We start from the raw sequence: 144,179 nt of genomic DNA, 5'->3' as shown, positions 1-144,179 counted from the left end.
CAACCACATTGCTGTGGGTCCAGAGTCACATATAGGCCAGACCAGGTAAGGACAGCAGATTTCCTTCCCTAAAGGACATTCATGAACTAGATGGGTTTTTACAACAATCTGGTAGTTTCATGGTCACTATGACTGATAGTAGCTTTTTTTAAATTACAGATTTATTTAATTGAATTTAAATTCCACAGCATAGTGGGATTTGAACTTAAAGCCAGATCATTAGTTCAGGCTCCTGGATTACTAGTCCAGTAACATTACCACTATGCTACCATACCCCTACATCTCCCAGTATATACCCTGTCAAGCCCCTTAAGAGTTTTATATGTTTCAATGAGATCACCCCTCCTTCTTCTAAACTCTAGGGAATATAGGCCTAGTCTATTCAGTCTTTACTCATAGGACAATCACCCCATCCATCCCAGGAATCAGTCTAGTGAACCTTCATTGCACTTCCTCATAAGTATATCTTTCCTTAGGTAAGGAGACCAAAATTGTACACGGTACTCCAGGTGTGGTCTCACAAAGGCCCTATATAATTGCAGTGAGACTTATTTGCTCTTATACTCCAATCCTTGTGTAATAAAGGCCAACATGCCATTTGCTTTCCTAATTGCTTGCTGTACCTGCATGTTAACTGTCATTCGTGTACAAGGATACCCAGGTCCCTCTGAATACCAACATTTCCCAAACTCTATTCTACCTCATGCAGACTAAATTTATTTTCCAAATAAGCACAAGTTTGCTTAACAAATGCCTTAGGTCAAATTGCATTAGATTGCTACAGATTGCATATTTTTTTAAAGGGCTGATATTATCCTGCCAAAAAAGAATTTTTTTGCTAGTTATACATGAAGATGTAATTAGGTCATATACATCATACACTGGCAACATTTAAAAGCAATTCTTCAGTTCAACTCATGATTGTTAAAAACTACTGAGGAATAAATGGTACTGTTAAGAATAAAACATGTGCAGCACTGAGGTCTATGCCCAGAGTGACTAATCCAGTCAGTGAGAAACAAACTGTTCTTGAATCACTTAGACCCTATCTGTAATGTTCCCTAGAACAGGCATGTCTAGTCTGCGGCACCGAGCCCCGGCAAAGCAATAGGATTGCCAGCCCTCCAGGATTGAAGGTTGAGCTCCAGGGTACAGCTGAGAGCAATCCTGGCAAAAAATCATCAGGACATTAAAAAAAATGGTGTGCTTTGCTTATTAGTTATACAAAAATTGGAGCTGGGTAAAAGGCGGTTTGAGAATCATCCAATCGCTTGGGAAGGCAGTGCTTTGCAAGGATGGACGTGTTGGTAGACCAATGGTGGAGGCGGGGCAGTGGGAGATGGGAGGTCATGTGGTGGAACCTCCAGGGATATGTCCAACCAGAGTGAGCAACCCGACAATGCATCGCCTGCAGTCTAAGCAACTTTATCCTTGTTGTTCTTATTTGCTATGGTGTGGAGATGCCGGAGTTGGACTGGGGTGGACAAATGTAAGAAGTCACACAACACCAGGTTATAGTCCAACAGCTTTATTTGAAATCACAAGCTTTCGGACCGCTGCTCCTTCGTCAGGAGCTCCTTCACCTGACGAAGGAGCAGCGCTCCGAAAGCTTGTGATTTCAAATAAAGCTGTTGGACTATAACCTGGTGTTGTGTGACTTCTTACATTCTTATTTGCTGGTTGTCTTGTTTGAACTTGGCAATCCTCGTGGTTTGGAAAGGGCTGTTTTTGGCACTATTACCTTATTGTTGGATAAATTCTATATCAGCAGCATGAGATATATGCAACTTAATGATAATACGGACTTAAACACTTAGGGGGTTAATTTTGTGAGTACGCGCTGACAGAGGGAGCCTTGTCCCCTGGCAGCACGTATCGCAATATTGTGTGCACCATGCCAGTGATTTATCCAATATACTTCACCAGCACATAGTTGGAAAAGCAGACCCTGTATGTGTCCTTTCATGGCCTGAGGACATCCCAAAGTACTTTACAGTCACTATAGGCAAACGTGACAGCTGATTTGCACATAGCACGATTGCACAAACAGCATTGAGATATCTGAATTGATAATCTGTTTTAGTGGTGTTGGTTGAGTGGTAACTGTTAGCCAGGACACCAGGAGAATTCCCCTGCTCGTCTTCGAATAGCATTGCAGTATGTTACACCTCCATCTGAAAGGGCAGACGGGGCCTCGATTTAATGTCTCATCTGAAAGACATTACCTCCAACATTGTAGCACTTGCTCGGTACTGAACTAAATTTTGTCAGCCTAGATTATATGCTCAAATCTCTGGAGTCTGCCTTGAACCCATGACCTTCTGAATTAGAGATGAGAATGCTACAATTGAACCAAGGCTGACAAAATACTTAGACCTGCCAGTGAAGTTTTGCTTTAATATTACATTTTTTTACAAATAAACTCCTGTGGCGGAGCCACTAAGGAACTCCAATCAATTGTATATAATTCCCTTTAATAATATGTTGGCTGCAGCCTGAGTCTGTATCTTTGTTTTCACTGTTTACATGTACAGAGCGCAATCACTTTAATAGCGCGGGCAAACGCGATGACGTCACGCCGTTCATCACGTGATCCCCCACCGGTGGGAAAAACGTGATGACATCATGACGTCAGCCACGGGACCGCCCTAGCAGTCCTCGTGGAGCCTCCGAACTGACTAGACCTATATTCGATGTTCTCCTGTAGTTATCCGTTAAACTCTGTTACTTTTCATTAAACCTCGTTTATTTGATCGCCTGAGTGGACCTCAGTCTTTTGGATAGGAACTAGACATTCCTACACTCCCTTGTTTTGCAAAAGTAAAGTATTCAGTTTAAGAGGTTGGGGGAAATGATTAGGGAGTAAGAGGATAACTGTAGGAGAGAAAGGAAAAGACAGGAGGAAAAAGGTGGAGAAGAGCAGGGAGGGAGCTTGGAAGAGGGGATGGAGGCGAGAGAGCACAGTGAGGGTGAGGAGGAAAAGGAACAGTAGAGAGATGAGAAAGAGAAGGGGGGCAGGAAACGAGAGGGGATGGAGAAGACTGCAGATGGAGGAGAGTGAGGAAGGGATGAGGGGATTTGAGAAGAGTGGGAAAAGTCTGTTACAGAGAGGGGGCTGGCCCATAGAGGCAGTCAAGGGAAGGGGAGGGTTGGAGTTCTATGGGGGAGCAGGAGGGGGAGAAGGAGGGGAGCCCAGGAAGGAAGAGGTTCAGTGGGAGGAGGGGGGAGTGGAATAGTCCTAAAAAGTCCTTCGGTTGTGGGGGAGGCAGCAGACATGGAAAGAAAATCAGCAGGAGATGCAAAAGTCCTTCTGGGGGGGAAAGACAGGCCTGAAAAAGTTGTCAGAGGGCCCATGTCCCCTAAAGTCCTTTGGTGTATGGCTGGGCTTTTATATGGCCTAAGGAAAATGCAGGCAGAGAAGGCTCCACAAGTGGGGCCACACCCGAAGCCTGAGGGAAGGTTTACAATTTGGCAGCTGAATCCTTCCTCTGTTGTAGGAAGTATGGAGGTTTTGTGAGGCTGCATTCATTATGCTGTGAAGAGATTTTTCCAAGTAAACGTTTTTCTGCACTGCCACTCAATGTAATGGAGCTGAATGCTTGCATCCATGCTGACCTAAAGGATGAAAAGACACTTCCAGTGTGGGGTGTGGAGCTAACGCTATGTGACAAGCCTTTTAACATTATAAGTGTCAATCACAGCGGCACCTACAGGCATTGCAGGTAAATGTTGACACTTGTAAAATGGGTTTCCCATTGACAACGCCTGACATAGGAGTTTTGAGTACATTGTGAAATGGAATGGTGCAACCAACTCAGCATTTTTAATATACAATAGATTTATCAGATAAAATTTTCCCAATGCACAGTGGGAGGTTTGCTGGGAAAATTGTGGGTGTTGCAATCGGCCACAGTGATGTCAGAAAATGCTGCCCATGTTTGGGTTCCACTTAAGACCAGGGTGAGAGAAACATTTGGAAACATTATATGTGACACCTTGTTGTGTTGCAATTGATACCCCAAATGCCTGACCTAATGTTTCATGTGGCACCTATTCCCTCTTGTTGATGTTGCAAGCTCAACAATAAACTAACAACTGATACCTATGATTTATGGTCACTGACCACCTGTTATTTTAATGAACTGTTTGTTATTGAGGTTTATATCTGGTGAGTATTTTGAAAAGGATGGAACAGAAGTCTAGTAATTGCCAAATTACATGATTTTGGCTGTTTATATTTTTGTTCTTTTTCCAGGAAAACGGAAAGAATTCAGGTTGACTAGTATTTCTGCTCTCTGGAGTTAGCAATCCTAAAATGATTTTAAGTTTTGAAGATGACAACTTTATGTTCTATTAATTGCAAAGTGAGTTCTTCCCCCGCCCCCCAGAAATTCTGTCAAATTAATTTTGATTAGATCCATTAATAATTGGACACAGAGATATTTGAACACATATTTCCTGAATAGCCTTTTTTTTATTGTTTTTTTTTTAGAAGCATGATTGCTAATTATTAGTGTCCACAGGACGGATATTTCAGTCATGTAAAGTTAAAAATAACAACCCATGGGGGCTAAATTCGATAACCTCCGAAATCGGGCATGGGGATCACAATGTGCGATTAACCTGCGTCTGTTCAATGTAATGCAGGCAACATCCCAACTTCATGCTGCCTGCTCATTCCAGTGTACTATTTTGATGCACACAAAACCAAATAAACTGTAACTTAACTTAAAACATTAAAGGAAACTTAATAAATTAAATTAAAATTTGGTTTCTGGGGGTGATAATGCACTCCAGTCCCTGCGGAGCCCACCGGTCGTGGAAGGCCTCAAGGGTGCTGGTGGACACTGCATGCTCCATCTCCAGGGCCACCCGGGCGTGAATGTGGCCGCGGAAGAGGCAGTCGGGTCGAACGACCCCCTTGACCATCCGCTGCCTGGACCAGTTGATGGCCACTTTGGCCAGGCCCAGGAGCAGTCCCACGAGGAGGTCCCCCTACCTGCCCGTTCCCCTCCGCACTGGGTGACCAAAGATCTGGAGCGTGGAACTGAAGTGCAGCCAAAAATCAAGGACCAGCCCCTTCAAATAATGGAAAGGGGCTCATTTCTGTGTACAGCCAGTTTATTGGCTGGACGTATCAGCAGAGGCAAGCACCAGTTAAAGCTAGCCTGCATTGCTTAAAGCTAACCTGCACCTCTTAAAGGGGAGGTGCATTATGACTGGAGCAGGTGCTGGAAATCGTTCTACAACTGAATCTGACCTGAGAAACAGTGAAGAATGGCACAACATGGGAGAGAGCAGGCTCTAATGTTTTCTGACGCTGCACTGGAGGCCTTGGTGGAGGAGGTGGAAAGGAGGACTGATTTGTTGTTTCCACAGGGAGCTAGGGGGTCCTCCAGACTCATGCTCAGAAGGCAGTGGGAACAGACAGCCATTGCGGTCAATGCCAGGAGTCAAGCCGGGCAGTGACCTGCATGATTCACTGCCTATGGTTCCGGTATATAGCAGAATTGACATGCGGCGCCCGCAAAGCAATGTGCGTGCAGTCAATGGCACCCTGCACCATGGGGAAGCCTGAAATCCTAGCGAAGCCACATGCTCGCTCCGCCTGCTGCTCTCTGGTAAGAGAGAATGAAATGAAGTTAGCTCTCTTTGAATAGAGAGCCTCAGTGACCTCCCTTACCCAACAGTGGATGGCAAACTGTGAGATAGCTCCAGCTCCAGCCTGGAAAGAGCCAGATGCATAAAAGTTCATCGCAATGGTCACCTTCGCAGCCACTGGCAATGCAGTCCTTACCCTGCTTGGGGGTTGCAGTTGGAGTTGCAGCAGGTGGCAGATTTCAGTGAGGATGCCTTACTGAAGCACAGACATCTCACACGTTGTTCCTCACTGAGGTTCAGGCAGGAGAATTGCTCCCTGAACACCCTGGGTGGATAGGGCCTCCTGCTGAGAGCCCTTCTCTCCCTCCTCCTCCTCCCTAGTGCATCCATGTCTGGCAGCAAGTGGTTTGTGCAGAAGCCCTGAAGTCAGGATAATGTCCTTCAGCACCTACCACACCACTCCCTGCAGACTTTTGCAACTTGCAACAACTATTAAAAGCATCAAACACTTGTAGAATCATAGCAACAGCCAGAATAAATAATCCAGCAACTAACCTGTAAGTAGTTGATGATCCCTTTAAATAGCGCTGGTAAGGGGTCCTTCCTGCTGCGTGTTCCGCTGTGTGATATTAAGATGGGGTGATAGATAAAGCATTGAGCTCCAAAATGACAGCGCTGGCGTCAAATCAGCATTGCGCACTGATTGACTTCATGATCTGCCTACTCTGCATACTCCGGCAGACGTTCACTGTGCGCGCTAATGTCCGCACCAATATGGCGTCTGGTGCGATTTGCCCAACACGTGTGCATGCGCACCGCGGACACCATTTTGGGTCACAAAGGGCACACGTAGAGCCCAAAAAAACGGGCAGTGCGAATCTGAATTTTGCAACTAACATTTGACTGCAGCAGAAACTCAGAGTTGCAGCTTTCATTTTAAAGACATGCTTGAGCAAGTACCAGACACAGCAAGCATAGAGAAATAAGAGAGAGGTACTTCCCCAATAACTGTGAGTTCCAAATCCATTATTATATGGGTGAAAGGCCCTACCAACCTACTTGGGATGGAGTCTTTCATACTCAATTAAAAGCTCAGTAAGGACCTTTTATGTATGACTGTGTGTATGTATACATCTCAGCAAGAATTGTAAACTAGGAAGCTGTTGCCTTCAGTAAATTCTGTGTGACAGCCAGTTGCTGGGGACAGTTTCAATTACTTTAATATAGCAGGGAGATTTAATCTGCTAGCAAAAAGGAATCTGCGAATTGTATCTACTTTTAAAATCATAACATGACCCTTCACTTATTCTGAAAATACATCGTTTTTCTTTTAAGAAATTCTCAATGGTTATGTTTAACAAAGTAAAATCCCATCTGCTACCATGGTTTCTTTCTATGCCTCTCAAATTTCCTCCCAATACAGTCAGTCTCTACCTGAAAGCTGCAAATAACAAGTTGCAAACTAGAAATGCCTTCAAGACAATAATTTCCTACTTCTTCCAGTGAAATTCAGATAGTAAGTGTGAACCCTTGTAATGACAGGAAATTGAATTCTATTCAACCTAACATATGATTATTATACAGTAAACTATATCCTTCTGATAAATGATTAAACAGCCACCAATTCTGTTGCATCTTTTAATTCTAAGAATTTAATTTAATTAAGGAGCTGATCCAGAATTAAGCCGTTAACTTCAATATGGCCATAGCAACTGATCGGTGATAAATGCAGATTAATAATCTAAATTCATGAAATGGGACCTGCTGCTCGATTGGACAACCACAAGCGCTCTTTAAATCTGTAATCTGGTTAGGTTTGGTGCATGCAATTTAAACATATCATCTGAGTTCATCAATTATTTCTCTTGAACAAGCATTCATTCATTTCCAAAGGTGACCACTCAATACAGAAATCATAGTAAATCCAATGACCAAAGATATAAGCACATAAAACAGAAAAAAGGATGAGATACAATATATTTCCTTAAATTATACCGCATTGTATTATATATATCACTGCATTAAATAAGTATGTTATATTGCATTCAAACAACAAGTTTTTGGGACAAATACAAAGAAAGAAAGAAAGCCTTTCATGACCTTAGGACATCCCAAAGCGCTTTACAGCCAAGGAAGTGTTTTGGAAGTGTAGTCACTGTTGTAATGTCGGAAATGCAGCAGCAAGCTCCCACAAACAGGAATGTGATAATGATCAGATAATCTGTGTTAGTGATGTTGGTTGAGGGACAAATTTTGGCCAGGACACCAGGGAGAACTTCCCTGCTCTTCTTCGAAATAGTGCATTGGGAATCTTTTATGTCCACCTGAGAGGGCAGACATCTCATCTGAAAAATGGCACCTCCAACAATGCAGTTCTCCCTCAGAACCGCACTGCAGTGTTAACCTAGATTTGGTGCTCAAGTCCTGGTGTTGAATGTACAACCCTCTGACTCAGAGGTGAGAATGCTACCAACTGAGCCATGGCTTGCAGCTTTGCTCAGTGGGTCAAGAAGACATCCTTGGCTCGAGAAGACCATTGTCACTAATTTGCAACAATAGAACATTTTCTATAACCATACCTATTACAAAACAGGGCAGCATTATCTTAAAATGTAATTATTTACCATCACAAACTAAAAGGGATTTGTTGTCGGGAATCTTAGAAGACATTTCTGACATAGGTAATTGTAACCTTCCCATGATGGGCAGGAGAGCGCCAGGTTAAATTTGAAAAATGTGAAACCAGACCCCAACACACCACGAACACACCCACTTCCGGTTTAATTGCGGCGGGTTTGGGGTCGGCTGAGTAACCCGCACTGGAGAGGCGGGTTGGTTATTATAATGGGCCGTACTTTCCAATCGGAGGTTTCCTGCGTGCGGAGGCCTCCGATCAGGAAAAAAATCTACGGACTTACCTGAGGGCTCCCGAGGTCCGGACACTTCCGTTCCTGGGCCTCTCCAACTCAAAATGTGCAGGGCCCACGTATCCCAGAGGCACATGTGGTTCGCAAGCATCCCTGGGATCATGTGGGCCATGGGGAGCCAATAGGAGAAGGAAATCTCCCTTCATAGACTTGACAGATAGACCGGTCAAATATATGAATGGAGATCACCCAAAAACACAGTAAAACATTAAATAATCTTTTTAATCACATTTTTAAAATGAGTTGAAATTACAATAAATTAAATATTTTAAACAAAAATTAAATTTTTTGAAAAAAAAATTAAAGTTTTTTACGCGGCTAAAAATACCAGGCGTAGGATTTCTAAGGGTTTTCTGCAGGCGGAGGTTCTCCAGAGAATGGAACTATCTGCCCGCAGAGGCCCTTCTCCAGGGCAGGCATCCGATCTGTCAAGAGCATTCTTGACAGATCGGAAATGCTGCTTTTCAGTGCATGCGCCTGGCATGCCTGAAACTGGTATTTCCGATGTCCCTACGGGTGTGTACATAGCCCGTACACACCCGTAGGGATCGGAATATACAGCCCAATATTTTAATGAGGCTGCATGCCTCATATTTTGGAAGCCATTTGAATTTAACGGCTGTGGGCTGGTTTTCCCAGGGCTCGGGAAACCCAGCAGCTAAATGAAGGCAAGAACTGCTGGATCCAGCAGGTAAGTGCTCTTCCAGCACTGCTTGTGGGCCAGGAGGAGCAGGAGTGCTTCTCCCCGGCCCCTCAAGCAAATCTGCCATGATCACTCCCTTCCTCATGATCAGCTAACAACCCCCCCCCAACCCACGAGGTCTCAGACCACCCGCGATCTCCCTCCCACGCGATCTCCCCCACTGCAATCTCTCTCCCCCCTCCCCCCACCCCCGCCCCAGGATCTCCCCACCCCCTGTGATCTCTCTTTGGCTCCTTCCCTCCTCTCTGCCGTGTTCAGAGCACCCCCACCCCACATGACCCCCAATCCTCTCGATTGCTGGGGAAGTCCCCTTCGGGCCCTGGGTGCTGCCTTGTAAAACAAGCTCTTCCGCCCATCAATCTGGCCGGCTGCCGGGCAGGAAATGGAGTGAAAATATTCTAATGAGGTCCTGTCATTAAATTCAGAAGGACCTCCGCCGTCCCGGTATTTCGGGGTTTCCCGGCCGTTGGCAGGCACCCCCGCTCCCTCCCTGTGAATACCGGGGCCAGCGTGATCTTCAGAGGATGAAACATGGTGCAGACACACAAGTTTGGCTCAGTTTTTAAGATATGGGCGCTTTTTGAAATACTCCACAGATACAATCCTCAGGTAATACCTTTTACATGAAGACTGCACCTTTTAACTGTTCAGAAACTTCTCTATTTTAAGAAGAGGCAGCTACTATTTTGATTTTCGACCGATAAATTTCCAATGTTGTCCTATCTTTAATTTGAGATGAGGATAAAACAATCAAATAACATGTGTTCAGGCAAGGGTGTTTAATATATAACTTCAAAATAGTTTTTAAGTTCTAAAATTAACCCTAAATCTTTTATTTTCTAAGTTTCTCTCCTCCTATCTTGAAGATAACATAATAGACTAATGAATAAGGTCAGACATTGTGGAGTCAGGGGAGAAGTAGCAGATTGGACAGCTAGCTGGCTTCCAGACAGAAAGCAGAGAATGGGGGTAAAGGGTAGCTATTCACAGTGGCAGAAGGTAGAAAGTGGGGTTCCACAAGGATCAATGCTGGGACCAATGTTGTTCACAATTTATATTAACGATTTAGACTTTGGAATTAAAAACACAAGAACATAAAAATTAGGAGCAGGAGTAGGCCATACGGCCATTCAGCCTGCTCCACCATTCAATAAGATCATGGCTGATCTTCGACCTCAACTCCACTTTCCTGCCTGATCCCCATATCCCTTGATTCCTCTACAGTCCAAAAATCTCTCTATCTCAGCCTTGAATGTACTCAATGACTGAGCACCCACAGCATTTGGGGCAGAGCATTCTAAAGATTCACAACCCTCTGCGTGCCAAAATTCCCCCTCATCTCCGTCTTAAAAGGTCGGCCCCTTATCTTGAGACTATGCCCCCTAGTTCTAGATTCTCCAGCTAGGGGAAACAATCTCAGCATTTATCCTGTCAATCCCCCTTAGAATCTTATATGTTTCAATCAGATCACCTCCCCTTCTTCTAAACTCAAGAGAGTTTAAGCCCATTTTACTCAATCTCTCCTCATAGGACAACCCTCTCATCCCAGGAATCAATCTAGTGAATCTTCGTTGCACCACCTCTAAAGCAACTATATCCTTCCTGAAATAAGGAGACCAAAACTGTGCAGAGTACTCCAAATTTCTAAATTTGTGGATGACACCAAATTGAGGGGGGGGGGGGTATAATAAATACTGAAGAGGACTGCAAGAAATTATAAGAAGTTGTAGAACTAAGAATGAAGTTCTGCTGAGGGAGTTAGAGGAACTAGGGTCTAAATTAATAAGCAGAACCTCAAGGGTAATAATTTCTGGATTACTACCTGAGCCAGAGAGTTAAATGCATGGCTCAAAGAGTGGTGTGGGAGGCTGGGGTTTTGATTCATGGGGCACTGGCACCAGTACTGGGCAAAGAGGGAGCTGTTCCATCAGGACGGGCTCCACTTAAACCAAGCTGAGATCAGCGTCCTGGCGAATCGAATAACTAGGGCTATAGATAGGGCTTTAAGCTAAATAAACGAGGGGGGGGTGCTTGTGGGGAGTGAGGTCATGTGAGGGGAAATTTAGAAATCTAAAGAGAAAGGTCAATGCAATAGAGCAATGTAGCGTTTTGGGTAAGAATAAGCAGAGTGTGACAGAAAGTTTAATGGTAGCAGTGCAGCAGAGAATAAGGTCAAAGCAGGGAATAATGAGAAAAAAATGTAAATGAAAGGCTCTTTATCTGAATGCATGAAGCATTCGTAACAAGATAGGTGAACTAGTGGCACAAATAGAGATAAATGGGTTTGATCTAATAGCCATTACAGAGACATGGTTGCAAGGTGACCAAGGTTGGGAACTAAATATTTCAGGGTACTTGACATTTTGAAAAGACAGGCAGAATGAAAAAGGAAGGGGGTAGCCCTGATAATAAAGGATGACATAAGTGGAGAGAAAGGATCTCGGCTCAGAAGATCAGGAAGTAGAATCAGTATGGGTGGAGATAAGGAATAACAAGAGGCAGACAAAACTGGTAGGTGTAGTATATAGGCCCCCTAATAGTAGCTATACTGTTGGACAGAATATTAATCAAGAAATAGTAGGAGCCTGTGACAAAGGTAAAGTAATAATCATGGGGAACTTTAATCTTGCAACAATAATCTTGGGGGACTTTAATCTTCATATAGACTGGCCAAATTAATTTGGCAAAGGTAGTCTGGAGGACGAGTTCATGGAATACAGTTGGGACAGTTTACTAGAACAATATGTCATGGAACCAACCAGGGAACAGGCTATTTTAGATCTTGTAATGTGTAATGAGACAGGGTTAATTAGCAATCTCATAATAAAGGATCCTCTGGGGCAGAGTGATCAGAATATGATAGAATTTCACATTAAGTTTGAGAGTGACTTACCCAAGTCTGAAACTAGAGCCTTAAACATAAATAAAGCCAATTACATAGGTATGAGGGGCGAGTTGGCTAAGGTAGATTGGAAAAATAGATTAAAAGTTATGGCTGTAGATAAGCAGTGGCTAGCATTTAAAGAAATATTTCAGAATTCTCAACAAAAATGCATTCCATTGAGAAACAAAAACTCCATGGGAAAAGTGATCTATCCATGGCTAACTAAAGAAGTTATGGATAGCATTATATTGAAAGAAAAAGCTTATAATGTTGCAAAGAATAGTAGTAAGCCTAAGGATTGGGAGAGTTTCAGAAACCAATAAAGGATGACCAAAAAATTGATTAAAATGGAAAAAATAGAATATGAGAGAAAACTAGCAGGAAATATAAAAACAGATTGTAAGAGTTTCTACAAGTATGTAAAAAGGAAGAGTCGAGCAAAAGTAAACATTGGTCCCTTAGAGGCTGAGACAGGAGAAATTATTATGGGGAATAAGTAAATGGCAGAAATGTTAAACAAACATTTTGGGCTCGATGTTGCCAGGCCCGAGGAGGCGGGATTGGAGGTGTGTGAGGTGTTAAAATTGCAAAAACTGTTGGGCGGGCCCGATCCCGCCTCCATCCCGCCTCTGAGCAATTTACCCACATGCGAGTTTTCTGACCCCGTCTCCATCCCACCTCCAAGAGGCGGGATAGGCCCTCAAGGCCCTTAGCAACCAGTTAAGTACCTTTATAATCCAATTTTGAGAGGCCTTTCTGATTTTAACAGTTTTTCCATGTGCTGCATGCTTCCTCTGAAACACGCCAGTGAAATCTGGTGGCAGCACAAGTGGATTGCTTACTAACAGCTGCAGCTCCACCATTAAAAAGGAGTTTTCAACAATCATCATTTGCAGGTGGCGGAACTTTGTTGTCTCAGGTCTGGGGGAACTTTTAACAGGCCTACTCATTGTTGTGGAAGTTTGGAGCATGACACCCATCTCTAGTATGACCTCCTGGGAAACCCCTCTCCCCACCTTGAATGAGCGCTTCCTCAACTGAGGTATATACCAGAAGAATGGGAACCATTTATTTCCTTTCCTCCTGGACATCAGATTTGGAAGAAGACCAGCCACGGCAGCAGTAGAACCATGAACAACAGCAGCACCAACTGCAGGAGCAACAGTAGGAGCTCCAAGCTGCTGCTCACCCACCTGAAGCTGCACAGGCCAGAAGGCGCCAGCGCAGGGAAGCCCGTCAGCACAGCAGATACCCCGCAAACAGGGTCTACAGACAGAGGATCAGCTACCTCAACATGACTGAGCAGCAGTGCCAAAGGAGGCTCAGACTTTCGCAAGAGGTAGTGGGTGACATCTGCGCAATGCTGCAGCAAAACCTGGAGCCCAGAGGAGCAGGTGGATGTAATGTATGTAATGTATATATACCTTAAGGGAGAGAACTACTTTTTACAGCTCCTGTATACTGCAGTACCGGCAGTGACCACACCTGTATATAAACCCTGAGTAGTGATCTGTACAGTTAGTTCTAGAGTAACCCTCATTCAGTAAACACCTGTTGAATCGTTCCCTGCAGTCTGTTGTCTGATTATTGAAGGACACAACATTAAGATACACGGACATAACATTGGCGACGAGGCAGATTCGAACTTACCTGCAACTCTGCATCACCTCCCAGGGATTCGCTCCTGGAGAACAGTGGAAGAAGGTCGAGTCCAGAAGCACAGGCATCGACCACGGGCAACCGCCCAGTCATCCAGCGGAGATTTAAGCATCGCAGGGGAGGCTGTCGAGAGCCAGGCTTGGCTTTCCAGTCACGGAACGGGCTGGCAACAGGTACTGCGCAGACCCTTCCCGGACAGCAGCGGGCTAGAGCCCGACCGAGCGGCACAGAAAAAGGCCGAGCAGCGTCTGTACCTTTAAGAGCCCCTGTGTACTGTAATACCGGTAGTGACCACTCGGGTATATAAGCCTGTATAGCGTCTTGTATCTTTTAGTTCACCTCCAGACTTTGTTCAGTAAACACCTGTTAAACCAACTCCTGCATTCCGTGTCTCCATTAACACACAGATACAACAGTGGCAACAAATTGGAAACGGACTTACCTGCAATTTGGCAGCACCTCGAGATCGATTCCTCAGACGAAGCACATGGCGAACCACTGTTGCCAGCTTTCTCGCAAAGAATAGAACAGCTGTCAGTGTGCCGAGGAACCTTGATGTGTGGATCCAGAGTGGTGATTCCACCCAAACTCCAGGATAAAGTGGTAAAGGAGCTTCACGAGGGGCATCTGGGTGGAGTGAAAATGAAGAACTTAGCCAGGGCGTTTGTGTGGTGGCCAGGTATCGATGGAGACATCGAAGAAATGACCAAGAGCTGTCTAGGATGCCAGAAGGTCCAAAACGCCCCACCACAAGCCCCTCTACATCCATGGGAGTGGCCCTCATCTCCATGGCAAAGGGTACATATCGACTTTGCTGGTCCATTTATGGACTCAATGTTCTTAATCGCGGTTGATGCACACTCCAAGTGGCCGGAGGTAATAAAGATGTCCTCCACAACCACGGAAAAAACCATCACAGTATTAAGGACCATATTTGCCAGGAATGGGCTGCCTGAACAGATCTGTTCTGATAATGGACCGCAATTTGTGTCCGAAGAATTCAGGAAGTTCTTAAAAAACAATGGGGTTAAGCACTACACGTCCGCCCCATACCATCCCGCCACCAATGGATTAGCTGAAAGGTTTGTCCAGACCTTCAAGAAGGCCATAAAGGCCATGGGTAATGAAGACATAAATCTACAACATAAGGTAGATAACTTCTTGTTTGCGTACAGGAATGCAACACATGTGGTTACAAACCAAACTCCCGCCATGATGTTTTTCAATAGAAGACTAAGATGCCGGCTGGATTTGATCAAGCCAAACATCAGAAGGGACGTAGAGAACCGACAATTTCAAGGCATGAATGAAAGGCCAACTAGAACCTTCCAGATAGGTCAACAAGTTTTGGCCCGGGACTACCGTACCGAGAAATGGCAGCCTGGAACTATTTGCACATGACTAGGACGGCTGATGTATACCGTGGACATTGGAGAAAGCATAATAAGGCGCCATGCTGACCAGATCATAGAGTCATCCGAAAAGGGACAACCTACACCACAACTCTATACGCCTAATGATGAAGCAGAGATACCCATAGTATCTACCTCCGATCCAGTGATACTGGAACCAGATTAACCCGACACTGGCATTCAAGCCGAATCGACCTTGCCAAAAGAGCCTACTACACCACCGAAAACTACTACACCACCGAGGCGTTATCCGGACCGAGTCAGGAAGCCTCCAGAGAGACTGACTTATGATTGATTAACTGCAGAAAATGTGTAGATTATTGTTCTTGTAAACATGTTAATTAATGATTACTTAAATGTTACGTACTAATTATCTAAAAGGGGAGGAATTGTAGTGTATGTACCTTTAAGAGCCCCTGTGTACTGTAATACCAGTAGTGACCACTCGGGTATATAAGCCTGTATAGCGTCTTGTACCTTTTAGTTCACCTCCAGACTTTGTTCAGTAAACACCTGTTAAACCAAGTCCTGCATTCCGTGTCTCCATTAACACACGGATACAACAGCGTCGACGGGGGAGAGAGAGAGGGCAGAGTGCACAGGGCGCAGCCGGTGTTCAGGACCAAGCGGCATCAACGGGGGAGAGAGATGAGAGAGAGCAGAGCGCAGCCGGTGTTCAAGGGCCGAGCAGCGTCAACGGGGGAGAGAGACGTGCAGGAAAATGCGAGGCGCTGCCATTGCCACGAGGACCACAGAGAGCGGCGTTGGCAGCAGCGCAGGAGCAGCGCGCGAAACCCACAGGGTGTCGCCATTTGCCATGAAGACCGCCAAGAGCGGCGTTGGCAGCAGCACGGGAGATGCCATTTTAAGCCGCAGCGGGGAAGAAAGGAAAGCGCGGGAGACGCTATTTTAAGCCAGTCTAACCACACCCAAAAATGCCTAAGAGTGGCAGTATCACAGCGTTCGACAATGAAGTCGAAGATTGGACGACATATGTCGAACGCATAGAAGTATACTGCAAGGCGACTGAAGTGCCAGATGACAAGAAAGCGCTGGTATTGTTGAATTCAATGGGTGCAAAAACGTATGGCTTACTACGAAACCTAGTAACCCCAGAGAAGCCAGTAGAAAAGGATTTTGAAAACATAGTGTCAATCCTACAGGACCACTTAAACCCCACACCGCTGCTGATAGCAGAAAGATTTAAGTTTCACAAAAGGAACCAGCATAAAGATGAAAGTAATGCTGAGTATTTAACGGAACTGCGCAAGCTATCGAAACACTACCAGTTTGGAACGGGACTAGCAGATACTTTAAGGGACAAGTTTGTGTGTGGGCTTCAAAGTGAAGGAACCCAGAAACGGCTTCTATCAGAAAAGGATTTTACGCTGGACAAGGCTTTCAGCATTGCAGTATCACATGAAGCAGCAGCACGGGGCGCTGCAGTGATACAACGGAGAACGCAAGAATATGGCACAAATGAAATGTCATACGGAACAGTGAAGTGCTATCGCTGCGGCAGAACAACACACAACCATAATGATTGCTGGTTCAAGGACAAAGTGTGCAGACAGTGTGGAAAAGTAGGACACATAGCAAGAGCCTGCAGGTCGGAAAAGAAAACCAGCAGCAAGAAATCTCCACAGGAGAAATACAAGAAGGTACATAAGGTGACGGAGAGTAGTTCAGATGAACAGAAGAGTGATACAGACTCCGGAAGCAAGGAGCTGGGTTGTCTGAAACTACATAATGTGATCAAAACAGAAGATCACCAAACTATCTGGGTCACGCTCAAGATAGCAGGAGTCCAAGTGAAAATGGAATTGGACACAGGATCAGCCCTAACAGTCATAAACCGAAGGGACTACAAGCGGCTATTCTCACATATACCCTTGAGAGATACAAAGATTGTCTTGAAGACGTACACGGGGCAAAAAGTCTACTCCAAAGGAAAAATGAGGGTGAACATTATATATAACGGCAAGGAAACACCAAAAATGGACCTATATGTATTGCCAGATGGAGGACCACCACTACTAGGACGTGAATGGATCCGGAAGATACATCTAGATTGGCATTCCATACAAGCACTGACCGTAGATGCCAAAAAGGATGACGACGTCACACCTGGATGACTGTCAAAAATGCTAACTGACGCAAAAGAAGTGTTCCAGCAGGGACTCGGAACACTAAAAGGCATAACAGCGATGATCAAAATAGAGGAAAATGTAAGCCCAAAGTTTTTTAAGGCCAGACCAGTACCTTATGCGATCCGCCCAGCCGTCGAAGCAGAGCTGGAAGGTTTGGAACGTTCAGGAGTACTGTCCAAAGTGGACTGGAGCAAGTGGGCTACAACCATCGTTCCTGTAATGAAGAGGTCGCTGAGTAATACACCTGGGGAACCAAAGAAGATTCGCATCTGTGGGGACTTTAAGGTGACAGTGAACCCAGTCCTTCACACTGTACAATATCCGCTTCCGCGATTGAAGATATTTTCGCCTCGCTATCTGGAGGGAAACGCTTCACTAAGATTGATCTGGCCCAGGCGTACCTGCAAATGGAGGTAGAAGAAGCCTCGAAACAGTACCTCACGATCAACACTCATAAAGGTCTCTACCAATACAACCGGCTGGTGTTCGGGGTAGCATCAGCTCCGGCTATTTGGCAAAGGGCAATGGAACAAGTCCTGCAAGGGATTCCAGGGATCCAGTGTTATTTGGACGACATCCTGGTCACGGGCGAAAATGACAGTGATCACCTCGTCAACCTGGAGCAGGTGCTCACTAGATTGAAGGAATATGGGCTCCAAGCTAATCGCCACAAATGCGAGTTTTTCCAGAAGCAGATCTCGTATTGTGGCCACGTTATTGATAAAGAGGGGTTACATAAGTCCCCTGAAAAGATTGAGGCAGTAGTCAAGGCTCCAGCACTGGAAAATGTGTCACAACTGAGGTCGTTCCTCGGGTTGGTGAACTGCTACCATAAGTTCTTGCCGAATTTGTCTACCGTACTACACCCACTGAACACCCTACTGCAAACGGGGGTACCATGGAAGTGGAGTGACGAATGTAAACGAGCTTTCCAGAAGAGCAAAGCATTGATCACATCAAAACAGGTTGGGCTCATTTCAACCCAGCACTACCAATTCGGTTGGCGTGTGATGCATCACCCTATGGCATTGGAGCAGTGCTGTCGCACAAATTCCCGGACGGCTCGGAGAGGCCAGTAGCCTTTGCGTCTCGGTCACTAACCTCAGCCGAGCGTAACTACGCCCAGATTGACAGGGAGGCCCTCAGCCTAGTGTAGGGAGTGAAAAAGTTCAATCACTATCTGCACGGGCAGAAGTTCACCTTGCTGACTGACCACCAACCACTTGTCTCCATCTTTAATCCAAAGAAGGGCGTTCCGGTGATGACTGCGCAACGGCTACAAAGATGGTCCCTTTTTCTAGGGGCGCACCAATATGAAATCGAGTATAAGGGCACGAAACAGCATGGAAACGCTGATGGGCTATCACGCCTGCCACTGCCTACTGCGGAGGAAGCACCAGCAGTGGATCCTGTCGAAATATTTCATTCGACTATAATTGAATGCTTGCCAGTAACTAACGCTGGTATAGAGAAGGAGACCCGAAATGACCCGACACTGTTTCGGGTATATGATTTGACGGTGAAGGGATGGCCAGCACATGGCGACTCACTGTTGCCAGCATTCTTATCCCGAAGAGAACAGCTATCAGTATGCCAGGGGACCTTGATGTGTGGATCTCGAGTGGTAATTCCACCCAAGTTAAGGGAGAGAGTGCTCAATGAGCTTCACGAAGGTCATCTGGGAGGGGTGAAAATGAAAAGCCTTGCTAGGTCTTATGTGTGGTGGCCGGGGATCGATCAGCAAATCGAGGACCTGACAAAGAGCTGCTCAGGATGCCAGAAGGTCCCAAATGCACCACCACATGCCCCTCTACACCCATGGGAGTGGCCCTCATCTCCATGGCAACGGGTGCATATTGATTTTGCTGGTCCATTCATGGACTCAATGTTTTTAATAGCCGTGGATGCGCACTCGAAATGGCCTGAGGTGATCAAAATGTCCTCCACCACCACGGAGAAAACTATTGCAGTCCTACGGACCATTTTTGCCAGGAACGGCTTGCCAGAGCAGATTTGCTCTGATAACGGACCACAGTTTGTGTCCGAAGAGTTTCGAAGATTTATGAAAAAGAATGGGGTAAGGCATTACACATCCGCCCCGTATCATCCAGCCACAAATGGATTGGCTAAGAGGTTCGTACAAACCTTTAAAAAAGCAGTAAAGGCCATGTGCGATGACGACATTCCACTGCAGCATAAGGTGGACAATTTCCTGCTAGCCTACAGAAATGCGACACATGCAGTCACCAACCAGGCCCCGGCCATGATGTTCTGTAACCGAAGGTTGAGATCTCGTCTGGATTTGCTCAGACCAAATGTACGAAGAGATGTTGAGAGTAAGCAATTCCAGCACATCAATGAGAAGCTGACAAGGAGCTTCAATGTAGGGCAACCAGTCTTGGCCCGCGACTACCGAACAGAGAAATGGCAACCTGGAACGAGATGCACATGGCAGGGGCCACTAATGTACACAGTGGATGTTGGGGAGAACATTGTGAGACGCCATGCTGACCAGATCCTAGAGTCACAGGAACGAGTCAACCCCATGTCTCGGCCATACGTACCTGGTGAGGAACCCGACGTACAGGTCGCATCTACCTCAGAAACAATAGCATTGGAAGCTGATGAATCAACTGACGACAGGGTGCTAGAATCGCCTCCGCACCAAGAGCGAGACACTTGGGAAAGGCGTTATCCAGAAAGAATCAGGAAGCCTCCCCAGAGGCTGAATATATGAATGGACTATTTTCATATAACATTGTATATTAAAAATGTTAATTGTTAAATTAGTATTATGGTACTGTTAATCTAAAAGGGGAGGAATTGAATGTATGTAATGTATATATACCTTAAGGGAGAGAACTACTTTTTACAGCTCCTGTATACTGTAGTACCAGCAGTGACCACACCTGTATATAAACCCTGAGTAGTGATCTGTATAGTTAGTTCTAGAGTAACCCTCATTCAGTAAACACCTGTTGAATCGTTCCCTGCAGTCTGTTGTCTGATTATTGAAGGACACAACATTAAGATACACGGACATAACAGTGGACACCACTTATCAGTGGCCATCAAAGTCACCACAGCTCTCAACTTTTTTGCTTCAGGCTCATTCCAGGGATCAGCAACAGACATCAGCGGCATCTCCCAGGCAGCCACACACACTTGCATCACGCAGGTAACCGATGCCCTCTTTGCCATTGCGCACAATCACATCCACTTCACCAAGGATCAAGCAGAGTAACTGCGCGTTCGGTTGGGTTTGACAATCTGGCAGCCTTTCCAAGGTTGCAGGGCATTGTTGACTGCACACATGTGGCCCTTAAGGCACCCCATCACAATCCAGGTATTTTTGTCAACCGCAAGGGCTTCCACTCCCTCAACGTACAGCTGGTGTGTGACCACAAGAAGGACATTTTGCATGTTTTTGCCAAGTACCCTGGCAGTTGCCATGACTCCTTGATCCTGCGCCAGTCTAGTGCGCCTCTGCTCTTCAGTCCGCCAGACCAACTTAACAGATGACTACTTGGAGACAAGGGCTATCCCCTGAAGATGTGGCTATTGACGCCATTGAGGAGCCCATCCAACGAAGCTGAGGAGTGCTACAACTCGAGCCACATTTCCACCAGATGCATAATCAAGCAAACCATCGGCTTGCTGAAGATTCACTTCAGAAGCCTGGATAGATCAGGTGGAGCCCTGCAGTACTTAGCAGCCAGGGTCTCCAGAATCATCGTGGTTTGCTGCGCACTTCACAACATGGCACAGCATCGTGGCTTGCAGATGCCTGAGGAGCAAGTGGCTCATCACATAGCCTCCTCAGATGAGGAGGAGGAGGAGCAGGAGAGCGACAACGACCAGCTTACAGAGGCGCATCAACCAGCACCAGCAGCATGTGAGCACGTTGCTGGCCGGGATGCAAGGCATGCACTCATCTTGGCCAGATTTGCTTAGCCTAGCCAATCAAGCACTTTTGCCTCACAGCTTCTTACCAGAGCATCGACAATGGCCAAGAACCTGCTGTTCCTACCACTCTGACCACCATACTGACAATGGTAAGTTATCCTAAGCCCTCAATGTGGAAGCCCCGTTAGCGATATGACAAACGCCAGAACTGCAACAGTTGACATCAGAATTTTTAATGACAATAACCAACTGATGGCTTTTCAACATTAAACATAACATTTCACCCAAATGACTGCCCTTGTGACTACTTGTGGATTATCTTCCTCTTATGCATGCTCCTACATGGTGCTTCCCCTATGGCTTCAGCAGATGTGGAGGCCCCTTGCTCACTATCTTGCTGCTCCTGTCTCGACACCTTTGGCAGGTGTCCGCTGGGGTTGCGAACCTGTGAGGGCTCGGCAACAGTCTGCTGCTCCTGCGGCTGTGCAGGGGTTGAGACGCCGATCTCAGTTGGGTGAGGACTCTGGTGGAGCTCTGACCAAGGGCTCTGCAGTGGCATGGTCATGTGAGCGCTTGGAGAGGAGCCCCCACTTCCTTGTTGTATGCCACCAACATTCCTCTCATGGGTCAGCCCACTTCAGAGCTAGCAAGTGGCTTGACAGCACCTTGCTGCAATTCAGGGGGGCCATGAAGGCCTGGTTCTGTACTGGAAGTCCTACTCCCGAGGACTTGCCTGAAGGCCTGGTTTGTTTGCTCAGGAGCTGACCATCGCTTCTCAAGAGATGTCAGTCTATTCTGAACAAATATCATGTTTTCCATACCCTGGCGACTAAGCTCCTCCATGGATGTAGCCATCCTCTCCTCTACCATAGCCATCCTCTCCTCTATGTTAGCTAGCCTTACCATGGAGGTAGCGATCCTTTCCACGGCGGTTGCCATCCTTTCCGTGGTGATGCGTTCATGCGCCAATGCCTCCACAAAGGCTCTGCTCATGTTGGCGATGGACTCCTCCATTCGCTCCACACTCGCAGTGGCCCTGGAGACAAAACCTGCCAGAGACTCCTGCACCTCTTCCTGGAGTTCCAGCACCGCTCTTCTTCTGGATGGACCCGGAGGCAGAGGGTCGACATGCAGCTGAGCCAAGCTGGCAGAGTCCTGCGCTCTCCGACTAGGACTCTCCACTGCTGTCCCTGTCTCCACCATCTGCTGATGCTCACTTGTGAGCTGTGACACACCAGGTGACAACACTGCACTATCTCGCGAAGGTACCATCGAGGTGTGAGTGTCTGCGCTGGTGCTGGGTGCGCTGAATTCTGCTGATGCTGTGCCCTCAGAGGTTGCAGCTTCCTCTGAGGAGTCTGGAGGCTCAGGCTGTTCCTCCTGGATAGTGGGCACGGGAGCTCTCGATGGTCCTGTGGGGGAGTAAAGGAAAGAGTCAGAGATGTGAGGCCAAGGTTACATGCACATTGAATATTGCAGATGATCAAAAGTCAATCTGTTAGAGCATCAGAATCATTATCAGTCACTCATGCAATGTTAATGAGAGAGATGATAAACTATTCTGTCACCAGCTTGCTCTGATGCACCCGTCTGTCCGTCCCCCACTTACGCATCCTCCTCCACTCCCACGATCTCCAGGGCCACCTCCTCCCAGGGGGTGAGCTGGGCTACTGAGGGTGGCCCTCCTCCTGTCCTTGCTCTTTCCCTCTTATTGTGTGCTCTTTTTTCTGGCAATGAGGGAGACAAATGGAGTTTGAGTGAGAATGGAGGAGTGAGTGTAGAGAATCCATATCATTGATGGTTAGAAGGAGACAAAGATGGAGTGAGGCGGCAAGACCAAGGGCCCTCCCTGTGTGTTGTAAGTTGTTTTCATAGCATCACAGCGATTGGGAGTGTGAGGGCTGCATAGTCGAATAGTTAGGTGAATGTGACCATAGAGAGAGAGGGAATGGGTAAGGGTGCAGGGATGTCAGTGTCAAGTGGGATGTGGAGGAAATGGTTGTCAAAGCTGAGTGCTGGTGAGGAGAGGCAATGGGGATCAGATTGAGGGTGATGGGAAAGTCATACTCACTTTTCCAGTGCGCAGAAGGTCATGAAACCTCTTCCTGCACTGCAGCCAGGTTCTGCGGCACATAGACAAAGATTTGACCTCCTGCGCCAGTTGCATCCACACAGCTTTCACCTGCTGGGGAGGCTTCTTCCTCCCTGAGGAAGGGAAGAGCACCTCCTTATTTCCTCTTGCTCCCTCCACCAGAGCTTGCAGGGCGGCATCATCGAAACTTGGTGCAGACTTTGGCCTACTGCTGGACATATTGGCTGGAGGAATCTATCACAGCAAAGGGCATAAGGTTTGCAGCCTGCAGAAGAAGCAATGCTGCTTGCAGGCCTTAAATCTAGCAGCACTGATGATGTCATCGGAGGCGACTTTCAGGATGGAAAGACTAAGTGGGCCAGTCGCTCCCACATGCTGGAAATCAATTGCCCAATTAGGGAAAATCGCATATTTTTCCCACATCAAATTGAAGTCAGGTGGCTAACACGAAAAGTGGCTGACACGCCCCCAGCCCGCACCAATTGCAAAATCGAGCCCTTTGTATCAGTCTTCAGAGTAGAAGACACAAAAAGCATACCAAAAGTGATGGGGAACCAAGGGTCTAAAGAGGGTGAAGAACTTAATGTAATTAATATAAGTAGTGAAAAAGTACTAGAGAAACTAATAGGACTAAAAGCCAACAAATCCCCTGGATCTGATGGCCTAGATCCTAGAGTTCTAAATTAGATGGCTGCAGAAATAGTGGATGCATTGGTTTTGATCTTCCAAAGTTTCCGTGATTCTAGAATAGTCCCAGCAGATTGGAAGGTATCAAATGTAACACCACTATTCAAGAGAGGAGGGTGAGAGAAACAGGGAACTACAGGCCAGTTAACCTGACATCAGTAGTAGGGAAAATGCTGCAATCCATTGTTAAGGAAGTGGTATCAGGGCACTTAGAAAATCATAACATGATTGGGCAGAGCCAACATGGTTTTATGAAAGTGAAACCGTGTTTGACAAATTTATTAGAGTTTTTTGAGGATGTAACTGGTAGACAAAGGGGAACCGGTGGATGCAGTTTATTTGGATTTCCAAAAGGTATTCGATAAGGTGCCACATAAAAGGTTATTACACAAGATAAGGGCTCATGGGTTTGGGGGTAATATAATAGCATGGATAGAGGATTGGTTAATGGACAGAAAACAGAGAGTAGGGTTAAACGGATCTTTTTCTGGTTGGCAGGCTGTAACTAGTGGGGTGCCGTAAGGATCAGTGCTGGGGCCTCAGCCATTTACAACCTGTATTAATGACCTAGATGAAGGGACCAAGTGTAATGTATCCAAGTTTGCTGATGATACGAAGCTAGGTGGGACAGTAAGGTGTGAGGGGAACACAAAGGGCTGGATTTTGTCATGAGGCGGGACAATTGAGTGACTTTGCCCTAATTGGGCACTTGATTTTCAGCGTGTGGGAACCCCTGGCCCAATGAGTCTTTTGGTCCTGAAACTCGCCTCTGATGATGTCATCTATGCAGCTGCATTTAAGGCCTGCAAGCAGCCTTGGTTCATTTTCTGCCTTACAACTTTTTGCTGCGACTTCTGAGAGGTTAGTGGTGCAAACGTGGCAAGCTCAAGACCCAAGTGCGCGCCCCGCTTTGATGAGGACTCCCTCCAAGCTCTGCTTGAGGGAGCAAGAGCTCATAAGGAAGTGCTGTTTCCTTCTTCTGGGAGGAAAAAACCTTTCCAGCAGAACAAAGCTGTGTGGCTGCAAGTGGCACAGGAGGTGAGTGCCATCTCAATGGGCAACAGAACCTGGCTACAGTGCAGAAAGAGGTTTCATGACCTTCTCCACACAGGAAAAGTGAGCATTACATCACCATGACCCTCAATCTGCTCCCCATCTCCTCTCATCACCAGCACTCTGCATTGCCAGCCTCCTCCTCCAAATGCCACTTGAACCTTACATCCCTGGACCCTTAACCATTCCCTCTCTCTGTATGTTCACATTCACTTAACTATTCGACTATGCAGCCCTCACACTCCCTATCACTGTGATGCTATGACAACAACTTACAACGCGCAGGGAGGGCCCTTGGCCTTGGGACCGCACTTCATCTTTGTGTCATTCTGAGCATCAATGCTAAGGATTCTCTACACTCACTCCTTCATTCTCACTCAAAACTCCACTTGTGACCCTCATTGCAGGAAAAGAGAGCCCACAATAAGAGACAAAGGGCGAAGACAGGAGGAGGGCCACCCCCAATAGCCCAGCTCACCAGTGCAGAGGAGGCGGCCCTGGAGATTGTGGAAGCCGAGGAGGATCCGCAAGTGGGGGACAGACAGACGGGCGCATCAGAGCAAGTGGTGACAGAATAGTTTTGCGTCCCTCTCAATGACATTGCATGAGTGACTGATCTTGATTCTAATGCTCTAACAGATTGACTTTTGATCATCTGCACAATTCAACGTGCATGCAACGTTTATCTCACATCTCTAACTCTTTCCTTTACTCCCCCACAGGATCATCAACAGCCCCCCTCCCCACTATCCAGGAGGTACAGGCTGAGCCACCAGACTCCTCAGAGGAAGCTGCAACCTTTGAGGGTGCAGTGTCAGCAGAATTAAGTGCACCCAGCACCAGCGCAGACAGTCGCACCTCGGTGGGACCTTCGGGAGATAGAGTAGTGTTGTCACCTGGTGTATCACAGATCACAAGCCAGCATCAGCAGATGGTGGAGACAGAGACAGTTGTGGAGAGTCCTCGTCGGAGGGCGCAGGACTCTGCCAGCTCGGCTCAGCTGCATGTCGACCCTCTGCCTCCGGTGTAGGAATCAATACAAGCGGGGTTGGGGTTATGGTTATTGTCTCTGGCCGGTCAGAAGCCTCTGAGCTGCTCCAGGGACCCCGTGCAGTTTTGAAGCCCTCCCCTATTCCTGGTTCTGACCGCCGGACTTATTCGGTAGCGGTGTAGACAGAAAAACGTGACTCGTGGTTCGGGTGCAAAACAGACCAGTATTTATTGAAACAAAAGAAAGAAACAACTTAAAAATAATCAATACAACACACCTATGCCTGGTACAGCACATTTGCTTAACACAGATCACTTATCGTTTACTGCAGCACTCTTTTGCTTAGTGGCTTTACTTAAATACAGCACCTTTAACTAGTGCAACACACCTTTAATACAGTACACTTTGCTCACTACAGCACCTCTGCTTAGTGGCTTTTACTTAAATACAGCACTTTAATACAGCTGCTTAGTGTCCACTGAAGCACCTTTCTGCTTAGCGCAACACTGTTACTCAAATATAGCACTTTACTTCTTACAAATCACTTAATGTTCACTACAGCACTTCCCTGCTTAGTACAACACTTTTATTTAAATACAGCACTTTTAATACAGAACTCAGTGTTCACTACAGCACTTCTCTGCTAGTACAACACTGTTACTTAAATGCAGCACTTTACTTCTTACAAATCACTTAATGTTCACTACAGCACTTCCCTGCTTAGTGCAACACTTTTATTTAAATACAGCACTTTTAATACAGAACTCAGTGTTCACTACAGCACTTCTCTGCTAGTGCAACACTGTTACTTAAATAGGGGAGGAGAGTGTGAGTAATCAAAGAGTGCTGTGAGTTTGGGTAAGTGTGAGAGTTCTTTAATTGTTATTTCTCTTTAAATCATTCTTGATAAGATTACTTAAGCAGTTTAAGTAAAGGGGAAAAGTTAAATATTTGGGATTCTGTTGGTTTAAGAAGAGTAAAACAAGGTTACACTGCAGTAGGAGTAAATTGGCACAGCAGGCAGTGGAAACCAGTTTTCTAACCAATCAGCAGGGGTGACTCATTTGGCTGTAAACAAACAAACAGTATAAAAAGACCAGTGCTAGTGCGAGCAAGCACTGAGTGCGAGTCATCAAAGAGTGCTGTGAGTTTGGGTTAGTGTGAGTTAGGGTAAGTGGGGTGTTAGGTGCTCTTTTCAAACTTTAACTCTGTGGGTTGTAGTTAATAAGGCCTTTCTGGTGCAGAGTGACTGTTGGTAAACCATTTAACTGGTGTAACTAGAGGGATTGATTTAATTTAAATCCAATTAATTAAAGGGGATACTAGCATCTAAAATCAGGCAGAGGGTGTCCATAACTAACAGTAAAAAATTTAATTAATTACATAGAATGGAGCAGGTGATGTGTTACTGTTGCGAGATGTGGGAGCCGGTGAACCCCATTGAGGCTCATGGTGATTACGTCTGTGACAAGTGCCTGCTGCTACAGGAACTCCAGCTCCGTGTTGATGAGCTGGACTCTGAGCTTCAGACACTGCAACACATCAGGGAGGGGGAGAAGTACCTGGACTCTGTGTATCAGGAGGTGATCACACCTATGAAGTTAATTAATTCAGATGTAGCCCATGGTCAGGGACAGGACGGTGTGACTACGAGTGAGGCAGGTACGGGGATCCAGGAGGTAGAGCTGGAGGAGCCGCAGCCCTTGCTCTTGTCCAACAGGTTCGAGGTTCTTACTCCCTGTGGGGACAGGAGCAGGGACTGCAGGGAGGATGAGCAACCTGGCCACAGCACCGTGGAACGGGGTGCCATTCAAGAGGGGGGAGTAAATAGAAATGTTGTAGTGGTAGGGGATAGTATTATTAGGGGGATAGATAGAGTCCTCTGCAGCCGAGAGCGAGAGTCCCGAAGTGTAGTGTATGTACCTTTAAGAGGAACTATGTTTTTTTGAAGCCCCTGTGTACTGTAGTACCGGTAGTGACCACTCGGGTATATAAGCCTGAATAGCGTCTTGTATAGTTAGTTCACGTCCAGACTTTGTTCAGCAAACACTTGTTAATTCAACTCCTGCATTCCGTGTCTCCATTAACACACGGATTCAACAGTGGCGACGAGTTAGAAACAAACTTACCTGCACTTCGGCAGCACCTCAAGGAGGTCGATTCCTCAGATGAAGGTAGAAGAAAAAAAAAACCTGTGGTTTCACCAGCTAAACGGGCTGGTGGCAGGTAGTGCACTGATCCTTCCTGGGCGGCGGGCTGGGGCTCGATCGGGTGGCTCTGCAGCGGGGCCGGGCAGCGAGTCAGAAAGCAGAAGCAAACAGAGTCAGATGGTGGAGCACTCAGGAGACGGCCAGCGCTGCAAAGCAGGTCGGCGTTCGGACCGAGCAGAGGGAGGGGAAAGTCCCAGAGGGTCCGACGGGAACGATTCTCCAAGTGACGGAGAAACTGTTTAAAATATATGTGCAAATAAAAATTAAAAAAATAGAAATACCGCGAAAAGCTGCAGGTCGCAACGGGAACCGCGGAGAACAGTGTTGGCAGCAGCGGCAGCGGCGGGAAAGGGCGGGAGGCGCCATCTTGACTCCGTAGGGAAGAAGGAAAAGCACGGGAGGCGCCATTTTTGATTTTCAGGATGCCTAAGACTGGCAATATTACTGCTTTCGATAGTGATATAGAGGATTGGACCACATATGTGGAAAGAGTGGAGGTATATTGCAAGGCGAATGAAGTAACGGATGATAAAAAGGCATCGGTACTTCTCAATCTGATGGGCGCAAGGACATACGGGCTGTTACGAAACTTGATCACTCCAGCCAAACCGATGGACAAGAATTTTAAGGAGATTGTTGATACCCTACAGGAGCACTTAAACCCAACACCGCTGCTGATAGCGGAATGATTCAAATTCTTCAGGAGGAATCAGCACAAGAATGAAAGTAATGCTGATTACCTCACCGAATTATGAAAGCTGTCAAAGCACTGCCAATTCGGGGCAGGACTGGCAGATTCTCTACGAGACAAATTCGTCTGCGGTCTCCTAAGCGAAGGAACACAAAAGACTACTTTCTGAGAAAGATTTGACACTGGACAAGGCTTTCAGTGTGGCTGTATCATACGAAGCAGCAGCAAGAGGAGCTGCAGAGATACAGCAAAAGCCACAGGACTTCGGCACCCATGAAATGACACGGGGTTTCGAGAGATGTTATTGCTGCGGCAGATCCACCCATGACCAGAAGGACTGCTGGTTCAAGGACAAAGCATGCAGGCAATGCGGAAAGATGGGACACATTGCACGTGTATGCAGATCTGGAAAAAAATCCGCTGACAGTAAAAAGGTCAATAAGGAAAAGTGCAGAAAGGTACAAATGATGACGGACAGTAGCTCCGAAGACCAGAAGAGCTGGAGCTAGATACAGGATCAGCTCTGACCGTCATAAGTTGACGGGATTACGAGCGGCTATTTCCGCATATACCTTTGAAAGACACATCCATTATCTTGCAGACATATACGGGGCAGAAAGTATACCCCAGAGGGAAAATAAGGGTGCCTGTTGTATACAACGGCAAGGAAATACGGAAGTTGTATTTATACGTTCTGCAAGATGGTGGTCCACCGTTGTTGGGACGTGAATGGATCAAAAAGATACGTTTAGACTGGCACTCCATTCAGGCACTGACGGTGACCAGTAAGAAAAAAAATGATGATGACGTCATACCTGGACGATTGAAAGAAGTCTTGGCTAACGCCAAAGAAGTGTTTCAACAGGAACTAGGAACCCTGAAAGGCGCCACCGCCTCAATAAAAGTGGAAGATGCGACAATTCCCACATTTTTTAAGGCAAGGCTGGTGCCATACGGAATTCGTCCAGCAGTCGAGGCAGAGCTGGAGAATTTGGAAAAAGCAGGCGTGTTATCCAAGGTAGATTGGAGCGAGTGGGCAACACCCATCGTCCCAGTCATGAATAAAACGTTGAATAATGATAAATCTGAAGAACAAAGAAAAATTCGCATCTGTGGGGACTTCAAGGTGACTGTAAACATGGTTCTTCACATGGTACAGTATCCTCTTCCGAGCATAGAAGGTATTTTCGCCTCACTATCCGGAGGGAAACGTTTCACCAAAATTGACTTGGCACAGGCATATCTACAGATGAAGGTTGAGGAGGCCTCTAAAAAGTATCTCACGATAAACACACACAAAGACCTGTACCAGTACAATTGACTGGTTTTCGGAGTAGCATCAGCTCCAGCTATCTGGCAAAGAGCTATGGAGCAAGTCCTGCAAGGGATTCCGGGGACTCAATGCTACCTAGACAACATCCTTGTAACAGGAGAAAACGACAACGAGCACCTTGCCAATTTGGAGCAGGTGATCACGAGGCTGAGAGAACGGGGCCTATGAGCAAATCGCCCCAAGTGCGAATTTTTCCAGAAACAAATATCATATTGTGGCCATGTCATTAACGAAGAAGGGTTGCATAAGTCACCTGAAAAAATTGAAGCGGTCGTAAAAGCCCCCGTGCCTGAAAATGTCTCACAATTAAGGTCGTTCCTGGGATTAATAAATTACTATCATAAATTTTTACCGAACTTGTCAATGGTTCTGCACCCTCTTAACGCACTGCTACAAGCGGGAGTAATTTGGAAATGGAGCGAAGACTGTAAACATGCCTTCCATAAATGCAAAGGCTTGATCACGTCCAAGGAAGTGTTGGCTCATTACAACCCATCACTGCCAATCAGACTGGCGTGCGATGCATCCCCTTACGGCGTGGGAGCGGTATTATCGCATAGATTACCTGATGGCTCGGAGCGGCCGATAGCTTTTGCGTCATGCTCATTAAACTCAGCTGAGCGTAACTATGCCCAGATTGACAGGGAGGCACTCAGCCTGGTGTGGGGGGTGAAGAAATTCAACCATTACCTACACGGACAAAAATTTACCTTGTTGACTGACCATCAACCCCTCGTCTCCATATTCAACCCTAAAAAGGGTGTTCTCATTATGACAGCGCAAAGGCTACAGAGGTGGTCCCTTTTCCTAGGGGCACACCAATATGACATACAATACAAAGGAACAAAACAGCATGGGAATGCTGACGGGTTATCGTGCCTACCGTTGCCAACGGTAGAAGAGGCGCCTACAGTGGACCCAGTGGAGATGTTCCACTCGACCATAGTGGAATGTCTACCAGTGACAAATTCTACCATTGAACAGGAAACGAGAAATGACCCGACTCTCTCACGAGTCTACGATTTAACGGTGAAGGGATGGCCAGCACATGGCGAACCACTGTTGCCAGCTTTCTCGCAAAGAATAGAACAGCTGTCAGTGTGCCGAGGAACCTTGATGTGTGGATCCAGAGTGGTGATTCCACCCAAACTCCAGGATAAAGTGGTAAAGGAGCTTCACGAGGGGCATCTGGGTGGAGTGAAAATGAAGAACTTAGCCAGGGCGTTTGTGTGGTGGCCAGGTATCGATGGAGACATCGAAGAAATGACCAAGAGCTGTCTAGGATGCCAGAAGGTCCAAAACGCCCCACCACAAGCCCCTCTACATCCATGGGAGTGGCCCTCATCTCCATGGCAAAGGGTACATATCGACTTTGCTGGTCCATTTATGGACTCAATGTTCTTAATCGCGGTGGATGCACACTCCAAGTAGCCAGAAGTAATAAAGATGTCCTCCACCACCACGGAAAAAACCATCACAGTATTAAGGACCATATTCGCCAGGAATGGGCTGCCTGAACAGATCTGTTCTGATAATGGACCGCAATTTGTATCCGAAGAATTCAGGAAGTTCTTAAAAAACAATGGGGTTAAGCACTACATGTCCGCCCCATACCATCCCGCCACCAATGGATTAGCTGAAAGGTTTGTCCAGACCTTCAAGAAGGCCATAAAGGCCATGGGTAATGAAGACATAAATCTACAACATAAGGTAGATAACTTCTTGTTTGCGTACAGGAATGCAACACATGTGGTTACAAACCAAACCCCCGCCATGATGTTTTTCAATAGAAGACTAAGATGCCGGCTGGATTTGATCAAGCCAAACATCAGAAGGGATGTAGAGAACCGGCAATTTCAAAGCATGAATGAAAGGCCAACTAGAACCTTCCAGATAGGTCAACAAGTTTTGGCCCGGGACTACCGTACCGAGAAATGGCAGCCTGGAACTATTTGCACACGACTAGGACCGCTGATGTATACCGTGGACATTGGAGAAAGCATAATAAGGCGCCATGCTGACCAGATCATAGAGCAATCCGAAAAGGGACAACCTACACCACAAATCTATACGCCTAGTGATGAAGTAGAGATACCCATAGTATTTACCTCTGATCCGGTGATACTGGAACCAGATGAACCCGACACTGGCATTCAAGCCGAATCAACCTTGCCAAAAGAACCTACTACACCACCGAAACCTACTACACCACCGAGGCGTTACCCGGACCGAGTCAGGAAGCCTCCAGAGAGACTGAATTTGTAATTGATTAACTTCAGCAAATATGTAGATTATTGTTCTTGTAAAAATGTTATTTAATGATTACTTAAAATGTTATGTACTATTTATCTAAAAGGGGAGGAATTGTAGTGTATGTACCTTTAAGAGGAACTATGTTTTTTTGAAGCCCCTGTGTACTGTAGTACCGGTAGTGACCACTCGGGTATATAAGTCTGTATCGCGTCTTGTATAGTTATTTCACCTCCAGACTTTGTTCAGTAAACACTTGTTAAATCAACTCCTGCATTCCGTATCTCCATTAACACACAGATTCAACATGAAGGCTGTGTTGCCTACCCGCTGCCAGGGTTAAGGTCATCTCCTCTGGGCTGGAAAGAAACTTGCAGTGGGAGGGGGTGGATCCAGTTGTCGTGGTCCATGTTGATACAAACGACATAGATAGGACTAGGAAGCCGGTTCTTCTGAGGGAGTTTGAGCAGCTAGGGGTCAAATTAAAAAACAGAACCTCAAGGGTAATAATCTCTGGATTATTACCTGAGCCACGAGCGAATTTGGCTAGGACAAATAAAATTAGAGAGTTAAATGCGTGGCTCAAAGACTGGTGTGGGAGAAATGGGTTTTGCTTCCTGGGACACTGGCACCAGTACTGGGGCAGGAGGGAGCTGTTCTGTTGGGACGGGCTTCACTTGGCCAGTGCTGGGACTAGAGTTCTGGTGGATCATATAACTAGGGCTGTAGAGAGGGCTTTAAACTAACTAGTGGGGGGGAGGTTCCTAGAGAGCAAATAATAAAAATGACAACAGAGAAGGTCATAGACTTAGGTAGCAGTGGGGAAATTTAAAACCAGAGCGTGTCAGGAAGGGGCAGAAGGTATGGAGTAAAATGTAAAGTATTAAAAAGGGCAAAAGCAGGAACTAAGTGTCACAAAACATATTTGAAAGTTCTCTATCTGAATGCACGTAGCATTCGTAACAAAATAGACGAGTTAGTGGCACAAATAACTACATATGGGTATGATCTTGTGGCCATTACAGAAACATGGCTGCAGGGTGACAATGCCTGGGAATTAAACATACCAGGTTATTTAACGATCAGGAAGGACAGGCAGGAAGGAAGGGGAGGTGGGGTGGCTATGTTAATAAAGGAAGGAATCACTGTAATACAGAGAAATGATATTGGGTCAAAAGATCAGGATAATGAAACAGTTTGGGTGTAGGTAAGGAATAATAAGGGGAAAAAAACACTAGTGGGCGTAGTCTATAGGCCTCCGAACAGTTGCAACTCTGTTGGACGGAGTATCAATCAGGAAATAGTTGAGGCTTGTAATAAGGGAACATCTATAATTATGGGGGATTTTAACTATCATATTAATTGGACAAATCAAATTGGGCAGGGCTGCCTTGAGGATGAGTTCATTGAGTGTATTAGGGATGGGTTTCTTGAGCAGTATGTAACTGAACCGACCAGGGGGCAAGCAACCTTAGATCTGGTCCTGTGTAACGAGACAGGATTAATTTAAAATATTATGTCCGTGTATAATTGAGACACGGACTGCAGGAGTTGGTTATAACAGGTCTTTACTGAATGGAGGCAACCTGGAACTACTATGCAAATGTTACTACACAGGCTTATATACACGCGTGGTCACTACTGGTACTGCAGTATACAGGGGCTGCAGAATATAGTTCCTTCTGCAAAGTACATACACTACAATTCCTCCCCTTTTAGCTAAACAGTACATAACATTCAATTAACAATGAAATAACATATTTACAATTGCAGTTGCTAGATACATTAGTTGAAGTTAAACAATTATAAATTCAGTCTTTGAGGAGGCTTCCTGATTCTGTCTGGATAACGCCTCTTTCGGGTATCAGGTTCTTCTGGCAAAGTTGAGTTGGGATCAATGTCGTTGTTTGGTTCGTCTGCTTCCAATATCACCGATTCTGAGGTAGATGCAATTGGTACTTCGGTTTCATCACCAGGTGTATAGGATCGTGGTGTAGATTTGACGTTTTCCAGTGACTCTAGAATCTGGTCAGCATGGCGTCTTACAATGTTCTCTCCAACGTCCACGGTATACATTAGAGGTCCTTGCCGTGTGCAGATCGTTCCTGGCTGCCATTTCTCTGTGCGGTAGTCCCGGGCCAAAACTGGTTGACCTATCTTGAAACTCCTGGTTGGCCTTTCATTCATATTCTGAAACTGCCTGTTCTCTACATCTCTTCTGATGTTTGTCTTAACCAAATCCAAGCGGCATTGTAGTCTTCGATTGAAGAACATCATGGCTGGAGTTTGGTTGGTAACCGCTTGTGTCGCATTCCGGTAGGCAAACAAGAAGTTATCCACCTTGTGTTGTCGGGGTATGTCTTCATTACACATTGCCTTGATAGCCTTCTTGAATGTTTGAACGAACCTCTCGGCCAATCCATTAGTGGCTGGATGATATGGGGCGGATGTGTAATGCTTAACACCATTGTTCTTTAAGAACCTCCGGAACTCTTCAGACACAAACTGTGGTCCATTGTCGGAGCAAATCTGTTCAGGCGAATATGGTTCGTAAGACTGTGATAGTTTTTTCTGTGGTGGTTAAGGACATTTTTATTACCTCTGGCCACTTTGAATGTGCATCGACCACAATTAAAAACATCGAGTCCATAAATGGACCAGCAAAATCAATGTGCGCCCTTTGCCATGGATATGAGGGCCACTCCCAGGGATGTAGAGGGGCTTGTGGTGGGGCATTTTGGACCTTCTGGCATCCTGTACAGCTCTTGGTCATCTCTTCGATTTCTCTATCGACTCCCGGCCACCACACAAACGCTCTGGCTAAGTTTTTCATTTTTACCCCTCCCAGATGACCCTCATGAAGCTCATTGAGCACTCTACCTTTCAATTTGGGTGGAATTACTACTCTGGATCCATACATCAAGGTTCCTCTGCGCACTGACAGCTGTTCTCTTCTCGGCGAGAATGCTGGCAGCAGTGGTTCGCCATGTGCTGGCCATCCCTTCACCGTTAAATCATAGACCCAGGAGAGTGTCGGGTCATTTCATGTTTCCTTTTCTATGTTTGCATTCATCACAGGGAGACATTCGACTATGGTCGAGTGGAATATCTCCACTGGATCCACTGCAAATTCTTCTTCCACCGTCGGCAATGGTAGGCATGACAATCCATCAGCATTCCCATGCTGTTTAGTTCCTTTGTACTCGATGTCATATTGGTGTGCCCCTCGGAAAAGGGACCACCTCTGTAGCCGTTGTGCTGTCATTATCGGTACGCCCGTCTGAGGGTTGAAAATGGAGACAAGGGGTTGATGATCAGTAAGTAGAGTAAAGTTCTGACCGTGCAGGTAGTGATTGAACTTCTTCACCCCCCACACCAGGCTGAGGGCCTCTCTGTCAATCTGGGCGTAGTTACGCTCGGCTGAAGTTAACGAGCGTGACGCAAAAGCTATCGGCCTCTCTGAACCATCAAGGAATTTATGTGACAGTACCGCCCCAATGCCGTAGGGAGACGCATCACACGCCAGTCTTAACGGTAGTGATGGGTTGTAGTGAGCCAATACTTCTCTTGAAGTGATTAGGTCCTTACTCTTCTGAAAGGCCCGCTTACATTCATCGCTCCATTTCCATGCTACTCCCGTTTGTAGTAGGGCGTTCAGTGGGTGCAGAATTGTGGACAAATTCGGCAAAAACTTATGGTAGTAATTCACCAATCCGAAGAATGACCTCAGTTGCAACACATTTTCAGGCGCTGGAGCCTTAACCACCGCTTCAATTTTGTCAGGGGACTTATGTAACCCCTCTGCATCAATCACGTGGCCACAATACGATATCTGTTTCTTAAAAAACTCGCACTTGGGGCGATTGGCCCATAGCCCATGCTCACGTAGTCTAGTGAGCACCTGCTCTAGGTTGGCAAGGTGTTCACTGTCATCTTCACCTGTCACTAGGATGTCGTCCAAGTAACACTGAGTCCCCGGAATTCCTTGCAGGACTTGTTCCATCGCTCTTTGCCATATCGCCGGAGCTGATGCTACTCCAAATACCAGTCGATTATACTGGTAAAGACCTTTGTGAGTGTTTATCGTGAGATACTTCCTAGAGGATTCTTCAACCTCCATCTGCAAATATGCTTGTGCTTGGTCAATTTTTGTAAAACGCTTCCCTCCAGATAGTGAGGCGAAGATACCTTCTATCCTCAGAAGAGGATATTGTACTGTGTGAAGGACTGGGTTCACCGTCACCTTGAAGCCTCCACAGATGCGAACCTTCCTTGGCTCCTCAGACTTATTGTTTAACGTTTTCTTCATGACAGGAACGATGGGTGTTGCCCACTCGCTCCAGTCTACCTTAGATAACACGCCTGCATTCTCCAGATTCTCCAGCTCTGCCTCGACGGCTGGGTGAATTGCATATGGTACCGGTCTTGCTTTGAAAAACTTGGGAATTGCATTCTCTTCTATTTTTATCGAGGCGGTTACGCCTTTAAGAGTTCCCAGTTCTTGCTGAAAAACCTCTTTGGCGTTAGCTAAGATTGTTGACAATCGTCCAGGAGTGACGTCGTCATCCTTTTTACCAGCCACCGTCAGTGCCTGAATGGAGTGCCAGTCTAAACTTATCTTTCTGATCCATTCACGTCCCAATAACGGTGGTCCACCAGCTTGCAGTATGTACAGATACAATTTCTGTATTTCCTTGCCATTGTATTCGACAGGCACCCTTATTTTTCCGCTGGGGTATACTTTTTGCCCCGTATACGTCTTCAAAACAATGGATGTCTCTTTCAAGGGTATGTGTGAGAATAACCGCTCGTAGTCTCGTCGATTCATGACGGTTAGAGCTGATCCTGTATCCAATTCCATTTTGACTTGGGACCCTGCTATCGTGAGGGTGACCCAAATGGTTCGGTGATCCTCTTTTGCGATTACGTTGTGAAGTTTGAGACAGCTTAGTCTCTTGTTCCCGGATTCACTATCGCTCATCTGGTCTTCGGAACTACTGTCCGTCATCTTTTGTACTTTCCTGTACGGTTCCTTAGTAGCCTTTTTGTTGTCGTTGGTCTTCTTCCCAGACCTGCAAACTCGTGCAATGTGTCCCATCTTTCCGCATTGCCTGCAGCCCTTCTGGTCATGGGTTGTTCTGCCGCAGTGCTAACACCTTGCAAATCCCCGTGTCATTTCGTGGGTGCCGTATTCCTGTGGCTTTTGCTGTATTTCCGCCGCTCCCCTTGCTGCTGCTTCGTACGATACTGCCACGCTGAAAGCCTTATCTAGCGTCAGCTCTTTCTCTGAGAGTAACCTCTTCTGGGTCCCTTCACTCAGGAGTCCACAGACAAATTTGTCCCGTAATGTATCTGCCAGTCCTGCTCCGAACTGGCAGTGCTTTGATAGCTTACGTAGTTCCGTAAGGTAATCAGCATTGCTCTCATCTTTATGCTGATTTCTCCTGTGGAATTTAATTCTTTCTGCTATCAGCAGCGGTGTAGGATTTAGGTGTTCCTGTAGGATAGCAACAATTTCGTTAAAACTCTTCACCTTCGGTTTGGCTGGAGTAATCAGGTCCCGCAATAGGCCGTATGTTCTTGCGCCCATTAAGTTTAGCAGTACCGATGCCTTTTTCTCATCGGTTACTTCGTTTGCCTCGCAATATACCTCGACTCTTTCCACATACGTGGTCCAGTCTTCTATTGCATTATCGAAGGCAGTGATATTGCCAGTCTTTGGCATCTTGGAAATCTAAGATGGCGCCTCCCGCGCTTTGCCTTCTTCCCCGCTTGATTAAGATGGCGCCTCCCGCACTTTCTGTCTTCTCCGCTGTTGCTAGCGCTGTTGCTGGCGTTTTATGCCTTGATGGCGGCGCCCTATGGTCTTCGCGCACTTCCCCCCGCGCTGCTGCTAACGCCGCTCTCCGCGGTTCCCGTGGCAAACTGCAGCTCCTCGTGGCTTTCTGCGCGTTTAATTTTTATTCTTTCCCCGTCGTCGGAACAACCCTGCGGGACTCTTGCCTCCCTCTTCTCGGGTCTGTACGCTGCCCAGCTGCGTAGCACCGGCCGCGCCTTGTGTGCTCCACCCTCTCTCTCTCTCCTCTTCCCGACAACGCTGCTCAGCCCGTTGCAAAGCCACCCGCTCAAGCTCTAGACCGCCACAGCCCAGGAAGGATCAGTGTACTAGCTGCCACCAGCCCGATTAGCTGAAGCACCATCTACAGGGTAACCAAGCCCCGCTCTCGACAGCCTCTCCTGCAAATCTTCAACTCCGCTGACTCAGAGGCGGATGCCCACGGGCAACACCCGGTTCTTCTGTTTCTTTCTTCCTTCTGGCCTCGACCTCTGATAACTTCGCTTTAGGGATGGATCCCCATGAGGTGGTGCAGACTGTAGGTAAGTTTGTATCTGCTTGTCGCCAGTATTACGTCCGTGTATAATTGAGACACGGACTGCAGGAGTTGGTTATAACAGGTCTTTACTGAATGGAGGCAACCTGGAACTACTATGCAAATGTTACTACACAGGCTTATATACAGGGGTGGTCACTACTGGTACTGCAGTATACAGGGGCTGCAGAATATAGTTCCTTCTGCAAAGTACATACACTACAAAAAATGTCCTTGTAAAGGATCCCCTTGGAATGAGTGACCATAACATGGTTGAATTCCATATTCAATTAGAGGGTGAGAAGGTTGGATCTCAAACAAGCATGCTAAGCTTGAATAAAGGAGACTATGAAGGTATGAGAGCGGAATTGAGTAGAGTGGATTGGGATAATAGATTAAATGGTAAGACTATACATGATCAGTGGTGTACATTTAAGGAGTTATTTTACAACTTCCAAAAAATATATATTCCACTGCGAAGAAAAGGGTGTAAAAGAAAAGACAGCCATCCGTGGCTAAGTAAAGAAATTAAGGATAGTATTCAACTAAAAACAAGGGCACATAGGTAGCCAAATCTAGTGGGAGGATAGAGGATTGGGAAAACTTTAAAAGACAGCAAAAAATAACAAATAGATTGATTAAAAAATGGAAGATAGATTATGAAAGTAAATTAGAAAAAAATATAAAAACAGATAGTAAGAGTTTTTATAGTTATATAAAAGGAAAAAGGGTGGCTAAAGTAAATGTTGGTCCCTTAGAGGATGAGACCGGGAAATTAATGGTGGGAAATATGGAGATGGCAAAAACACTGAATGAATATTTTGTATCAATCTTTACAGTAGAGGACACTAAGAATATCCCAACACTGGACAAACAGGGGGCTATAGGGGGGTAGGAGCTAAACACGATCAAAATCACTAAGGAAGTGGTACTCGGTAAAATAATGGGACTCAAGGCGGATAAATCACCTGGACCTGATGGCTTACATCCTAGGGTCTTGAGGGAAGTGGCGATAGGGATTGTGGATGCATTGGTAATAATTTTCCAAAACTCCCTGGACTCAGCAAAGGTCCCGGCAGACTAGAAAACTGCTAATGTAATGCCCTTATTTAAAAAGGGCAGTAGACAGAAGGCTGGAAACTATAGGCCGGTTAGCCTAACATCTGTGGTAGGTAAAATTTTGGAGTCCATTATTAAGGAGACAGTAACAGGACATTTGGATAATCATAATTTAATAGGACAAAGTCAGCATGGTTTTATGATGGGGAAGTCATGTTTGACAAATTTGCTAGAGTTCTTTGAGGAAGTAACATATAGGGTGGATAAAGGGGAACCAGTGGACGTAGTGTATTTAGACTTCCAAAAGGCATTTGACAAGGTGCCACACAAAAGATTATTGCTTAAGATAAAAAATCACGGGATTGGGGGTAATATTCTGGCATGGCTAGAGGATTGGCTATCTAACAGAAGGCAGAGAGTTGGGATAAATCGTTCATTCTCAGACTGGCAATCAGTAACTAGTGGTGTTCCGCAGGGGTCAGTGCTGGGTCCCCAACTCTTTACAATCTATATTAACGATTTGGAGGAGGGGACCGAGTGTAACATATCAAAGTTTGCAGATGATACTAAGATGGGAGGGAAAGTAGTGAGTGAGGAGGACATTAAAAACCTGCAAGGGGACATAGACAGGCTAAGTAAGTGGGCAGAGATTTGGCAGATGGAATACAATACTGGAAAGTGTGAGGTTATGCACTTTGGCAGGAAAAATCGTAGAGCAAATTATTATCTTAATTGCAAGAAACTGGAAAGTACTGAAGTACAAAGGGATCTGGGGGCCCTGGTGCACGAAACTCAAAAGGTTAGTATGCAGGTGCAGCAAGTGATTAAGAAGGCCAATGGAATGTTGGCTTTCATTGCTAGGGGGATAGAATATAAAAATAGGGAGGTATTGCTTCAGTTGTACAAGGTATTGGTGAGACCGCACCTGGAATACTGCATACAGTTTTGGTGTTCATACTTAATAAAAGACATACTTGCTCTCGAGTCAGTACAAAGAAGGTTCACTCAGTTAATCCCGGGGATGAGGGGATGGACATATGAGGAGAGGTTGAGTAGATTGGGACTCTACTCATTGGAGTTCAGAAGAATGAGAGGCGATCTTATTGAAACATATAAGATTGTGAAGGGGTTGGATCGGGTGGATGCGGGAAGCATGTTCCCGATGATGGGTGAAACTAGAACTAGGGGGCATAGTCTTAGAATAAGGGGCTGCTCTTTCAAAACTGAGATGAGGAGGAACTACTTCACTCAGAGGGTGGTCGGTCCATGGAATATGCTGCCCCAAAAAGCTGTAGAAGCTACAGCATTACATAAATTTAAAACAGAAATAGACAGTTTCCTAGAAGTAAAGGGAATTAAGGGTTACGGGGAGCGGGCAGGTATTTGGACATGAGTCTAGGTGCGGATCGGACATGGCCCTGTGGGTAGTGGAGCGGGCCCAGGGGCCGTGTAGCCTGATCCTGCTCCTATTTCGTGTGTCTAATTCTGTTAGATTCAGGAGATGGTTCCGTGATAGTAGATTGGCGGTTAGGATCAGATCAGCCATGATCTTATTGAATGGCAGAGCAGGCTCGAGGGGCAGACTGGCCTACTCCTGCCCCTATTTCTTATGTTCTTATGTTCTTAGAACGGACACAACGAGGGAAAATCAACTAAAATTACAGTTCTAACAAAATTCCCCTTAATTCCCACCCCTATACCTATTCTAAGTTGCCTTGTAATGGGCCAGAAAAGGTATGCTCACCAATGAAAACGCCTGCTCCATGCCCCCTGCGGTCTATGATCTTCACTGCCCCAAAGTAAAAAATACCCCAGTATTTAAAAGTAAACTGCTGGTATTCCATTCTTTTAGGCAGGCTTCTGAGCTATTCTTCTGTAGGCAGAGCACGGAGGCGAGGTGGCAGAGAGAGAGAGATGGCTTCTTGAGAAGCTATCTTATACCCCATTTGGGGCCAAAACCTTCCCGCCCAGATCCAGGTGCGTCTGGGCTGAACAAAAGGGATCCAAACTGTCCCCATTGTCTGTGATGGGTTTGGATGAATTACCCATTTATCGTGATGGGTTTGTGAATGTATTCCCATTCATCATACTGAGTTTGAAAGGAGTTGTCATGGTTTGAAAAAAAGCATGTCTTTCTATAATTGCTGAGTAAACAGCTTTGGAATTTAATGTAAACAAAAGTCATTGTCCTGTGGTCAAACTGAAACCGCAGTCTCAAGTTGTTAATCCTTTGTGTAAACATAGTAGCAGTTTCTGTCGATTGTTTCTGCAGGGAGGGGAACTCCCTGAACTGCCTTTGATTGGCAGTTTAGTCAGCCATCTTTGATCTTCCCTTTTCATATGTCCACAGTCTGTGTCCTGACACGAGGTCGGGCAGCCATCTTTGATTACCCCTTTTTCACAGACACACACAAGCTGCATTTTCAATGTCTTTTGTCTTCTGCCACGAGGTCTGACGGCCATTTTGATCCCTGGATTTTAAAGGTATATTACCCAGGTATTCTTTAATCAAAATTCAATCTTCGGAACTGTAGGAAATCTCGAAATTATTGCAAAATCCTTACACCGGGTCCATCCAGAGGGAGAGCGGTGCTGGACTCCAGGAACAGGTGCAGGAGTCTCTGGCTGGTTTTGTCTCAAGGGTTGTTGCAGGGTGTGGAGCAGATGGAGGTGTCCATCGCTAACATGAGCAGAGCCTTTGTGGAGGCATTGGCGCATGAACGCATCACCACAGAAAGGATGGCAACCTCCATGGAAAGGATGGCTAACTCCATGGTAAGGCTGTCTACCATAGAGGAGAGGATGGCTACGGTAGAGGAGAGGATCGCTCTGGCCATGGAGGAGCTAAGTCGCCAGGGTCTTGAAAACATGGTCATTGTTCAAAATAGACTGACATCACTGGAGGAGCGATGGTCAGCTATTGAGCAGAGAAACCAGGCCTTCATGGAAGTCCTCTGGAGTAGGTCTGCCAATGCAGAAACGGGTCCTCATGGCCCCCTGAGGTGCAGCAAGGTGCTGTCAAGCCACTTGCTAGCTCTGAAGTGGGGCTAACCCGTGAGAGGGATGTTGGTGGCAGACAACAAGGAAGTGGGGGCTCCTCTCCAAGCGCTCACACGACCATGCCACTGCAGAGCCCTCGGTCAGAGCCCCACCAGTGTCCTCACCCAACTGAGATCGGCATCTCAGCCCCTGCACAGCCGTAGGAGCAGCAGACTGTTGCCGAGCCCTCACAGGCTTGCAACCCCAGAGGACACCCACCAAAGGTGTCGAGACAGGAGCAGCAATAAAGTGAGCAAGGGGCCTCCACATCTGCTGAAGCCACAGGGGAAGCACCACGTAGGAGCACGTGTAAGAGGAAGATAAAGCACAAGTAGCCACAAGAGTAGTCACTTGGGTGTTCTGTTGTGTTTAATTCTGAAATGCCATCCCTGAATTAATGTTATAATAAAATAACTTTATGGCAAACGGTTGAAATTGTGGGCTGTGTCACTTCGCAAATGGGAGTTCCACATTGAGGGCTCAGGGCAACTTGGAATTGTCAGTAAGGTGGTCAAAATGATAGGAAGCCGCATGTTCTTGTCCATTGTTGATGGTGTGGTAAGAAGGTGCGAGGCAAATGTGTTTGATTGGGCAGCCTAAGCAAATCTGGCTAAGATCAGTGCACCCCTTGCATCCCGGGCAGCAATGTTCTCGCATGCTGCTGCTGCTGGTTGATGCGCCTCCGCAAGCTGTTTGTTGTCACTCTCCTCCTCCCCCTCATCCTCATCCTCATCTGAGGATGCTATGCGCTGAGCCACTTGTACCTCAGGCAGCTGCAAGCCACGATGCTGTGCCATGTTGTGAAGTGCGCAGCAGACCACAATGATTCTGGAGACCCTGGCTGCTGAGTACTGCAGGGCTCCACCCGATCTATCAAGGCATCTGAATTGCATCTTCAGCAAGCTGAAGGTTTGCTCAATAATGCATCCGGTGGAAATGTGGCTCGAGTTGTAGTGCTCCTCAGTTTCGTTGGATGGGCTCCTCAATGGCGTCATTAGCCACATCTTCAGGGGATTGCCCTTGTCTCCAAGTAGCCATCCGAAAAGTTAGTCTGACGGACTGAAGAGCGGAGGCATGCTAGACTGGCACGGGATGAAGGAGTCATGGCAACTGCCAGGGTACTTGGCACAAACATGCAAAATTTCCTTCTTGTGGTTACACACCAGCTGCACTTTGAGGGAGTGGAAGCCCTTGCTGTTGACAAAAATACCTGGATTGTGATGGGGTGCCTTAAGGGCCACATGTATGCAGTCTACGATGCCCTGCACCCTTGGAAAGCCTGCCAGATTTCCAAATCCAACCGCTCGTGTGGTTACACTTGCTTGATCCTTGGAGAAGTTGTAATTGTGCGCGTTGGCAAAGAGGGCATCAGTTACCTGCATGATGCACGTGTGTGTGGCCACCTGGGAGATGCCGCTGATGTCTGCTGCTGATCCCTGGAATGACCCTGAGGCAAATAAGTTGAGTGCGGTGGTGACTTTGACAGCCACTGGTAAGGGGTGTCACCCGCTCCTCTGGGCTCCAGGGGGGAAAAATTCAGTTGGTAATGCCACCCATTAGTGCCTTAAGAGGGCACTAAGTGGGGCGCAAACCAACTGGCACCCGGATGCGATGATATCTGCGCCTCTCGTAAAATTGACCGGATATTTTGCGGCGGCGCTAAACAATACCGCCCGATCTCCTGCGCACGCAGATCTTGACGTCATTCGAGATTGCAACGCCCTTGGGGCGCCCCGGACCGGAAATTCAGTGGCGCCCCCCTCCTTTCCGCCTGGCGCTACCAATGACAGGTTGACTGGAACGCATCCCAGTCGCTGTGGAGCTGGGGGGCGCTAATTAAAGGGGGCCTCTTCCTGGCCTTTGTTTGGTAGCCATTTTTGCACCACTCGTTCTGAGAGAGAGAGAGAGATTTGCAGAGAGACAAAGAGCGACTTCTGCATTGAGTCAACACTGTCTGATGTAGTTTTGGCTTCTAACCATAACTTTGCAGGTACTTTGCTTTTTGACCTTCATAACTTTGATTGCCTAGATACTATGGGGGCTGCAATGGATGGGAACGTCATCCTTCTCCATCACATTCGGAGCGCACAGAGACGCAGAGAGAGAGTGGCAATCATGGCCAGACGGAGGAGGGCCAACAGGCCTCAGTACAGGAGACCTTACCCTCCCAGGGTTTTTCACCAACAGTTGTCCTACATTAATATGTCTGAGGAGCACTGTTTGCGAAGGCTGCGCTTCAGCAAGGAGGTGGTCACTGAGCTCTGCCACCTGCTTCAGCCAGATCTGCAGCCTCAACTGAGGAGCAGGACGTTTCTGTCAGTGGCAGTGAAGACTTTTATGCCACCGGCTCATTTCAATCAGCTACTGGGGACATCGCCAATATCTCCCAGTTTGCGGTGCATTGCTGCATCCGTCAGGTTACAAATGCCCTCTTTAAAAGGAGACAAGAGTACATCTCTTTCCCCATGACCCCGGACAAGCAGCAAGAATGCGCAACAGGCTTTGCTAGGATAGCGGGCTTCCTCATGGTGCAGGGCACCATTGATTGCACGCATGTGGCTTTGTGGGCGCCGCAAGAGAATGCCGAGGATTTCCGCAACCGAAAGGGCTTCCATTCCTTAAACGTCCAGTTGGTCTGTGACCACAGACAGCTGATACTCACTGTCAATGCCCACTTTCCAGGCAGCAGCCACGATGCCTTCATCCTGCGCCAGACTTCTGTGGCAGACCTTTTCCAGGCACCGCATCACCCAGGAGGTTGGCTTCTCGGGGACAAGGGATATCCTCTGTGCACCTGGCTGATGACACCGCTCCGTACGTCCAGCACCCCTGCTGAGCTCCAATACAATGAGAGCCATCAAGCTACCAGGAACATCGTTGAGCACACAATCGGCGTGCTCAAGCAATGATTCCGCTGTCTGGACCATTCTGGAGGAGCCCTGCAGTACTCGCCTGAGCGAGTCTCCCACTTCGTTGTTGTGTACTGCATGCTGCATAACCTTGCAATCCTCAGGACGCAGCCAATGCCACCAGACATTGGCGCACCACCAGAGGAGGAGGAGGAGGAGGAAGATGAGGAGGATGATCATCAGCAGCACCAAGGCGGGAGGGAGGCACAAAGTGGAAGGGTCGTCCGTCAAAGGCTCATAGCAAGTCGCTTCTAGACCCCCTCTCAGGGAATGGCTTCTGCCATTCAAACAACCTGAATGAAAGCATCCCGCAACCCCTAAGCCGATCAAGGCAACAATGAGTGCAAAGACCAAACATGTACATTTTGAATACAGAAAATTCTTTATTTCACAACTCTGTGTGTCTCATTTCCGCATGACAAAGTAATAGAAAGAAACACAAAAAAAAGCAGTCATTCACATAACTGGCTCTCACAACTTGGAGACAATGTCCAAAACAGTAACAAAAATTTGACAACGAACCTCGGCCTTCAATAAAACAATGAAAAACATTTTGCCACACCTTTCTACTTTTTGCCCTTCAAGGGTGATCTGCTTCCCTTGAGAAATTGCCCCCTTCCCACCCTGCAGCTCCTCTGTAATGTGACCCCAGTGGCTAGAGCAAGGCTGGGGGAAGGCTGCTGAGTGTCAGAAACTGAGACTGCACATGCCCTTGAGGGACGGCCTGGACCAGCTCTGAGCCTGTAGGGCCTGGCTGCTGACTGCACCAACTCTGCATGGGCGGCAGCAATCTGTCCTACAGGTGGTGGCAACTGCAGTGGAGAAGTGCCAGTGGTGGCAGCAAGAATGCTGTCATCTTGAGAGAGGACAGCAACTCCCTGCTCGACTGACACACTGGCACTCCCACGGGGCAGCATTTCAGCATCTGGAGCAATCTGATGGAGCACAGATTGCTGGCCTGCTGCGGCGCGGTGAGAGCCCCGGGGAAATGTACCCGATCCTGCGAGGGTGGCAGCAGTCAGTGCTCGCGTGGCCTCAATCTGCGTCTGCATGAGACCAGCCACTGACTGCATTGCAGCACTTAGCATTTGTGTGGTAGCCGCCTGTGCTACAGCGAAGTGCTCCATACTCCTTGCCAGTGCTTCAGTGGATCCGGGCACCCTTGCCACTGCAGCCATGAGCTCAGTGTGCCTTTGCTCTGCCTGGGCGCTCATTTCAGCGAGGACCCACTCCTCGTCTGCGTCCAGTGCAGCAGGACTCGAGGCCATACTCTCCCTCCGGGGAGAAGGCCCCCGAGCTTCACTACCCCCATCGCGCTGTTGCAGCCCGCTGGGTGCTGGAGCTTCACCCTCATCAGACCATTCCCCCCTGCTCCCCTCCAAGGAAGGCGTGTCCCCAGTATGGGCATGGGCTGCCTCGGTTGAGGGTGGCGCTGATGTTCCGGCTTTCTCTTCCTCCGCGCCTTCAGCTTCACTCTCACTGGCAGCTTGAGGGCTCGTCTCCTCACCTGGTGAATCACCATCTGAAAGCAGGGAGGTACTGTAGGGGGTTTTGCACAGGCATGTTCGGGTCAGTCAGCTTTGCCTCTGACCACCTTCCTTGAGCTGTTCGAATTGCTCACCCCCTGGGTTGTCGACACCGGACTTAGTTACAGGCAGCGATACAGAGAAGACTCGAGTAGACAGGTAGTTGGATGCAAACAAAACCAAGATTTTATTGAAGAGGAAAGCTTAATACAATCCTATGAAAAATCACTAGTGTACACTTCTACAGGCAAAAATTACAAGAGAGTCATGTTGGGCCAGAAATTCGCGGCCAAAGGCGTGAGTGCGCTCTGGGTACTCACGCATCTGGCCATTGGAAATGCCGGCGTTCAGCATGAACAGCGCATGCGGGGAACGCCGGCATTTCCAGACCTCGAGCGCGTGCGACTGCACAGGCAGCGCTTGCGCAGTGAACTTCATAGATTTCATTCATGAAATCCGTGAGGGTAAGTCCTCAGAAGTTACACTTGAAAAAAGCAAGTGTAAAGTGGTTCATTGGCTGCGGAGGAAGGAACATTTTATCGTGGAGCTTCTGAAATGCAATATTTTTGTTTGGGAAAGGGAGGGAAGTTATTTTAAGAAATTTTAAGTAAGTTTTAAAGTTAAAATTTTTTTTTTTTTAAAGGGTTTTCAGAACGGTAGGTAGGAGGAGCAATTGTGGCTGTGTGAATGGAATGTGAGAATGAGTTATGTATGTATGTCCACATATATTCCTTTACGTATATGTATGTATGTTTTATATTCCTTTACTAATGTGTATGAATGTATGTTTTTAATTATGATTTTCAAATAAGTTACTTTCTCTGAAAGTCATAACTAAATAATACATTAATACACATAAGTAAAGGAATATATACATAACACGCAAAGGAATATATGCAGACATACATACTTTCAGAAGCTCCACGATAAGAAATATCTTCCTCCGCAGCCTCTGGAGCAACTGTACCCATGCTTTTTTCATGTGTAAGTTGTAAGGACTGGACCTCACTGAAAGCAGTAATGAAAGCGGCGAATTATACTGCGCACGCGCTGCCTGTGCAGTCGCACGCGTTCTGCCTCTGAACCCCTTCGTTCAGAGGACAGGAAATGCCGGTTTTCCCCAAAAGCACTGTGCATGCTGAAAACCGGCATTTCATCCGGCCAGATGCGTAAGTACCCCGACCGTACTCGCGCAGTTGGAAGGGAATTACTGGGCCAACATTTTACATGTCAATAAAATGAAAAATTTAACAATTGCACGACTTGCCCCCTCGCATCTGCGACTGAGGGTCCAAGGAGGTGCATTGCGCAAGAGGTCATCATCGTACGTATCCTCACACTGTTCCCTTTGGGGAACTGTATGAAGTGGTGGAAGGATTTATGGTCGTGATTAACACTCATTCCGTGACCGTAACCATCTTTGAACCAGCCATTAGGGTGGTTAGTCCTATGGCAGGAGGGTTTTACGGGCTCCCACAACCCATCTGAGGGGGGGGGCCACCAACACCCACGGACGCAAGTATCCCGCTGGATGTCCACCCAGAATTTAAAGTTGGAACTCCGACTCCACTTGCCGGGACTGTCTGGAGTGGGGCTCAAAACCCTACTCCTTCTGGCCCAGCGGCGGGGATGCTTACTGCTACGCAAAAGGCCCACTCCGCACAAAAGGTGACACCCATACGTTTCCTGTGCCTTTTCCCTCCCCGTGACTGGAGTCCTATGCTGCCATTTCACATTGCTAATCGGATTGGGCCTTTGTCATAGCGGTAGGATCCCCGCCGCTGGGCCAGATCAGGGTAGGGTTTCGAACCCCGCTCCAGACAGTCCCGGCAAGTGGAGTCGGAGCTCCGGCTCTAAATTCTGGGTTGACATCCAGTGGGATATTTGCGTCCGTGGGTGTGGGTGGCCCCCCCTCCTTGTATAGCTTGTGGGAGCCCGTAAAACCCTCCCGCCATAGGACTAACCGCCCTAATGGCTGGTTCAAAGATGGTTACGGTCACGGAATGAGCGTTAATCACGGCCATAAATCCTTCCACCACTTCATACAGTTCCCCAAAGGGAACAGTGTGAAGACACATATGACGACGACATTGCTAAATAAATAAATGGAATTAAAAAAATTCTTTTAGGGCTTTTAAAAGTCTTTAAATTGCTTTAATTCTCTTTAAAACTACTTCAGATTACTCAAAATAATGTAAACATTTTAAAAAGTTTATAAAAGTTACCAAAATCTTCAAAAAACTTCCAAAAACCTATTTAAACTGCTGCTTTGCATGTAAAAATCCTTAGCAGCTTGACAGAAACATTGGGGGCGTGTCCAGTGAAACTGAGACCTCAAGGGGCGTGTCTCACTTACACTGCACGCTCCTGGCTTCGCGCTGGCTGCACTCCTGGGCGGCGTGACGTCATACGCTGCCCGGGATTCTTCTTTTTCATTCACCAAGTCCAGGCGTCCCTGGAGCTGATCGTCAGTAGCGCGGGGTAAGTGTAAATACGGGGCTTGCACGCGCTGCAAGCCCCGTTCTGGAATTTCTGGGCCAATAATGCTATATACAGGGAAATGGGGAACACACGGCACATCGAGGGAAAACAATTATCTTAACAATCCCCTTATCCTTATCCCACCCCCTATACCTAACTAGGCTAAGCTATGAGGGACCAGAATTCATGCTCACCAATCAAAAAGGGTTTGTTAGACTCAAAACAGCGATTGGGTTCAGGTTTCGCTCTTGGTGCTCTCTGGAGCCTGCCGTCGTCACATGGGCTCCGGGTGCTGCAAGGGCGTTGTCCAGGTTCGAGTACCCCAAGGTTAAAGTCTCTGCTTGGGTACTTTGCCTTGCAGGGATGGTCCTTCGTCGACAGCTTGATTTTGCAAGAAGGTAGTCGCAGGTCAGCTGGGGCTGAAGGCCTGCTGATTCGAAGCCTACCCTCAGTTGGCCTTCCCTCTGGTGGTCTTCGCTCCTCCTCCCCTCGTTGCATTCCGCTTCGCCTGGCCTGAATTGCCCGTGTTCGCCCGACCCGGTGTCGGGGCGAGTCGAGATAGAGTGGGAGAGGGCACAGGCAAAGGCCAGGGGGTAAGCGCGGGATGGGGGAAGAGCGGTGGCCACGAGGGCGAGGGGCCGAAGAGCCGGGAAGCGGCAGTACTAGCACCAGCACAGCAGCAGAGCAGCAGGAGAGCAGAGCAGGAGTTCACCGATTGCTACCTGGGGGTCTTCAATTATACCTTCGTCGAAAAACCCTTATCTGCGCGCCAAATCAGGTTAGTTCTTTGTTTTAATTTTGGTGGGCTAGTTAAAATAATGGTAGCAATCTATACTGACGGTTTTTCAGATGGCCGGTAATTGCATCTACCGGCCTGATAATTGACTCGTATTGTCCTGAAAGTCCTTGATGGGCTTGTCCAGCCTCGATGGATGTGCTTAATCTGTTTCCGATTATGTTTGCAGACTGTTTGATGGCTTTAACTGTAGGCCTCATTGAATTTAGATCTGTCTCCAATTTGGTCTAATACATAATTCACAGTTTTGTCTGAGCCCCAAAACACAAAGTTCTTTTCACAGAAAGCCTGCAGCCTTAGTTTCAATTTCCCCCAAGCTCTTTGCGCTGCAGAATCCACTTTGGAGATCCATAAGCTTTCTGCCACGAGGCACGGACGCCATCTTGGGTACCCTTTTTAATTCAAAAATGTCCACGCAGGGTCCCTTTTATCGATAATAACCTTCGGGGAGATGCACAAATTTTGCAAATCTTACAGTACAAGAGTGGCTTTAATGTGAGGACAGGGTGGCAGCAAGGGAGGCATGAGTGCAGCGATTTAGTGATTTGGATTGAAAGTGTCAATAGCTGCTGTTGTGAGGAACAAGTGGAAGGAGAGAGGACAAAAAGGTGATGACCTTACCATTGCTGTCCAGAGCGGGGTCGGCATCTCCAGTGGCGACGGGACCAATCACCCGGCTTGCCACAGTCCTGTGGACACGCTCCTCAAGATCGCTGAGGGGTCGAAGCTGAGGCCGCCCTCCACTGGTGCGTTGCTGCTGTCTCCTATTATGAGACAGCTTGGCCTGCAAGAAAAAGGACGACGTCTGAGTAAATATACAGCCATGGTCTTGCCTGATCTGCCTCCCATAGTTGAATAGCCCTCACTGTATGCAGCCATGGTCTTGCCTGATATGCCTCCCATAGTTGAATAGCCCTTACTGTATGCAGCCATGGTCTTGCCTGATATGCCTCCCATAGTAGAATAGCCCTTACTGTATGCAGCCATGGTCTTGCCTGATATGCCTCCCATAGTTGAATAGCCCTTACTGTATGCAAAGTGTGGAATGTGCATGTGTGTTTGATGAAAGGGCCATAGGTGTTGGATGAGTGTTGGGCATTGGGGCTTTCAAGACCCTCTGGCCATAAAGTGAGGTTGAGATGGAGGGATGAAGAGGTTTTGAAAAAAAAAAAGGCACTCACCCTGATGACCCGAGTGAGGTTATTGAACTTTTTCCTACATTGCAGATGGGTCCTAGGCACCATGCTGCTTGAGGAGACTCTCTGAGCCACCTCCCTCCACACTCTTCTGTACTCGCGTGGCAAAGGCCTCCTGCCACTCTCTGAGTACAGAATGGATCTTCTGCGCACCACCCCGCGAACCAGAGCCTCCAAAGCTTGCTCGCAGAAGCGCTGTGCTCGCTCCCAGGCCCTTTCCATAGTATTTGGCTGCTAGATTTGGCCACAGGTCTGCCCAGGCTGAGATTCAAGGCTCCAATGAGCAGGGTGTGGCTGCAGAGCAAGATCGACGCTCCCCTTTAAGAACTGAATGGTGCCAGTGTGTCTGTGTTCAATCGCTAACTGACAGCACCTGCGCTGCGCCCGCCCTCTGAGGTAGTGCCTCGTTCCTCGGCCTTAGCACCTTAAGAGAGATGTGTAGCGCCTGATTTAGCGCTCCAATCACCTCCAGGGGCGATCAAAGCCAAGGTTGCAGTTGGAGGGGATAATTAGCGGCAGGCGCTAATCTTTGCGCCTGGCCAATAATTGCGCCCCAAATGGGGCGATACCGAATTTCTCCCCCCAGGTCTTACTGCACCATTGCACAGATGTCACCCACTACCTCTCGCGAAAGTCTGCTGCTCAGTCATGTTGAGGTAGTTCATTCTCTGTCTGTAAATCCTGTTTTGGGGGTATCTCCTGCGGCGATGTGCTTTCCTGCGCTGGCACCTTCTGGCCTGTGCAGCTTCAGGTGGGTGAGCAGCAGCTTGGAGCTCCTGTTGTTGCTGCCGCTGTTGGTGCTGCTGTTGTTCCGGGTTCTGCTTCTGCAGCGGCTGGTCTTCATCCGAATCTGAGGTCCAGGAGGAAAGGAAATAAATGGTTCCCATGCTGCAGGTGTATACCTTAGTTGAGGAAGTGCTCAGTCAAGGTGGGGAGAGGGGTTTCCCAGGAGGTCACGGTGAGGTGGGTCTCAGCCTCAAAACTTCCAAAATGAGTAGGCCTGCAAAATGTTCTCCCAGACCTGAGAAAAGAAACTTCTGCCACCTACAAATGATCATTGTGGAAAACATTGTTTTTATGGTGGAGCTGCAGCTGTTAATAAGCCATCCACTTGTGAACCTGACAGGTTTAACTGGCGTGTTCAAGGGGAGACGTGCAGCATGCGGGAAATGTGTTAAACTCAGAAGGGCCTCGCAAAATGGCATTATAGAGAAACATAGAAACATAGAGATAGGAACAGGAGTAGGCCATTCGGCCCTTCGAGCCTGCTCCGCCATTCAATGAGATCATGGCTGATCTTCGTCTGAGATCATAGCTGATCTTACCATTTCAGTACCCCGTCCCCGCCTTTTCTCCGTAACCCTTAATCCCCTTAGCCTTCAGAAATATATCCAATTCTCTCTTGAAAATATTTATTGAATTAGCCTTCACAGCCCTCTGTGGCAGGGAATTCCACAGGCTCACCACTCTTTGAGTGAAGAAATTCTTCCTCATCTCTGTTTTAAATGATTTGCCCGCTATTTTTAGACTGTGGCCCCTGGTTCTGTGCTCCCCGGCCATTGGAAACATTCTCTCTGAATTCAGCCTGTCCAGGCCTGCCATAATTTTATATGTTTCGATGAGATCCCCTCTCAATCTTCTAAACTCCAGTGAGTACAAGCCCAAACTATTTAATCTCTCTTCGTAGGTCATTCCCGCCATTCCAGGTATCAGCCTGGTGAATCGCCGTTGCACTCTTTCCATGGCAAGAACATCCTTCCGCAGATGGGGCGACCAAAACTGTACACAATACTCCAGATGCGGTCTCACCAGCACCTTGTACAGCTGTAGTAAGGTATCCCTATTCCTATACTCGAACCCCCTTGATATGAAGGCCAACATACCATTTGCCTTCTTAATCGCCTGTTGCACCTGCATGCTCTCCTTCAGTGACTGGTGCACAAGAACACCCAGGTCCCTCTGCACTTCCCCATCTCCCAATCTATTGCCATTTAGATAATAATCTACCCTCCTGTTTTTACCCCCAAAGTGGATAACCTCGCATTTATCCACATTATAGTGCATCTGCCACGTATCCGCCCATTCCCCCAACCTGTCCAAATCGCACTGTAGCCTCCTGACATCCTCATCAGAGCCCACCCCTCCTCCTAGTTTAGTGTCGTCAGCGAATTTGGAAATATTGCATCCAATTCCCTGATCCAGATCATTTATATATATTGTGAACAGCTGGGGTCCCAGGACAGATCCTTGCGGCACCCCGCTGGTCACTGCCTGCCACTCCGAAAACGAGCCGTTTATTCCAACTCTCTGTTTTCTATCCGCCAGCCAGTTCTCTATCCACGTTAATACTTTGCCCCCAATTCCATGAGCCTTAATTTTGCATGATAATCTTTTGTGTGGAACCTTATCGAAGGCTTTCTGGAAGTCAAGGTACATCACATCCACTGGCTCTCCCCCATCTATTTTACCAGTTACTTCCTCAAAAAATTCCAGCAGATTAGTCAAACACGATTTACCCTTTGTAAATCCATGTTGACTCTGTCCGATCCTTTCCCCATTTGTCAAGTGCTCCGCTATTTTATCCTTAATAATGGACTCTAGCATTTTGCCCACAACCGATGTAAGGCTTACTGGTCTATAATTCCCTGCTTTCTCTCTACCCCCCTTTTTAAATATTGGGGTAACATTAGCTACCCTCCAATCCACGGGTACTGTTCCCGAGTCAATGGAGTTCCGGAAGATGATCCTTAGAGCATCTGCTATCTCCAGGGCCATCTCCTTAAGTACCCTAGGATGTAGTTTATCAGGCCCCGGGGATTTGTCGGCCTTCAGTCCCCTCAACTTACCCAACACCATATCCCTAGAGATACTAATTTCTGTCAGCTCCTCCCTCTCATTAGTCCCTATGTTTGCCGATATTCCTGGGAGGTTATTTGTGTCCTCCTTTGTGAATACAGAACCAAAGTATGAGTTTAATTGGTCTGCCATTTCCTTATTCTCCATTATATATTCTCCCGAATCGGACTGCAAGGGACCGACTTGGGATTTTACCAGTCTTTTCCTCCTGATATACCGATAAAAGCTTTTGCAGTCTGTCTTTATGTTTGCTGCAAGTTTACTTTCGTATTCTATTTTCCCCTTCCTGATTAATCCCTTTGTCCTCTTTTGCTGTATCCTGTACTGCCCCCAATCTTCCGGTCTGGTGCTTTTTTTTGCCAGTTGATATGCCCTTTTTTTTGATTTTATGCTGTCCCTAATTTCCCTCGTTATCCACGGTTGAGTCACCTTTTTAGGTTTATTTTTATGCCAAACCGGTATAAACATGTTCTGGAATTCTTCCATTCTATCTTTGAATGCTTGCCATTGTCTCTCCACTGTCAATCCCCCCAGAAACACCACCCAATCAATCTTACCCAATTCCCGTCTCAGACCCTCGTAATTCCCTTTATTTAAGTTCTGGACCTTAGTCTCTGATTCAATTTCCTCACTCTCCATCTCGACTGAGAGCTCGATCATATTATGATCGCTCTGACCCAAGGGGCCTCGTACAAGAAGATTGCTGATAAGTCCCTTCTCATTGCACAATACCCAGTCTAAAATGGCCTGATCTCGAGTCGGCTCCTCGACATATTGGTCCAGATAACCGTCCCGAAAACATTCCAGGAATTCCTCCTCCTCAGAATTTTTACTAATTTGGGTAGTCCAATCAATATGTAAATTAAAGTCACCCATGATGACAGCTGTGCTCTTATCGCACGCTTCTCTAATTTCCCTTTTTATGCCTTCCCTCACCTCCATATTACTATTTGGAGGCCTATATATCACACCCACTAACGTTTTCCTCCCCTTGCTATTTCTCATTTCTACCCATACAGATTCCGTTTCATCCGAGTTAATATCCTTCCTTTCCATTGCATTAATCCCCTCCTTTACCAGCAATGCTACCCCACCTCCCCTACCTTTTTGCCGATCCTTCCTAAATATTGTATATCCCTGGATGTTAAGTTCCCAGCCTTGCCCACCCTGCAGCCACGTTTCTGTAATCCCAATCAAATCATACTTGTTTACCTCTATTTCCACAACTAATTCATCCACCTTGTTCCTAATGCTTCTAGCATTAAGATACAAAGCCTTCAGGCTTGCTTTTTTCACACTCTCATTATGAATTAGTTTGGCCCTTTGTGTTTCTCTCCTTTGCTTATCGCTTCTCACCTTTTTACCATCTATTTCTGACTTCATATGACTTCCCTCTTTTCCACTACCTAGGTTCCCATCCCCCTGCCAAATTAGTTTAAATCCTCCCGAACCGCCCTAGAAAATATTACCCCGAGGACATCGGCTCCCTCACAGTTCAGGTGTAGACCGTCCCCTTGGTACAGGTCACTCCTCCCCAAGAACTGGTTCCAATGCCTCAAGAATTTAAATCCCTCTCCCTTGCACCACTGCTCAAGCCACGTATTTAGCTTATCTATCTTACTCTCTCTAAACTTATTTGCTCGTGGCACTGGTAGCAATCCAGAGATTACTACCTTTGAGGTCCTACTTTTCAATTTAGCTCCTAACTCCCTAAATTCAGCTTGTAGGACCTCCTCCCTCTTTTTACCTACATCGTTGGTACCTACATGTACCACGACAACTGGCTGATCCCCCTCCCCCTTCAGAATGCTCTGCACCCGCTCCGAGACATCCTTGACCCTTGCACCAGGGAGGCAACATACCATCTTGGAGTCTCGGTCTCGGCCACAGAAACTCCTATCTATCCCCCTTACAATTGAATCCCCTATCACTATAGCCCTATCCCTCTTTTTCCCGCCCTTCTGTGCAGCAGAGCCAGTCATGGTGCCCTGAACCTGGCTGCTGGTGCCTTCCCCTGATAAGTCATCTCCCCCAACAGTACCCAAAACGGTAAACCTGTTTTGGAGGGAGATGACCGCAGGTGACTCCTGCACTACCTTCCTGCCTTTACCCTGCCTTTTGGTCACCCATTTACTGTCTGAGCTAGCCTTTACCTGCGGTGTGACCAACTCACTGAATGTGCTATCCACAACATCCTCAGCATCGCGTATGCTCCAGAGTGAGTCCATTCGCAGCTCCAGCGCCGCCATGCGGTCCGCTAGGAGCTGCAGCTGGACACACTTCCTGCACACATAGTTGTCAGGGACAGTGTCCCTGATTTCCCACATGGCACAGGAGGAGCATGACACGGGTCTGAGCTGCCCTTCCATGACTTAACCCTTACAAGACCTTTTTATTTACTACGATTTAGCTTAATTATTGAATTCTACTTAGAATAAGTTTGTGAAAGTACTCACCAACCAGTCACCTACCTGTTTTCTGGTGTTGTATTTTCACTGCCGCCTCCTGTCCTGGAACCTTTTCCACCTAGGTTAGGCTCCTGAAATAAAATTAATTGAACCTACCTTTTCAACTTCCCCTAACCCCTAAAAGGTTAGAGGAGGTGGAAGGGTGGGAGACACTACACTGTAGTGTTTCGGGTTTAGCAACAGCTCCACCTATATAAGAGTTACTGGCCTCCTGCTCTCCCGACTGCACCAGCTGCTCCCTGGTGACGTCACACAATGATTACTATTTACCCCTCTCCTCTGCTGTTGATTTGGTACGCCTCGCAACTGCCGCCGGTTTTTAAGCCGGGCTCCTCCTCGCTGCTCTCTGCTGCTCCGAGTGCTCTCGGGCCTCGCTGGTCGTGGGTTTTTATACCCGGCTGCTCCTCCTCTGCTCCGAGTGCTCTCGGGCCCCGCTGGTCGTGGGTTTTTATACCCGGCTGCTCCTCCTCTGCTCCCGCTGCTCCGAGTGCTCTCGGGCCTCGCTGGTCGTGGGTTTTTATACCCGGCTGCTCCTCCTCTGCTCCTGCTGCTCCGAGTGCTCTCGGGCCTCGCTGGTCGTGGGTTTTTATACCCGGCTGCTCCTCCTCTGCTCCCGCTGCTCCGAGTGCTCTCGGGCCTCGCTGGTCGTGGGTTTTTATACCCGGCTGCTCCTCCTCTGCTCCCGCTGCTCCGATTGCTCTCGGGCCTCGCTGGTCGTGGGTTTTTATACCCGGCTGCTCCTCCTCTGCTCCCGCTGCTCCGAGTGCTCTCGGGCCTCGCTGGTCGTGGGTTTTTATACCCGGCTGCTCCTCCTCTGCTCCCGCTGCTCCGAGTGCTCTCGGGCCTCGCTGGTCGTGGGTTTTTATACCCGGCTGCTCCTCCTCTGCTCCCGCTGCTCCGAGTGCTCTCGGGCCTCGCTGGTCGTGGGTTTTTATACCCGGCTGCTCCTCCTCTGCTCCCGCTGCTCCGAGTGCTCTCGGGCCTCGCTGGTCGTGGGTTTTTATACCCGGCTGCTCCTCCTCTGCTCCCGCTGCTCCGAGTGCTCTCGGGCCTCGCTGGTCGTGGGTTTTTATACCCGGCTGCTCCTCCTCTGCTCCCGCTGCTCCGAGTGCTCTCGGGCCTCGCTGGTCGTGGGTTTTTATACCCGGCTGCTCCTCCTCTGCTCCGAGTGCTCTCGGGCCTCGCTGGTCGTGGGTTTTTATACCCGGCTGCTCCTCCTCTGCTCCGAGTGCTCTCGGGCCTCGCTGGTCGTGCGTTTTTATACCCGGCTGCTCCTCCTCTGCTCCCGCTGCTCCGAGTGCTCTCGGGCCTCGCTGGTCGTGGGTTTTTATACCCGGCTGCTCCTCCTCTGCTCCCGCTGCTCCGAGTGCCCTCGGGCCTCGCTGGTCGTGGGTTTTTATACCCGGCTGCTCCTCCTCTGCTCCGAGTGCTCTCGGGCCTCGCTGGTCGTGGGTTTTTATACCCGGCTGCTCCTCCTCTGCTCCCGCTGCTCCGAGTGCTCTCGGGCCTCGCTGGTCGTGGGTTTTTATACCCGGCTGCTCCTCCTCTGCTCCCGCTGCTCCGAGTGCTCTCGGGCCTCGCTGGTCGTGGGTTTTTATACCCGGCTGCTCCTCCTCTGCTCCCGCTGCTCCGAGTGCTCTCGGGCCTCGCTGGTCGTGGGTTTTTATACCCGGCTGCTCCTCCTCTGCTCCCGCTGCTCCGAGTGGTTGTTAAGTGCCTCAAGGGCCTATCCCACCTCTTGGAAGCGGGATCGAAACGGGGTCTGAAAGCCCGCATTCGGGAAAGTTGCTCAGAGGCGGGTTGGAAGCGGGATCGGAGCCTGACGCCATTTTTGGCAACTTACCCGCCTGACCTGCCTTCAAACCCGACTCCTCGGGCCTGGCAAAATCCAGCCCACTGAGTCTGCAAAGGGATATAGATAGACTAAGTGAGTGGGCAGTAAGGTGGCAGATGGAGTATAATGTAGGGAAATGTGAGGTTATTCACTTTGGTAGGAAGAATAGAAAAACAGAATATTTTTTAAATGGTCAGAAACTTTTAAATGTTGGTGCTCAGAGAGATTTGGGTGTCCTCGTGCAAAAAACACAGAAAGCTAGCATGTAGGTACAGCAAACAATAAGGAAGGCAAATGGGGTGTTGGCCTTTATTAAAAGGGGGTTGGAATATAAGAGTAAGGATGTTTTGCTACAGGGCCTTGGTGCGACCACACCTGGATTACTGTGCATAGTTTTGGTCTCCTTATCTTTTTGTAAATTCATTTATGGGATGTGGGCATTGCTGACAAGGCAACATTTATTCCCCATCCTTAATTGCCCTTGAGAAGGTGGTGGTGAGCTTCCTTCTTGAACAGCTGCAGTCCGTGTGGCGAAGGTACTCCCACAGTGCTGTTAGGTAGGAAGTTCCAGGATTTTGACCCAGCGACGATGAAGGATCGGCAATATACTTCGAAGTCAGGATGGTGTGTAACTTGGAGGGGAATTTGGAGGTGGTGGTGTTCCCATGCATCTGCTGCCCTTGTCCTTCTAGATGGAAGCGGTCGCGGGTTTGGGAGGTGCTGCTGAAGAAGCCTTGGCAAGTTGTTGCAGTGCATCTTGTAGATGGTACACACTGCAGCCATGGTACGCCGGTTGTAGAGTTCTCAAAATTCCCACATTCCCCAAAAGTTATGGAGAAAGGGACCCTGTATGGACCAGTTATTAAAAAGGGTACCCAAAATGGCTTCTGAAACCTCGTGACCATGGCTCACAGGATTTTAAAAGCAAGGCCCAGCAGAAGGCAGGCCCATTCAAATCCTGAAACAAAACCTAACATGCATGGATCTGTGAAAGACTTTGTCCTTTTCTAAAGCCAGACAGCTAGGTAAACACAGAAGATGCATTCTTCACCTTGGAACAGGTCAAGTCAGGATGGACCTAATCTTGAGGCCATTAATTCTCACATAAATAATCGGTAACAGCTCACAGGTAGCTGCCAAGCCAGGAAAGACGATTACATTTCATAAATAACAAACAGCCAGGATATCTAAGCCATTAAACAAGGAGACAACCGCCCCAGAAGTCATTAAAGTGAATGACTGTAATCATTTTAGACGAGCCCGCCAAATTAAACAAAGAACTGACCCGATTTGACGCGCAGATAAGGGGTGAAGAACCGGGTGTAATTGTAGGCCCACCAGTAGCTCTCACTCTCTTGCCTCTTGCTCTTGCCTCTCTCGACACCGAGGACTCCCATTACAACACCGGGGGCCAAATGCGGGGAGGAGAACGAAACCGAATCGAACACGCACAGGACACACAGGGCCGCATACGGGCAGACAAGATGAGATGAGATGAATGGTAAAACCGATAGGCAGAGAAGGGCAGCGAAAAGGAAGCGTTGGGGACGAGCGTGCATACACCCCGGCCTAGTTATAAGCTGGCGTTTGAAGCTTGGGTACTAAAATCAAATCGACGGTAAAAACCGCCAACCGAGTCCCAACCGCAATAAAACCATCCGCGACAAAACCACCACCAGAAGAACAACCATTCCTGCAAGGTGAAGTACCCCACAAAAGACTTTTAATCTAACGAAGGAAAAGAGGAGTACTTTGCACAGACAACTCCATCGCCGTGCCCTGTGACCACGTGACATCGGCAGGCCCCAAGGACAACAAGAGCGAACCCCAAAAACCACAACTGGCTTAATCGACAGGTTTCGAACCGTAAAAGAAACCCCATTGGTGAGCATGAATTCCTGGCCCCTCATAGCTTAATCTAGTTAGGTATTGGAGGTGGGATAAGGATAAGGGGATTTTAATGTGTTTGTTTCCCTCGATGTGCCGTGTGTTCCCCATTCCCAAATAAGTGTAATTTCATATGCCTGTAATTATTCCAGTAGTACTCAGTATTGTGTTTTATTGTGCCTTTTAATAAAATAGCAGTTTTCTTGCACCAAACCATTTGTCTACTCTATTTCTGTATCACCGCCTGTACCTAAGTCTGGTGTCTAGAACCCAGGGGTGTGGGAGTGATTCGAACCACTCAGAGACAATCAGGGGCAGAGCTGACTGGGCACACGCCAGCCCCCTACAGAAATGACGACCGCGGCAGGACTCCGGCAACAGGGGTGCGATACAGTAGACAATGGTTCGAAAGAGCAAATCATGATGGAGGAAAGGATTTCTGATTATGTGTTTAGTAAGGTGAATATCACAAAGAAGTGGATCACCAATCTGTTAAAGGCTGGGCATCCAGTAGATGCCGCAGCTAAGTGGACAGAAGGGAAGGAGCACAAGAAATCCCTAGAGAAGGCAGTCTGGCTGATGTGCTTCAAGAAGCAGGTCCAACTTTTGGACAGGCTCGTTGCAGCACAGGCAGCTGAGATAAAGGAGTCAGCCCTGGAGATCCAGGACAAGGCTCTAGCTGGGGAGAAGTTACTGGTAGCATTGCAGGCCCTGAATCAGGAAAGGGTACAATTAATGGGTGAACATAAGGCCAGGTTGGAATACCTACAGTGCCAGGTCACCGAAGCCAAGGGTAATGAGTTGAGGTTGCAGGAAAAGAACGCCCGCCTAGCGAGACAAGTAAGAGAGCAGGAGGAGAAAGTAAAAGAAGTAAAGGCAGCCTATAAGTTGGCAAGCGAACAGGGGTTTGAAGATGCAGATCATGGCCCCTGCAAGGAACAAATAGAGAATCTGAGCCTGGCCATAAGGAGGGCAAAGGGCATGGTGTGTCTCATAAGCCTGAAGGCAGCCCAGGTCGACTTTACAGGGAACGAGGGGAGAATGGTTCAGACATCACAGATAATGCCAAGGGACGACCCGGTTGAGGAACAGGAGGTCTCACGACCACCACCCATAGCGCCAGGTTTTAACGAGGTCTGGTGGCAATGGGGGTGAAGTCAGGGGTAGGAGCGGAGGTGGAACAACCCCCGCAAGAGAGGCTGGAACCAGGGCCGATGTGCCCAGCCTGGCATCGGAGGTTCGGCCCACCCATTAGTGGCGAGGTCGAGGGACCCCTCCAAAACCAGTTTGTATTACCCTACGGCACCCAACAGCTTAGGGCTATGATGAGCCATATCCCAAAGCTCATCGAAAAAGGGGACCCCTCGGTCCACTTCAGGGAAGTGGAACAGGCAGCCTGCGTCAACGAGTGCGATGACGCTGAGCAGGTCAAAATGCTGCTGTTCTCTTTGGAGAGTAAGCTCCTCCAATCCCTCTCTGATGAGTGTAAGAGGGGGCAGAGCGGGTATGAGGAGCTCAGGGATGAAGTTTTGGAGGCCATGGGGATGATTGAGGGAAGTCCTTTCTCCCGTGTGGAGAAGACAGTGCAGCTCGCAGGGGAAACCCCGCAGGCTTTTGCGGACAGGTTATGGCCGGTATATAGGAGCGCCTGTCCTGGGGCACCTAACAGGGGAATTCCTGAACCGGGATCAGCTGGTCCACTGGCTCCGTTGCCTGGTGGCAAACAGCTTGCCACAGGTCCGGGCCAAGGCGGAAGTCTGGTTCGACCCCAAGAATCCCCTGACCACCGAACTTACGGTGATCAGACAGTTGACCCTAGCCTACAAGAACGGTAGGGGAACCGATGCACACCCACCTAAGGGGAAGGTGCATGAGGTAAACCCTGGACAGGGTAGGTAGGAGTGGCATCAGGAAGGGAATAACCCTTCTAGCACAAAGCTCAATTGTTACGAGTGTGGGAAGGATGGACACTGGAGGAAGGAGTGCAAAACCCTCGGAAGGATAACAAAGGAAAGAATTCCACAGCCCCAGTCCAAAAGACAGAGACAGGGATCCCTCCCGCCGTGGTCGAGTCATTTCTGGACACCATGAGGTCCCTATTGACTGGCCAAGGGAGAGTAGCAGCCACGACCGGTGCTCTGACCCCACCAGCCCCATCCAACCCACAGCCCTGACCAGAGCCAGCGCAGCCTGTTTACCTGTGTTCCCTTCGGTACGATGTATGGAAGAGACCCCTCGTGGAGATGGAGGTAGAAAAGGTGAAGGGGACCTATCTGTTGGACACGGGGGCATCATGCACCATGGTCCATTCAGCTAACCCCACCACCTCACCTCTATCTAGCGGGGTCCCATACAGCCTGTCGGGATTCACAGGCAGAGAACAGGCCGGCTCGTTTTCCATCCCGCTCTTCATTCGTTTTGGAACACTCTGCTCTAAGTGGACCTGTATCCTAATGAAGTGGGCAGTAGAGGGTGGAAAGGGGATCCTGGGAGCCGACTTTATTGTAAGCCACGGGATCCTGGTCGATTTAAGAAACCATTGCCTATGGGGGGCAAGTACAGGAAAGGAAGGCGAGGTAGTAGTCATCCCAGGGAAAGAAGGGAAGGGGAACCTGTGCACCATGAAGCCTAAAGAGGGTTATAACCTCAAGTTCATGGTCAGCAATACTCTAAATGAGTTCCAGGCATTTGTGCAAGCCCACCTAGCCACATTTGCCACACACAAACACGACTGTGGGAGGGTCAATGGGTTTGAGGTCAGCGTAGATGGGGACCCTATGGCCCGACCACAGAAACAGTACAACTTCCCCAGGGAAGTGGAGCCAGACATGGAAGCAGCCATGTCCTCCTTAGTGCAACAGGGAGTCCTGAGACCGATAGCCACCCACGTAAACTCTCCACTGTGGCCGGTTAGAAAGCCGGACAATTCCTGGAGGGCCACGGTGGACTATCGGGTGCTCAGCAGTAACATCCCAGCCTGTGCACCCACGGTAGCAGCAGTTGCCAAACTGATAGGAAGTATCCCAGCATCCGTGACCACTTTCACGGTGCTGGATATTTCCAATGGGTTTTGGTCCATCCCTTTAAGGAGGGAGGATCAGTACAAGTTTGCCTTTACCTTTAAAGAGCAACAGTACACCTGGAACTGTTTGCCACAGGGCTTCCACAACAGCCCCAGCATTTTCCATCAGTGCATGGCAAACAGTTTAAAGGATTTCAGCCAGCCCAGACAGTTGACACAGTATGTGGATGACCTGCTCCTGTTCACTGATTCGAGAGAGGAGCATAGCCCACTACTGGCCGAACTGCTGGAGCTGCTCAGGCAAAAGGGTTTTCAAGTAAACCCAAAGAAAGCGCAGATCAGCCAGCAGGAGGTAAAATTCCTGGGCCTGACCGTATGCGCTGGAGAAAGGGCCATAGATAAGGCTAGGAGGGAAGCGGTACAGGAGTTACCAGTCCCCAACCCAGTCACGGGTGTGAGGTCATTTCTAGGGCTAACCGGGTACTGCAGAGATTTTATTGAGGACTATGCAGCCACAGCAGCCCCTCTGCTCTGACTCCTACACAAGGGAGTGGAGTAGGCTTGGGATGAGGGTTGCCAGGCAGCATTTGTCAGGCTCAAGAAAGAACTGCAGACTGCATCAGCTCTAGGGACCATAGATTGGGGGAAAGAGTTCTTCCTGGAGGCAGCAGTCAGCGGGGACAGCCTGAGTGCTGTACTGCTCCAAGAGCGGCATGGCAGGCTGAGGCCAGTGGTCTACTCCTCCAGGATACACACAGATGTGGAGAAGAGCTGCTCCAATTGTGAGAGGTACCTCTTGGCCACACATTGGGCTTTGAAAAGATCGCTGATCTTCACAGGCACCTCTCCCATCACCCTCCTCACCCATCACAAACCCACCCAGATGTTCCTGGAAGGGAGGATCAAGAATGGGACAGTGAGCAGTGCCCGCATTGCTCACTGGACCCTGCTCCTCTTACAGATGGACCTAAAGGTGAAGGGTCTCTGCGAGCCAAAGCTCGCAGCCAACCTGGTATATCCTGGAACAGCCCACCGGTGTTCCATAGAAGGGGTTTGGAAAGTGGACATAGGTTTATGGGCCGGGATACACCCCACGGGCCGCAAAATCTATGTGGACGGCTCCAGCACGGTATCTGCTGGCGAACGACTCACAGGGTGTGGAGTTTATGACCCAGCGGCAAACATTGCCCTGGCAATTAAGCTCCTGTAAGATTTGCAAAATTTCTGCATTTCCCCGAAGGGACCCTGCATGGACATTTTAAATTAAAAAGGGTACCCAAGATGGCGTCCGTGCCTCGTAGCAGAAAGCCTGTGGGATTCCAAAATGGATTCTGCAATGCAGACAGCTTGGGAGAAATCGAAACTAAGGCTGCAGGCTTTTCTGTGAAGAGAAGCATTTGTGTTTTGGAACCAGACAGGGCTCTGAATTATGCATTAGACCGAATTGGTGACAAAATCGAAATTCAGTTCGGCCTATAGTCAAGGCCATCAACAGTTTGCGTATATTATCGGAAACAGATTAACACAGCCATCGAGGCTGGACAGGCCCATCAAGGAACTTTCAGGACAATATAAGTCAATTATCGGGCCGGTAGATGTGATAACTGGCCATTTAAAAACCAGTTCGTATGAAGTGTTACCATTATTTTAAACTAGCCCGCCAAAATTAAAACAAAGAACTAACCTGATTTGGCGCGCAGATAAGGGTTTTGACGAAGGTATAATTAAAGGCCCCCGGGTAGCAATCGCTCTCTCTGTGTGCTGGTAATCTTCTCGGCCCCTCGCCCTCGTGGCTGCCGCTATTTTCCCCGTCCCGCGCTTACCCCCTGGCCTTTGCCCGTGCCCTTTTCCACTCCATCTGAAACTGCCCCGGCACCGGGTCGGGCGGACATGGACAAACTCAGGCCAGGCGAGGCGGGATGAGACGAGGGGAGAAAGGAAAACCACCGAGGGGCAGACCGGCAGAAGAAGACCAAACGAGGGGAGGCTTCGGATCATCGGGCCTTCAGCCTCGGCCGACCTTCGAATAACTGCACACCAACTCAATCTGGTGGCTGTCGAAGAAGAACCATCCCTGCAAGGTAAAGTACCCAAACAGAGAATGTAACTTTGGGGTACGCGAACCTGGACAACGCCCTTGCAGCGCCTGGAAGCCATGTGATGACGACAAGCTCCAGAGAGCGCCAAGAGCGAACCCCGAACCCAACCGCTGTTTTGAATCTAACAAACCCTTTTATTGGTGAGCATGAAGTTCTGACCCCTCATTGCTTAATCTAGTTAGGTATAGGGGGTGGGATAAGGATAAGGGGATTGTTAAGATAGTTGTTTTCCCTCGATGTGCCATGCGTTCCCCATTCCCTGTATAAGTATATAAGTATTATTATGATTCTCTTGTAATTTTTGCCTGTAGAAGTGTACACTAGTAATTCTTTTCCATGAGATTGTATTAAGTAACTTTTCCTCTTCAATAAAATCTTGGTTTGCTTTACATCCAACCACCTGTCTACTCGAGTCTTCTCTGTACCGTCGCCTTGTACCTAAGTCCAGTGTCTAGAACCCAGGGGCGTGGGAGCGATTCGAACTGCTCATAAACAGTCAGAGGCATAACTGACTGGCACACGCACGCGCCAGGCGACACCACCACCACCGCCGCCACCCACTACAGAAATGGCGACCGCAGCAGGACACCGGCAACAAGCTTGCGATACAGTAGACAGTGGTTCGGATGAGCGAACCGCGATGGAGGAAAGGATTTCTGATTATGTGTTTAGCAAGGTGAATATCACTAAGAAGTGGATCACCACTCTGTTAAGGGCTGGGCATCCGATAGATGCAGCAGCTAAGTGGACAGAGGGAAAGGAACACAAGAAGTCATTGGAGAAGGCAGTTTTGCTGATGTGCTTTAAAAAGCAGGTCCAGCTCTTGGACGGGCTCGTTGCAGCACAGGCAGTCGAGTTAAGGGAGTCAGCCCTGGAGATCCAGGATAAGGCTCTAGCAGGGGAAAAGTTATTAGTGGCTTTGCAGGCTTTAAACCAAGAGAGAGTACATTTAGTCGGAGAACACAGGGCCCAGTTGGAATACCTATGGTGTCAAGTCACCGAGGCCAAGGGAAATGAGTTAAGGTTGCAGGAGAAGAACGCCAGCTTAGCAAGACAGATCAGGCAACAGGAAGCGAGTACAGGAGGTAAAAGCCGCTTATAAGCTAGTTAATGAACAGGGGTTTGAGGAGCCAGACCACGGCCCCTGCAAAGAGAGGATAGAAAATCTGAGCCGGGCCCTCCGGAGGGCAAAAGGCATGGTATGCCTCACAAGCCTAAAGGCAGGCCAGGCAGATTTTATGGGGAACGAGGGGAGGGCAGTTCCAATGTCACCGGTGGTGCCCAGGGATGACGCGGTTCAGAGAGAGGAGACCTCACGGCCACCACCCGTAGCGCCAAGTTTCAGCGAGGTTTGGCAGCAAGTGGGGGTGGAACCAATAGTGGAACCCGAAGCGGAGCCAGAGGTGGAGGCGGAGGTAGAGCAACCCCCGCCCGAGAGGCCAGAGCCAGGACCGATGTGCCCAGCACGGCATCGGAGGTTCGGCCCACCTGCCAACGGCAACATTGAGGGACCTCTCCAAAACCAGTTCGTGTTACCTTTTGACACCCAACAGCTCAGGGTTCTGGTCAGCCATATCCCGAAGCTTTCTGTAAGGGGAGACCCCTTGATCCACTTCAGGGAAATAGAGCAGACCACCAGCGTCAACGACTGCGATGACGCTGAGAAGGCCAAAATGCTGCTATTCTCCCTGGAGAGTAATCTCCTCCAATCCCTCTCTGACGAGTGTAAAAGGGGGCAGAGCGGGTATGAGGAGCTTAGAGATGGAGTTCTAGAGGCCATGGGGTTGGATGAGGGAAGTCCCTTCTCCCGCGCAGAGAAGACAATTCAGCTTTCTGGGGAAACCCCGCAGGCTTTTGCGGACCGGCTGTGGCCGGTGTACCGGAAGGCTTGCCCGGGGATGCCTGGCCGGACGTTCCTGAACGGGGACTCCCTGACGCCTTGGCTCCATTGCCTGGTGGTGAACAGCTTGCCACAGGTCCGAGCCAAGGCAGAAGCCTGGTTCGACCCCAAAGATCCCCAGACCACAGAGCTCACGGTAATCAGGCAGCTAACCCTAACCTACAAAAATGGCAGGGGTATCAATGCACACCCACCCAAGGGGAAGGTGCATGAGATAAAACCAGGAGTGCAGAATAGAAAGGAATGGCACCAGGAAGGGAGTAACCCCCCCAACACTAAGACCAATTGTTATAGGTGTGGGAAGGATCGTCACTGGCGGAAGGAGTGTAAGTACCCCTGGAAGGATAACAAGGGAAAGCATCCCACAGCCCCAGCCCAAAAGGCGGGGGTAGGGACACCTTCTGCAGAGGTCGAGTCACTTCTGGACGCCATGAGGTCCTTACTGACTGGCCAGGGGAGAGTAGCAGCTGCCATCCGTGCTCTCACCCCATCAGCCCCATCCAAACCACAACCGTGACTAGAGCCAGCACAGCCTGTGTATCTGTGTTCGCTCCGATATGATGAGTGGAGGAGACCCCTTTTGGAGATGGAATTGGAAAAGGTGGCAGGGACCTATCTGTTGGACATGGGGGCATCGCGCACCGCGGTCTACTCAGCTAAACCCATCACCTCACCTCTCTCCAGCGGGGTCCCATACAGTCTATCGGGGTTCACGGTTGGGAGCAGACTGGCTCGGTTTCCATTCCGCTCGCCATTCGGATAGGATCGCTCTGCTCCAAGTGGACGTGTGTCCTGATGAAATGGGACGTGAGGATGGGAGAGGGGTCCTGGGGGCCGACTTTATTGTAGGTCGCGGGATCCTGGTGGATTTGAGGAATCACTGCCTTTGGGGGGCAGGAAAAGTAAAGAACGGTGAGATCGTAGTTATCCCGGGAAAGGAAGGGAATGGGACCTTCTACACCATGAAGCCCAAAGAGGATTACAACCTCGGGCTCATGGTCAGCAACACCCCACCCGAGATCCAGGCATTTGTGCAGGCCCACCTGGCCACATTTGCCACTCACAAACACAAGTGTGGGAGGGTCACAGGGTTTGAGGTCAGCGTAGACGGGGACCCCATGGCCCGACCACAGAAACAGTATACATTCCCCAGGGAAGCAGAGCCGGACATGGAAGCAGCCATGTCCTCGTTAGTGCAGCAGGGAGTTCTGAGACCGATAGCGACTCACGTGAATTCTCCGTTATGGTAGGTCAGAAAGCCGGACAATTCCTGGAGGGCCACGATGGACTGTCAGGTGCTCAATAGCAACATCCCAGCCTGCGCACCCACAGTAGCAGCAGTTGCCAACCTCATCGGGAGTATTCCAGCATCCGCGACCACTTTCACAGTGCTGGATATTTCAAATGGGTTTTGGTCCATCCCGGTTGCCACAGGGCTTCCACAACAGCCCCAGCATTTTCCATCAGTGCATGGACGACAGTTTGAAGGATTTTAGCCAGCCCAGACAGCTGGTTCAATATGTGGATGACCTGCTCCTGTTCACTGATTCGAAAGAGGAGCATGGCCCGCTATTGGCCGAACTGCTGGAGCTGTTAGGACAGAAGGGTTTCAAGGTAAATCGCAAGAAGGCGCAGGTCGGCCGGCAGGAGGTGAAATTCCTCAGTCTGACCGTGCGCGCTGGAGGAAGGGCCATAGATAAGGCTGGGGAAGGAGAGTCCCGGGACCCCTATCGGGGAGGTCTGGAAGCCGCAGTCCGGGACAAGGGAGGCACATGGGGGATAGTTTTGGCCCTGGACCCAAAGCGGGTCCGGGCCCAAGATCCCGTCTGTAAGACCGTCCCAGCGAGGAAAAAGAAAGGGAAGCCCTGTAAGGTTTTGCAAGAATTTCGAAAATCTCTACAGCTCCGAAGACATTTTTTGATTAAAGAAAACCTGGGTGGATTACCTTAAAAATCCAGGGCATCAAAATATGGCTATCAGACCTCGTGGCAAGAGACAAAAGGACAGCCTGCTTGTGTGTCTGCAAAGGATTTGAAAAAAAAACACCAGCCTGTGCGAAATGCATGAAGTACTTGAGACTGTCAATCAATTGCAGTTTAGGAAGTTTCATCGCAGGACAATGGATGTTTGTTTACACGAACGCTCTACAATGTTGACTCAAGAGATTAAGTAATTGAGACTGTCAATCAATTGCGGTTGGGCGGTGACCGCAGGACAATTGGATTTGTTTACACTAACATCCAAGGGCTGTTTACTCAGCACTTAAGGAAACAGACATGTTTTTTTCAAACTGACACAGCTTTATTCAAACCAGTCAATGAATGGGGTAATACATTAAAACCCATCACAGTCAATGGGGACAGATCGATTCCCTTTTGTATAGCCCAGATACACCTGGATTTGGGCGCGAAGATTTCGGCTCCCAATTGGGGTATATAGATAGCCTCTTGGGAAGCCATTCACTCTCTCTCTGTGGCCTCACCTCCATGCTCTGCCTACAGAAGAACAGCTCAGCAAGCCCGCCCAAAAGAAGTGGAATACCAGCAGTTACTTTTAAATACTAGGGTATCTCTACTTCGGGGCAGTGAAGAATACAGACCGCAGGGTCACGGAGCAGGCGTTTCACTGGTGAGCATAGATTTTCTGGCCCATTACAAAGCAACTTAGATAGGTATTAGGGGTGGGAATTAAGGGGGATTTTGTTAAAATTGTAATTTTAGTCAATTTTCCCTCGATGTGTCCGTTTCCTCTCCCCTATTAAGTAAAAGTGCTGTACTAAGAAAAGTCTGCTGTATTAAGCAAAATTGCGCTGCACTAGGTAAAAGTGCTGTATCAAGTAAAAGAGTGTTGTACTACGCAAAAGAGTGCTGTAGTAAGCAAGAGTGTACTGTATCGAGCAAAAAGTAGTGAGTGAGGAGGACATAAAAAACCTGCAAGGGGACATAGACAGGCTAAGTAAGTGGGCAGTGATTTGGCAGATGGAATTCAATACTGGAAAGTGTGAGGTTATGCACTTTGGCAAGAAAAATCGTAGAGCAAGTTATTCTCTTAATGGCAAGAAACTGGAAAGTACTGAAGTACAAAGGGACCTGGGGGTCCTGGTGCACGAAACTCAAAAGGTTAGTATGCAGGTGCAGCAAGTGATTAAGAAGGCCAATGGAATGTTGGCTTTCATTGCTAGGGGGATAGAATATAAAAATAGGGAGGTATTGCTTCAGTTGTACAAGGTATTGGTGAGACCGCACCTGGAATACTGCGTACAGTTTTGGTGTCCATACTTAAGAAAGGACATACTTGCTCTTGAGTCAGTACAAAGAAGGTTCACTCGGTTAATCCCGGGGATGAGGGGATGGACATATGAGGAGAGGTTGAGTAGATTGGGACTCTACTCATTGGAGTTCAGAAGAATGAGAGGCGATCTTATTGAAACATATAAGATTGTGAAGGGGTTGGATCAGGTGGATGCGGGGAGGATGTTCCCGATGATGGGTGAAACTAGAACTAGGGGGCATAGTCTTAGAATAAGGGGCTGCTCTTTCAAAACTGAGATGAGGAGGAACTACTTCACTCAGAGGGTGGTAGGTCCATGGAATATGCTGCCCCAAAAAGCTGTAGAAGCTACATCATTACATAAATTTAAAACAGAAATAGACAGTTTCCTAGAAGTAAAGGGAATTAAGGGTTACGGGGAGCGGGCAGGAATTTGGACATGAGTCTAGGTTCGGATCGGTCATGGCCCTGTGGGTAGCGGAGCGGGCCCAGGGACCGTGTAGCCTGATCCTGCTCCTATTTCGTGTGTCTAATTCTGTTAGATTCAGGAGATGGTTCTGTGATAGTGGATTGGCGGTTAGGATCAGATCAGCCATGATCTTATTGAATGGCGGAGCAGGCTCGAGGGGCCGATTGGCCTACTCCTGCTCCTATTTCTTATGTTCTTATATTCTAAATAGTGCTGTATTAAGCATAGGTGTGCTGCATTGATTATTTTCAATTTATTTCCTTTTATTTCAATAAATACTGGTCTTCTTTGCACCCAACCATGAGTCTCGTTTTGTCTACATCGCTACTGAATAAGTCCGGCGGTCAGAACCAAGAAAAGGGGAGCGATTCGAAACCGCACGGGGCTCTGGAGCAGCTCAGATACTTCTGACTGGCCAGAGACTATAACCCCAGTTATAACCCCATCCCCTTTAATTTCTACAAAATGGCAACCACGGCAGGACCGTTGGCAACGGTATGTGATGTAGCAGACAGTGGTTTGGGTCTGGAGAGAGCAGCAGTTATTGGGTTTCTTTTTATCCCACTGGTCTGTTTGTGGTTAGGTGCCTGCAGGCTTGGGGAAGTTACCCACAGGCTTAGGGAATCTAGAGCAGAGAGTTGGGATAGGGAATAGGAGGTCGAAGAATACCAGGCCAAGATAGAGCGCCTGGTGGTCCAGTTCAGTGAGGGCAAAAGCCACACGAGGCACGAGTCAGAGTACCTGAAGTGCCTAGTTGCAGAGGCCAAGAACAATGAGATGAGGGTATGGGAGGAGAACGCCCGCCTCATACAAGAAGTAAAAGTGCAGGAGGAAAAGGTTAGGGAGTTAAAGGCAGCATATAAGCTGGCCTGCGAGCAAGGGTTTGAGGAAGCAGATCATGGTCCCTGTAGGGAAGAGATAGAAAGCTTGAATATGGCTTTAAAGAGGGCAAAGGGGATGATATGTCTGATCAGCCCGAAGGCAGGCCCGCCGGATTTTACCGGCAACCCAAATAAAACCGTCCCACAGGCAACACCCAGGAAAAGGTTGGTCAGGGAATCAGAGGTCCCACGACCGCCACCCACGGCTCCGAGCTTTCAGGAGCTCTGGCAGCAAAGGGGGTGGAGGATGAGGTGGTAGAGGAAGCACAGCAGGCCCCGCTAGATAGGCCGGGACCAGGACCAGTGTACCCCCTCCGACAATGGAGGTACGGCCCGCCCGTTGATGAAGATGACCCAGGGGCCATCCAGAATCAGTTTGTGGTGCCGTATGGCACCCACCAGCTCAGGGACATGGTTAGCCACATCCCCAAGCTCACTAAAAAGGGAGACCCCTCACTACACTTCAGGGAGATAGAGCAGACAGCTTGTGTTAATGACTGCAATGACGCAGAGCAAGCAAAAATGCTGCTGTTTTCCCTGGCAGGTGATCTCCTCCAGGCCCTATCTGGTGAGTGCAAAAGGGGGCAGAGGGATTATGAGGGTCTCAAGAATGAGATATTGGAGGCCATGGGACTCAATGATTGTAGTCCGTTCGCCCGGGTAGAAAGAACGGTGCAGCTCCCAGGGGAGTCCCCGCAGGCGTTCACAGACAGGCTGTGACCAGTCTACCGGAGCGCATGCCTGGGAATGCCAGGGCAGGCAGCACTGAACCCAGTCCAATTGACTCACTGGCTCCATTGTCTTATGACAAACAGCCTACCCCAGATCCAAGCCCAGGTCGGGGCTTGGTTTGACCCCCGAAACCCCCAGACCACTGAAGAAGCGGTGATCCGCCAGCTCACAGTAGCCTTCAGAAACATGAGGTGTATCGAGGCGCCCCAACCCAAGGGAAAAGTCCATGAGGTTAAACCTGGGAGCCAGAGTAAGAAAGAGTGGCACCAGGAGGGGAACCGTCCCTCCCAGGCTAGGTTAAATTGTTATGGGTGCGGGAAAGACGGTCACTGGAGAAAAGACTGTAAAAATCCTTGGAAGGACAAGGGAAAGAATCCCACAGCCCCAGTCCAAAGGGTAGAGACAGGAATTCCCCCCGCCTCAGTCGAGTCACTATTGGAGGCAGTGCGGTCTCTTCTGACTGGCCAGGGGAAAGTAACAGCCACCACCGGTGCTTTGACCCCGTCTGCCCCATCCCATCCCAGCAATGACTAGAGCCAGCGCAACCTGTTGACCTGTGTCCCCGCAAAAATGCTGAGGGGAGCAGGCCCTATGTTAAGATGGGGGTGAAGACGGGGCAGGGGAGATATTCGGTGGACACTGGAGCTTCCAGCACGGTGGTCCACTCAGAAGACCTGACCGATTCACCCCAGTCTAACAAGGTCCCATTTAGCTTAACGGGACCCACAGGGAAACAGGCAGCTGGGAGTGAACCTGAGGTAAGAACTCCTCAGCCCGCGGCGGGTACAAGCTCACAGGCTGCACAGGCAGGCGCTGTGGCTTGTGCTAGGGGACGAGCCATTCATGACCAGTGTAAGTTGTTCAAGCAGGGGGACAGGGAAGGAGAGTTCTGGGACCCCTGTAGAGCAGGTCCGGTAGCAGTAATCCAGGACAACGGAGGCACACAGGGGATAGCTTTGGCCCCGGACCAAAAGCAGGTCCAAGCCCAAGATTTCACCTTTAAGGCCGCCCTGGTAGGGGAAAAGGATTTAGAACAGGATTACTGGCAGGCTGCCAGTTATATTAAACAATGCAGGTTGTTTGAGCCGAGGGCAGGGAAACAGGCAGCTGTGATTGTACCTGAGACTAGAAATCCTCAGCCTACAGCGCGTACGCACACACAGACTGCACATGCAGGCGCAGTCGCGTGCGTGAGAGGAGAAGTTCCCCAGCACTTGGCCCGAGCGATTCCCCCTCTCTTGTGGGATTCTGGGGAGGAGCCTGAACCAGGTTTTAGACCTGAAAGGGAAGGCTCTCAGCCACCGGCAGCCAGTGGCAAGGGATTGTCTGTCCCCAGCCCAGGTTTGGGTAGGGAGGGATCCGAAGGAGGAGGTCCCCAGCCAGCAAGGAGTGTGACCCGAGCTAAGGGTCCGCTCGCCGGGGTAGCCCAACCAGCAACACTCCCTAGGAGGTATCTTCGGGTACTCCAGCCCAAGAAAGTATGGTCACCAGCTTTCCAGTGGAATAGGGCGGACTCCCGAGTCAGGGAGAAGCCAAAAGACAGAAGTCCCCAACCAGCAGCCACAAGCTGCGAGGGACTAGAAGTTGGGATTAGGGTTGCAAAATTCTGGGAATTTTTAAAAGAGGAAACTTTCCATGGGAATTTTCGGGAATTTATGGGAATTTGGGGAATTTATGGGAATTTATGGGAATTTTGAGTTTTTTTGCACACTGATGGTTTTTGTCTCTGACCCTTATATTATCTTTGTCGTCAAAATAGACACACTGTTCCATACAAATAAAAACAGGCTTTCAAAACTTTATTTAGGTTATCATTTTGAACTTTATTGAACCCCCACAAAAAAGACCCATCTAAAATAAAATAAAAAGAGCGTCAGCTTATTTAGCCTGTAATTTGTCCTTATTTTGTCCCTTTGAGTCTTCTACTCATGAGTCTTCTGAGTCTTCTACTCCTCATTGCTCCTCCTGATTCTCTGACTCTGGCTCTGACGTGTCCATTTCCTCCTCTGTGTCAGTGTCTAGCTGTGTGGTGGACACTTCTGTATCTGGCTCAATAAGTTGTAGGTTCGCCCGGGTAGCCACCAGTTTCTCCACTCTCTTGTTAGTCAGCCTGTTGCGCACCTTTGTATGCGTATTCCCAAAAAGTGACCAGTTTCGTTCAGAGGCCGCTGATGAAGGTGGGATTTGAAGTATCACCGATGCAATAGGTGACAGGGCCTCAGATGCACAAAGTCCCTTCCACCAGGTATGTGCACTGATATGCTTGCATGATTCCCATATCCCATCCCCATTCCAAAGACCTTGCTTGGTAGAGAACTTTGCCAGACTTCCCAGAACTTTGCCCACATCCAGATTGAGATGGTGAGAGAGGGTAGAAATCACACTGTAAGCACTGTTGATCTGTTCTCCAGAAAGTATTGGTCTCCCAAGATGCTTTGGGTCCAGCATGTATGCTGCAGCATGAATCGGCTTGACACAAAATTCTTGACGCGTCTGTATGAATTGAACAATTGCCTTCTCCTCTGCTTTGAGCAGCAGGGATGTGGGTAGGGCAATGCTGATTTGTTCTTTTAAATCAGCAAAAAGCCTGAGAACATCTGACAAGACAGCATCATCTCCTTCAATCTGAGCAATTGCAGATGCTACTGGTGAGAGTAGTTTAAGGCTGCTAACCACCCTCTCCAAAAACACATCATCCAGCAGTATTTTCTTGATGGTGGTTTCCATATCCCCAGACTGGGATATTGCCATTTCTTGCAGCGACTCCTTACCCTCCAGAAGGCTGTTGTACATTATGACAACACCACCCCATCTAGTGTTGTTGGGCAGCTTCAGTGTGGTGTTCTTGTTCTTTGTCATTTGCTTGGAGTTGTCGGTTGCTGCAACTACCTGTTTTCCCCTGACATACTTAACAACTTGCTTGGCTCTCTTGTACAGTGCTTCCATGGTTCTCAAACCCATGATGTCCTTGAGGAGCAGGTTAAGCCCATGAGCTGCGCACCCAATAGACGTAATATGAGGGTAGGCCTCCTCCACTTGAGCCCAAGCAGCCTTCATATTCGCAGCATTGTCAGTAACTACTGCAAAGACCTTTTGTGATCCAAGATCGTTGATGACCGCTTTCAGCTCATCAGCAATGTATGTGCCTGTGTGTCTGTTGTCCCTCGTGTCTGTGCTCTTGAAGAACACTGGGAGAGGAGTGGAGACGATGTAGTTTATGATGCCCTCCCCTCGTACATTTGACCACCCATCTGAGATAACTGCAACACAGTCTGCCATCGCTATCGTTTCTTTGAGCTTTCCTTGGACTCTGTTATACTCAGCCTCCAGCAAATAAGTAGACAAAGCATGTCTGGTGGGAGGACAGTATGCAGGGCGAATAACATTGAAAAATCTCTTCCAGTACACATTGGCTGTGAGCATGAGGGGTGAGCCTGTTGCCTATACAGCTCGAGCAAGGCACTCATCTGCATTCTTCTGGCTATGGTTATCCATTGTATCAAAGAACCTTCCAAGTGGGCCAGGAGTTGCTGATGATAAGGAGCCTGATGCTGAATGAGAACCATCATCTTCTTGAATGGAAGCAGAGGAACTCTGGGCTGACTGCTGTGAGCTTTGAGTGAAGTTGTTGCATTTGGATAAATGCTGCTGCATCTTTGTGGCATTCTTTACATATGGCTTTCTACAGTGTTTGCACATGTACACAGTCTTTCCATCTTTAATGCCTGGGGTAAAATGCTTCCACACATCCGACGGCAAACGTGGCATTGTTCTATGCAGAGAAATAAAGGGCATTCATCTCTGTGTCGAACTGCGGTCGATCAGCATGATTGCAACAGGGTGAGTACATTTTTGCTGATGCTCCATGTGATGGAAACATGACCTGTACACACACGACGCTACATCACCGATAGTGTATTATTTTGTATATTTTAAATTGAAGGACAACAGAGTTCAACAAGTAACTGGTTTATTTGGTATAAAGTCTGATTTACTTACTGCATCATCACAACATCAGCAGAAAACAAAATGACTTCCCTCAGGACCCCTAACCTGGATCTTAAAAAAACTATAGCAGTCTTACAGATGCCTGCAGGCCAATCACAATTCGATATGCAAATATTACAAATAGAGGGAGCTAATCGCTCATCCACTCATCCAACCAATCAGGACACATTTGTTCACAGTCACACACAAAACTTGTAATTATTAAAATAAGCCAAGTAAGAAGATAAACATATATTGATTAAGAAATTCCTTAATAATTAAGATTCCATCTCTGTTAGTAATTTTAAGAGAGGACCTGTGGACAAAAAAGAAAGAAATACAAAAAAACAATATTATGGTAGCATGTGCTTTTTTGGGCAAAATTCCCAAAATTCCCAAGCTAAACTTCCCGTGGAAAATTTCCGGAAATTTACCGGAAATTTACCGGAAACTTTCCACCCCTTTGCAACCCTAGTTGGGATCAATCCAGCCACACTGCAGGGAGCAGCCTGTGGCAGCCCAAACAGGGATTAGGCTGGCTGCCCGGAGACGGGCGGGGCTTGTATCTAGCTTTGTTCAAGTAATAATGTGTATAAAGGATTAAGGTAGAACGTGTTAATTTTAAATTTTATATTGCATATTGGTAGTGTTAATTATTAGAGTATAAGTTTTAAGCATGGTACCATTCCAGAAGTTGTATTATGTGAGCCAAGGTCACGGGACCTGATCACACTCCCCCAAGCCAGGGGACCTGGTTAGATGTTTTCTTTTTAAAGTCTTTTTCAGAGTTCCGGTAGGTACAGAGGACCATCGTGTCTTTGGATGCTCGAGGAAAGGAGCACTCCTAGCCCACGATGGGAGGGGTCTGCAGGAGGCAGATGCCCACAGCATTTTAACTGTTATTGGAGATCCCAATTAAGATTAAGAGTTTACAAAAAGCTTGTTAATTATTTTATATTTTGTATTATGTATTGGTCCCAACTCCAAAGGAAATAATGTGTGAATTTAGTTCTTAACTCTAAGATTGTACTACTTGTTTAGAGTTAATTGAACAAATTGCATATGCCAACAGATTGTCGTGTTTGCAGATTGTAAAATTTGAAATACATTTATGGCTGTAGAATGGTGCCATTTATTAAAGTGTCAGGCTATTGCATTATATAAAAAAAGGAAAAGGGAAGCTCATTTTCTTCCATTTGTTTTTTTAATAGATATGTTTTTGCTTGGTGGTAATCCCATTAAAGATGTTGTATCATGTTAAAACTATGTCACAAGTGGTGCAGGAGCATTGGACCCCTCCATGTTTGAATTATTGTACTAATCATGTTTTTCTGTCGATAGATGCCTACCGTGTACTGTGATTCTCTCTGGGTAGGGGAGATGGAGGTGTCAGGGGATCAAAGATAGATATAGATAAGTATAAGGGAAGGTTGTTTGTGGGGGGTCAGAAATTATTGCTCACCTTTGGGCAGGATACGACAGGCAAGTTTTAGTATCTGATGGGGGACTGTAAGGTTTCACAAGGATTTCAAAAATCTCTACAGCTCCGAAGACTTTTTTTGATTAAAGAAAACCTGGGTGGAACACCTTAAAAATCCAGGGCATCAAAATATGACTATCAGACCTCGTGGCAGGAGACAAAAGGACAGCCTGCTTGTGTGTCTGCAAAGGATTTGAAAAAAAACACCAGCCTGTGCGAAATGCATGAAGTACTTGAGACTGTCAATCAACTGCAGTTTAGGAAGTTTCACCACAGGACAATGGATGTTTGTTTACACGAATGCTCTACAATGTTGACTCAAGAGATTAAGTACTTGAGATTGTCAATCAATTGCGGTTGGGCGGTGATTGCAGGACAATTGGATTTGTTTACACTAACACCCAAAGGCTGTTTACTCAGCACTTAAGGAAACAGACATGCTTTTTTCAAACTGAGACAGCTTTATTCAAACCAGTCAATGAATGGGGTAATACATTAAAACCCATCACAGTCAATGGGGACAGATCGATTCCCTTTCGTATAGCCCAGATACACCTGGATTTGGGCGCGAAGATTTCGGCACCCAATTGGGGTATATAGATAGCCTCTCGGGAAGCCATTCTCTCTCTCTCTGCCGCCTCGCCTCCATGCTCTGCCTACAGAAGAACAGCTCAGCCAGCCCGCCCAAAAGAAGTGGAATACCAGCAGTTACTTTTAAATACTGGGGTATCTCTACTTCGGGGCGGTGAAGAATACAGACTGCAGGGGCACGGAGCAGGCGTTTCACTGGTGAGCATAGATTTTCTGGCCCATTACAATGCAACTTAGATAGGTATTAGGGGTGGGAATTCAGGGGGATTTTGTTAAAATTGTAATTTTAGTCAATTTTCCCTCGATGTGTCCATTTCCTCTCCCCTATTAAGTAAAAGTGCTGTACTAAGAAAAGTCTGCTGTATTAAGCAAAAGTGCGTTGCACTAGGTAAAAGTGCTGTATCAAGTAAAAGAGTGTTGTACTACGCAAAAGAGTGCTGTAGTAAGCAAGAGTGTACTGTATTGAGCAAAATAGTGCTGTATTAAGCATAGGTGTGCTGTATTGATTATTTTCAATTTATTTCCTTTTATTTCAATAAATACTGGTCTTCTTTGCACCCAACCACGAGTCTCGTTTTGTCTACATCGCTACTGAATAAGTCTGGCGGTCAGAACCAAGAAAAGGGGAGCGATTTGAAACTGCACGGGGCTCTGGAGCAGCTCAGATACTTCTGACTGGCCAGAGACTATAACCCCAGTTATAACCCCATCCCCTTTCATTTCTACAGCCCCCAGAAGGTCCGTTCAGGGCAGCGGGCGAGCCTTCAGCACAGGTTTTAAAACAGGCTGCTGGTTACATCAACCAGTGTAAGCTCTTTACACCTGAAAGGGGAAAGCAGCCAGTTAGGGAAAGGTCTGAGGATAAAAATCCTCAGCCCGCAGCAGGAGCAAGTGCAGAGACTGCACAGGCAGACGCTATGGCTTGCTTGAATGGAGGGACCTTGAATGGAGGGACCATCCCGCCCATCAGTTGGGATACTCCCCCACTCTTCTGGGATCCAGACGAGGGGGAGGGACCTGAGGGCGAAAACCCCGCCCATAACCCAGGTATAGAGAGGGAGGGACCTGAGGTCGAAAACCCCACCCCGGACCCAGCCATGGGGCCTGGGGATGGAGACTCTCAGCTCGCAGCAGCAGGCTGCGAAAAGTTACCTGCCTCCAGCCCAGGTTCGGGAGGGGTCAAGCCTGGGGGAGCAGTGGTTCGGGTAAAAGGCCCAACGGCCAAGACAGCCCTACCCGCCAAAGCCCACAGAAGGTCCCCACAGACGCCCCAGCCGAGAAAGCCATGGTCACCAGCCCTCCAGTTACCAAGGGCCGCCCCTCGAGCCAGGGAGAGGTCCAAGGACAGAGGTCCTCAGCCAGCAGCCACGGGCTGCGGGAGACCAACAGTCAAGGATGGTGCGGTCACGCCGGGGGTAGCGGCAAGCCGCAGTCTGACCAGGGATTAGCCTGGCCGGCCGGAGGCGGACAACGGATGTACATAGTTTTAGTTTAAGTTTAAGGTTTAAGTAAGGTGTAATTATTTAGCTTAAGTTTGGGCGTTTTTGATTTAAGTTAAATAAGGTGATGGGTAGTCTTATGTAAGTAATCTGTTAAGAGTGTGTTTTGGGGTCAAGGTCGCGGGACCCGACCATGCTTCACCAAGCCAGAGAATCTCTTGGGGACCTGGCTGCATGTTTTTACATCTTTTGCAGAAAGATTTTCGGGATGGAATGGATCGTGATCCTATTCGCCCTAATGGGGATGAGTAAAGAGAGGAGGGACGACGTCCAGGACTCCCACATCTAGAGGTGTTCGGGAGACACAGCGCCCCTGGCGATCGATGGGAGCAGTGAACAGGATGTGGAGGAGACCGCCATTTACTTCCACGAGGGAAGGTGGCCAGGATGGTTGGGGTCCAATTCGTCTCAGTACTCCAGCCAAACCGGATTCACGTACGGGGAAGCCTGTCTCCTGTGCCCCCCCCGTGTACGAGTCGTTACCACGAGGGTCAGCGTCACTGTTGGAAAGCGAATATGTTTGACATGTAAAGGCCACATTCCACTGGATAGATGGTGTTAGATCAGGAAGTTGAGCAAGGACATGAGGAACCCTGAAGTCGAATGGGAGCGATTGGGTAACAACACCCATCAGACAATTACTGGGACTCATGGAGGACTAACCGTGTGTTGGGACAAATGGTGGGAGCCGGATCAAGGGATTTACATCTGTATGTGGGGGTCAGAGACGGTCTGCCCCGCAAGCATATCCATCATGTTCCACTGGCAGTGGCACGGCACCGGGATGGGGATAAGGTGCGATGCCAGCCGGAAGGTGTGTGCGGTCCCATACTCCCAGATCCCAGTCAACACCACTGAGCTGGTAACCCGCCCCCGTAAGCCCCTGCCCATGGCGCAGGCGGTGAAGTTATCCAGGGAAGATTGCCCCACCACCACCAAGGGACATGGGAATGTGTTGGTATTAGTCCCCACCGATCAGATGCTGTACCGGGGGTACACTACGCAGTGGCCTCCGTGATTTTAAACCTCATGGAGGTACATTTACCAGAGTGGTGCCCCACAGAAACAGACCAGTTATACCAGGCCCTATTAAAGGACATGTTCAGAAAGTTTTTCGAGTTTGATTTTGCCCACGTGGACAAGATCGAACTCTATATCACACACCGAGAATTTTTGGGTAACCCAGGGAGACAAAGAAGGGGTGTATGGAATGATGTTTTTACTGCGTTTAATACTGGGTCCTCTGTCATCAACAGCTTGGATGACATAGAGCTGCAGACCCAGATAAACGGTTTAAAAACACAGTTAAAATGGATATTGCTGGATGAGAACAAGGTAGTGGGCTCGGAGTTGCATGAGGACCAGGCCATGACGGTCCATTTAAAGGAGATCATAGCCGAGTTGGAAAAGCACGCAAAGACGGTAAATGCTCTCATAAGGGAGGACAGAAATGCTTCTGACCAAGCTGCGCAGAATGAGGTCATAGAGAGTCATAGAGTTTTACAGCACAGAAAGAGGCCCTTCGGCCCATCGTGTCTGCGCCGCCCATCCATCCCTGTCCAGTCTAATCCCATTTTCCAGCATTTGGTCCATAGCCTTGTATGCAATGGCATTTCAAGTGCTCATCCAAATGCTTCTTGAATGTTGTGAGGGTTCCTGCCTCCACCACCCTTTCAGGCATTGAGTTCCACATTCCAACCACCCTCTGGGTGAAAAAGTTCCTCCTCAAATCCCCTCTAAATCTCCTGCCCCTTACCCTGAATCTATGCCCCCTTGTTATTGACCCCCCCACTAAGGGGAAAAGTTCCTCTTTATCTACCCTATCTATGCCCCTCATTATTTTGTACACCTCAATCTGGTCCCCCCTCAGCCTTCTCTGCTCCAAGGAAAACAACTCCAGCCTGTCCAGCCTCTCTTCATAGCTGAGGCGCTCCATCCCAGGTAACATCCTGGTGAATCTTCTCTGCACCCTCTCCAAAGCAATCACATCCTTCCTATAGTGAGGCGACCAGAACTGCACACAGTACTCCAGCTGTGGCCTCACCAGCGTTTTGTACAGCTCCATCATAACCTCCCTGCTCTTATATTCTATGCCTCGGCTAATGAAGGCAAGTATCCCATATGCCTTTTTAACCACCTTACCTACCTGCTCCGCTGCCTTCAGGGATCTATGTACATGTACACCAAGGTCCCTCTGACCCTCTGTACTTCCTAGGGTCCTACCACTCATTGTGTATTCCCTTGCCTTATTTGTCCGTCCAAAATGCATCACCTCGCACTTTTCAGGGTTAAATTCCATTTGCCACTTTTCCGCCCATCTGACCAACCCGTTTATATCGTCCTGTAGCCGGAGGCTTTCCTCCTCGCAATTTACCACCCCAACAATTTTCGTGTCATCTGCGAACTTACTGATCATACCTTTTACATTTTCATCCAAATCATTTATGTAGATCACAAACAATAAGGGACCCAGCACCGATCCCTGAGGTACCCCACTGGACACAGGCTTCCAGTCACAAAAGCAACCTTCGACCATCACCCTCTGCCTCCTGCCACTCAGCCAGTTTAGGATCCAACGCGCCAAGGCACCCTGGATCCCATGGGCTCTTACCTTCTTGACCAGTCTCCTATGCGGGACTTTGTCAAAAGCTTTACTGAAGTCCATGTACACCACATCCACAGCATTTCCCTCATCCACCCCACTAGTCACCCCCTCGAAAAATTCGATCAGATTTGTTAGACATGATTTACCCTTAACAAAGCCATGCTGACTATCCCCGATTAATCCTTGCCTCTCCAAGTGGAGATTAATTTTGTCCCTCAGAATTTTTTCCAATAATTTCCCCACCACAGATGTTAGACTCACTGGCCTGTAATTCCCTGGTTTATCCCTGCTACCCTTCTTGAATAATGGTACTACGTTAGCTGTTCTCCAGTCCTCTGGTACATCCCCTGTGGCCAGAGAGGTTCTGAAAATTAGTGTCAGAGCCCCTGCAATCTCCTCCCTTGCCTCCCACAGCAGCCTGGGATACATCTCGTCCGGGCCTGGGGATTTATCCACTTTTTGGCCCGCTAAAACCGCTAGCACCTCCTCCCTCTCGATGCTAATATGTTCAAGTATGTCACAGTCCCCTTGCCCGATTTCTATGTCTGCATCGTCTTTCTCCATAGTGAACACAGATGCAAAAAATTCATTTAAAACCCCGCCTACATCCTCTGGCTCTACACACAGATTGCCACTTTGGTCCCTAATGGGCCCTACCCTTTCCCTGGTTATCCTCTTGCCCTTAATATACTTATAAAACATCTTAGGATTTTCCTTTATTTTGCTCGCCAGTGTTATTTCATGGCCCCTCCTCGCCCTCCTAATTTCTTTTTTATGTATGCCCCTGCACTTTTTATACTCCTCTAGGGCTTCTTCTGTCTTTAGTCTTTTGTAACTGCCAAAAGCCCCCCTCTTATTTCTAATGCATTTTTGTATATCCCTTGTCATCCAAGGTTCCCTTTGCTTGTTGGTCCCACCCTTGACCTTTACAGGAACATGTTGGCGTTGTACTCTCTCTATTTCCCTTCTGAAAGTCTCCCACTGTTTTGATGTGGATTTTCCTATAAGCAGCTGCTCCCAGTCCACTTTGGCCAGATCCTGCCTTATCATATTAAAATCGGCCTTCCCCCAATTTAGAACCCTTATTTCCGGGCCGTCTTTGTCTTTTTCCATGACCACCTTAAATCTCACCGAATTATGGTCACTGTCGCCAAAATGCTCTCCTACTGACACTTCCACCACTTGCCCGGCTACATTCCCCAGAATTAGGTCCAGTACCGCCCCCTCTCTTGTAGGACTTTCTACATGTTGGCTCAAAAAGCTCTCCTGGATGCACTTTAAGAATTCTGCACCCTCTAAGCCTTTCACACTCTGACTGTCCCAATTTATATTGGGGAAGTTGAAATCCCCCACTATTATTACCCTATTATTTTCGCACTTCTCTGAGATTTGCCTACATATCTGTTCCTCTATCTCCCCCTGACTGTTTGGGGGCCTATAGTACACTCCCAGCAAAGTGCTTGCCCCCTTTTTGTTTTTAAGTTCTACCCATATGGCCTCATTAGAGGAACCCGCTAATATATCATCCCTCCTTACAGCAGTAATTGACTCCTTAATTAATATTGCAACACCCCCTCCCCTTTTACACCCCCCTCTGTCTCGCCTGAAGACTCTATACCCCGGAATATTGAGCTGCCAGTCCTGACCCTCCCTCAACCATGTCTCCGTGATAGCAACAATATCGTACTCCCATGTGTTCAACAACAACTTCAGTTCATCCACCTTATTTGCAAGACTCCTTGCATTAAAATAAATGCCTTCCAGCCCTGCCATATTCTCTTTTGCCTTCACATATTTGCTCTGCCTTCCCAGCTGACTTGTTTTTCCCTCTGTATTTGGCCGTAAATCACCCCCTACTATAGCTCCACTCTGTACCCCAACCCCCTGCCAAGTTAGTTTAAACCCTCCCCAGCAGTGCTAGCAAACCTCCCCGCAAGGATATTGGTTCCCCCCTGGTTCAGGTGTAAACCGTCCGACTTGTACAAGTCCCACCTTTCCCAGAAGCAGACCCAGTGATCCAGGAAACTAAAGCCCTCCCCCCTGCACCATCCCTTTAGCCACGCATTCATCTGTTCTATCTTCCTATTCCTATATTTACTAGCACGTGGCACCGGGAGTAATCCAGAGATTACAACCTTTGAGGTCCTGCTCCTTAATCCTTCACCTAGCTCCCTAAATTCTTGCTGCAGGACCTCATCCCTCTTTTTACCTATGTCGTTGGTACCAATGTGGACCACGACCACTGGCTGTTCTCCCTCCCCCTCCAGAATGCCCTGCAGCCGCTCAGTGACATCCTTGACCCTGGCACCAGGGAGGCAACAAACCATCCTGGATTCACGTCTACGGCCACAGAAACGCCTATCTGTTCCCCTTACTATAGAATCCCCTACCACTATTGCTCTCCCACTCTTGTGCGTGTTATACAGGGCGTGGTTACTGGGCGAGGGCCGCAGTAATCTGGAGGATTTAAAACAAGGTTTAGTCCCCTCCTGGATTAGCAACAAGCACCTCGCAGCCCTCCACCCTTTTGAGAATGCATTGAGCCCATGCCAACTCCGGCTAGCCTCCGAAGCCTATCCAGTACCCGTGGATTGCGGGCGGTCCAACCACACAATCATGGGAGTAGTAGTTAGGATGCCGGTCATGGGTAGGACAGCCCAACCCGCACCGGTATACAGGGTGGAGAACATTGGAGTCATTCAAGGGGGTGCACACATTCGTTTCACAGCGGTCCCACCTTACGTCATTAAAGTGGGAGCACGCTATGACAGGTACTGACCTCTCAGGGTGCCGGAGCCGGGGAGCACACATAATCCTGTGTCCCCAGCACTTGAATGCCTTTTCAAAACCGCAGTGTGGGTTCAGAGCTGCTGACGTGAAGCCTATAAATTGTACCATGGAGGCAATGGCACAAGGCCATGTTCCCCCGCAGGTGGCATATATAGGAGGTGGGGCATATTGTGTCACCACTGGCGCGTCCCACTACCAGCATGAACAGCATAGCTGGTGTCTGGTTAGTGACAGCTGTTTCTGTTTTAAACCCAAGGCAGAAGTTCAAGTGGCCCAGGAGCGAATTGTCCCCATTCCCGAACACTCCACTGTTCACCTCACTGTGAAGGAGAATTTTACGAACTTGCAAAAGTACGTAGCGCCCTTTGGCTATGAAATTCCCCCTCTCCCTGAACATTTGACCAAAATACTCAAAGCCGTTATAGTTTCGCAGAAACATTTTTATACACTCGAACAGAAAACAGTAGAGTTGGAACAAAGATACTGGATATTGTGACTAAACCCTGGTGGAACATTTGCAATAATATAGAGGTCTCTTCGTGGATCAGACTGGCTTCCCACATTCTCGTGGTGTACCAGTTAGGGATAGTGTTGTATTTAGTTTGTGTTCAGTGTAAGGGAAAAGGTCGGTGGTCAGAATTCCGAAACCAGAAGTTTTGGAAAGAACACTATGTAAAGGTGGAGGAAGATACGTCGGTTTAAGTCTTTTCCCTGTACTGTATTTTGATTAAAGAATTGTGGTTTCTTTGTGTTTGTTATTTTAATTAGAGGTTTTTCTTTTGTTGTCTTTGTTGCGACGCGGTTTAATAAAGATATGTGTACCAAGTGGTGCAGGGGTGTTAGACCCCCTCCATGCTTGGATGTGTGTGTAAAGTCTGTAGTTTTACTCTCTGTACGCTGATGTACACTATATTTTCACGGAGTGGGAAGTGCATGTGTCGTGGGTGTATTAGATAGATAATTACAGGGGAACGTTGACTATGGAGGGCCAGAAAATTTTGCTCACTTTGGATGTATGATACTTCAAGCAAGTTTTAGTATCACTGGAGGAGTGTATGATTTGCAAAATTTCTGCATTTCCCCGAAGTCTGTTATTAATAAATGGGACCCTGCATGGACATTTTAAATTAAAAAGGGTACCCAAGATGGCGTCTGTGCCTCGTGGCAGAAAGCCTGTGGGATTCCAAAATGGATTCTGCAATGCAGACAGCTTGGGAGAAATCAAAACTAAGGCTGCAGGCTTTTCTGTGAAGAGAAGCATTTGTGTTTTGGAACCAGACAGGGCTCTGAATTATGCATTAGACTGAATTGGTGACAAAATCGAAATTCAGTTAGGCCTATAGTCAAGGCCATCAACAGTTTGCATATATTATCGGAAACAGATTAACACAGCCATCGAGGCTGGACAGGCCCATCAAGGAACTTTCAGAACAATATCGGGCCGGTAGATGTGATTACCGGCCATCTAAAAACCAGTTAGTGTGAATTGCTACCATTATTTTAAACTAACCCGCCAAAATTAAAACAAAGAACTAACCTGATTTGGCGCGCAGATAAGGGTTTTCGACAAAGGTATAATTGAATGCCGCCGGGTAGCAATCGCTCTCTCTGTGTGTGCTGGTACTCTTCTCGGCCCCTCGCACTCATGGCTGCCGCTCTTTTCCCTGTCCCGTACTTACACCCTGGCCTTTGCCTGTGCCCTTTTCCACTCCATCTGGAACTGCCCCGGCACCGGGTCGGGCGGACACGGACAAATTCAGGCCAGGCGAGGCGGGACGAGACGAGGGGAGAAGGGAAAACCACCGAGGGGCAGACCAGCGGAAGAAGACCAAACGAGGGGAGGCTTCTGATCATCGGGCCTTCAGCCTCGGCCGACCTTCGAATAACTGCACACCAACTCAACCTGGTGGCTGTCGACGAAGAACCATCCCTGCAAGGTAAAGTACCCAAACAGAGACTATAACTTTGGGGTACACGAACCCGGACAATGCCCTTGCAGTGCCTGGATGCCACGTGACGATGATAAGCTCCAGAGAGGGCCAAGAGCGTACACCGAACCCAACCGCTGTTTTCAATCTAACAAACCCTTTTATTGGTGAGCATGAAGTTCTGACCCCTCATAGCTTAATCTAGTTAGGTATAGGGGGTGGGATAAGGATAAGGGGATTGTTAAGATAATTGTTTTCCCTCGATGTGCTGTGTGTTCCCCATTCCCTGTATAAGTATAAGTTTTATTATGATTCTCTTGTAATTTTTGCCTGTAGAAGTGTACACTAGTAATTCTTTTCTATGAGATTGTATTAAGTAAGTTTAACTCTTCAAGAAAATCTTGGATTTGCTTTACATCCAACCACCTGTCTACTTGAGTCTTCTCTGTACCGCCGCCTTGTACCTAAGTCTGGTGTCTAGAACCCAGGGGCGTGGGAGCGATTCGAACCGCTCACAAAACAGTCAGAGGCATAACTGACTGGGTGCACGCACGCGCCAGGCGACACCACCGCCACCGCCGCCACCCCATACACTCCCCAGCACCATGAGCGCCCAGCAGGCTGAACTGTCCGCGGTAGTGTACATCGTTACACACCCCAAAATCTTCCCCACCCCATACATGATTTGCTCGGACAGCATGTTCACGTGCAATTCGTGTATGGAATACCTGGCCATCTGGTCCCGCCGCGGATACACCTCCGCCGACGGGAGACCCCTCACAGTGAAACCCCTGCTGGTGAAAGTCTTAGCAGCAGCGGGGGAGGAAGGGAAGGTTTTCATCCATAAAGTGAAGGCCCATTCCTCCACAGAACCCCGTAGTCAAGGCAACCAGCAGGCTGACATGCTAGCTAAGGAGTGTGCCCGCACAGGCACTTTCTGGGACCCATATGGGTCCAGACCCATAGCAGCAGTCCGGGGTAGGGATGGGACACAATGGAGTGCAGGGGTAGCTTTAGCCCCAGACCTTAAGATGGTCCAAACCCAAGACCCCGTCCTCAAGGCAGTCCTCAGTGCAATGACTGAGGGGAAAAGTGTAGAGGGTCCTTACGGCACAGCAGACCTCTCTGTGAAAGAATGCATGCTATTTAGCGGAGAACAATGGGTAGTACCACAGCAGCACCGGAGGGAATTCCTTCAACAGGCCCATGAGGGTCCAGGAGCGGGGCATCCTGGACCTGAGACCCCCTGGCAGCAGGTGGAACAGGCGGGATGGTGGCCAGGACTCAGGGAAGATGTCCACGAGTTCTGTGCTGGCTGTCTGGTGTGTGCTGCTAACAACCCTGACCCCCACAAAAGGAAGGTACCAATGGGATATATCAGGAGGGTAGAGGGACCATGGCAGTCGATACAGGTGGACTACATCTGGCCCCTGCCCACCATCCAGGGAGGCTATAAGTACTGCTTAGTCCTGGTAGATGTGTTCAAGAAATGGGTAGAAGCCTTCCCCTGCAGAACAGCCACAGCTCTGGGAACAGCCAGGACCCTGGTCCGGGAAGTGTTCTCGCGATGGGGGCTACCACTGTATGTGGAGTCCGACCAAGGGTGTCACTTTACCGGGCAGGTAATGCAGAATACCCTTATGCTGCTCGGCATCGAGGAGAAGTGGCACGTTGCACACAACCCACAGTCATCAGGGATTGTGGAGAGGATGAACAGGACCTTAAAGGAAAGGTTGAGGAAAGAGACAGAGGACTCGCCTAGAAAATGGGCCGAGGTCCTACCGTTTGTCCTGATGGGGATCCGGGCCAGCCAGTCAAAAAGCACGGGGTACTCCCCGTACGAGCTGATGACTGGCAGGGTTATGCGGACCCCCACCCATGTACTAGCCCCGGTGCTCACAGAAGGTCAGCTCAGGGAGGTAAACCGGGACAGGTTCGCCCGATACCTCTTTGAGCACCTTAAGCAGGTCCACGGGCAGGCGGCTGGGAACATGGGAAAGCAGCATCGGAGCAACCGATTGCTGTTAGAACCCCGAAAACACCACGAGTGGGAAATAGCGGATCACGCCATGGTGAGGAATTTTGCTCGGGTAGGAAGTCTGGAACCATTATACATGGGGCCCTACAGCATTGTAGACAAGGCAAGCCCCATGGTATATGCCATTAAGATGCCTCGGCGCACCAAATGGTTCCATATAATCAGTGTAAACTGTTTAAACCCGAGAAGAGAGAACAGCCAGTTGGGGCAAGGTCTGAGGATAGGAATCCTCAGCCTGCAGCGGGAGCAAGTTCACAGACTGCACAGGCAGGCGCTGTGGCTTGTTTAAGGGGAGGGACCATCCCACCCACCGCTTGGGACACTCCCCCACTCTTCTGGGATATAGATGAGGAGGGACCAGAGGGCGAAGACCCGGCCCCGGACCCAGATTTGGGACCTGAGGGTGAGGACCCCAGCCTGCAGCAGAAGGCTGCGAAGAGTTACCTGCCCCTAGCCCAGGTTCAGGAGAGGTAAAGCCTGAGGATTAAGATCCCCAGCCAGCAGTAGTGGCAAGCCCACAGACCGCACAGGAGGGGGCAGTGGCTCGGGTTAAAGGCCCGCCAACCAAGAAAACCCCACCCGCCAAAGTCCTTAGAAGGTCCCCATGGACGCCCCAACCAAGGAAACCGTGGTCACCATCTCCCCATTTTAAAGGGACAGCGTCCCGAGTTAGGGGTAAGTCTAAGGACAGGGGTCCCCAGCCAGCAGCCACAGGCTGCGAGGGACCGAAGGTACAGGACAGTGCGGCCACACCGAAGGGAGCAGTGTGCCGCAGCCCGAGCAGGGATTAGCCTGGCCACCCGGAGACGGGCGGAGGATGTACATAGTTATGTAATTTTTAGTTAATGTTAAGTTTGGATGTTTAGTTTAAGTTTAAATGAGGTGATGGGTAGTTTAAATAGTAGTAGCATTGTTAAGAGTGTTTGTATTAAGTCGAGGTCGCAAGACTGGACTATGCTTCACCCAAGCCAGAGAATCTCCTCGGGACCTGGCTATATGCTCTTGTGTCTCTTTGCAGGAAAGGATTTCAGGATGAAGGGAGGCATACTCCTACTCACCCTGCTAGGGATGAGCGTTGGAAAGCGAGGTGATGTGGAGGACTCCCACATCTATGGGTGCTTGGGAGAGAAAGCACCAGTTGTGACTGCTGGGAGCAGCGAACAAGGCGTGGAGGAGCCCGCCATCTATTCCCATGAGGGAAGATGGCCCGGGTGGTTGGGATCCAACTCCACCCGGTACTCCAGCCAGACCGGATTCACCTACGGGGAGGCCTCCCTCCCCTGCCCCAGCATGCAGGTTGTGGCCTCACGGGTCGGGGTCACTGAGGGGAAACGCGTGTGCCTGACTTGTAGAGGACAGATTCCCCTGGGAAGGTGGTGGTGGCTCAGGAAGCTGAGCACAGACATGGGGGACCATACAGCTGACTGGGAACGAATGGGGAATGACACCCACCGAACGGTCACAGGGACCCAAGGGGGGACGAGTGTATGCTGGGATAAGTGGTGGGAGTCGGAACAGGGAATTTATGTCTGTATGTGGGGGTCGCAAAGGGCCTGCTCTACGGGCATATCCATCATCTTCTCCGCATCATGGCAGGATAAGGGGAAGGGGGTGGAATGGGATTCCCACCTACACACCTGCATAGTCCCACGTTACCCAGCCCCAGTCAAAGCCACTGAACTAGTGGGGCGCGCCCATAAGCCCCTGCCCACGACTCAGGCAGCAAGGACACCCAGAGAGGGGTGCCCCGCCACCACCAAGGGACCAGAGAATGGGCTGGTACTAGTACTGACGGAACAGGTACTGTACCAGGGGGTACACTACACGGTAGCTTCCGTGATTTTAAACCTCACCAAGGTACACTTACCTGAGTGGTGCCCCAAAGAGACAGAACAGCTATACCAGGCTCTGTTAAAAGACATGTTTAGGAAATTCTACGAGTTCGATTTTGCCAATGTAGACAAAACCGAACTTTACACTACACACCATGAGTATTTTGGTAATGTGGGGAGACAAAGAAGGCGAGCCTGGAATGATGATTTTACTGTGTTTAACACAGGCTCCTCTGTCATCAACAGTCTGGATGGCAGAGTTGCAGCCACAGATAAACGGTTTAAAAACACAATTGAGGAAAATCTTAATGGATGAAAATAAGATAGTAGGCTCAGAGTTACATGAGGACCAGGCCATGACGGTCCATTTAAAAGAGATAATAGCTGAGGTGGAAAGACATGCCAAGACTGTAAATGCCCTTATAAGAGAGGACAGAAATGCTTCTGACCAGGCTGCACAGAATGAAGTGTGCGTGCTGTATGGGGCGTGGTTGCTGGGTGAGGGCCGCAGTAATCTGGAGGATTTAAAACAAGGTTTAGTCCCCTCCTGGATCAGCAACAAACACCTCGCAGCCCTCCACCCGTTTGAGAATGCATTAAGCCCGTGTCAACTCCGGCTAGCTTCTGAGGCCTACCCTGTCCCAATGGATTGTGGACGGTCCAACCACACAATCATGGAGATAGTAGTGAGGATGCCAGTCATGGGTGGGACAGCCTGACCCGCACCGGTATACAGGGTAGAGAACATTGGAGTCATTCAAGGGGGTACACCCATCCGTTTCACAGCGGTCCCACCTTATGTCATAAAGTGGGAGCACGCTATGACAGGTACTGACCTCTCGGGGTGCCGGAGCCAGGGAGCACACATAATACTGTGTCCCCAGCACTTGAACGCCTATTCAAAACCACAGTGCGGGTTTAAAGCTACTGGCGCAAAACCTATAAACTGTACCATGGAGGTAATGGCACAAGACCATGTTCCCCCACAGGTAGCATATATAGGAGGTGGGACATATTCTGTCACCACAGGTGCACCCCACCTGTGGACAGCATAACTGGTGTCTGGTAAGTGATAGCAGTTTCTGTTTTAAACCCGAGGCAGAAGTTCAAGTGGCCCAGGAACGAATTGTCCCCATTCCTGAACACTCCACTGTTCACCTCACTGTAAAAGAGAATTTCACCAACCTGCAAAAGTATGTAGCGCATTTCGGCTACGAAATCCCCCTCTCCCAGAACACCTTACCAAAATACTCAAAGCAGTAATAGTCTCACAGAATCATTTCTACACTCTGGAGCAGAAGACGGTAGAGATAGGGGCCAAGACATTGTAGTTCCACCCTGGTGGGACATTTTTGAAAACATAGAGGTCACTTCATGGATTAGACTGGCTTCCCACGTCCTCGTGGTTTGCCAGCTGGGAATAGTATTGTACCTAGTGTGCACTCAGTGCAAGGGAAAAAGCCAAATACTAGAATTCCGAAACCAAAAGACTTGGAAGGAACATTATGTTAAGGTGGAGGGAGATACACCTGTTTGAATCTTTTATGTTGTATTTCTGAATAAAGATTTTTTTTTGTGTTTTGTTGTAATTAATAAAGATTTTTGACGTGTTGTTTTAATAAAGATGTATGTGTATCAAGTGGTGCAGGGGTGTTGGATCCCCTCCATGCTTGGATGTGTGTAAACGACTGTAATTATTCTATGTATGCTTATGTACACTACATTTTTACAGAATGGGAATTGCATGTGTCATGGGATCATAGATAGGTAATTACCGGGGAAGATTGACTATGGAGGGTCGGAAATTTTGCTCACCTAGTCAGGATGATACTTAAAGCGAGTTTAGTATCAACAGGGGGGAGTGTAGGGTTCTCAAAATTCCCACAATCCCCAAAAGTTATGGATAAAGGGACTCTATATGGACCAGTTATTAAAAAGGGTACTCAAAATGGCTTCTGAAACCTCGTGACCAAGGCTTGCACGATTTTAAAAGCAAGGCCCTGCAGAAGGCAGGCCCATTCAAATCCTGAAACGAAACCTAACATGCATGGATCTGTGAAAGACTTTGTCCTTTTCTAAAGCCAGACAGCTAGGTAAACACAGAAGATGCATTCTTCACCTTGGAACAGATCAAGTCAGGATGGATCTAATCTTGAGGCCATTAATTCTCGCAAAAATAATCGGTAACAGCTCACAGGTAGCTCCAAGCCAGGAAAGACAATTAAATTTCATAAATAACAAACAGCCAGGATATCAAAGCCATTAAACAAGGAGACAACCACCCCAGAAGTCATTAAAGTGAATGACTGTAATCATTTTAGACGAGCCCGCCAAATTAAACAAAGAACTGACCTGATTTGGCGCGCAGATAAGGAGTGAAGAACCAGGTATAATTGGAGGCCCACCGGTAGCTCTCACTCTCTTGCCTCTTGATCTTGCCTCTCTCGACACCAAGGATGCCCATTACAACACCGGGGGCCAAACGCAGGGAGGAGAACGAAACCGAATCGAACACGCACAGGTCACACGGGGCTGCAAACGGGCAGACGAGACGAGATGAGACGAATGGTAAAACCGATAGGCAGAGAAGGGCAGCGAAAAGGAAGCATTGGGGATGAGCGGGCATACACCCCAGCCTAGTTATAAGCTGGCGTTTGAAGCTTGGGTAGTAATATCAAATCGATGGTAAAAACCGCCAACCAAGCCGCAACCGCAACAAAACCGTCGGCGACCAAACCACCACCAGAAGAACAACTATTCCTGCAAGGTGAAGTACCACACAAAAGACTTTTAATCTAACGAAGGAAAAGAGGGGTACTTCGCACAGACAACTCCATCGCCGTGCCCTGTGACCACGTGATGACGGCAGGCCCCAAGGACAACAAGAGCGAACCCCAAAAACCACAACCGGCTTAATCGACAGGTTTTGAACCGTAAAAGAAACCCCATTGTTGAGCATGAATTCCTGGCCCCTCGTAGCTTAATCTAGTTAGGTATTGGGGGTGGGATAAGGTTAAGGGGATTTTAATGTGTTTGTTTCCCTCGATGTGCCATGTGTTCCCCATTCCCAAATAAGTGTAATTTCATATGCCTGTAATTATTCCAGTAATTCTCAGTATTGTGTTTTATTGTGCCTTTTAATAAAATAGCAGTTTTCTTGCACCAAACCACTTGTCTACTCTATTTCTATATCACTGCCTGTACCTAAGTCCGGTGTCTAGAACCCAGGGGTATGGGAACGATTCGAACCACTCAGAGACAGTCAGGGGCAGAGCTGACTGGGCACACGCCACCCCCTACATGGTGGTGGAGTGAGTGAATGTTTAAGGTGGTGGATGGGGTGCCAATCAAGCGGGCTGCTTTGTCCTGGACTGGGCTGCTTATCTAAGGAAGAATGTACTTGCCTTGGAGGTGCAACAATGGTTTGCTAGATTGATTCCTGGGATGAGAGGGCTGTCCTATGATGAGAGATTGTGTAGAATGGGCCTATACTCTCTGGAGTTTAGAAGAATGAGAGGCGATTGTAACGATCAATAAAAATGTCATTCTATAGTGGACATTAGGTGGAGCCGTAGAGCTGTGTAGAGCTGGATATAGCTGTATGTATAAGACTACACTACCCAGCTGTATATATATTAAGACTACATTACCCATGAGGCACTAGGCTACCCACAAGGCAACAGTCAAGATGGAAGCCTCTACAGATACTGTACCTAGAGAACGTGTACTGAATAGAAGTAACTAGCAAAAGCTAGCTGTGTTCATAATAAGAATGTCTATTTAATAATGAACATAACATGGTACCAGGATGGTGAAGATCTGCTGAAAATTGTGAAAAGCGACATGGAGAATTTGAAGCCACCAGAGCGTTTGAATCTCACAGAAAAAATCGACTACAACTGGCAGACTTTGAAACAGCAATTCGAACACTACATTGCAGCCATCGGATTCGGTACGAAGCCAGACGCAAGAAAAATAGCGTTGCTGCTTACGGTTGCAGGCCCACAGGCGATAGAGGTATTTAATACATTTGTATTTAATCCAGAGGAGAACAGAGAAAAATTAGAAGATGTGCTAAAAAAATTTGATGCACATTGCTCTCCCAAAAAGAATGAGACGTATGAAAGAAACATTTTTCGTTCTCGGACACAGCAACAAAATGAGACTTTTGATAGCTTTATAACTGATCTGAAACTGAAAGCACAGACATGTAATTTCTCTGAGCTCAAAGCATCCATAATTCGTGACCAGATTGTGTTTGGTATTCATGATAAAAAAGTCAGGGAACGTCTGTTGAGAGAAACCGAACTAAATTTGGAAAATGCGGTGAAAATATGCCAAGCCAGCGAGCTAGCTCGAAAGCACGCGAAGACTTTCAGTGAAATCAATAATGATGCAATTGTAATGAGTGATAATGCTGCTGTCGGTGTTGTGTCCTACAAGGGGAAGAAACGTGGGCAGAACAGAAATGAAAAGCAATCGGAGGATGAAATTTTTAATTGTAAACGCTGTGGTTACAAACACCAGTTAAGACAATGCCCAGCATTTGGAAAAATGTGCACAAAGTGTAATGGAAAGAATCACCTTGCCAAACAATGCTTTTCAAAGTAAAAACAATGAAAGGGCAACAAGTTAATGTGATTGAGGACACTGATTTAAGTGAGATATTTTTTGTAGGAATGGTGTCATGTGACGATATCAAAAAAGATACAGAAAATGTGCAGCCCTCAGAAATGGACAATGCTGAACATAAAGTCAATGCAGTAAAAGTGGACAAATGGATGATCCCACTGCAGATAAATGGAGCATTAGTTACATTGAAACTGGACACTGGGGCAAAAGCAAACTTAATCAGTATGAGTGACATTAACAATATGAAAGAAAAGCCCAAAATACAGAAAAAGTCAGTACTACTGAAGGACTATAATGGACAGAAAATAGATAGCTTAGGTGTATGCAGACTCAAAGTGACAGTCAAAGACAAAGTGCATCATCTCATGTTTTCTGTTGTGGCTGAAAGACTTGATTCAATACTAGGTGACAAAGCTTGTGAAGACTTAGAACTGGTCAAGAGAGTCTACCATATAAACTGTGCCATAAGCAGACCAGATGACTCAGGTGATGAAGCAGAGAGCCCATCAAGGATGAAAAGGCCAAAGGGTATCCATGTCTTCAAAAAGCCTAGTTTCTCCAAGAAGAAAGAAAAAGACTTTAAGGTCAAAGAAAAGCACAAAGAGGAAAAACACAAGGAGAAAAAGTCCAAAGATATAACCGCAGCAGATGTTGTTAAGCAGTGGAAAGAGAAAAAGAAAAAGAAGAAGCCTGCAGCAGAGCAGGAAGCAGTTCCGGTGGATACTCCTTCTTCCCTCAGGCCAATCTTTGGTGTTCCATTAGCCGAGGCTGCTGAGAGGACTATGCTGTATGATGGGATCCAGCTGCCAGCAGTTTTTCGAGAGTGCATTGACTACATTGAGAGTTATGGCATGAAGAGTGAAGGAAACGCTGAAACCCTCTCCAAGCAAAGATCGCAAGGAGACCTCGATCTATACAAGAGCAGATTGATGACAATGCCGCAACTGCATCTTGTCATTCACCGCCAGAACAATCTCATGAAGACACATCAGACTTACCCGTGTTGAGAAGATTCACACGTGAAGTAAAAGAGCCTGATAGACTTAATCTTTGAGTACAATGTAAAGCTTTGAAAATGTGTTGACTGTTTTGAAAATGTTTATGTTGATAGAGCACTAACAAAAGTGTTACTGATATTATCTTTATTGTTTTCTTGAAAGTTGATTGATATTGATTTTGTTAAACCTCAAAGAAAGGGGGATGTAACGATCAATAACATGTCATTCTATAGTGGACACTAGGTGGAGCCGTAGAGCTGTTTAGAGCTGGATATAGCTGTATGTATAAGACTACACTACCCAGCTGTATATATATTAAGACTACATTACCCATGAGGCACTAGGCTACCCACAAGGCAACAGTCAAGATGGAAGCCTCTACAGATACGGTACCGGTCCACATGTGCTCAATAAAAGTAACTAGCAAAAGCTAGCTGTGTTCATAATAAGAATGTCTATTTATTAATGAACATAACAGCGATCTCATTGAAACATACAAGTTTCTGAAAGGAATTGACAGGGTAGATGCTGAGAGGTTGGTTCCCCTGGCTGGAGTGTCTAGGGGGCATAGTCTCGGTGTATGGGGAAGGCCATTTAAGACTAAGATGAGGAGGAATTTCTTCACTCAGAGGGTTGTGAATCTTTGGAATTCTCTGCCCAGAGAGCTGCGAATGCTGAGTCTTTGAGTATATTCAAGGCTGAGATAGATAGATTTTTGGACTCTAGGGGAATCAAGGGATATGGAGACCAGGTGGGAAAGTGGAGTTGAGGTGGATGATCAGCCATAATCTTATTGAATGGCGGAACAGGCTTGAGGGGCCATATAGCCTTCTCCTGCTCCTATTTTTTATGTTCTTAAGATATAAATAAACTTGCACAATGGGCATATCATTGGCAAATGAATTTCAACACAGATAAATGTGAGGTATATTATAATTTGGTAAGAAAAATAAGGAGGTCACATACTACTTGGATAATAAGAATCTAAATAGGGTAGAGGAGCAAAGGGGTTTCAGTGCACAAATATACAAATCACTAAAAGTAGTGATGCAGGATAATAAGACCATTATAAAAGCAAACCAATCACAGGGTTTAATCCTAGAGGGATAGAATTGAAAAGTAGAGAAGTTATGCTAAACTTGTATCGAACCTTGGTTAGACCACACTTGGAGTACTGCATACAATTCTGGTCGCCATATTATAAAAAGGATATAGAGGCACTGGAGAGGGTGCGAATAAGATTTAAAAGGGTGATACCAGAAATACGAGGTTATAGCTATCAGGAAAGGATGAACAGGCTGGGTTTCTTTTCTCTTGAAAAGAGAAGGCTGAGGGGTGACCTAATAGAGGTCTTTAAAATTGTGAAAAGTTTTGATAGAGTAGATACAGAGACTGTTTCCACGTGTGGGGAAGAGCAAACAAGGGGCCATCAATATAAGATAGTCACCAAGAAATCAAATAGGGAATTCAGAAGAAACTTCTTTACCTAGAGAGTGGTGAGAATGTGGAACTCGCTACCACAGGGAGTGGTTGAAGCGAATAGTATAGATGCATTTAAGGGGAGGTTGGACAAGCATCTGAGGGTGAAGGGAATAGAGGGTTATGCTGATAGAGTTAGATCAAGAAAGACGGGAGGAGGCTCGAGTGGAGCATGGACTGGTGGGCTGAATGGCCTGTGTCTGTGCTGTATATCCTATGTAATCCTATGTAAGATGATGATTGATATGAGGTATGGTTCAATTAGTGCCTTGGCCAATTGACCTTTCTAAAATGAGTATAAATAGTAAACGCAGGCTATATGAGCATGGATGACATCCCAGCTAGGCTGATCCTGCCCTTAATCAAAGTCACACAAAGTCACAAGCACACTTACCAGTAGAGGTTGTTAAATAGTGATTGTGGGCAGGAATCCTAGTTGATCTTCCCTCCCATGCCCGAGACACGCTGAAAGCCACCGTCTGCTGCGATGAGCTGACTGAGCACAGGGTGGGGACCAGACATCAGGCCTTCCTGGCCTGTACAGCTCAGTATCAAATTGAAAGGTGCCTTTCATCAAAAATATACTCAAAATAGTTTGGAGAAAAGAAATAGAAAATAGTATATATTAAGTGTGGTGTGAACAGACTATATTAATAGGGTACCATAAACAAGATGGGATAATTTGACAACTACATGCATCCATTTTGATATTTAAATTTGTTATTATTTTCAGTTGTCATCTTAGCCAAACAACCTTATACACAACTGAGGTATTTTAATCAATTTATAATGACTTAAACTCTAAATTGGCATTGTAGGATCTGAGCTTTGTTTTGACAGCTATTGGAACAGTTCTGTTATAAATGCAACACAGAGGGTATAACAGTCTCTGTGAGGAACGCCAACTCCCTTTTTATCCTAGAGCAAACCAGTCAGATTGAATATTTTCAGGTTTGACATGCCAACAGTCTGGAAGGATTTGTTAATAACACTGAGTCATGCTCTGACAGAAACATCTTTTCACCCAGTGAATCATTTGGAGTAAAGTATATCCTGAACTGTAAAAGGCACTTGAATACTGAAAACCAGCAAAATGTGGCAGGTGTAGAATTTACTCATTATTTTACACTTCAATAAAAATAACAATGTAAAGGACTGACAATTGTTCATAATAAAACTTGATTATGGTGCAATGGTGCAGCAGTGCAATTCAATAATATCCAAGTTGCATCATAGGCACTGATAATATACCTCAGCTAGTGCTTCAGCAGCAATTGAGGCAGCTTAAGTTATGTAAAAACTAATCTGAAAGATAGGATTACCTGAGTTGTCAGCTGAGGAAGCACATATGACTATTTACTCAGAGAAATTGGACTGCAGCAAGTGCATTGTGTGCTATCAATTGCATTGTGATCTTTTAACTGCAGGAGGGATAAAAATAGAAAAAACAGAGAGAATAGGGGACAGTAACAGAATAGGTTTGAGTCAAAGAGAGATAGCGGGAAAGCCTGAAGGAGTCTGTAAAGGTGATGGCGAGAAAGAAGCAGCAAGTAATGCAGAGGAAGAGTTGCGCCTGAACAAGTGGAAGAAACAGTACTGGAGATGGAATATACAGAAGTGTACTGGGAGGAGATCTACTCACTCATTGTACTTTGAGACAGAGGGTAATCAGGCTGTGAAAAGGGGGAATTATTCTAACATAGGTACAGACCTATAATACAGAGACTGGCACAGAGAAGTTAATCGGGCTGGGGTGATGGGTTGTAATCCGGAACTGGGACAGAGGGGAAACTTTTTAAACAGTTTGGAAAGAAGGATAAGCTCATCAGGACCTGACATTCCTGGTCTCCCACTCCACTGGTGGAATTGTGGCAGGATGGGACCTCCAGCCATCCATGCAGATATGAAAAGCAACAACAATGGAAAAAGACCAGATCTTTAACAAAATGATTCACTGAAACGGTAACATGAGGCGATGAATGTATCACTCAGTGGCAGCAAAACTATTCTACTCATTGTTTTTCTTTAGTATTCTGAGAACCAGCAAGCCAAGAAGGGGCCGAAGAAGCAGCTGAAGATGAGATACCAAGCCTATCATCATCTGGCACTGGTTGCAAAAACTCACACGCCTTGACCCTTTCACCCTCACTTGCACTCAACAGCCCAGATACAGTCACTTTGAATAACCAAGTCAGTGCACAAAAAACAGTCACTGGGTGATTCAATGAGCATAAGGGAGGCCAAAGGATGAATGAGGGACATGATGTTGCTGAGTAGAGGCATTGGAAATGCCATTCCCCAGCATCAGAGCAAATGGATGATGAGCTTGTGGGTCCTGTCCTGAAATAAAGGATGTGCACAGGGCAATATACAAGTGCAGCAACAGTAAGCAGCTGGGTGCTATAGCTCAGGTGTCCAATGCTGCACAATCAAGGAGGAATTTTCTTCCATGCAGTGCCTGCTGGAGAGAGTGGCATCTCCAGGACCATCTCCACACATCCTCTTAAAAATTAGGCCGCAAGGCCAGTCAATGGATCATAAGTGGAAGCATTCACTTCTGTTCCTCCTGATCTTGGGGACCATATGGAGAGAGCATTCATTAGTTTCCAGATAACCCAGGCCAGCATCTTGGAGGGCTTTGAAGAAAAGTGGCACACTGCCTTTCAGGGTTTACGGAAAATTAATGCTTCTATCAGGTCTATTCTCCTGAAGGCTAGAGAGCTGGAGATCACACCGATGAGGCTGTTTTCACTCAGGACAGCAGCAGCTCCGAGATCTCCAGACAATCCTCCCATATACCTTCATAGGTGGAATGAACAGAGTACACAGATCACTGGTCCATCTCAGGACTCAGCAAATGTTGCCAAAAGGCCACCTCTGTCCCAAGAGGTTCATGATATTTTGAGAAGTCTTCAGATATTTGACTCTCAAGTGGCATGTAGACATAATGGCCCAGAAATTCGGGTCTCCACAGGTGAGTACGGGCTGGGTACTCACCCGTGGGCCCAATGGAAGTGCCGGTTTCCTGAATGCACTGTGCATGCGTGGGAAACCGGCACTTCCATTCCTCTGAACGAAGAGGTTCAGAGGCCGAACGTGTGCGCGGGGGAGGCTGCGTGTGCGCATCAAACTTAACTTTTTTTTACAGGTTTTCCCAGCAGGGTAAGCCTGCAGAATTTACACCTTTAAAAACCAGGCGTAAGGCCTGCTTTTTACAAGGTAAGTGGTGAATTAATTAAAATTAAAACATTTTTTCCACAGGTTTATTATTTTTAAATACTTTAAAGCAAGGTAAGTTTATTTTTAGCCCTGTTAGAATATAAAATTATTTTTTTCAAAAATTTAAATTATTGTTTAAAATAGTTATTTAATGTAATTTATAGTTTATTTAAAAAAAGCGATTTAAAAAAAAAATTATTTGAAGGTTTAGTGCTATTTTGGGGCCGTAGTGTTTATAAGTCTTGACAGCACTTCCTGGCAAGACTTATGAATGGAGCATTCCCTGCTCCAATTGGCTGCCCATGGCCCACGTGATCCCAGGGGACGCATCGAACTAACTGCCCCCCTGGGATACGTAAGCACTGCGCGCCGGCAGCTGGACCAGGGCCCGGATCGGAATTCCATGGGGCCCTACAGCTCAACTGCCGGCGCGCAATGTAAGTGCAGGTTGGGGGCTTGCACCTGCAGGAAGCCCCCGACCCGAATTTCTGGGCCAATATTAGAACAGGCATCAGCAAAAATAGAAAAGTCCAAAGGGGTGTGTGCACGGTCCAAGGTCTTAGCGCATATTGTTAGTGATTTTTGTTACCCCATTTTTGGAGTCGGTGATGTGATTTTGTGCCTTTTACAACCCCAATTTCTTAGGGAAGAGGGAAGAAAACTAGTAGATGAAAACAATAAAATAAGGAACAATTTGGGTTTAGGAGGAAGGTAATCTTATAGGCAAAGGTGTCACATGATTCAGATTTAACATTAATCCTTTGACAGCATATTATTTTTGTGTTTCAGTATTATGTTTGTATTGCAGATGATTACAGTTGAGTATCTGACCTAGAAATCGAAACCATCCAAATCTGGTCAGTTCCAGCAGGATAGGTTCAGATTCAGACCGCCAGTGATACTGCAGAATTTCTTTGTTTTGCAGGCAAGCTCACATCTGGGAAATGGCTGGGAGTTCAGCCAAGTTTCCACTTGTATGACTGACACTTTGACAGCAATTTTAGTGTTTTGGATCTGCCAAGGGCCACCAGATCAAACTGAACCAAGAATCTAAAGGAAGACCAGTTCACCCCTTATAGATTGCAGCCATGGCAACATTTTACTAAATATTCTACATATAGGATGTCATCACAAGCAGCAGATAAATTCAGATGATTTTCAGCATATCAGAATATTTATATATTTCACTGTACGCATAGATTACCATTATTGATTTCATTCTTAGATATTAAATAAACTCAATGTAGAAAAGGCTAAAGCATCATCATGTACATTACAGTAGAGCTTCAGATTCCAGGAAGGTGTAATAAATTTCCAGATACATCCAACTGTGTTAATGCTATTTATTATCTTACTCATCTTACCAGACGGCACATGCCAACTGTATTGCATCAATTAATAACTCAGTTATTGCGAGAGAATACTTCCACACCAGTGTAACTCTCAACACAATACTGTCCAAATTAAGCCCAGTCCAATAGGTTGCTGAACCTGAGATTCAATAACTTTCAAAACTATGAATTAATGTTGGAAAAGTGAGCTGGGACATTCTGCTTCTCCCTTTCTCTGTGTTACCTTCATGTAAATGAGCTTAGCCTGTCTACCTTTTTGAGGGGTACCTATATTGTCACATACTTATATCAGACCAAATCTACTATCATTTAAAATGTTTCCATTGAAGTACAAATTTGGTATGAATAGTAATCCATAATGAGTAATAAAACAAAAAGCAAAATATTGGAGATCTGAAATAAAAACAGAAAATGCTGGAAATGCTTTGCATGTCAGGCAGCATCTGTGGAGAGAGGAAGATAGGGTTAACATTTCAGGTCACTGACAAAAGGTCATCAACCTTCCAGCAATTTCTGTTTTTAATCCACAGTGAGCATTTGTTTACTGCTAGTTTAATCAACAAAACATTGGTTTTCACGAACAAAAGGTCAGCATTGGAGTAATAGTTACTGTCACCAAGTTCAGCTGCAGCAAACAGTAGACAAGAGACAAAAATATAAACTAGAAGAGGGTGTCCCATGGAATACCAAACTTTCTTGATTCTCTGCACTTCTTGCTTTTTTCTTTAACTTGTTAGTTGTCTGCTTGTATCCATGATTTGACTCTGTTCATTGTTTCTTTTATTTCTGTATTTTACACTATGTAATTTACTGTAGCCCCACACCCACCATTTATTTTAAAATACATTGGGGGATTTGACAGACTCATTTTCATTGCAGTATTAAAGTAATGAGGACATAGAGGAAAAGGTTTTAAAAATGTCAGTTTAGGTACAGTGGGAGGCATGGCACAATGGAGCAGTTGTGCACAATTCGGAAGACTGGGAACTGGAAGTAAATAGTCGAGGGGAACAAGAAACTAATAATGGGAACAGAAATGCAAATTCAAATCATGAAGGTTGCAGAGCCTATAGTAGGTAAAGTTAGCACCAAAGAATAAATGAACAGATGAAAATATATATGCCACACAATTAAAACCCAAAATGAAGATTGGATGGAAAAAAATTCAAATGTGCACAAATAAATCTGTCAGAAGGGAGAGAAGGTAAAATTGAAATAGAGTATGAGGGGAAGAATGAGCACAGGAGAGGAAGAGCTTCAGAGGCAGAACATTAACAGTTGAGTGAGAAGTGAGACAGCGGAAGAAAGGAGGATCACTTAATGCATAGATGAGGGTTGGATATCAAACTGCAAACTGCAGCTCAGAACCAGACAGCTAAGAACGATGATGGCAGGATAATCCAAAGGCTTAAACAAGAATGTAACGTAAGCAGAAATTGGACTTACTAGAATTGTAACCCCAATCAGGAATAGAAAATGGACAGCTTGGCCACTTGTAGCTGTAATTCAGGTCAGAACTCAGTTCTGCCAAGATTCCACTCAGTTTTCTCTAGCTATTTTCTGATGGGGACAATGGTGAACTTCCCTACTGCTAGAGTGGACAGGATGTCTATTCCATCATACTTCTGTTGGTGCAATGTCCCCTATGGTATTTTAGACCCAAAGCTCCCAAATTCTGATCGGGACCAAGGTGAAATCTTGGTAGATCACTAGATTGGCTACCAGAAAATAGTCAGTTCTGCAGCAGCAGTGGCCCTGGGTGGAGGCTGAGCAAAGACACCGAGGATTTAAGCAGCGGGAGAGCGAGCGAGGCCCAGACTCACCGGCGGCAGCAGCGGCCCTGGGTGGAGCCCTGAATGCAGTTTAAACAGAGTGCTGTGAGTTGGGAATTGGTTCTTACTTTACACCAAGGAAAGAGTCCGAGAGCAGGAGCAGTCATACAATAACAACTGTGAAACAGCTAAAGTGACGTCACAACCAAGGAAGGAGCTGATTGTTAAGTAGGACCTGGTGAGTATTTCTACAGTCCAGTCGTTGAAGTAAAAGTAAGGTCTCTAGTTTAGAGTAAGTAGTGTTTAAAGGGAAGTAAGGTCTCTAGTGTATTTTGTTGTGTCCGTGTGTTAATAGAGACACTGAAGACAGGAGTTGGTTTCACAGGTGTTTATTGAACAAAGTCTGGAGGGGAACTAACTGATACAACACAATATACAGGCTTATGTAGCCCGAGTGGTCATTACCGGCATTACAGTACACAGGGGGCTCTTAAAGGCACATACACTACAATCCCTCCCCTTTTAGCCAACCAGTACATAATATTTTAAGTAATCATTAATTATATGTTACAAAAAAAATAATCTACACATGGCTGCAGTTAATCAACTTTAAGTCAGTCTCTCTGGAGGCTTCCTGGCTCGGTCCGGATAACGCCTCGGTGGTGTAGTAGTTTCTGGTGGTGTAGTAGGTTCTTTTGGCAAGGCTGATTCGGCTTGAATGCCAGTGTCGGGTTCATCGGGTTCCAGTATCACCGGATCGGAGGTAGATACTATGGGTATCTCTACTTCATCATTAGGCGTATAGAGTTGTGGTGTAGGTTGTCCCTTTTCGGATGACTCTATGATTTGGTCAGCATGGCGCCTTATTATGCTTTCTCCGATGTCCACGGTATACATCAGCGGTCCGAGTCGTGTGCAGATAGTTCCAGGCTGCCATTTCTTGGTACGGTAGTCCCGGGCCAAAACTTGTTGACCTATCTGGAAGGTTCTAGTTGTCCTTTCATTCATGCCTTGAAATTGTCGGTTCTCCACGTCCCTTCTGATGTTTGGCTTGATCAAATCCAGCCGCATCTTAGGCTTCTATTGAAGAACATCATGGCGGGAGTTTGGTTTGTAACCATATGTGTTGCATTCCTGTATGCAAACAAGAAGTTATCCACCTTATGCTGAAGTTTTATGTCTTCATTACCCATGGCCTTTATGGCCTTCTTGAAGGTCTGGACAAACATTTCAGCCAATCCATTGGTGGCGGGATGGTATGGGGCGGACATGTAGTGCTTAACCCCATTGTTTTTTAAGAACTTCCTGAATTCTTCGGACACAAATTGCGGTCCATTATCAGAACAGATCTGTTCCGGCAGCCCATTCCTGGCAAATATGGTCCTTAATACTGCGATGGTTTTTTCCGTGGTGGTGGAGGACATCTTTATTACCTCTGGCCACTTGGAGTGTGCATCAACCGCGATTAAGAACATTGAGTCCATAAATGGACCAGCAAAGTCGATGTGTACCCTTTGCCAGGGAGATGAGGGCCACTCCCATGGATGTAGAGGGGCTTGTGGTGGAGCGTTTTGGACCTTCTGGCATCCTAGGCAGCTCTTGGTCATTTCTTCAATGTCTCCATCGATACCTGGCCACCATACAAACGCCCTGGCTAGGTTCTTCATTTTCACTCCACCCAGATGCCCCTCGTGAAGCTCCTTTAGAACTTTATCCTGGAGTTTAGGTGGAATCGCCACTCTGGATCCACACATCAAGGTTCCTCGGTGCACTGACAGCTGTTCTCTTCTTTGCGAGAAAGCTGGCAATAGTGGTTCGCCATGTGCTGGCCATCCCTTCACTGTTAAATCGTAGACTCATGAGAGAGTCGGGTCATTTCTAGTTTCCCTTTCAATGGCAGAATTTGTTACTGGTAGACATTCAACTATGGTAGAGTGGAAAATCTCCACTGGGTCTACGGTAGGTGCTTCTTCTACCATTGGCAATGGTAGGCACGATAAACCGTCAGCATTCCCATGCTGTTTTGATCCTTTGTATTCTATGTTATATTGGTGTGCCCCTAGAAAAAGGGACCACCTCTGTAGCCTTTGCGCTGTCATAATGGGAACACACTTTTTAGGGTTAAATATGGAGATGAGGGGTTGATGGTCAGTCAACAAGGTAAATTTTTGTCCGTGTAGGTAATGGTTGAATTTCTTCACTCCCCATACCAGGCTGAGTGCTTCCCTGTCGATTTGGGCATAGTTACGCTCAGCTGAGTTCAATGAGTGTGACGCAAAAGCTATCGGCCGTTCCGAGCCATCAGGGAATTTATGCGATAATACTGCTCCTACGCCGTAAGGGGATGCATCGCACGCCAGTCTGATTGGCAGTGATGGGTTGTAATGAGCCAAAACTTCTTTGGACGTGATTAAGTCTTTGCATTTATGGAAGGCACGTTTACAGTCTTCGCTCCATTTCCAAATTACTCCTGTTTGTAGCAGTTCATTAAGAGGGTGCAGAGGAGTTGATAAGTTCGGTAAAAATTTATGATAGTAATTTATTAATCCCAGGAACGACCTTAATTGTGAAACATTTTCAGGTGCTGGGGCTTTTATGACCGCTTCAATTTTTTCAGGTGACTTATGCAACCCTTCCTTATTAATTATGTGGCCACAATATGATATTTGATTCTGGAAAAATTCGCACTTGGGGCGATTTGCCCGTAGGCCCCGTTCTCTCAGCCTAGTGAGCAGCTGCTCCAAATTGGCAAGGTGCTCGTTGTCGTTTTCTCCTGTTACAAGGATGTCGTCTTGGTAGCATTGAGTCCCCGGAATCCCTTGGAGGACTTGCTCCATAGCTCTTTGCCAGATAGCTGGAGCGGATGCTACTCCGAAAACCAGTCGATTGTACTGGTACAGCCCTTTGTGTGTATTTATCGTGAGATACTTTTTAGAGGCCTCTTCAACCTCCATCTGCAGATATGCCTGTGCCAAATCAATTTTGGTGAAACGTTTCTCTCCAGATAGTGAGGCGAAAATATCTTCTATCCTCGGAAGAGGATACTGTACCGTGTGAAGGACCGGGTTTACAGTCACCTTGAAGTCTCCACAGATGCGAATTTTTCTGTTCTTCAGATTTATCATTATTCAATGTTTTCTTCATGACTGGGACGATGGGTGTTGCCCACTCGCTCCAATCTATTTTGGATAATACGCCTGCCTTTTCCAAATTCTCCAGCTCTGCCTCGACTGCAGGACGAACTGCGTATGGCACCGGTCTTGCCTTAAAAAACTTGGGAATTGCCGCATCTTCCACTTTTATTGAGGCGGTGATGCCTTTCAAGGTTCCTAGTTTCTCTTGAAATACTTCTTTGGCGTTGGCCAAGATGTCTTTTAATCGTTCAGGTATGACGTCATTATCTTTTTTTCCTTACTGGTCACCGTCAGTGCCTGAATGGAGTGCCAGTCTAAACGTATTTTCCTGATCCATTCACATCCCAACAGCGGTGGACCACCATCTTGTAGAACGTATAAATACATCTTTTGTATTTCCTTGCCGTTGTATACAACAGGCACCCTTATTTTTCCTTTGGCGTATACTTTCTGCCCCGTATATGTTTTCAAGATAATGGATGTTGTAGGGGGTTTCTCTTGCTTGCTCTGGTCTCCTGCCAGGCTTCTTGCAATAATTACCCTTGAGTGGTTCGACCCACTCTTCCCTACGGTTCTAGACCTTGGACTTAGGTGCAGGGAACTATAGTGCAGAGAAAACTCAATAGACCAGGTTGAATAGCACGAAATGGATGCTTTTATTAAACAGTTTGCAGCATTATAAAATACATGTCATAAGCACAGATTAAAGCTACTACAAGCATGCACACATCTATGAACTTAACTCTATGAAAATGGGGAACACACGGCACATCGTAAAAGGGGTGACACATTACAACTACCCTTAACCCCCTCCCCTAGACCTAACTAAGTTTCGACTTGAGGAACTCGGGATCATGCTCACCACTTTCAGAATTGCGAAAAGGGGTTCGCAGCCTTTTTGGCACAGCTTTCCGTCGTCACGTGGATTTGGAAACTTCTGGTGCAGCTTGTTTTCCTCTTGGTTCTCCCGCGATGAGGCTGCCGATACAGCCTTGGTGAGCGCTCGCCATGGATGAATCCGTTACCGATGTGATGTTGAAGCACTGAATGCACCTGTGAGAATCCGTTACCGATGGGATGTTGAGGCACTGGAGTGCTGGGCCCGGAGTGTCCTTTTTCTCCGGCCTGGATCGTCGTTTTTCCCAATGGTGTCTTCTCCTTCGGCCTGGGTCGTCGATGATCTCCCGACAAAAGTACCCGGGCCACCCTCGTCGTCTTCCCGTCGTGGCCGAGCCTTGCCTGGCCGAACACCGACCACGTTCCGAAACCGAAGTGCTGCCTTAACCGAAGAGTCTGTCCCGAAGCATTGAAGAAATGAAAACCGAAGTGAAGCTACTGATGGACCTTTCAATCCACAGTTATACCTTTTTGGGACATTCTTATCTCCCGCCAAATCATAGTTCTGTCTTTGTAATATTTTTGGCGGGCAGAATTCTCTGCAGGGGCGTTTTGTCTTCGTAACGGGAGCCGGTGATATCTTAACTGGCCTTCCTGGGCCGATAATGTCTTTGCTTTGTCACCGTAACTTGGTTTGTGTATTGATCGGTCTGGAGATTGCCCTTGATGGCTGTTAAACGGCTTTTCTTTGTACAGTAAATGGGTTTAAGTGTTCATTCAATTGTCCGCCCATTTCTTGATGGGCCTCATCCTGCTACCCAAAACTGTCCTGTACTTATAATCTAATCAATATGTATGCTCAGTTCCCTGAGTTTCGGTTTCCCGAAACTGGTTTTCGCGGGCTTAATGTCCTCAATCCACAAGCCTGTCTGACTTGCAGTAACAGAAATTCAAATGGTCCCAGAAGCTGGTCACGAGGTCCGGCGGCCATTTTGTGTGCCCTTTTATCAAAGGCTTCTTTGTACAAGCTTCTTTTGGTCAATAAAACTGTCTTATTAACCCTATTTTACTGCGTGATTATTAATGAAAATTTCGAATCTTACAATGTGTCTTTTAAAGGTATATGCGGAAATAGCCGCTCGTAATCCCATCGATTTATGACGGTCAGAGCTGATCCTGTATCTAGCTCCATTTTAACTGGGGACCCTGCTATCGTGAGGGTAACCCAAATGGTCTGGTAATCTTCTTTGGCAATTACATTATGTAATTTGAGACAGCTTAGTCTCTTGTTTTCGGAGTCGCTATCGCTCTTCTGGTCTTCGGAGCTACTGTCCGTCATCATTTGTACCTTTCTGTACTTTTCTTTATTGATTTTTTTATTCCTGTCCATGGATTTTTTTTGTCCAGTTCGGCATACCCGTGCAATGTGCCCAATCCTTCCGCATTGCCTGCATGCTTTGTCCTTGAACCAGCAGTCCCTCTGGTCATGGGTGGATCTGCCGCAGCGATAACATCTCTCGAAACCTTGTGTCATTTCATGGGTGCCGAAGTCCTGTGTCTTTTGTTGTATCTCTGCAGCTCCTCTTGCGGCTGCTTCGTATGATACAGCCATACTGAAAGCCTTGTCCAGTGTTAAATCTTTCTCAGAAAGCAGCCTTTTCTGTGTTCCTTCACTTAGGAGACCGCAGACAAATTTGTCTCGAAGATAATCTGCTAGTCCTGCCCCGAATTGGCAGCGCTTTGATAGCTTTCTTAATTCGGTGAGGTAATCAGCGTTACTTTCATTCTTGTGTTGATTCCTCTTGAAGAATTTGAATTGTTCCGCTATCAGCAGCGGTGTTGGGTTTAAGTGCTCCTGTAGGGTATCAACAATTTCTTTAAAATGCTTGTCCTTTGGTTTGGCTGGAGTGATTAAGTTTCGTAACAGCCCGTATGTCTTTGCGCCCATTAGCTTTAGAAGTACTGACACTTTTTTATCATTTTCTATTCCATTTGCGGCGCAATATACCTCCACTCTTTCCACATATGTGGTCCAATCCTCTATATCATTATCAAAAGCATCAATATTGCCAGACTTAGGCATCCTGGAAAAAAAATGGCGCTTCCCATGCTTTTCTTTCTTTTCTGCAGAAAAGATATGGTGCTTCCCGCGCTTCCCCGCTGCTGCTGCCGATGACAACGCTGTTTTCCGTGGGTTTCCGTTCTTTTTATTTATTTATTTACAGGTGGAGACTCGTTCCCGCCAGACTCTCTCTGCTAGGTCTGAACGCCGACCTGCTTGCAGCGCCGGCCGTCTCCCGAGTGCTCCCTCCCCATCTGTTACTGCTTGCCTCCGCCTTCGCTGCTTGGCCTAGCTGCAGAGCCAGCCGCTGGAGCCCCAGCCCGACGCCAAGGAAGGATTATTGCAGTACCTGCCACCAGCTCGGCTAGCTGGTGAAACCACAGCTTTTTCTTTTTCTTGTTTTTCTTCGACTTTGGACACCAGAGGAATCGATGTCCTTGAGGTGCTGCCGAATTGCAGGTAAGTCCGTTTCCAATTCATCGCCACTGTTGTGTCCGTGTGTTAATAGAGACACTGAAGACAGGAGTTGGTTTCACAGGTGTTTACTGAACAAAGTCTGGAGGGGAACTAACTGATACAACACAACATACAAGCTTATATAGCCCGAGTGGCCATTACCGGCATTACAGTACACAGGGGGCTCTTAAAGGCACATACACTACATATTTAATATTCTTTAATTTAAAGGAAGTAAAGGGAGTAAATTAAGGATAGGACATGGCAGGGCAGCTCGACTGCATCGAGTGCTCCTCCTGTGTTATGTGGGAAGTCAGGGACACTTTTGGTGTCCAGGGTGAACACATGTGCAGGAAGTGTCTCCAGCTGCAGCTGCTCAAAATCTGCGATTTGGAGCTGGAGCTGCAGCTGGAGTCACTGTGGAGCATCCGCAAAGCTGAGATCTTCATGGATAGCACGTTTAACGAGGTGGTCACACCACAGACAAAGAATGCACAGGCAGACAGGAAATGGGTGACCACCAGACAGAGTAAAAGAACTAGGAAGGTAATGCAGGAGATTACAACCTTTGAGGCCAACATGTTCCCGTAAAGGTCAAGGGTGGGATCAACAAGCCCAGGGAACCCTGGATGTCAAGGGATATACAAGAATGGATTAGGAAAAAAAGGGAGGCTTTTGGCAGATACAAAGGACTAAAAACAGTGGAAGCCCTAGAGTAGTATAGAAAGTGCAGGGGGGTACTTAAAAAATAAATTAGGAGAATGAAGAGGGGGCATGTAAAAACACTGGCGGGCAAAATAAAGGAAAATCCCAAGGTGGTTTATAAGTATATTAATTTCCCTACCACTGATGTTAGGCTCACTGGCCTGTAATTCCCTGGTTTATCCCTACTACCCTTCTTGAACAATGGTACTATGCTAGCTGTCCTGCAGTCCTCTGGCACCTCCCCTGTGGCCAGAGAGGTTCTGAAAATTAGTGTCAGAGTCCCTGCAATCTCCTCCCTTGCCTCACACAGCAGCCTGGGATACGTCCCATATATTAAGGGCAAGAGGATAACCAGGGAAAGAGTAGGGTCCATTAGGGACCAAAGTGGCAATATGTGTGTAGAGCCGGAAGATGTAGGTGAGGTTTTAAATGAATATTTTGCATCTGTGTTCACTATGGTGAAGGGTGATGTAGGCATAGAAATCAGGCAGGGGGTTTGTGATATACTTGAACAAATTAGTATTGAGAGGGAGGAGGTATTAGCGGTTTTGAATGGTTAATGTTGCGACTGATTCAACAGCTGTTAACTGAACGTGGGCTCTTAAATAAAACGATATATTTTTAGAATTGTCTCAAAGAGTATTTCTGTATAAACTGGCGAACCCAATTTCTCTACACTCTTTTGTAAGGAGTTGCAGAATTCTGCTGGGTATTCCGGACCCTCATAATATCCGGAAGGTTACAGTCTAGTTAAACTTATTAAAAGTGCTATTTGGTGGACGGTAACATCTTCAGTCATTCCTTTCCTTTAGGGAGAGATAGCCTGAACCTTTAGACCCATTTAAGCGCCTTATGGAATTCGGCTATCTCTAACTTAAGTTGAAGGTGAACATCTGGGGAATATGCCTAATGTGGGTTCGCCCAAGACAGGGCTAGGACTTGTAATTATCCCTTCAGTAAGAGGTATGATCAGTAAGTTCGCAGATGACACGAAAATTGGTGGAGTGGTAAATAGCGATGAGGGAAGCTTCAGGCTACTGGACGATATAGATGGGATGGTTAGATGGGCAGAACAGTGGCAAATGGAATTTAATCCTGAAAAGTGTGAGGTGATGCATTTTGGGAGGATTAACAAGGCAAGGGAATACACAATGAATGGTAGGATCCTAGGAAGGACAGAGGATTAGAGGGACCTTGGTGTGCATGTACATAGATCCCTGAAGGCAGCAGGACAGGTAGATAAGGTCATTAAAAAGGCATATGGGATGCTTGCCTTCATTAGCTGAGGCATAGCATATAAGAGCAGGGAGGTTATGATGGAGCTGTACAAAATGCTAGTTAGGTCACAGCTGGAATACTGTGTGCAGTTCTGGTCATCACACTACAGCAGGGATGTGATTGGATTGGAGAGGGTGCAGAGGAGATTCACCAGGATGTTACCTGGCCTGGAGCGCTTCAGCTATGAAGAGAGACTGGACAGGCTGGGGTTGTTTTCCATAGAGCAGAGAAGGCTGAGGGGGGACCTGATTGAGGTGTACAAAATTATGAGGGGCATAGATAGGGTAGATGGAAAGGAATTTTTCCCCTTAGTAGAGGGCTCAATAACCAGGGGCCATAGTTTCAAGGTAAGGGGCAGGAGGTTTAGAGGGGGTTTGAGGAAAAACTTTTTCCACCCAGAGGGTGGTTGAAATCTGGAACTCACTTCCTGAAAGAGTGGTAGAGGCAGGAACCCTCACAACATTCAAGAAGCATTCAGATGAGCACTTGAAACGCCATAGCATACAAGGCTATGGATCAAGTGCTGGAAAATGGGATTCAAATACATAGGGCTTGATGGCCGGTGCAGACACGATGGGCCAAAGGGCCTCGTTCTGTGCTGTATAACTCTATGACTCTATGGGCTGGATTTTCATTGAGGAGGCGGGTAGGAGGCGGGACTACAACTGTCGGGGTTTTAGTCCCGCTTCCATCGAGTTGCAGCCAACCTACGCGATTTTGACTTGATTGACCTTGTTGAGCCCACCCAGCGGGCTCAGCAGGCCAATTAAGGGCCACCCGGCAACAGGTGACATCACAGATTGATATTTCATCTGTCAAGACCTTTTGACAGATGAAATATCAGCATTTCACAGCTCTTTGAAGCTGTCAAACACTGACAATCTGTACTCCAAGTTAATTCCTTCCTTTCAGGATGATTTAGAGATCTCTCTGGAACAGAAAGCTGAATGCTGCAATATTTGACAGATCGCGGCCATTCTGCTTTTTGTGCTGGTGAGATGAGGGACTTCCGAGACCAGAAGGAAGGAAGGCTGTAAAGGTAAGCAAAACTTCTTTAAACACTTTAAACACACCAAACACACGTACCTCTGCACTCATGCACCCATCACTCACCTGAACACCGGACATCTCGACCCCTCCAGGCCCTTCAGCCCGACAGCCCGACAGCCCCCCTGGCTAACTTGGCGTGGTTTGGAGCCATCGGGAATCCCACACTTCAAGAATGAAAATAGGGATTAGGCTAAAAACTGCCTGTTAACTCCCTGTTAGCAGGCAGTTAATTGGCACTAATCCCCTTCCCGCCTCAGGGAGGCGGGTCCCAGCACAGGTCGGGTATCCGCCTCCTTTGAAACGGGCATGGAGGCGGGTTGGGGCGGGATGGGTTCGTGCCCTCCGGTTTTGAAATTTTAACCCCCCACACGCCTCCAATCCCACCTCCATGTCCCAAAGAAAATCATGCCCTATGACCCTATGATGAAAGGTCAGACCTGAAACGTTAACTCGGTTTCTCTCTCCACAGATGCTGCCTGATCTGCTGAGTATTTCCAGCATTTTCTGTTTTTATTTCAGAAAATAGAGTGGATCTGATTCTGCTGGGACTCCACCCTGTGTTTCCTATACCTCTATTTCCTAGGGTGAGGGTGAGGGGGTTCCTGAGGTGGATCTTCCATCCTTTATCCTTGCATTAACGGACCATATCTGGAGGAATTCCCAGGCAACTCCAGGAATTCCTTCCTTTATGCCCTCTGTAGGCCTCAGCAGCTCTCATGTCTGATGAGAGGTGGCGTGTGTAGCACAGAGGCCAACAAACAGTCCCCTACTAGGGAAAGGTATCAAACCTGAATTCAGGGCCTCCCCTTTGCTGTTGGAGTGATTCGGCATTGTTCCAAAATCCACCTGCAGCTTATGGCAGATGCTATTGATGTGTCCTTGGAAAAATGGCACACCCACCCCAGCCGTGATTTGGGATGGGTTTTCGGGCCTTAAGCTCAGTAAGTAGGAGTTTCATTCCTTCATATTAACACAGGTGGAGCAGACTCCTTCCCTGTGGAATTTTGGTGTCATAGGAGTTTGTGAGCAGTGGATGAAATGCCAATTAATTTATTGACATATAATCTATGAAGGTCGGGAGGGTTAATTTAAAGGTTAATTTATGATCTTATTTATTAGCATGTGCAGAGTGGATCAATTCATTGGAGAAACGCAACTGAATGTGCCCTAGAGATAAATCAATTCAGGGAACTGGTGATTATGACCTGATTTATTAAGGTGATATAATAAGAAGTGGGCCTATTTTGGGAAAGTAATCCTTTGGGAGTAATTCTGTGTGCACTAATTTTTACTCCGAAGTTAGAGGACGCTGATCTCTATGTTTCACTGTCTAAGATCATCTAGCTTCGAAGCAATTGTTGGGTCTTAAAGCAAAGTGATTTTAGAATTAGAAGGAAGCATGTTTTCAGACTTAAAATTATGCTTTTGATGTAATTCATGAGAGCAACAGGCAAGGTTTTCTTCTTTAAAATAATGGATTCAAAGGAGAAAACAATAAATTGTCCAATATTTCCATCTTTTCTTTATGGTTCCCAAATGCCTACCAGGGTGCATATTGGAAAATTGGACACACTTCTCAAGATGTCCTGCCAATTAATTTTAGTGTATGGAAATTAGTGCTGGTGGAGGGGAGGGAGGGTGTGGGCTGGGGGGGGGGTGGTGGCGGCGGTGGCGGGGGGAGGTTGGGGGCGACGGGCATAAGCCTGAATTCCGGATATATGCTCCTGGTGGGAAAAGTCCATTCTGGGAGCGCAAATTGATAAAATCACATTTATGAGTAAAAACATAAAAATGCTGAAACAAATGCTGAAAATGCAAAACAGGTCCATCAGCATCTGAAAACAGAAAAGGTGGAGGGCTAAAAATGGAGTAGCGCCTCATTTGGGGTGCTATCTTTGCCGGGGTGCTAAATAAGCACCCGGAGACTTTAGTCAGAACTAGAAATTTAAGGTAGTCAAGCCTCTTTAGAGGAGTGATCAAAAGAAAGTATGGAATGGAGAAGGAGAACAATGAAAACTATCTTGAAGGGCTATGGCTATTGAGAAAGGCTTGAAATCAGGGGCTTTTTTTCACTGGAACTTTTTAAAAATTGGAACGGAGAAGGTTAAGGGGGATCTAATAAAGGTTTTCAAGACGATGAAGGATCTTGAGAGGTTGTTTCCACTGGTTGCCGAATCAGTAAGAAGGGGGCACAGACTTTACCACTGGTGGCTATTGAAGTATGGGCCCCACTATTAACTCGGAGAGTTGGAAGTGGGGAGGGTCCAATATCACGTGGGAAACCCGGAAGTAAGTTCAGCGCATCAGTCAGTGGCTTTTTAACGCAGCCAGCTCATTATCATTTGACTTCCAGGTTTGCCGTCGATTGCACCACAGCGGGCGGAATGAGGACCCGCATGGGTCCATGCACGCCTTGACCAAGTTCGTGCACACTCAGAATGCCAACATGTCTGCTGCTTTAAATAGGATAACAGATACCTTAGTGTTAGCAATACAGCGTCGCAATGATCAGCACCAAAGTGCCCTCCAGCAGAGTGGTAGCAGTAAAGTCCAACTGGCCCAATAGAGGGATGCTGGTGAAAGGAGACATGGATGTGGGACTCCACTCAAAGCACTTCCACTTCTCACCCGTTGCCCCCTCCTCAGTCAGTACCCGACATGCTGCCTCCTCTCCCAATGGCCGAGTCTGCCCCTCCACAGGTGCAGGTGGAGCAGTCTTTGGCGGAGCCCTCATGGCCTCCAAAACCTAGAGGTCAGCAGCCAAGAGCATCACAGCAATCAGAGCAGGGAGCTGAGCAGCCTGCCTCTACCTCTGCTCAAGCTACAGGGTTTGCACCATATTGGAGTGGTAGGAAAAGGAAGAGTAAGGCATTGTAGTTGCAGAAGGGTACGCACATGGGTGTAGGAGAAAATGTTGTGTTGTGAAGTTTCTGTTGTTTAGTAGAATCATATAAATTTTATTACTTTGCACCACTTTCCCGAAGCCAAATCTTGGTTGCTAGGTAGCAAGTCGCGTTTTAACTTGCTTGATGATGAATGGGAAGACATGAATTGATGGGGACCAATGGCGGAATGTGGAATAGGTGGTTGGTTGTTTACAGGACTGCTTTGTGTCAGTGGCATTGAGGGGGGGAGCGGGTAGTGGCGGTGTGAAGAGTGGCCATTGCATGTGCTTGTGGCATGCGTCCACTGGTGTGTAAGATTCGCAAAATTAATATTGTCAGATAAGAGTCCTTTGGCAGAAGAGGCCTTTACTTTTAAAAGACTGTTTTAAAAGAAGCCCAGGAAAAGGGGGCATACAAAATGGCTGCCAGATCCCGTGACTAGCTTTTTGGACACTTTAAAATGGTTCCTGCAGTCCCCAGACAGCCTTTGTGGATTCAGCCCACAGTAAGTTCTGGAAGGCTGTTTCGGAGAAAACAAAACCAGACAAAACCACATACATATGGATTGGATGAAAATCCAGTCAGATCGGCCTGTAGATAAAGGCCATCTAAATGTTTACCCAGACAAAGGGAAACAGTTTTATATTCACAAGGGGAACATCAAAGACCCATTAAAGACATCAAGAAGACATTCAAAACAATACAAGGTCATTCCAGACCATAGATGGCCATCGCCAGCCATCCCGAAAGCAGTTTAAATATAATAACTACCCCATTGTGATACAAGCCCACCAAATGTTAAACAAAGACTAACCTTGATTTGGCGGGAGATAAATGCTTCTTTGAGAAGTATAACTGGAGTCCCAGGGTAGCCATCGGGGGCTTTTGCAGCGTTTGCTTTTGCTTTGTGCAGCTTTTGGTAGCCAACGTGTTCTTTTAAGAGCCGTGGAGGAACGTCGATGCGGAGACCAAGAAGGTGATTCGAGTCTGCGTCCCGCCCCGGGGTAACCATCGGGAGATCATCGACAAACCCCGGGCCGTTGACGAGACAAAGGACAGCAGCCCTACAGAAGGAATCTAGCTGAAAATGGTAATCAGCTAGACTCTGCGAAGAGACCTCTTTTACTATGGTCAAACAGGTGGTCGCCGTCCCCGCCGACGTCCAGGCTTGCCAGTGTCCTTCGCCTCGAGGAAGAAGAGAGAGTGTCGCAGCCCACAGCACTGACCACGTGTAGACAGGACGCCTGAAAGGATCAAAACGCAGACCTGTTTCAAAACTCTTGCAGTTCCTAACTGGATTGGTGAGCATGTTTCTGGCCCCTCACAATCTGATCTAGATAGGCTTAGGGGGTGGGCATTTAAGGGGTAATTTTAACAATGAGTTGTTGTCCCTCGATGTTCCGTGTGGTTCCCCATTTCATGATGACTTTTGTAAAGTATAATATGCCTGTATCTATCTCAGTTAGTAATGTATTATGAATTTGTTTTTCTCTCCCATGTACCTTTTATTGACTTGCATTTGATTTGTTTTACTCTATGCAATAAAATTTCATTTCGTTTCCATTAAACCTGGCCTATCGAGTGTTCTCTACATTGTAGTTCCTACATCCAAGACCAGTGTCTAGAACCTAAGGGGCGAGTGGGTCGAACCACTCAAGGTTTTACTGTGCAAGAGAGAGAGGCCTCTAGAGAGAGAAACCTCTGCGATCGAAAACCCCTTACAGAAAATGGCGACCACGGCAGGACACTGGCAGCAGGATTGCAATGTATTAGACCCAGGTTTGAATGGTCGAAATGTTATGGATGAGAGTATAACGGATTATGTTTTTGGCAAGGTAAACCTCACTAAGCAGTGGATTTCCGATCTCTTACTGGATGGGCATCCGGTAGACGCAGCCATCAGGTGGACAGAGAGCAAAGAACATAAAAAGTCAGTGGAAAAGGCAGTGTGGCTGATGTGTTACAAGAAACAAGTCCAGATTTTGGACAGAGTCGTTGCAGCACAGGCAGCCAAGATCACTGCCCAGGAAGCAGAAATAGAGGAAAAGGCCATGGGTGGGGAAAAACTCATCACAGCGCTTCACGAGCTGAATCTGGAACGCCAAGTTGTAGCCAGCCAACACCAGGCTAGAATAGAGTACCTGGAATGCCAGGTTATTGAGGCAAAGATACATGAAGCGAGAATACGGGAGAAAAATGCCCGCCTCGCACAACAGCTAAGAGCGCAGGAGGAGAGAGTAGTAGAGGTTAAGGCAGCTTACAAGCTGGCCCTTGAGCATGGGTTCGAGAGTGCCGACCATGGCCCCTGCCAAAAGACCATCGAGGACCTAAGAATGGCCTTGGTTAAGGCAGAAGGCATGGTGTGCCTCGTAAGCCCAAAAGCAAGTCACATAGACTTTCTGCAGGAATCCAAACATCCGCTTCCTTGTGAAGTAGTTGTGGCACCAGCCACTGAGCCCTCAGCGCCACCGAGCTACAGTGAGGCTTGGCCTGAAGGGGAGGTGGTGAAAGAAAGGGTAGCCGAGGTGGAGCAGGAGGAGGAACAACCCCTGGTATTAAAGCCGGAGCCGGCACCAATGTTTCCTACTCGGCACCAGAGGTTTGGTCCCACCACTGCAAATGGCGCGGACGGACCCCACATGAACCAGCTTGTGGTGCCCCACGGTGCCCAACAACTCAGAGCGATGATAAGCCACCTCCATTAACTCTCCGAGAAGGGAGATCCCTCAGTCCATTTCAGGGAGGTGGAGGAAAGAGCCGCCATCAATGATTGTGATGATCTTGAACAGGCAAAGGTGCTGCTCTTCTCCCTGGATAGCACAATCCTTCAGTGCCTCTCAGACGGGAGTAAGAGGGGATGGACAGGATATGTGGAACTCAGGGGCGAGGTCTTGGAGGTTCTGGGAGTGGACGACGGTAATCCGTTCCTCCATGTGGAAGGGACTGTGCAGCTAACTGGAGAACCCCCGCGGGTTTTCGCAGAAAGGCTGTGGCCAGTGTATCGGCGCAGTTGTCCGGGCATGCCGGAACGGGCCACAATGAACGTCGAACAGCGGGTTCATTGGCTCCGCTGTCTGGTTGCTAACAGCTTGCCCCAGATACGAACCCTAGCCAAATCTTGGTTTGACCCCCAAGGTCCCGAAATCACGGAGGAGACCGTGTTCCGACAGCTTAACATTGCGTACAAGAACTGTAGAAGTCAGTGGGCACCTCCCTGTAAGGGAAAAGTGCATGAGGTAAAGCCCGCAGCCCCAAGTAAGAAGGAGTGCCGTCAGGAGGGGAATCGCCCTGCCCAAGCCAAGCTCAATTGTTATGGGTGTGGGAAGGGTGGACATTGGCGCAGGGACTGTAAAAATCCGTGGAAGGATAATAAGGGAAAAGCTTCCGCAGCCCAAGCCCAAGCCCAGACCGCCGCCCCAGCACGAGTCCAGGTCCAAGACGCAGCCCCTGCCTCTGAAAGAGGAACCAGTGCAGCTATGGATCCCGCTGCGATAGAGTCAATTATAGAGACAATGCGGTCTATTATGATAGAGCAGGGGAGGATAGCCGTCGCCACCGGTCCCATCGTTCCCGCAGCCCCGACCGCTGTACCCAAATGACTAGAGCCGGCACAACCCGTCTACCTGTGCGCGCTGCGATATGATGTATGGAAAAGACCCATCGTGGAGATGGAGGTGGAGGAGGTGCAGGGGACCTATCTATTGGATACGGGGGCATCGTGCACCGTGATCCACTCAGATAACCCTACCACCTCACCTCTGTCCACCGGGTTCCATATATGCTATTGGGCTTCACAGGCGAAGAACAGGCTGGCGCATTTTCCCTTCCCCTCTCTATTCGTTTAGGATCACTCCGCACCATGTGGAAGTGTACCCTGATGAAGTGGTAGACGGGGGGATGGAAAGGGGGTCCTTGGGTCTGATTTCTTGGTAGCGCACGGGATCCTCGTGGATCTAAGAAATCATTGTCTCTGGGGAGCGAGTGCGGGAGAGAAAGGAAAAGAGGGTATCAAGGTGAAACCAAAGAAAGCATGGGTTGGTCGGCGGGAAATAAAATCCCTAGGTCTGACCATCCGCGCTGGGGAGAGAGCCATAGAAGAGGCTAGATGGGAGCCGGTGCAAGACCCACCAGTCCCCGCCACCAGCGTGGTGAAGTTGGCACGAGGCACTAAATGGTTTCACATCCATCAGTGCAAACTGTTTAAGCCGGGTGCAAAAGAGCCAGCAACCGAGGCCAGGTCTGAGGGTAAAAATCCTCAGCCTGAGGCGTGCAATAAGTCACAGACCACACAGGCTGGAACCGCAGCCTGCTTGAAGGGAGAAGCTGTCCCGTCCAGCTGGGTGGTTTCCCCATTGGCCTGGGACTCGGACGAGGAGGAGCCCGAAAACAAACCCCTCCTCCTGATCCGAACACCATCAGGGGGGAGCCCGAACAGCTAGGTCCCGCCCCTGACACGATTCTGGAGGAGGTGGAGTCGGAGGACGGAGATCCCGCCCTCGACTCAAGCATAGGGGAGGTAGAACTTGGGGGCAGAGATTCTCCACCTGTAGGGACAGGTAGGGAGAAGTCATCTGCCACAGACCCAAATCCCAAAGGGGCGGAGCCTGAGGGAAGGGAGCCGAAGCCGGCAGTCGTGGAGGAGCCATGGGCTGTCAGGGCTAAATTCCCAACCACAGGTCCACTCGCTAAGGGAGCCTCGCCCAAGGCACCCTCTCGCAGGTCATCTCGGACGCCTCAGCCAAGGAAACTCTGGCCAGATTCCCCCTACCCCAGCCGACACCGACTTGGGAAATCCTTAGAAAAACGCAGTTCCCAATTGACAGCAAAAGGCTGCGAGGGACCCAAGCCACAGGTCAGTGCAGCCCCGCCACAGGGAGCGGTTAGCTACAGTCCAAACAGGGATTAGGCAAGCCGCCCGGGGACAGGCGGCGCTGTACATAAGTTTAGTTAAGTTTAAGGTTAGTTTAAGTTAAGGTGTGTAATTTTTAAGACGATAATGTGTATAAGTAATAGTTTTGGAATCTGCCTAGCATGTGTGTTGTTTGGATCTAGGTCGAAAGACCCGATCATGACTTCACCTAGGCCAGAATCTCTCGGGAGCCTGGCTGTATCGTTTAATTTGTTACAGGAACCAAAAGGATAATGGAAAAGATTCTCATCGCATTCGCGGTGATCGGGTGTAGCTGGGCCTATCGGGGCCACACCAAGGACTCCATAGTTTATGGATGTTCTGGGGACACAGCCCCCATCGCGACGGATGGGTCGGGCGCACGTGACGTTGAGGAGACAGCCACCTATTTCCACGAAGGGAGGTGGCCAGGATGGCTGGGGTCGAACTCTACAGAATACTCCAGCCAGTCGGGTTTTAAGTACAGAGAGAGTTCTCTAATGTGTCCCAGGGTGAGGATCATTGCACCCAGAGTCAGCGTTACTGTCGGGAAAAGGATTTGCTTGAACTGTACGGGACATGTTCCTTTCGACCGATGGTGGTGGCTCAGGAAGCTGAGTAAGACCATGAAGAACTCCACGGTCGAGTGGGAGGGACTGGGTAACAATACCCATCGGACTATTACGGGGACTCATGGGGGATTGAGTGTCTGTTGGGACAAATGGTGGGAACCAGATGAGGGGATTTACATCTGTATGTGGGGTTCAGAACGCGTCTGCCCCACAGGCCTCTCCATCTTTTTCCAAAGACAGTGGCAGGATGCTAGAAAAGGGATGAGGTGAGACGTCAGATCCCAGTAAACGCCACTGAACTCATCACCCGCCCCCGCAAGCCCCTGCCCACGATTCCGGTAGCCAAAGCCCGCAAGGAAGGGTGCCCCACCACTACCAAAGGACCCGGGAACGGATTGGTATTAGTGCCCACAGGTCAGGTGCTGTACCAAGGGGTGCACTACGCGGTGGCCTCGGTGATTTTAAACCTCACCGAGGTGCGATTGCCAGAGTGGTGCCCCAAAGAAACGGAACAATTGTACCAGGTCCTGCTAACAAACATGTTCAGACAGTTTATGAATTCGACTTTGCTGATGTAGACAGAGCCGGATTGTACACCACACCACATGAGGTTTTGGACAGGGTAGGGAGACAAAGAAGGGGTACAGTAAATGATATTTTCACAGCTTTTAACACAGGGACTTCCGTCATCAACACTCTGGATGATGTGGAGCTGCAGACTCAGATCAATGATTTAAAAGGGCGGTTAAGAAAGATACTGACGGATGAGAATAAGGTAGTGGGGTCTGAGTTACATGAGGACCAGGCCATGACACTACACTTAAAAGAAATTATAGCTGAGCTGGAGAAACACGTGAAAACGGTGAATGCTCTCATCAGAGAGGATCGGAATGCGTCCGATCAAGCTGCGCAGAACGAAGCGTGCGTGCTGTACGGGGCGTGGTTACTGGGTGAGGGCCGCAGTAATTTGGAGGATTTAAAACAAGGTTTGGTCCCCTCCTGGATCAGCAACAAGCACCTCACAGCCCTCCACCCTTTTGAGAATGCATTGAGTCCGTGCCAGCTCAGATTAGCTTCAGAGGCCTACCCAGTCCCAGTGGACTGTGGGCGGTCTAATCATACCATTATGGGCATAGTGGTAAGAATGCCGGTTATGGGAAAGACAGCTAAACCCGCCCTGGTATATAGGGTGGAGAACATTGGAGTCATTCAGGGGGGTGCACACATTCGCTATACAGCGGTCCCACCTTACGTCATTCGATGGGAGCATGCAATGATGGGTACCGACCTCTCGGGGTGCCGGAGCCGGGGAGCACACATCATCCTGTGTCCCCAGCACTTGAATGCCTACTCAAAACCACAGTGCGGTTTCAGAACTGTTGGCGCGAAGCCTATAAATTGCACCATGGAGGCAATGGCACAAGGCCATGTGCCCCCGCAGGTGGCATATATAGGAGGTGGGACATACTGTGTCACCACTGCAGCACCCCACTACCAACATGGACAGCACGGCTGGTGTCCAGTGAGTGACAGCAGTTTCTGCTTCAAACCCAAGGCAAAAGCTCAAGTGGCCCAAGTGCGAATTGTCCCCATTCCTGAACCTTCCACTGTTCACATCACTGTTAAAGAAAATTTCACCGATCTACAATGATTCGTTGCACATTTTGGGTATATCATTACCCCTCTCCCTGAACACCTCGCCAAGATACTAAAAGCCGTTGCTGTTTCACAGAAACATTTTTACACACTGGAGCAGAAGACATTAGAAAAAGGGGCAGACATACTAGATATAGTGACCCCACAGTGGTGGGATCCGTTCACTAATATAGAAGTCCCTTCTTGGATTAGGAGAGCCTCCCACATCCTTGTAGTGTGTCAAGTTTTCATTGTGATCTATTTACTCTATGTACACTGTAAAAAGGTCAGACATTCGCAGAAGTATGAGAACAGAGGAGAATGGAGGGAGCATTATGTGCGGGTAGATGAGGAGACACCCATTTAGATTTTTGCTGCTATGTATAAAGTTAAAGTTTCCCTCCCTCCTCTATGTTTGATGGTTGTTCATGTGCAATTTTTGTGTGTACTTTATTTTTATTGTTGAAGTTCATTAAGTGAGTTGTTGTTAATAAAAAAGAATATGTATGAACCAGGTGGTGTAGGGGTATTAGGCCCCCCTCCACGCCTGGAAATGAGTGTGTCAGATTTTAAATCCAATGTATTGCCATCTATAGATGCTTGATGTACACTGTAGGTTCTCTGAAATGGGAAATACATGTGTCGTGGGATCATAGATAGGTAATTACAGGGGATGGTTTGATTGTGGAGAGTCAGAAAATTTTGCTCGCCCAGATTTATGATACTTCAAGCAAGTTATAGTATCATCAGGGGGGATTGTAAGATTCACAAAATTAATATTGCCACTTAAGGGTCCTTTGGCAGAAGAGGCCTTTACTTTTAAAAGACTGTTTTAAAAGAAGCCCAGGAAAAGGGGTATACAAAATGGCCACCAGATCCCGTGACTAGCTTTTTGGACACTTTAAAATGGTTCCTGCAGTCCCCAGACAGCCTTTGTGGATTCAGCCCACAGTAAGTTCTGGAAGGCCGTTTTGGAGAAAACAAAACCAGACAGAACCACATACATATGGATTGGATGCAGATCCAGTCGGATCGGCCTGTAGATAAAGGCCATCTAAATGTTTACCCAGACAAAGGGAAACAGTTTTATATTCATAAGGGGAGCATCAAAGACCCATTAAAGACATCAAGAAGACATTCAAAACAATACAAGGTCATTCCAGGCCAGAGATGGCCATCACCGGCCATCCTGAAAGCAGTTTAAATATAATAACTACCCCATTGTGATACAAGCCCACCAAAAGTTAAACAAAGACTAACCTTGATTTGGCAGGAGATTAAGGCTTCTTTGAGAAGTATAACTGGAGTCCTGGGGTAGCCATCGGGGGCTTTTGCAGCATTTGCTTTTGCTTTGTGCAGCTTTTGGTAGCCAGCGTGTTCTTTTAAGAGCCGTGGAGGAACGTCGATGCGGAGACCAAGAAGGTGATTCGAGTCTGCGTCCCACCCCGCGGTAACCATCGGGAGATCATCGGCAAACCCCGGGCCGTTGACGAGACAAAGGACAGCAGCCCTACAGAAGGAATCTAGCTGAAAATGGTAATCAGCCAGACTCTGCGAAGAGACCTCTTTTACTATGGTCAAACAGGTGGTCGCCGTCCCCGCCGACGTCCAGGCTTGCCAGTGTCCAGCCTGTCCGTGACCTTCACCTCGAGGAAGAAGAGAGAGTGTCACAGCCCGCAGCGCTGACCACGTGGAGACAGGATGCCTGAAAGGTTCAAAACGCAGACCTGTTTCAAAACTCTTGCAGTTCCTAACTGGATTGGTGAGCATGCTTCTGGCCCCTCACAATCTGATCTAGATAGGCTTAGGGGGTGGGCATTTAAGGGGTAATTTTAACAATGAGTTGTTGTCCCTCAATGTTCCGTGTGGTTCCCCATTTCATGATGACTTTTGTAAAGTATAATATGCCTGTATCTATCTCAGTTAGTAATGTATTATGAATTTGTTTTTCCCTCCCATGTACCTTTTATTGACTTGCATTTGATTTGTTTTACTCTATGCAATAAAATTTCATTTTGTTTCCATTAAATCTGGCCTATCGAGTATTCTCTACATTGTAGGTCCTGCATCCAAGACCAGTGTCTAGAACCTAAGGGGCGAGTGTGTCGAACCACTCAAGGTTTTACTGTGCAAGAGAGAGAGGCCTCTAGAGAGAGAAACCTCTGTGATCGAAAACCCCTTACAGGTGCAAACTAAGTGAACCTTGCAGTAATAAGGGCATCCCGGGCATCAATGTGAGCAGCTGGTGCTGAATGGCTCTCAGCACAATCCTCCTCCTCATCTTCTTCCTCCTCCTCTAAATTGGCCGAAGGGGACTGAGCTCTGCGCCTTGTTTCGCCTGCAGGTCCAAACCTCACTGCTGCCCAATATTGTGCAGAGCGCAGCACACCATAAACATTCTGGAGACCCTGGCTGCTGCGTACTGAAGGGTGCCTCCACATCTGTCTAGGCACCTGAAGCGCATCTTCAGCATGCCAATGGCTTGTTCAGCACACATCTGATGGTCATATGACATTCATTGTAGCACTGTTGGGCTTCATTGGTCAGGCTTCTGACCGGTGTCATCAGCCAAGTTTGAAGGGGGTATCCTTTGTCTTCTAGCAGCCACCCCTTAAATGTGCTTGCAGGGCTAAAGAGGTCGGGGAGCTTGGATTGCCAAAGGACAATAGCATCATGGCAGTTTCCTGCGAATCTTGCGCACACTTGCTGAAATATCATTCTGTGATTGCACACCAGCTGCACATAGATGGAATGGTTGCTGTGGGGATACACGGATTGACACATGTGTGCAGTCAATGATGCGCTGCACCTGTGGGAAAACCAGACAGAGAATCAAACCTGAGCGCCCGCTCATTCTGACTGGTGTCATCGTAGGAACGGTTGACATAATTGCCGGCCCTGCCTTACGTGGGGCGCTGACTGAGAGATCCTGGATATGTATCCTGCAGATCCCTGGAAGGGTCCGGATGCAAAAAGGTTGAAGGCCAAAAAGGTGGTCACTTTGACAGCCACTGGTAATGCATGGCAACCAGGTCCAGCAGGAAGCAAGTCTTCGTCTTGGAGGCTGCAGATATTTGCCACCACCTGACGTGATAACCTGAGCCTTATAAAGCACAGGTGTTCTGACAAGCCAAGGAAACTCAGCCTCTGGCTGTACACCCTGTGTCGTGGGTAGTGCCACCTGCGAGCTCGACCCCTCTGCTGCCCCCCTTTCTGATGTCCAGCTGCAAGTTTCTCAACTGTAGGCTGTTGCTGGTGCTGGTGCTGGTCATATTGCTCCTTGTCCAAGGTCCAATCTAAGGCAGCCAAGGCGCCACCCATCCTAATGTGATTCATAAAACCTCCAAAGTGTAGAAAGTAAACTCTCAGCAAAAGTACTGTGAACAAATCCTTTCCCACAAATATGCAAGAAATCAGCTTTGAGAGCTGAGTATTTATTACAGTATTTCCATGAGTTTTAATCAACCCCCTCAACTGCCATTGTGTTCTCACCTTGCTTTCAGTGGTGAGTTTCAGGAAGCCCGGGAAACCCGTGGATGCACCGGTAAACTTAAAACTACGTTGAAATATCGTTCCAATTGAGCGATTAGCATGTGTTAATAGGCAACTCACCTCTCCCGAGGGAGAGCTCACAACCAGCCTAAAGTTCTCGAGTTAAATGTGGAAGTCAGCGAATTGAAGCCAGCTCCCTGATCTGCTCGCATTTCTGCTGGATTTAAACCTCCCCCACCCCGCACCCCACCTGCACCCAAGCCCACGAGCTGCTCGGAGTTAAAATTCCCCCGTGACACTATTTAAAATTGAATTGGACAATAATTTGAAAAGGAAAATTATAAAAGGAGATGCGGAAAAAGTAGCAGAAGTGAATTAGAGTAGAGAGTGTCACCTGAGACAGCTGAACGGCTTCCTTCTGTGTTATAATTACTAATTCTGACAGGTAAATTTTGACAATTGCTAATGCAATTAAACAAGTTAAAGCTTAATAGACTGTGAAGGCTGAAAAGAGATAAAATGTGCCGTACGATATACAAAATTCATCATCAATTAGTCTGTGGAAGGCTTAAGAAAGACAAAATAAATATAAAACAACTCCAAAATAGAAAGCAGGCAGGTGCCAATGGAAGAAATAGGGAGGAAAATGGAGGAGATAGCCCAGGCGTGAATTTGCTAAAGTCAGTGTTCAGATCCAGAGTGTGCAGGAGGAAGATAAGACACTGTTCCTCAAATTGGGATTGAACTTCATTGGAGTAGTATACGAGGCCATGGACAGAAAGGTCATAGAGAAAACAGATGGGGAGTTTACCTGGTGTGCCACTGGTAAATCAGGATCATGCTTCTACATAGAACATGGATGTTTAACAATGTAGTGGTGTAATCTGTCTTTAGTCTCTCTAGTATAGATCACACTGGGCACCGAAAATAGTATACTAACAGAAATACGTGCTAATCAGTCCATCACACAGAAATAATGTTTGGGGCCTGAGGCTATTGTGTTGAAGAAGCAATTGGACATTTGCTACATCTGGTACTGTTGTATGGGAAGATGCCTAGGGATGAGCAGCCAGAGATGGGGTGGGTGGATGGAAGAGTCAACAAGGGTGTCGCAGAGGAAACAATCCCTCTGGAGCATTGAAAGGGAAGGTGAAGTTGTGCTTAATAGTGGCATCACATTGTAGGCAAGGGAAGTTGATCTGGAGAATTCAGTGGTGAGTGGGATGGACGGTGTGTCCAAGGGGCGAGGAGGATGGGGGGTGGCGATGGATCGGGAAGGGGCGCTGTCCCATCAACCAGCTCTTTTCGGCTCTTAGCAGCCCTTTCAAAAAAATTGTTCACAGGCAATTGAACCCATTAGCTGTTTGCTTATATTAGAAGCTTAACATATATGACTATTTGATCTTTAGCTCTTATTCTCGCTACCACTCATTGTTTGGGTCAGTTTTATAATGGGGAACTTACCTTCTTTCTTCAGTCCTGAGGAAGGGTCTCTATCCAATTTTTCTCTTTTCAAGCACGGATAATCCGGCTGTATATTTCCAGCATTTTTATTTTTTATTTCAGATTTCCACATTTTTCAGTTTTTCTTAATCTCTACTCTATAGCCGAAAATTACTGTGCTCAAATCAAATTTATTTTTCAGTTATTTTAACAGTAGCATCGTCTATTTTAAATGGATTAAATGAGTTAAGGATTTGTACTATAACTTCGCTCCCAGTCGTTTCCAGGCTGATAAGTAGATTTTTTTTGGAGGGAGAGGTGAAATGTAATCCATGTACATTTTACACAAGAATGCTTTCCACAAAAGCATCATTTTCTCACTGTTATAAACTGTTATCCTGTGTAGTTTAACTTGCTCCACACTTACGTTCCACTGTGAACAGGACAAGCTAATTAATCTGACAGGAACCTGGAGTAATTTAAAGCAGAGCCAATATCACGGCCACTAATGGGGCTTCTGTTTAGCATGTCATTTTGTTATGTATTAAGATTTCTCCCTAGTCAAGAGCTAGAGCAGCAGAAATTGTCAGAAAGCCCTTTAGCAAGCAGCAATTTCCAAGTTTGATTTGAAACTATACATTGGTTGCAGGAAAAATAATCACTTCAGGACTTTACTTTTCTATCTCCCTTCCATCTGCCAAAGGTCTGGTGCTCAGTAATCCTCAGTGCTATAGTGACTCGAGCTTGCCAGTAGTTGCACTTATAAGATACATTTCTCCCATAAATCACTATTTTAAGGTGGTTTCCTCCACAATTTCCTCATTTCTTTGTTAGGAATGCTCATTAAGATTATGGAAGCCTCAAAACATGTTCTTGAAAGCTCCTTGTTAGCATTTTGTTCAATTACAGTGCAAGAAACAAAGTGAAATCAGGATTTCTTCAGGGTCGATCAGACACAATCAATTATGGCTCTCTACATTCTGACCTTTCTGGCCAGCACATCTGATGGTGACTGCAGGCAGTGGGAAGGGAATTTTGAAACAAAATTCCAGTGTGCCTATGATGTTGTACAAAACAGAACTGCTGACAAATATTACAGCGATATCGGGGCATAAGGACAATCAATGTTGTCAGCCATTTTGAACAACACCCTAAGCACAGCAGCGTCACAACTTTATATCAAGAAAAGTGTTATTAAAAGAAAAATTGCTGCAGCGATTTTAATTCACAAGTTTCCTGCCTTTCTTGTGGTTTCACTCTCGTCATTTATTGCTTGAGGGAGAGAAAGAACACTGCTGATCTCTTCCATCAGGATAAATTTTTTATCCAGCTCTTGGAGCAGATGCCAAAAAGAGTAATACGTTGGGAAGATGTTATACAATTTTTGTATGTAAAGTAGGTCATTTAAGCATTTTGCAGGAGCTCATTATTTCACTGAGTGCTTCTGATTTGAACAGTGAAAAGATTTGGTTGAATGGGCCTTTAATACATAAAAAATTCAATAATACTCATTATAAGTGAGTCTTGACAAAAATACAATTTTACTTCATTACTTTTAAGCTGTAGAAAGCTTTTGAGTCTGCTAAATAGATTTTCTCAGCATTGTTAGAAAAAGGATTGTTTTTTTTAATAGGGTTTTTCTTCTTCACACTCAGGCCCCATATTTGCATATGCAAATCAGGGACCTTATATCTGTTTGAGGACCCCTGTCCAAAATAAGTCTGCCTGGAATGGAGCAGGCACTGGGCCTGTTATGCTCAGGATTAACAGTTCCAAATGCGATCTAAGCAACGGTCCTTACAATAATTTAAGTATTTTTTTACTATACTTATCTTCAACACTACTGGCAGCTACTGCTCGCCCACACTAGCCCCCCTGCTGTATGCCTTCTCCTCCCATGACTTACTCGAGAGCTGCTGCTGGCGAAGCAGCTGGCCCAAATTGGTCCCGTGGCAACCAGCAAGCCGCTTCTGCATTCAAAACAGGTGCCGCAGCTCACCGGTAATAGTAAATTGATGCCTGAGGCCCAACTTCAGCCTTGGGCAATAGCTTCTGGCGCACACTGGACACTGGAAGTATGCTGGCCATTCTGTGCCCAAAAATAGGCCTAAATAGGTATTAAAGCTCATTTAGACTATTGCAATGTTCGCAGACACATCTTACAAACACTATAAAAATATATTATTTTTATTCGTCGAGCTTATTGAGTGTTGGAGCTGCACTCATCCAGGCAAGTGGAGAGTATTACATCACACACCTTACTTGTGCCTTGTAGATGGTGGAAAGGCTTTGGAGAGTCTGGAGGTGAGACAATTGCCGCAGAATACCGAGCCTCTGACCTGCTCTTGTTGCCACAGTCTTTATGTGGCTAGTCCAGTTAAGTTTCTTTTTTTTTTATTCGTTCATGGGATGTGTGCATCGCTGGCAAGGCCCGCATTTATTGCACATCCCAAATTGCCCTTGAGAAGGTGGTGGTGAGCCGCCTTCTTGAATCGCAGCGGACAGTTAAGAGTCAACCACGTTGCTGTGGGTCTGGAGTCACGTACAGGCCAGACCAGGTAAGGACATTAGTGAACCAGATGGGTTTTTACGACAATCCAGTAGTTTCATGGTCACCATTACTGATCCGAGCTTTTTTAATTCCAGAATTATTTAATTAATTGAATTTAAATTCCACAGCTGCCATGGTGGGATTTGGACTCACATCTCTGGATCATTAATCCAGGCCTCTGGATTGCTAGTCCAGTAACATAACCAATATGCTACCGTACCCGGTCAATGGTGACCCCCAGGATGTTGATGGTGGGGGATTCAGCGATGGTAATGCCATTGAATGTCAGAGGCGGTGGTTAGACTCTCGCTTGTTGGAGATAGTCATTGCCTGGCACTTGTGTGGCACGAATGTTACCTGCCACTTATCAGCCCAAGTCTGAATGTTATCCGGGTCTTGTTGCACGCGGGCATAGACAGCTTCATTATCTGAGGAGTTGCGAAAGGCACTGAACATCCCCATTTCTGACCTGATGTTGGAGGGAAGGTCATTGATGAGGCAGCTGAAGCTGGTTGGGCTGGGGACACTGCCCTGAGGAACACCTGCAGCAATGTCCTGAGGCTGTGATGATTGACCTTCAACAACCACAACCATCTTCCTTTGTGCTAGGTATGACTCCAACCAGTGGAGAGTTACCACCCCCCCCCCCACCCCCCATGCAGCCGCCCCCCCCACCCCCCGATTCCCATTGATTTCAGTTTTACTAGGGCCCCTTGATGACATAATTGGTAAAATGCTGCCTTGATGTCAAGGGCAGTCACTCTCATCTCACCTCTGAAATTCAGCTCCTTTGTCCATGTTTGGACCAAGGCTGTAATGAGGTCTGGAGCCGAGTGGTCCTGACGGAACCCAAACTGGGCATCAGGGAGCAGGTTATTGATGAGTAAGTGCCACTTGATAGCACTGTTGATGACACCTTCCATCACTTTGCTGATGATTGAGAGTAGACTGATGGGGTGGTAATTGGCCGGATTGGATGTGTCCTGCTTTTTGTGGACAGGACATACCTGTGCAGTTCTCCACATTGTCGGATAGATGCCAGTGTTGTAGCTGTACTGGAACAGCTTGGCTAGAGGCGCAGCTAGTTCTGGAGCACAAGTCTTCAGCACGACAGCCAGGATGTTGTCAGGGCCCATAGCCTTTGCTGTATCCAGTGCGCTCAGCCATTTCTTGATATCACGTGGAGTGAATCAAATTGGCTGAAGACTGGCTTCTGTGATGTGGGGACCTCAGGAGGAGGCCGATATGGATCATCCACTCAGCACTTCTGACTGAAGATGGTTACAAATGCTTCAGCCTTGTCTTTTGCACTCATGTGCTGGGCTCCACCATCATTGAGGATGGGGGTATTCATGGAGTCTCCTCCTCCTGTTAGTTGTTTAATGGTCCACTACCATTCACGACTGGATGTGGCAGGACTGCAGAGCTTTGATCTGATCTGTTGATTGTGGGATCGCTTAGCCCTGTCTATAGCATGCTGCTTCCACTTTTTAGCATGCATGTAGTCCTGTGTTGCAGCTTACCCAGGTAGGCACCTCATTTTTTAGGTATGCTTGGTGCTGCTCCTGGCATGCTCTTCTACACTCCTTATACACTGGATATGCTCAGACGAGGAGGAACGCGATGGACACCTACAGACGCTGAAAGACGCCCTCGTAAGAATGGGATATGACGCTCGACTCGTCGATCGACAGTTCCGACGGGTCACAGTGAAAAATCGCATAGACCTCCTCAGAAGACAAACACGGGACACAACCAACAGAGTACCCTTCGTCTTCCAGTACTTCCCCGGAGCGGAGAAACTACGCCATGTTCTTCTCAGCCTTCAACATGTCATCGATGATGATGAACACCCCACTGAGGCCATCCCCACGCCTCCACTACTCGCCTTCAAACAGCCGCCTAACCTCAAACAGACTATCGTTCGGAGCAAATTACCCAGCTTTCAGGAGAACAGCGACCGCGACACCATACAACCCTGCCACGGCAACCTCTGCAAGACATGCCAGATCATCAACACAGATACCATCATCACACGTGAAGACACCACCCACCAGGTACATGGTACATACTCATGTGACTCGGCCAACGTTGTCTACCTCATACGTTGCAGGAAAGGATGCCCCGGAGCATGGTACATCGGTGAAACCATGCAGACACTGCGACAATGGATGAACGGACACCGCACAACAATCGCCAGGCAGGAGTGTTCCCTCCCCGTCGGGGAACACTTCAGCAGTCAAGGACATTCAGCCTCCGATCTTCGGGTAAGCATTCTCAAAGGCGGCCTTCGAGACACACGACAATGCAAAATCGTCGAGCAGAAACTGATAGCCAAGTTCCGCACTCATGAGGATGGCCTCAACCAGGATCTTGGGTTCATGTCACGCTACATGTAACCCCACCTGACATAGAGTCATCCAGACTCGAGTCGTCTTTGGCTTGTTCTCTCTACACAGATGCGGCCGGACCTGCTGTGATTTCCAGCAAAAAAATAGTTTTTTGTTTTTTGTTTTTCATACAGACCCCAGCATCTGCAACATTTGACCCCTTGTGACCCCACCTCATTGTTCTTTGATGTAATGTTTTCCTGACTGACCTGTTTGGAAACCATTCACACCTGTGATTGCTGTGATTATCTCTGCCGAGGTGTGATAATGGGCAGTTAGAAAGATTACCTGTAATCATCTGGCAGTACTCTCTGACTATATATGCTGTGCTTATATGCAACTCTTCACTTCACCTGATGAAGGAGCAGTGCTCCGAAAGCTTGTGATTTCAAGTAAAGCTGTTGGACTATAACCTGGTGTTGTGTGACTTCTTACATTTGTACACTCCTTATTGAACCAGTGTTGGTCCCCTGGCTTGATGGTAATGGTAGAGTGAGGGATATGCCGGGCCATGAGGTTACAGATTGTGGTGGAATTGTGTTGCTGTTAATGCCCCACAGCGCCTCATGGATGCCCAGTTTTGAGCTGCTAGATCTGTTCTGAATCTATCCCATTTAGCAGGGTGATAGTGCCACACAACTTGATGAAGGGTGTCCTCAGTGTGAAGACGGGACTTCATTTCCACAATGACTGTGCGGTGGTCACTGCTACCAATGCTGTCATGGATAGACGCATCTGCAACAGGTAGATTGGTGAGGACGAGGTCAAGTAGGTTTTTCCTTCATGTTGGTTCTCTCACCACCTGTCGCAGGCCCAGACTGGCTGCTATGTCCTTCAGGACTTGGCCAATTCAGTCAGTAGTGGTGCTACCGAGCCACTCTTGGTGATGGACTTTGAAGACCCCGCCCAGAGTACATTCTGTGCCCTTGTTACCCTCTGCTTCTTCCAAGTGGTGTTCAACATGGAGGAGTACTGATTCATCAGCTGAGGCAGGGCAGTATGTGTTAATCAGCAGGAGGTTTCCTTGCCCATGAGACTTCATGGGGTCCGGAGTCAATGTTGAGGACTCCCAGGGCTACTCCTTCCTGACTGTATACCACTGTGCCACCACCCCTGGTAGGTCTGTCCTGCCGGTGGGACAGGACATACCCAGGAATGGTGATGGAGGGGTTTGGAACATTGGCTGAAAGGTATGATTCTGTGAGTATGACTATGTCAGGCTGTTGCTTGACTAGTCTGTGGGATAGCCCTCAATTTTGGCACAAGTGAGGAGGACTTTGCAGGGTCGACTGGGTTGGGTGTGTCTTTGTTGTGTTCCTGGCTGGTGCCGAAGATGATGCCGGGTGGTCCATCCGGGTTTATTCTTATTATTGTTTCTTGTAGTGGTTTGTTACAACTGAGTAGCTTGCTAGGCCATTTCAGAGGGCAGTTAAGAGTCAACCACATTGCTGTGGGTCTGGAGTCACACATCGGCCAGACCAGGTAAGGACATTTGTGAACCAGATGGGCTTTTATGACAATCCAGTAGTTTCATGGTCACTGATACTATCTTTGTATTCCAGATTTATTTAATTAACTGAATTTAAATTCTCCAGCTGTCGTGGTGAGATTTGAACTCTTGGGCTGGATTTTAACAGCCCTGAGGAGCTGGGTTTGGAGGCGGGACTGCTGGGAAAATGGGGAAAATTGGGAGCAGGTCCCAACCCCACTCCCCACCCACCTCCGAATCATCTTCCCAGGAGGCGGGTCCCCGACTCGCGCAGGGATCCGTCTCCTGGCGGCGGGAAGGGGATTAGAGCCAATTAACTGCCTGTTAACAGATAGTTAGCAGGCGGCTAAGAGGCTTTTCACCATTTTCCGCCTGCTGATGTGGGTTTCCCAACATCAGGAAACCCCGCCAGGGTCAGCGAGTCGAGCTGTGGGTCTGCTGCAGTGTAAGTGTGCAAATGACAGCTGCAGAGGTAGTGTGATGGGTACAATGGTGTACAGATAAGTATGACAGGTGAGAGAATGTAGTGTGAAATATTTTTATTCTGTTTATATGTTTCTGCAGGAGACAAGATTTGATGTTTCTATGAAGTCTCATCTGATCGGAAGAATTGACATATGGCTTCTGCAATTTCACATGCAGCTGCCATCTGTTTTCTCCTAAGGAGAGGGTCATTGATGAGCCTGGGTGTAAGGGCTCACCTTTGGACAGTGATTCTTAGTGTTTGACAGCACCTCAATGCTGTCAAACACTGACAATTCATCTGTCAAAAATTATGGGGCCTGTCACTTTGACAAAACCGGCAGATGAAGCGTCATGCACTGACGTCATCTGACACCAGCTTTCCCTTAATTGGCCAGCAAGCCCGCAGGGCGGGCTTAGCAAGGTCAATCAAGGGAAAATAGCACCAGGTCATCAGACGTCGCTGGGGGCGGGACTAGAACCCGGAAGCCAGTAGTCCCACCCCCAACACGCCTCCTCAGGTAAGATCCCGGCCCATGTCTCTGGATCATTTTTCCGGGCCTCTGGATTACTAGTCCAGTAACATAACCACCATGCTACTGTTCCCATTAATATCATTATCTTTGCTATTATGAGGGTTTGTTTAATACATTCCATGGCATTAAGAAATGTCTAAGTGCATTGGACACAGCTAAGGCTATGGGCCCTGGTAACATCCTGGCTGTAGTACTGAAGACCTGTGCAGCAGAGTTAGCTACTCCCCTTAGCCAAGCTACTCCAGAACAACTATAACCCTGGCATCTACCCGACAATGTGGAAGACTGCCCTGCTATGCCCTATTCACAAAAAACAGGATGAATCTAATTTGGCCAATTACAGCCCCAGCAGCCTCCTCCCAACCAGCAATAAAGTGATGAAAGGACTCATCAATAGTGCCATCAAGAAATACTTATTCACCAATAACCTGCTCACCAACACTTAGTTTGGGTTCCGCCAGAGGCACTCAGATCCAGAGCTCATCACAGCCTTGACCCAGACAGGGATGCAAGAGCAAAATGCAAGAGGAGAAGTGAGAGTATCTGCTCTAACATCAAGGCAACATTTGACCAAGTAAGGCATCAAGGAGCCCTAGAAAAGTCAAAGTTAATGGGAGTCAAAGGGAAAACCTTCCAATGGCTGGAGTCATACCTGACCTAAAGGAAGATGTTTATTGTTGTCAAAGACCAGTAATCACAATCTCTGGACATCAGTGCAGGTGTTCCATGGAAGCATCCTCAGCCTAACTTTCTTTAGCTGCTTCATCACTACCTTCCCTCCATCATAAGGTTGAGAGTGGGGCTGTTCGCTGATAATTCCATAATAGTCAGCTCAATTCACAACTCCTCCGATAATGAAGGAGTCCGTACCAGCCTACAGCAGGATCTGGATAACATTCGGGTTTGGGCTAACACGTGGCAAGTAACTTCCCTCCACGTGTGCCAGGTAATGACTACTTCAAACAAGAGAAAAGCCAATAATCTACCTTTGACATTCAACAGCACCTCCATCACCACATTCCCCACCATCAACATCTTGGGGGCCACCATTGGCCAGAAGTTGAACTAGATCAGCCATATCAATGCAGTGCCTACAAGAGCATGGGTGTTCTGCAATGAATGGCTCACTTCCTGACATCTCAAAGCCTCTCCACCAACTACAAGGCTCAAGTCAGGAGTGTGATGGAATACTTACCACTCACCTGTATGGGTGTAGCCAAAACAACACTCAAGAAGCTCAACACAATCCAGGACAGAGCAGTTAGCTTGATTTGTGCCCCTGCCATGGAATTAAATAGCCATTCCCTCCATAACTATGGCTGCAGTATGTAAGATTTCCAGGATGCATTGCAGCAGCTCACCACTGTTACTTAAACAGCATTTCCCTCCCCTGCGGCCTTTACTACTGAAAAGGACATGAGTGGCAATATTGTGGGAACACCATCACCTCCAATTTCCCCTCCAAGTCACACACCATCCTGACTTGGAAATATATCACTGTTCCTTCATCACTGCTGGGTCAATATTCTGCAATTCCCTACCTAACACCTTTGTGGGAGCAAGATTACCACAAAGGCTGTAACAGTTAAAGAGAAGGTCTACCACCACTTGCTCAGGGTAAGCTAGGGTGAACAATAAATGTGCCCTTTCCAGCTTTGTGCACATCTCGAGAATCAATTTAAAAAAAGCCTAAATACCAAAAAATTCGGTACAGTTATTATTGTTTTGGTGTAGGAATTGACGAATTCCTACGAATAACTGAGATCGACACAGGAGAGCAATTAAACAGGCCTTTACTCAAAGGAGATGCCACAGGGACTGCCTGGGCAGCCCCGTGGTTTGCGACGTGACGTCATCGCATTTGCCCGTGTTTTCCCGTGCTCTTAAAGGGACCACACCCCGTACATGCAAACTCTATATACAAAACACAGTAATGCCTAACACAATGGTACAGGTTTAGGCTGGTGTTAGAACATCGTTAAAGAGAATTATATACAGTTATCCAGAGTCATTCAGTGGTTCTGCCACATGTGCCCCCACAGAATTCGCTTTAACGGACAAAGTCAAATGGTGAGGGGGTCTGACAAGCTTGTCAGAACGACTCCTGTACTCGCGAGGCGGAGGCTGCTGGGCGGCTGGCGGATTGGCGGGCGGTCGCACTTGATCTGCCGTAACGACGATGGGTAGACGACCCCGTCTCGGCGGTTGTGCTGTCTTGACGGGGCGGTTGAGGTCTAAATGCGCTGGCTTTAAGCGGTCGACCGAAATGTGGTCTGGTTTACCACCGACATCTACCGTGAAGGTTTTGTCCCCTGCTTCCAACACGCGGAAGGGACCGGTATATGGGGCCTTGAGCGGATCCCTATGTGCATCATGGCGAATAAAAATGTACTCCGCCTTGTGAAGCTCCGTGGGAACGTGTGACCTCTGCGGCCTGTGGTGCGAAGTGGGCACCAGTGCGAAACATCTGTCCGCCTCTTGGTGACTAGCAAGCTGGGCAGACGCGGAAGATGGCTCTGTCGATGCTGGTAGGAAGTCCCCAGGGACTCGCAGTGGCTGACCATAGACAAGCTCCGCTGATGAAGAGTGAAGGTCTTCTTTGGGGGCCGTGCGAAGGCCCAACAGGACCCACGGTGGCTTGTCTGCCCATCCAGCGTCCTAGAGGCTGGCCCTCAGGGCGGCTTTCATTGAACGGTGGAAGCATTCGCAGAGGCCATTCGCCTGTGGGTGGTAGGCTGTGGTGCGGTGTAATTTGACACCGAGTCCTTGGGCCACTGCATTCCAGAGTTCGGAGGAGAACTGCGGTCCCCTGTCTGAAGAAATATCTGCGGGCATTCCGAAACGGGCAATCCAGGAGGAAATGAACGCCCTGGCCACGTCCGCCGAAGTAGTGGATGACAGGGGGACCGCCTCTGGCCATCTGGCGGTGCGGTCAACCATGGTCAGGATGTGTGAAAAACCATGGGAGGGTGGGAGTGGTCCTACCAGGTCCACGTTGACATGGTCAAAACGTCGCTCTGGAACTGTGAAGGCGGCCAACGGAGATTTGATGTGGCGCTGTACCTTAGCCTTTTGGCAGACCACGCAGGTGTTGGCCCAGTCGCGGACATCTTTGTGCATGCCATGCCATACGAATTTCGCTGACATCAGTTTCTGAGAGGCCTTCATTCCAGGGTGTGACAACCCACGTAGGGCGTCGAACACTTTGCGGCGCCAGACGACCGGCACGACAGGGCGAGGATCCTGTACAGAGACGTCACACAACAGCGTGGTACCTGCCGAATGGAACTTGACGTCGGCCAACTGGAGGCCAGTGATGGCCGTTCTGTAAGCCTGGACTTCCGGGTCTGAGGCTTGGTCCGCTGCCATGAGGGCGTAGTCGATGCCCAAATGAACCGTATTGACGATCGCGCGAGAGAGGCAGTCTGCCACCAGGGTGTCCTTACCGGCCACGTGTCGTATATCCGTCGTGAATTCGGATATGTAGGTCAGTTGACGCTGCTGTCGGGCTGATCACGGTTCGGCAGTCTTGGACATGGCAAAGGTCAGCGGCTTATGGTCCACAAAGGCGGTGAAAGGACATCCTTCCAGAAGGAACCGAAAATGGCGGATGGCCAGAAAAAGGGCGAGCAACTCCCGGTCGAACGTGCTGTATGCTCTCTCGTTCTGCCGTAGTTGACGGCTGAAGAATGCCAACGGCTGCCACGTCCCGTTCACCCACTGCTGTTGCACGGCACCGACTGCGTAGTCCGATGCGTCGGTGGTGAGGGCGATGGTGGCTCCTGGCAGCGGGTGCGCCAGCATAGTCGCGCTGGCCAAGGCGCTTTTGGTGTCGGCGAACGCTCGGGCCATTTCATCCATCCAGTCTACCGGGTTCTTGCCAATCTTGCCCTTGAGGGCCTCGTACAGGGGCTGCATGAGTAGTGCTGCCTTAGGCACAAAACGGTGGTAAAAGTTTACCATGCCTAGGAATTCCTGCAGGGCCTTTATATTCTGCGGGCGTGGAAAGGATACACCGCCTCTACCTTCGAAGGTAAAGGAACCACTCCCTCTGTGGTGATCCGATGCCCCAGGAAATCAATCTGGTGCAGGCCAAACTGACACTTGGCCGGGTTGATAATCAGGCCGTGTTGGCTGAGGCGTCGAAAAAGGGTACGTAGGTGGCAGGCATGCTCTTCCTTAGTAGGACTGGCAATTAGAATGTCATCTAAGTAGACGAAGAGGAACTTGAGGTCCCGCAGCACGGAGTCCATCAGGCGTTGGAAAGCCTGGGCGTCGTTCTTTAACCCAAACGGCATTCGTAGAAACTCGAAGAGGCTGAATGGGGTGATGACTGCGGTCTTCTGGATGTCTTCTGGATGAACTGGGACCGGGTGGTAGACCCGGACGAGGTCGACTTTAGAGAACACGTTGTTCCCTGCCAAATGGGCAGAGAAATCCTGGATATGTGGTATCGGGTACCGATCAGGAGTGGTAGCGTCGTTTAGGCATCGATAGTCGCCGCATGGCCACCATCCGCCACCAGGCTTCGGGACGATATGGAGGGGCGAAGACCAGGGACTATTCGACCGGCGAATAATCCCTAACCATTCCATGGTTGCGAACTCCGCCTTTGCGACCACCGGCTTGCCAGGTTCCAGGCGCTGGGCCCGCGTGTAGACCGGGGGGCTGTTGGTGGTGATGTGGTGTTCCACACCATGTTTCGTGGCTGTGGAGGAGAACGTGGGTCTTGTCAGGTCAGGGAATTCGCTGAGCAGGCGAGTGAACTCATCAGGAGTCGGGAACACACAGGAGATGATGCGTGACGTAGTGTTACTGCGGTAACACGGAAGAGAATTAAAAGTTGCTGCGTTGATCAGCCGTCGGTTCCTAACGTCGAACAGGAGGCTGTTGGTGCACAGGAAATCCGCGCCGAGGAGGGGCTGGGAAACTTTGGCCTTAACAAACTCCCAGTGAAAATATTGCCCCCCGAGGCACAACTCCACTTGCCGTCTGCCGAAGGTCCGAATAGTTCCGCCATTGGCCGCTTCAAGGGCGGGGCCGTGATTCCCCGTCTGCACATCGAGGGCGGACGCGGGTAAAATGCTGCACTGCGCTCTGGTGTCGCACAGAAAACGATGACCGGAGAGAGTATCGGTGATGAACAGCAATTTTCCCGCGTTGCCGACTGCCATCGCGGCCGCGGGGTGCCCGTTAGACCCGTTCCTCGGTGGTCGCAGTGTCAGTTGTTGGTTTTTTGGGGGAAAACTGCAGGGAGGGCGGCAACGCTTCACCTTAGCACTGAACTGCGCATGGTAGAAACACAGCCCAGCAGGCTGACGAGCTGGGGCGGCGTCTCCAGGGGATGGGTGCCTCGTGGCGGCACAGTACTGCCGAGTTACAGCGATAATATTGTCAGCCTCCACAGCGAGTGTTGCGCAGTCTTCTATTTCAGATCTGGCCAGGGCAGCTTGTACCTGTTCAGGCATTTGGCTGAGGAAAATCTCGCGGAATAGGAAACATTCCCGTTCTGAGCCCAGGAGTGTGAGCATTTTGCTCATCAACTCTGAAGGCTTGGAGTCCCCGAGCCCGGGCATAGCGATTAATCGACAGGCACGCTCCGATTTTGTGAGCCCGAAAACCTGCAGTAACTGCGCTTTGAGGGTTTCATACTTGCGCTCCGTTGGGGGGTTTTCGGGGAGGCTGACGATCCGAGAGGCGGTAGAGCTGTCGAGTGCGGAGACCAAATAAAGATATTTGGTCTGATCCGCATCGATGTTCCTCAGGGCGAACTGGGCCTCGACCTGAATAAACCACGAGGGCGCTTGCTGCTCCCAGAACTGCGATAGCTTTCGTGAAATGGTGTTTGCTTCCATGCTGTGCTCTTCTTTTGTGAAAACGTTCACAAAAACGGGGTCACCAATGTAGGAATTGACGAATTCTTACGAATAACTGAGATCGACACAGGAGAGCAATTAAACAGGCGTTTACTCAAAGGAGATGCCACAGGGACTGCCTGGGCAGCCCCATGGTTTGCGACGTGACGTCATCGCGTTTGCCCGTGTTTTCCCGTGCTCTTAAAGGGACCACGCCCCGTACATGCAAACTCTATATACAAAACACAGTAATGCCTAACACAATGGTACAGGTTTAGGCTGGTGTTAGAACATCGTTAAAGGGAATTATATAAAGTTATCCAGAGTCATTCAGTGGTTCTGCCACATGGGCATCATTATCTAAAATAATACTTTACAACATTGCTTGCAGTGCTCCTGCAATTTATTTGAATTTATACTTGGAGCAAGCAAGATAAAATGTAACAAATAATGATGTGGCAAGAGTATTGATGGAACCTTCCCTGCAATCTGGTACTTTAAACATTGCCGTTACCTAAACATTGATGGTACCTCTTCATTTGCCAATTTTGATGACGAACTTCTATTTTGAGAGCCAACAAAGAGCAGATGGTGCTTCCACTATAGCTGGTGCAGAAGTATCAACTTCCTGCAACACAATTTTCCCACTTAGGCATCAGAATCAACATGCTCTGTTTCTCTTCAGGGGTTATTTGGATGCGGGATTGTGGCTTCTCATCAATTTGCATCAGCCTCCTTTTAATGTAAACCAACTCTTTTTTCCACTCTGCTCCAGGTCATTCCACCTGGTCTTCAGCTCTCTTGTATGTTGTGCAATATCATTTTGGATGACATGCTCATTTAGCCTATTGGTTGATGGCCTTAAAAAGTTCCTCATAAACTCAGTCAGTTACATCTGCAGCTCAACATTGTT

The sequence above is a fragment of the Somniosus microcephalus genome, chromosome 9 (assembly GCF_052327205.1).
Source record: "Somniosus microcephalus isolate GS21.2 chromosome 9, FLI_Smic_1.0, whole genome shotgun sequence".
In the NCBI taxonomy this organism is placed as follows: domain Eukaryota; kingdom Metazoa; phylum Chordata; class Chondrichthyes; order Squaliformes; family Somniosidae; genus Somniosus; species Somniosus microcephalus.
The sequence above is the reverse complement of the archived record's forward strand: the minus strand, read 5'-3'. Positions refer to the sequence as shown.